The sequence below is a fragment of the Schistocerca serialis genome, chromosome 6 (assembly GCF_023864345.2).
Source record: "Schistocerca serialis cubense isolate TAMUIC-IGC-003099 chromosome 6, iqSchSeri2.2, whole genome shotgun sequence".
In the NCBI taxonomy this organism is placed as follows: Eukaryota; Metazoa; Arthropoda; class Insecta; order Orthoptera; family Acrididae; genus Schistocerca; species Schistocerca serialis.
The window spans coordinates 265,393,282-265,537,460 of NC_064643.1; the positions used below are offsets into that span (position 1 = coordinate 265,393,282).

Below are 144,179 nucleotides of genomic sequence, written 5' to 3' on the forward strand. Positions count from 1 at the left end.
AACAGGTTGGATGTGGCACATGTAGCGGTTGAGTTGGTGCTAAAGAAGGGTTACCCCTTTACTTAACATCATCAGCGCTGCCAGCGGTATTGGGGCAGGACCTGTCTCCAGTCTATGGTAGCAACAGGTAGGCATTTCGACTATTGACAGACCAGAGATGGAGCAGCAGATGACAAACAGTTGCTCTTGTTGAAGAAAGTCCTCCAGCAGCAGTTGTCACTGTCATGGCAAGTGCCCAGAGACGTTAATCGCTTGGTCCAGCGCTCTCCAGTATCTCCTTTCTAGTCGGTAGCGGCGTTGCATTTAGGTCAGGTCTTTCGAGACTCTTGTGTGAGACTGCAGTGGTCCCAAGCGATTGTGTGACGTCAGAGGCGAGCCTCCGTTACCTACTGGCTGCAGATGAGGCACCCCTGCATTTGCTTTCACTCTCCATTGACACCAGTGAAAGGGACAAACAGGACTGAAGCCGTGCCTCCAACCCCCTTAAGCTACCCCAGTGTCATCACGTCCACTGGCTGCCTGCACTTTCTCCACAGGGTGGAGGGACAGCTCGCTTGTAGGCAAGCGGTCATGTGACATCAGAGGCCAGCCTCTGCTACTTGCTGGCTGCAGGCGAGGAACAACTGTGGTGCTGTCACGTCAGCTGGTCTCTCGCCCAAGGATGTCACCCCTGCTATGACGTCTCACTGGCAGCCACGCCCAAGGTTTCACTGCGATATGCGAACCCTGCTTGCCACATTGCGATATTGGCGCCTGCACTGCGTCGAGCCATATCCAGCCATGGTCTTCCACTTGATCACCGTTTGGAATGCTGTAGTCCTCTGCACAATCCATAGCACATTTTTAGAGCCACGTTTTTACGATAATTGTTTACAAAAACATATACATAGAAAATCGTAACAAATATATGAACTTATGGTCATTGAACTTTATGATATTATTATTATTATTGAAGAAAGAAGTGGCTTGCTGCTGTCATTCATTAAAATAAAGAACTAAACAACAAGAAGTTAATCTCTTATCAAAAAAGACACCTAAACAATAATTTTCTAGTTGTGAAGGCGTTCTGTTGTGTATGTTGGTGTCATGTTAGTTACCGAATACCCCTCAAGCACTCCAGTGGGCTACACCAGCACAGCCTGATATTCCATACTTCAAGCACTCTCACGCCATGCAATAATAATAGTTATTCTACCCATTACCAAGTTTAGCTACCTCTAATCCTTTCTACTTTACGCTACTCTGGACTTCGATACTTTTCCTGATGCCAAATTATTCGATGGTGACGCTGATGCGGATGTCTGGCGCAGAATCTTGCTGTCAGCATAGATCAGACACTGGCACGAATCCACCTTTCCTTCTGAAACTGACCAATAACTCTCAAAAGTCGACATACAGATATCAACAATTAATAGCTACTGCAATGACATAAAATACAAGGTATTATTAATAATTATTAGTGCAAAACAATTAATATCATCGGTTTTCATCCTGTCCATTCGCCATTTCCTTCCCACACTCTAAGAACATACTACCATGATTCGCACTCCACGTGCTCTCGCCATGTAATACAAATCTTTGCCAATCTGGCTCTGGTTACTCACAGTCGAAAGGTCTCAAGAGGAATCCATTAGCGATAACCACAGACGAGAGAGTACCTGCAGCAAAAAACATTGCATCATGGGCGATTATCCAAAAGTTAACCACATTCGAAAACCACCAACAAGAACACATTGCACCACTGGTGATAACACTAATCGAACCACAGCGAGAAAAATAACCATACCCGAACGTCTACATGCCGCTGACGTGAACAACCCACGTCCACCTCAAGATACCCCCGCTGGTATTTGTGCCATGACCTAAACTGCCGCAAGATCCACTATTGGATTACAAATCAACCTCTGTGGCACCGTTATCTCCTTCTCACTCTGAAAGGTGGAACAGATCGTGCATACCCCCCATCAGCAATGCACAGAATATCAACAGAGGACAGCCAGACCATTACTACATTCCAAGATGAATTATCAGAAGAACTGTGTCTCCTACCGAACCAAAAAATGCAATTTTCACGTTGTTCCAACACATACCTTTTCTCTGGCGTGCCAAGCTACTAATACAGTAATGTTGAAGTGTTGAACCAACCAGTTCTGCCATAAATCCGAGATGTTTCCCCCTAGAAACCGGTACATTCCTATCCAGGAAATAAGTTTCTGTCAGAGAGGATACCAGTACGTCACAAATTTGCGGTAAATCATCAAAGTGAAAAAATGGACAGAAGACTACGAACGCTAAACTCATCGATCAAATGTCACAGGAGAGGATCTTATCATGTAATTATAATAACAAATCATTCAGACAGCATAAATGCAAACAAATAAAGAATTATGTAATAAATGACTACATAAATGAACTGAAAACAAATGGTTCGTAAAGCGAACTTAATGATTTAACGAAGCCACCGCGGCCGACTGTCTATTTCTACATGGACTTCTGCTGCGGTCTCTGTTTGGGGGATGGGGGTTAGGTGCTCTGATTTCCACTGCATCATTCTGGTGATCATGTTGCGGACTTCGCCTATGAATCCCTCCATTATTTTTTGTTTGCCTGCGTTCCAGACCGGCTACACCAAGTGGTTACAATTTTGCGTTTCTTTCCTGTTGCTATTTCCGTTTTCGTGAAAGTTACCACCATACGTCCCCAGCTGCTTCTATCATTGCACTAGGGCTCATTATTAAATATTTGGATATGATATTGATTTCTTGTTGCCCTATTTCTATTTTGCCCATCATCATTGCCTCCAGATGCACCTTGCGATTTTCGTCCATCATGTCTCCTTCATCCCTCGCGTTTTGTGCTTCCTTGGCAAAGTCTAACTCTCATAGAGCGCTCTTGAATGATTGTTATGTCGTTACATTTGTCAAAGAGCAGTTCCTGGTACCTCAGTGGCATTTTCATGTAGCAGTGTCACATTATCTCCTTTTCACTATATTGTTGTTCCAGGTAACAGTTCGTGTTGACGAGCCTCTCAAAAAACTTTACTGGACTATGACACCTCGATGCTTCATAATCCTTCCTTAACATATCTCCTGTTTAATCCTTCCTTGGGTGTCTTGTGACCAGTAGGTATTTAGGAAAGACTCTCTGAATTCGTTGTAACTGCAACAGTTTGCTCTGCTATTGAACCTTCCAGGTATCAACAGACAAATTCCAAACTACTGGCCATGACTCAGGTCATCATACTGAGAAATTCATGACTTAAAGTGTAATGAATTGTGGTTCTCTTTATAAACCTGAAAATTTTGAACTGAGAGAAAATGTTTTGAGTCAAAATATTCGTGATTTTGCACCCCTGGATTTTCTCTAAACTCTGGCGCACGTGCGCCCGAGATTTCAAGGCCGACCGAACCCTGTGTACTATTGTATCCTCGTCTCGTGTCATCAGACTCATGTAGCAATGTTTCTGTATGTCTGGGTCGGGCGCAGTTGTGGTCCTGCTGAGTACTTTGTGTACCATGTAGCATTGACTGCGCGCCCTCGGCCGAGCATCGTCCCCCGTTAAACGAGCGCTCCTGCCATACATCGGCCTGCGCTGTAGATGTGGCAGGAGGTTTGGTTTCACTATTTTGTCTTTGACATTCCTAGTGACCAACGTGCTTACGACGACGAACTGTTGCTTCTGGCTGAATTTCTACACGAACGAACCATTCGCACATATGTCTCATCTCATTCGCCAGCACATTCTGCTTGCCACTTTATGAATTTTTAAAATACGTCATAAAGTAATGGACAGTAATTATTGTTTGTCCCTACACTGAGCACGCACACCAATATGTCATTCAGGGAATTATGTCCGATAACATCAGTAATCCTGACGTTGACGTTAACTTCTGACAACACGGCGAAATTGTAATTTCTTCGTGATTGCGTTTAGTGGGATGCGACTCGAGTCTAATAATCGAGTTTATGTCGGCAATCAGTCTCTTTCTGGTCCTTTGATGTTTGTGACTATTAAGTATCCCGAAGGCTATGTCCCATCACAAATCGGTAATCACACGATTCACTTTTCAGTCACATACATCAAAATTTCGTTATTTGTCCAGACGGTAAAGAAGATCCTACCTTAGTCCGACTTCTGACTGATACTTCTAGTCTATATCGTAAAACTTTAAACTTCATATCGGTTTTAAAACAATCTAGTAGTGTTAACATGCGTACTACTGGTGCAGAATACAAGAGAGAAGTGAAGTTAACATCTCCATTGCCGAGTTACATTGTAGTCACAGCGGACTTACAGCTCGATGCGGCTACAACTCTCTTCTAGGATAAATGTTATCTTTGGTCGATTTATGATCTTGGCTTTAACCTTCGTAAATAATAATTTTTGAATTCTTCCTTTAAATTTTCTATTTTCTATCACATGGTATTCTTTCATTCAGTCCTTTCTTTATGATAATCATTAGTATTTATATAACATCCCTGTTAATCAAACTGACAAGAGTGTAAATTTTGTTGTCAGTAGCTGCCGTCACTGTCAGGATGACTAATTTTGCTATTTCTTTTGCGACAAAAGGGTGGTCATTATGGGTTTTATATTTGGGGTGTTACAATATTTTCTAATCAAACGTTTCTTTGAAGAAAGCTTGAAGCAAGAATGGCAGGAGTTAATGCTGTCATTTGCTATTTACAACACTGATATCTTTCGTGTTAATAATTATGATTTGCCACTACATGTGGAAAGCAGAAATATAGGCCAATGTGGGACAGCTAAACTGCTTATTGTTGGATTCACTGTTGTGGATTGTACAGTATTGTAAAAAAATGTAAGTATCTAAGACAGGAAAGTGATGTACAGCTGACCTAAATAAATAAATAAGTATAGAAAACCATTCTAGCACTCATTACCCTCAATCAGAAAGGCACTGTCTGTAAAATTCGCTTACACTTTCACTGTCTCCAATCTCCATCAATTTAAAATTTTCTTTTATGGTTCTTGCTATTTCATTGACATATTCCTTGATAACTTCAATTTAATATGATTATCTTCTCCATGTTTGTGTTGGTTATTTCAAGGAGTCATTCAATCAGTTATGAATTTACACTATACAAATTTTACAATAAATGTGCAGCAGCAGTCGCCAGCATACGTTACCTTTCAACAAAATAATTATTCTTTTCTGATCTAGCTGCACACGAAAATTTTACTTTTTTGCTAGTGGTTGTTCCAGGTAGCTATTCGAAAACATGCAGGTTCTTGATGCAGTCCATCGTAATTTAGAATGCAGCTAATGGAAACAACAAATCCTGACATGATAATTGTTAATTGCTGTAATAATCATGATACGCATTTGAACTTGTCACTAAAGATGCAGATTCAGCTGCACAATGAAAATAGAATTTAAAGCAAGTCAACAAATCTCGCCTATAGCGGATCAAAAGTCATAGCAATCCTTTGCAAATTCTCCATAACTGATATGAAAAATATTCTGAAACTGACAAGTTAATATATCAAAATTTCGAGAAATCGACTGGATCAGTAACGTAGTGACTACAGCAAAAATTTTCTTCAAATACCATTATTATTCATGAAGTCAAAGCAATACAAGAAAAAGATGCTTACACATGGCTGATCGGATGCAGAAGAGGTAGGACAACAAGCACTTGTCTTGCTGCATCCTGAAACATGTTAAGGCTGAGCATTTTTTCTTTATGAAAATACAAATTAAATCTTTGACTTTCATTTTAAAAATGGTGTATATAATAACATAAAAAAGTTTCTTTTTTAAAGGAGGTCCCACAGTTTCCAGCCACACGTTGCCATGGCCAGCTTCTGGACAGCACTGGCTGTCAATGGTGTCGCTAGTGGGCCTTGCAAGGATACACTCACAGTGCTCCCAGCCAGTCGCAGGTGACGTCATGAGCTGTCAGCCAATCACAGCTGACCAGCCTGTCGCCACTGCACTACCGCTGTCATCCCCACAAAGTGCACGAGACCCAAACATAAGCTGCTGGCAGACTGCTCACTTTCGCTCCTTGCAGCTATAGGTCTCTGCTCTCCAAGCGGGAATCTGTGGGGCCGGTGTAACACAGAATCACAAGGACGGTCGCGCGCCATTATTCGCCCATGAGTGCAGATTTTACAATTAGGCCAACTTTTGGCAATGGTGCAGCGCCCATGGATGTGGAAGGGACAAAGCGAAAGCCAGTGCGAGCTGGACCTCAGTGACGTGTGGACATTTACACCCCCAGCAGATTCTGTCAGCTAAGGACCACGTGGGTCGAGTACAAAGCGTGCTCCCCACTGATATGTTCGCGAAGTTGGACAGGCACTAATCATTCTCTCCAATCTGTCATGTCCGTCATTGAAACAGCGCCCTAAGAGCAAGGGATAATTTACGCATTCGGCGGACACGCGTGCTTTCTCTCTCTGTGATCACAAGATCATTCTATGCATCTGATCACTGAGGTGTGTGCACCCTCCAGAATGAGTGATCGAGCTAATTACCTCAGTCTCGCGACCATGACGTTTGAACATTTGAGACGATACTTCTGTAACTTTTTAGTGTACCAACTGATGCCAATAAATGTATTATTGACAATCACATGTTTCATCAATTACTGTCGATTGAGACTACACCCTGAATTTAGTGCGATGGACACAGTAGTAACAGCTGGCTCATTGCACAATGCACTCGAAAGCGGGGAAAATAACCCATTTCTCCCTTCAAAACAAACATATTTACAGCACAGTGACCTATCAGAACCTTGAATAACTCCAAAAATAAAAATGAAGCTGAACTGTTGAAACGAAAACCTTACTTTCTGATGTACCTTCAGAGTATTGTAGATAACAAAAAATTTAAAAATAGTACCCTTTGGAATTCAATATATATATATATATATATATATATATATATATATATATATATATATATATATATATATATATATATATTGTCGTGACTCCAGTTGCCAGATATTTCAATGTAACTTAGTTGAGTTGGGTTGTTTTAGGGTAGGAGACCAGACAGCGAGGTCATCGGTCTCATCGGATTACGGAAGGACAAGGAAGGAAGTCCGCCATGCCCTTTCCAAGAATCCATGCGAGCTTTTGACTGGAGCGATTTAGGGAAATCACAGAAAACTAAATCAGGATGGCCGGACGCGGGATTAAACAATCATTCTCCTGAATGCAAATGCAGTGTGCTAGCCACTGTGCCACCTCGCTCGGTTATAATTTACTATGAGATGGAATGGCATGTTATATAATGATATTAGATATTAGTACAAAGTCTGAAATATGGCTCAGAAAGATTTCAAAATTGGATTTATTAATTTGAAAAGAAACGAAGCGACGTCCACGGCGAATAACTCCCTATGTAGCGTAATGGATGTTCCCAAATGATTCCTGTGAGATGTCCGCTTCGGTACTCAACATGTGTGTGTCCAGTTATTGTTCAGTAATATCACCATACACTCTTTGGCTAAAAGCTGCTAAACTCCCATACAAATAATTTCACTTGTTGCTATCTTAAAAGTCGCGTAAGTAGCATTTCCAGCTTCAACGTATGGAAACGCTGACGTGATGTAAGCATTGTGGAGTGGGAATGCACATGTAAGAAATTCATGCCTGTGGAAACCCAGCTTAACGTCCCCATCCAATGAACCGATCACCAGCAAAAGTGTCACATGCCCTCACTTCATGAGACACTGTGGAGAGGTTTGGTACTTAAATCAAGAGATTTGTGCGAAGTCTGGTGATCAGGAACCTTACACTACCACCTCTCCTCCCTTGATAACCAAATACTGGTTTTTAACTGGCTTACAACCAGGTCGAGCGCTACCACAGAAGCATACTTTAGCGACCTCAGCCATGGAAGCGGGTGGAAATGCCATATTGAAATCCATTTCAAGGGCCCAAGGCATTGGTGCACTGAAGATTTATCTCTAACACGTTATCTTGGTACATCCAATGTCAGTTAATGATGCAACATCGGTGAAAGTCTTCAGAAGAGGTAATATGGACAATAATAACTGTCTGATGGGCATTAATTCAATGTGATCTTATGGTTAGAGCCATAGCTTTGCGAGATGGAAGGACATTGAAATAGGTTTACAGACTTTTATTATGCATTTTTTAAGCTTTGCGTTTGTAACATATTGTAGGACATTATTGTTAGTGTAGTAAATGACTGCAACTGAAACGAGCATCAATGAAATTTATATTCTTCTTTGTCACAAATAACAGTTTATTTACGAATATATTGCGATTTCCAAGATAGCACCAGTCACTGCCATGTGTCGAAATTTTTCATTGTACCCTACTCATCTCAGCCTATTTGAATTTTGGCGCCCCAAATTCCTAATTCCTGTACAATTAAACTAAGAAGAAAGTAGGTCTTACTACTTCAGTGTACTTTTGAATGAGACTTTTAATTTAGTATACTTAAGAGAAATACTGCTTATTAGCCGATCTTTTTCACTGATTTGAAGCCATTTCCCATCTAGGTAACTGTTCTTATATAATGTTTTGCAATCACACACATTGACATCACAAAGGTCCACTTTTTCTTTGAGAAATGTTATCCACCCATACACACATGAAGATACTGTCAGTATTTTATGCCTTACGTACCTTAATAAAGTGTGTTAATGCTTCTTGTTCCCTTGGCTCAGTCTGCCTTTTTGACATTTTAAGAGACTTTAACCTTAAACATGTACAGAAATTGTGTATATGTATCCTTCCCAATCTGCACCTTCTGTTTCTTTTGTCACTTCTCACTATATATTGTCTCAAAATATTTGCAATACTTTGGTGGTAATATAATGTTCTAGAAATGAAAGGAGTTTGTTTACATTTGCACCTCTTTTTGACAAACAGAAACCTTTTAAAAGCTTATTGCGATGAGTTATTGGCATAATGCTTGTAGGGATTGCAGCATCACCTTAGCTCTCTTTACAACCTGATCTGTGACATTACTCTTATTTTACATGCAATATGACTTACTTACCCTATCCTCCATGCCGTGTCTACTTTTGCAGTCTTCTGGGGGACAGGCATGGTACAAAACTTGCAGGTGACATAGGCACATCAAATTTAGCTGTAGTGCATATCGACCACATGATAACCAAACAAGTAAATTTCATTTAACTGCAGTCCGTAACTAGTGACCACATGTACACTGAGGATACATTCATGTATAAGTATCAGCTACACATATGTTTCACTTATATAGTAAACATTTTGTTAAGAGAATCCACAGAGTAGTTATTCATGTTGTTACTGATATAGTGACTTCGATTAAATTTTTCATGCTTCTGACATATTTGTTTTCTCTTTCTGGGATGCCAGTCCGGTCCTAGTTGGAGAGATTCCATGGAACAAAATAGTTTCCTTATAGTGTTCACATGTTCATATGTGTGTGAAATCTTATGGGACTTAATTGCGAAGGTCATCAGTTCCTAAGCTTACACACTACTTAACCTAAATTATCCAAAGGACAAACACACACACCCCTGTCTGAGGGAGGACTCGAATCTCCACCAGGATCAGCCTTGTAGCGACGCTCCCGCGCGCTAATTCAAGCTCGCCGGTGTGTATGTGTTTGTGTGCTGTGCGCGTGTGTCAGTGCAGTGCTGTGCGGTTGTAATTACTTTACGCGACGTTTGTGTAGTTCCGCGCCCAGCCTCTAGAGGCGCTGTGTTTTCTAGCTTTTATATACGTTCTGTTATTATTATTATTATTCCTTGTTGTTTGAATTAGTGAGTAGTTCCGTGCCTCCTGACTTGTGTGGACGAGTACTGTTTCCTCTCCTAACTACGGAAGTTTCCGAGGATTAAGGATCCTCTGTATAGGCCGGAAGCAAATTTTATAGCTCCGATCTGTCCATGCATGCCGGGCGTCGTCAGATACGCGCTCGCAATAAAGTTATTGTTGCTCAACTGAAGGTCTTCATTCTTCTGAATCACGTTAAGCAAAGGTCGGACAGCCACCAGTTTAGCTGAACCCGACAAGTGGTGACCCCGACGTGATTCAAGCAGAGACCGACGTGATTAAGAAGAAGCAGCCGTGAGCTACGCAAGTAACGAGCACATAATGACCGAACAGCAGGCCGTCTCCAGGACTGCAGTCCGTTTGCAGCCGTTCTGGCCCGACAACCCGGTACTCTGGTTCGCGCAGGCAGAGGCAAGTTTTAGCTGCGCTGGAATAACGGTCGAAGCAACTAAATTTGCGCTGATTGTGAGCCAACTCGACCAACGTTATGCAGCCGAGGTGCAGGACATAATCACAGCACCGCCCGAGGCTGGAGCTTATGCCAGGCTAAAATCAGAGTTGATTCGACGGGTGGCCGCGTCGCAAGAGGACCGGATACGTCAGGTTCTGACACAGGAAGAAATTGGCGACAGGAAGCCTTCTCAATACCTGCGACATTTACGCAGCAAAGTTGACACCGTTACTGTGCCAGACAGTCTGCTCAGAACGCTGTGGAGCAGTAGGTTGCCGCCGCAAATATAAGCCATAATAGCCTCACAAACGGACATGCCGCAGGATGACGTGGCGCAGCTAGCAGACCGGATTCAGGAAGCGGTCACACCGGCTCCGGTCAACGCAGTCGCGGCGTTGGACAACAGTGCAAACAGTACCGCGTCTGTAGCACGAGCCAACCATGATTCTCTCGCTGCCAAGGTTGAGCTTTTGTGCGCCCAGGTCAGTGCGCTGCTGGCACGTGACGACGACAATAATAGAAGAAGCCGATACAGACGGCGGCGTTCGAGAAGCAGATCTTCCGGCGGTACTACCACTCCGCAAGGCGAGGTACCATTGTGCTGGTACCACTGACGATTCGGCGATCAGGCAAGGAAGTGCACATCGCCATGCTCGCACCCAAACGCCACCGGCGGTCGACAATAGGCGCAACCGACTGCCAGTTATCCTCCAAGCGCCTGTTCGTTACCGATAGGAGTTCCGGCTTTAAGTTTTTAATAGACACTGGGTCGGACCTGAGTATCATACCACGGACAGCCATACATCGTTGCCGGCCGCCAACTGCCTTCCGTCTGACGGCTGCCAACAATTCTTCCATCGCAACATATGGCACACAGAGGATGGAGCTTAATCTCGGCCTACGTCGCGCGTACGAGTGGAATTTTACAGTGGCTGACGTCACGGAGGCGATCGTCGGGGCTGATCTCCTCGCGCACTACCACCTGCTGCCGGACGTCGCGAACGCACGCTTGGTAGACAGCGTCACTGGCTTAGCAGTCACGGGTTTCCGTCGCAACACCGCAACGCACAGTGCCAAGTTGGTCCATGCCACGGAGGGTGAGTACACTGAATTACTGCTTAACTATCCGAACTTGACCAGGCCGCCCGGCGCTCCCAGGTTCATACCACATGACACGGTGCATCACATTCAAACGACTGATGGTCCCCCAGTAGCATGCCGACTTAGGCGTCTCGCTCCAGACCGATTGAAGATAGCGAAGGCAGAATTTGACGCCATGATTCGCGAGGGCATAATGCGGCCATCTAAGACCCCGTGGTCCTCCGCATTACATCTTGTTCTGAAGAAGGGTGGAGCTTGGCGCCCATGCGGTGACTACCGTGCGCTTAACGCGCGAACAGTGCCGGACAGATATCCCGTTCCGTTACTGAGGGATTATAATCACGCTTTACATGGTGCCACGGTGTTCACAGTTCTGGACTGCGCTAAAGCGTATACACAGATTCCGGTGGCCAATGACGACATTCCAAAGACTGCAATAATAACGCCTTTCGGTTTATTTGAAAGCAAATTTATGACTTTCGGTTTACGCAATGCCGCTCAGACCTGGCAAAGGTTTATAGACTCGGTTCTCCAGGGACTGCCGTTCTGTTTCGCCTGCCTGGACGATGTGTTAGTGTTCTCTGCTGACCGCGATCAACACCGACAACACCTGTGGTGTCACCGCCAGACACCACACTTGCTAGGTGGTAGTTTTAAATCGGCCGCGGTCCATTAGTACATGTCGGGGACGCGTGTCGCCACTGTGTGATCGCAGACCGAGCGCCACCACAAGGCAGGTCTCGAGATACGGGATAGCACTCGCCCCAGTTGTACGGACGACTTTGCTAGCGACTACACTGACTAAGCCTCGCTCCTTTGCCGAGCAGATAGTTAGAATATCCTTCAGATAAGTCCATGGCTACGACCTAGCAAGACGCCATTAGCCTTACATAGCAATTGATACTTATCGTATAAAGCATGTCTCATCAAGAACGATGTATACAACAAGGATGGATTAAAGTTAAGTATTCCAAAAGCTACGTACTTTTCTTTATAGCATTCATTACGTATCCTGTTTCAGACCTCACGCCATCCTTCGTGTGTTTATAGCGTGCATTGCGGTCCCCTCAAATCACACTGTGTCGGCACTTCTGTTGACACATCAACATCTGCGAGAGATTTTCGAGCGATTGGAGCGTTACGGTGTCGTCTTGAACGTGGACAAGTGTGTTTTTGGGCAGTCAGAGGTGACATTTCTTGGCCATAAGATTTCTGCTGAAGGCTCTCTTCCTCTGTCCGAGAAGGTGGACGCTATCTTGCAGCTACCCCGAAAAACTACGATCAAAGAATTACATCGTTTTTTTGGGATGCTCAATTTTTATCGACGACACCTTCCTCACGCTGCGGAGCTGCAGAAACCTTCGACGGCGGCATTATCAGGCCCTAAAGTAAATAGCAAGTCTCTGATACAGTGGACAGAGGACATGTGTTCTGCGTTCGAGGCAACAAAGAGGAGCATGGCCGACGCGGCGCTTCTCGCACACCCACGGCTCGACGCATTAGCAATTGTCGTAGATGCGAGCCAGACGGCGGTCGGTGCCGCGTTACAACAATGGTCCGACAACGCATGGCAGCCACTGGCGTATTATTCCCACAAGCTTTCGCCTGCCCAGAGAAAATGGAGCACATATGACCGTGAGCTCCTGGCAGTATACCAAGCAGTGAAATATTTTCGCCCCCAAGTGGAAGCGCGAACTTTCACGATATATACAGACCACAAGCCACTCACGTTCGCCTTCCGTCGGAATAGTGTCAACTGCTCTCCCCGTCAATTTCATCACCTTGAGTTCGTGGCCCAGTTTACTACCGACATTAGACGTATTTCTGGGATCGACAACATTGTTGCGGATTGCCTTTCACGGATCAGCAGTGTTTCCAGTACCATAGACTTTCCTGCACTGGCACAGGCACAGAGAGACGACGAAGAACTCCTTGCCTATGTTAAAGACACGGCTTCCGCATTGCAACTGAAACTCGTTGATGTTCCAGGGGAAGATAGACAGCTATACTGCGACGTTTCTCGCGGCCGACCTCGTCCCTTTCTGACGCCGGCTTTTAGAAGACAAGCCTTTGATATAGTACATGGATTGTGCCATCCCGGGGTACGCCCGACATTCCGCCTAGTATCGCAACGTTTCGTGTGGCCAGGCATGCAAAAAGACTGCCGCGAGTGGGCCCAATCTTGTCTTCAGTGCCAATGCTGCAAGATTAACCGCCATGTACACGCACCGATCGGCGATTTTCCGGATACCACCGCCCGCTTTGCCCACGTTCATTTAGATGTAGTCGGACCACTTCCACCTTCGAACGGGCAAAGATATCTGTTTACAATGATCGACCGTTTTACACGTTGGCCGGAGGCAGTGTCAGTGGATAATATCACAGCAGACACATTAGCTTCCGCTTTTGCAATGACTTGGTTGGCAAGATTTGGATGCCCACTACATATTACCACTGACCGCGGACGGCAATTTGAATCAGACCTGTTCTCACAGCTGGCCAAGTTTTGTGGTTATACCCACCATAAGACCACAAGTTATCACCCAGCAAGCAACGGAATGATCGAACGCTGGCACCATTGTTTGAAGGCCGCGCTGATGTGCCACGAAGAAACCTGGACAACCGCACTACCAGTGGTCTTGTTAGGCTTACGGACGACTTTCAAACCAGACCTGGGGTCGTCAGCGGCAGAACTGGTTTATGGAGAAACACTGCGCCTTCCTGGTGACTTTGTAGACGCTGATGCCACAGAGACAGTTGCTACTGGCCAGCCGGATTTCTTGCGACGATTGAGGGACCATGTATCAAAGATTCGCCCTCCGAAAGCCACACGTCATGGCAAGCCGCCCAATTTCGTGCACCAGGACCTGGAACAATGTCGTCACGTCATGTTCCGCACTGAGGGCGTTAAACCGCCTCTACAAGCTCCTTATTCTGGTCCATATGAAGTGCTACGGCGCAGTGCCCACACCATGGATATCCTAGTGAACGGCAAAACCACGACTGTTGCGTTGAATCGGGTTAAACCAGCGTATATTTTTCCTGACACCCCACTAGCGGCACCTCGTCGTAGGCATCCATTTACCGCTGTTCCAGACACTGACGCCACATCTCCGGCGCCGACTCTTCAACATCCGCCGCCCAACGCAGCACAACATCCGCCTCCTGACGTTGTTCCTCCTCCTCCGACGAGGACGACCCGTTCTGGACGTCGGGTGCACTTTCCGGCGCGGTATCTCGACGCCGACGCTCCGCTTCCGCCCGGGGGGCTGATGTAGCGACGCTCCCGCGCGCTAATTCAAGCTCGCCGGTGTGTGTGTGTTTGTGTGCTGTGCGCTTGTGTCAGTGCAGTGCTGTGCGGTTGTAATTACTTTACGCGACGTTTGTGTAGTTCCGCGCCCAGTCTCTAGAGGCGCTGTGTTTTCTAGCTTTTATATACGTTCTGTTATTATTATTATTATTCCTGGGTCATTCCATATCAAATCACCCAATAAAAAATAAATTTTACACCCACCTCCTTAGATTTTTTTGAAATTTGGCTCAAATGGTTCTAATACCATCCTCACAACACCCGCAAATTTTTTTTACTGTAACTCTTATAGTTTTTTTTATAAATTTTTTTATAAATTTTATGTTTTCGTTTTCCAAACCTTTGGAAATGGTAAATTTAATTTGTATTCAAAACTTTAAAATTGCTTATCTTTAAAACTCTTTTAGGTAACATCATGAATTTTTGCAGCAAGTTTATTTATTATACATATTTGAAGATAAAAATGATACTATTAAAATATATTAATATTTTCTATGAAAAAAAATATATATGTATTTTTTTCTTTTTTTTTAACGGATGTTTTGTTTTATAAGAATTGCAATATCTAGAATCTCAGACCTGATAGAATGCTCAAATTTGTTTTAATTTACTCTTAAACATATGGGCTACTTGATAAAACAAAAATAATTATGGCTTTTTAACATGTCTATTAATTATAGTAGATTACATTAGAATTATGTACAAAGATACTGTTCTTACAACACTTATGTATAACCCAACTGATTGCTTGAAACATTGAATTTTTTGAGTAATTTTGTCTTTTTAATAAACATTAATGCTGATTCAAACTGTTTTTCCACTTCATCCAAGAGCTTTCAGTTCTTTTGATACAGTCTTTTTTGAAGTAATACATTCTTCCAGTGCCGCTTGATTGAGGTGTGTCTACTACACAGACTATGTGCTCCAAAGGCACTATGCGAGAATCTTCTCTTTCAGGCCAATAAAATGATACAGCTGGTCCTGAAGGATGTAGAAATAGAATTTCTGCATCTTCTTCATCATTGAATATTGTTTTTACCTGTCCAAAATACCAGTTACCATCATGATTTGCATGGTTCAAAACGAACCCAATCAGAAGAAGAATGGAAAGAAAAGACTAAGGAGGGTTTTACACTATCTGTAGTCCTTCTAATTTCAAGGTTGTTTGTTGGAAGTGGTTTGAAGTTATGAAAACTTCTTGTTCCAGGAATGGTTCGGGTTGCTGAAAAAACGTTTTTGTAGTTTTAACCGTAGCAAATCAGCTTCTTTTTTGTCAATAAAGTGAAAATGAATGTTTTCAATATTTTTTTCACAAAACTTGTACACATCGATTGCTGTCATTATTTGTTCATCTGAAAGCTGTAGACCGGCTTTCCTTAAAATTCTTTTAATAGTTCCTCCTAGGCCATCACAAATTGACTTCCCATGACTTGTTGCAAAAAAAGAGTGTTGGGCCTTCAAATTAAAGTCTCTCAAGTGTTCAGTCAAATTTTTAAAACTGTTTCTATTTTTGTACTGCCCAGCACAACCATCTGTAAAGTAGTGAACTGAGTCAATGTCAGTATGATGTAATGACAGCCACTTTGTAATTTCTTTTTGTACAAAGTTAACAAAACCAGTGTCATGTTCTTGGTCATCACTAATAAAACAGTGGTTGGAAACAAAAACATTGTTTTCCTCATTTCCTAGGAAAACTCCAACTGGGTGTGGAGTACAACCACCTCTATTCCAGTGGTAACTTTGGATCTCATTTTGTATAACAAAGGAATAATTTTCACTGAAATCCATCATAATAATTGCTGTTTTGGGTGGTGGGTCTTCTTTCAATCTTTTAAAGGCTGCTGATTGGGATTTTGCTATAAACGAGTGCGGGGTGAGCTTTTCCAATGACCTAACCAATAAAGAAATGTAGTCTTCAACACTGATAGACTGTTTGATCATTTCTGCCCTGTCTGTGTTAACCCACTGACTGATTACAATTTCTTCTTCTAAATCATAATCTTCACTTAGTTTTTCAGTTAAGTACTCAGTTAGTGCAGCATTTGCAGGACAGCTGTCGCAATGATGTAGCATGCAGTTTTGGTTCTCCGTGTTGCACACAAGCATCTTAATTAGGTCTTTATAAGATTCTTCAATTTTCACAGCATCCAATAACAGTTTAATATTCTGGTGGATACTGCATACACATACAGTGTGTGTGCCTGCAGCACCAGCAAGGATACACCATTTAGGTATCAAGAAACAAAATTTTGAAAATCCTACTTCTACCACGGTATTATCCCATTTGAAAGAATAATAGAGTTCTCTCAAGTTACACAAAATGAGTCTTTTTTGCATGTACACATTTTTTTGAACACTTACTTTGTCTTTTGTTCCAGGTAGCACTCAGGAACTTTCATCCTTTTCATAAAAATCTGTTACAAGTCTTACTGTATTTTCAGAAAGAGTTTTACCTTGTTTTGGACCAGGAGTTTCCAAAATACCCTTCTCAGATTTTAGCTTTCTAGCTTGTCGCACCATGTACTCACTCACATTAAATTCTTTCATCACTTTATTTCGACTCCAAGAATCTGGAGCCAAGGTCAGAATCTGGATTTTTCTAGACCTCCAACAGATGACATCTTCTCTTTCATAAGAGAAATCATTACATCAAAATCCTTTGCTTTCTCAACCACACTTGTATCTTCTTTGTCATCATCAGAACTTGGTGCATCATATTTTAATGCTTTTGAAACCGCCTTTTTTGCAGTCTTTTCAATACTACTAACCTTCCTTTTAAAATAAGACCCTTTACTTTGTTCTGACAAGCCATGAAGCTTTATCGGTGTTAAACCTAAATTATCAAGAGCAATGTTTGTTTGTACGAGGGATTCATTTCTGGATTCCAATGATTCTAATTCAGCCATGACTTCATCATATATTTCACTTTCATTGACTTCAACTCTTAATTTTTCCTCACAAAAGTTACAGCATATTGAGCAAAGCTTTTGTCCAGGTTTTATGCTACTATTTTTTGTCAGTAATTGTTTAGAAAGATCCAAGCCTACACTTCTCAACGACTTTTGATGGGCTTTTGTGTTTTTTTTAGTGGGTCTACACATGTTGTTTGATACTTTTCAAAAACATTTAAAAAGTAGTAGCTGTGGTGTGAAGATATATTCTTAAATTCACACAGATTAATTCCAGATAGTAAGTGGATCAAATTTTTTTCTTCCTCACTCAATTCAGGTACCGGTTGTAACTTTTTTGAAGGTGTGTAGGTTGTTTGGAAACAGTCAGATTTTTTAAGTAACCCTACGCTACAGGTTTGAATATCTGACATACTGATTTCACTTTTGGTCTGATTACTGTTCTGGTTACTTTTATAGGATATTGGAAAAGAATCTCTGTAAACTAAGTAACAGTAGTTACTGAAAGTTCGAATAAACTTAATAAAATACTATCCAAGCACTATTTAACACTGTAATAATTTTTTACTTCAAAACACAGGAATAACAAAACAAAAACCAAGCATACATTGTTACTTCAAGAAGACAAAAACTTATTTTTGGTGTCTAAGTCACTTGGTACTTTTTATTTTTAAAATATAATTAATATTATTTAAAAAATTAGGTAACTATTCAACAGGTTAAAAAGCCAACATAATTTTTCTTCTATCTAATAGCCTATACAATTAAGAGTATTTTAAAACAAATTTGAGCTTTCTATCAGGTCTGAGACTCTAGATATTGCAGTTTTTGTAAAACTAAACAAAAAAAACCAACAACTACTTGTAATTTTTTTCATTTGGAAGATTTTAATATATCTTTATGGTAATTTTTTTAACATTTAGATATAATACACAAACTTATTCCAAAATTTCATACTGATATCTTGAGTATTCTTTAACATACAAACTTTTTTAGTTGTGAGGACACGTTTAAGTTACGATTTCCGACTGCTGCAACAACGCCAAATCTAAAAACTTAAAAAATTTATAAAAAAACTATAAGAGATAGAGCAAAAAAATTTTACAAGTGCTTTCAGGATGATAAAAGAAGTAATTGTACCAAGTTTCATCAAAATCTGACATGGTTGGTGTCAAGGCCTGGGTGACTTGACATGGAATGACCCTCCTTGTTGTTTGAATTAGTGAGTAGTTCCGTGCCTCCTGACTTATGTGGACGAGTACTGTTTCCTCTCCTAACTACGGAAGTTTCTGAGGATTAAGGATCCTCTGTATAGGCCGGAAGCAAATTTTATAGCTCCGATCTGTCCATGCATGCCGGGCGTCGTCAGATACGCGCTCGGAATAAAGTTATTGTTGCTCAACTGAAGGTCTTCATTCTTCTGAATCACGTTAAGCAAAGGTCGGACAGCCACCAGTTTAGCTGAACCCGACAGCCTCATAGTCCACGACTGCAGCGCCTTGACCACTCGGCTAATCCCGGGCGGCTCCTTGTACTGCCTGTGCTCTACTTTCCTTCACTTCCTTGCCACTTGCTTCTATTCCTCCACTTACTTTCCCAAGGCAAAAATATCACCAAACCTACAACTAAAGTAACATGACAGCACATGGAATACTCGCAATCAGCAAATACAAAATTAGGTTCTACTTCAGTTATCAGTATCCAATCTCTGTAGTATTTGGACTTCACTTGTACTATCTACATTACTTCAATACTGCTCATTTTCCTTCGTGCTATTTCTGTTAATAACGCATTTAAATTATGACGGCGGAATGGTAGCTTTTCGTATTAACACCTCCACAAAAACTGTACACAATGTACAACATGCTGTAGAAGATTAAAAAGGTAGAAGTACAGCAAAGACCGTCAGAGAAAAAATATATTCCACTTTGTGCAAGGATTGCATCTGCTTGTGAGGCTGGGTTAACACACGCAAGTAAAGTGGCGCCACAGCTTGTGGCTTTCCGCATGGAATCGTGAGCTACCATTCACACAGGACAACTCTAATTCTACGTAGTTGCACAGCTTTCAATATGACATCATTTGAAATCATATGGGTGGCTACGAATGTTGTTGTTGTGGTCTTCAGTCCAGAGGCTGGTTTGATTCAACTCCCAATGCTACTCCATAGTGTGCAAGCTTCTAAATCTCCCAGTACCTACTGCTACCTACATCCTTCTGAATCTGCTTAGTGTATTCATCTTTTGGTCTCCCTCTACGATTTTTACCCTCCACGCTGCCCTCCAATACTAAATTACTGATCCCTTGATGCCTCAGAACATGTCCTACCAACCGATCCCTTCTTCTAGTTAAGTTGTTCCACAAATTTCTCTTCTCCCCAATTCTATTCAATACCTCATCATTAGTTATGTGATGTACCCATCTAATCTTCAGCATTCTTCTGAAGCACCACATTTCGAAAGCTTCTATTCTCTTCTTGTCTAAACCATTTATTGTCCATGTTTCACTTCCATACATGGCTACACTCCGTACAAATACTTTCAGAAACGACTTCCTGACACTTAAATCTATATTCGATGTTAACAAATTTCTCTTCTTCAGAAACAGTCTTTCCTTGCCATTGCCAGTCTACTTTTTATATCCTCTCTACTTCGACCATAATCAGTTATTTTGCTCCCCAAATAGCAAAACTCATTTACTACTTTAAGTGTCTCATTTCCTAATCTAATTCCCTCAGCATCACCCAATTTAATTCGACTACATTCCATTATCCTCATTTTTCTTTTGTTGATGTTCATCTTATATCCTCCTTTCAACACACTGTCCATTCCGTTCAGCTGCTCTTCCAGGTCCTTTGCTTTCTCCGACAGAATTACAATGTCATCAGCAAACCTCAAAATTTTTATTTCTTCTCCATGGATTTTAATTCCTACTCCAAATTTTTCTTTTGTTTCCTTTACTGCCTGCTGAATATACAGAGTGAATAACATTGGAGATAGGCTACAACCCTGTCTCACTCCCTTCCAAACCACTGCTTCCCTTTCATGCCCCTCGACTATTATAACTGCCATCTGGTTTCTGTACAAATTGTAAATAGCCTTTCACTCCCTGTATTTTACCTCTGCCACCTTAAGAATTTAAAAGAGAGTGTTCTAGTCAACATTTTCAGAAGCTTTGTCTAAGTCTACAAATGCTGAAAAAGGAGGTTTGCCTTTCCTTAATCTATTTTCTAAGATAAGTCGTAGGATCAGTATTGCCTCACATGTCCAACATTTCTATGGAATCCAAACTGATCTTCCCCGAGGTCGGCTTCTACCAGTTTTTCCATTCGTCTGTGAAATGTTCGTGTTAGTATTTTGCAGCAGTGGCTAATTAAACTGATAGTAGAGTTTTGTCAGGGCTGGCTCTCCCAAGGCTATCAGTAGTTCTAATGGAATGTTGTCTACTCCTAGGGCCTTGTTTCGACTTAGGTCTTTCAGTGCTCTGTCAACTCTTCATGCAGTATCATATCTCCCTTTTCATCTTCATCTAGATCCTTTTCCATTTCCATAATATTGTCCGCAAGAACTGGGTTTCCATTTGAGCTCTTGATATTCATACAAGTGGTTCTCTTTTCTCCAAAGGTCTCTTTAATTTTCCTGTAGCCAGTATCTATCTCACCCCTAGTGATATATGCCTCTACAACCAACCTTACATTTGTCCTCTAGCCATCCATGCTTAGCCATTTTGCACTTCCTGTCGATCTCTTTTTTGTGACGTTCGTATTCCTTTTTGCCAGCTTCATTTACTGCATTCTTATATTTTCTCCTTTCATCAATTAAATTCAATATCTCTTCTGTTACCCAAGGATTCCTATTAGCCCTCGTCTTTTTACCTACTTGATCCTCTGCTGCCTTCACTATTTCATCTCTCAAAGCTACCCATTCTTCTTCTACTGTATTTTTCCCCCCATTCTTGTCAATCGTTCCCTAATGCTCTCCCTGAAACTCTCTACAATCTCTGGCTCTGTCAGTTTATCCAGGTCCCATCTCCTTAAATTCCCACCTTTTTGCAGTTTCTTCAGTTTTAAACTACAGTTCATAACCAATAGATTGTGGTCAGAGTCCACATCTGCCCCTGGAAATGTCTTACAATTTAAAACCTGGTTCCTAAATCTCTGTCTTACCGTTATATAATCTATCTGAAACCGTCCAGTATCTCCAGGCCTCTTCCATGTATACACTTTCTTTCATGATTCTTGGACCTAGTGTTAACTATGATTAAGTTATACTTTGTGTGGCTTCCTCTTTCATTCCTTACCCCTATTCCATATTCACCTACTATTTTTCCTTCTCTTCCTTTTCCTACTATCGAATTCCAGTCATCCATCACTATTAAATTTTTGTCTCCCTTCACTATCTGGATGATTTCTTTTATCTCATCATACATTTCATCAATCTCTTCTGTCATCTGCGGAGCTAGTTGGCATATAAACTTTTACTACTGTAGTAGGTCTTGGCTTCTTGTCTATCTCGGCCACAATAATGCGTTAACCATGCTGTTTGTAGTAGCTTCCCGCACTCTTATTATTTTTATTCATTATTAAACCTACTCCTGCATTACCCCTATTTGATTTTGTATTTATAACCCTGTATTCACCTGACCAAAAGTCTTGTTCCTCCTGCCACCGAACTTCACTAATTCCCACTATATCTAACTTTAACCTATCTATTTCCCTTTTTAATTTTTCTAACCTACCTACCCAATTAAGGAATCTGACATTCCACACTCCGACCCATAAAACGCCAGTTTTCTTTCTCCTGATAACAACGTCTTTCTGAGTAGTCCCCGCCTGGAGATCCGAATGAGAGACTATTTTACCTCTGGAATATTTTACCCAAGAGGATGCTATCATCATTTAACCATACAGTAAAGCTGCATGCTCTTGGGAATGATTATGGCTGTAGTTTCTCCTTGCTTTCAGCCATTTGCAGTACCAGCACAGCAAGGCCGTTTTGGTAAGTGTTACAAGGCCAGATCAGTGAATCATCCAGACTGTTGCCCCTGCAGCTACTGAAAGGCTGCTACCCATCTTCAGGAACCATAAGATTTTAGAATCTTTTTGTAACAGTTGATATAGGTGTTCTGTAGTTTCTCCTTGCTTTCAGCCGTTTGCAGTAGCAGCACAGCAAGGCCGTTTTGGTAAGTGTTACAAGGCCAGATCAGTCAATCATCCAGACTGTTGCCCCTGCAGCTACTGAAAGGCTGCTACCCATCTTCAGGAACCATAAGATTTTAGAATCTTTTTGTAACAGTTGATATAGGTGTTTCGAATGTCTAATTTTTGATTTAACAGCTATCACAACACACTCGGGAGGTATTTCAAGCATATAATCCACAAGTTATACAATGCTAGGTCTCACAAATCATGAAGTCTATATGACTCGCTTTTTTGGTTACTTAGATTCAGTTTATTTATTTATCCCTCCAAATATCTTGTGGCATACGTCATCTGTATGCAAATATTGACCCCCCCACACACACACTCTACTGCAGAAAATCAAATACAGATTGCTGTTCTTGTAGTTCCACTAGCTGTGAAAGTGTACCTGCCGACTATTCTTTTCACGATTTTCAGTAATAAAATTAAACCACAGTGAAATCGAATGGACTACAGCAGTACTTATTCCACGACAAGTGCGACAGAATGCTCGTTTTACAAAATACTGTCCCAGGGAGCAGTGGTGGAAAGTGGCGTAGTACAGTACAACCACAATGAAGTAGAACCCTTTGTGGCATGACAAACGTTGCATCTCTTGAGCTATGCCAGTGAAACCTGAGAACTCACACATGCAACAGCATTGCAAATGCAGTATGTCACTAGCTGAGGCGACAATTTTGTTGCGTCTGTGAATCTGGCGGAAGGGCTACTGTTGAAATGTACATTTATATCGACAGTAATGACTGTGTCAAGAGGGCTCTCAACAATTAGTTTTATATGTATGTAAAATAGTCAGGAACATCCTTTATTATGCTTGATCTTGCCCTTAACAGCTTCAATTACTGCTAGTTTCTTAATTCGTATACCACATTCCAATTTGTTTGTACAATGGTTACTGTTTTCTGCTTCCTCATTTTCTTTTTGCTTTTTTACGCTAGCTCTTAGTTCTCTTGCAATTCATCTTCAAGGAACCGACAAGATGAGTTTAATAGGACGCCGTAGTATGAGTCAGTGTGTAGAAACCTATCTACAGAACATAAAAACTGCAACTGGCGCCATAACATTGTGCAAATTATTAGCTGATATCAATTTCAATTTCTTTGATAGATTGGCAAAGATAATAGAAATTATTAAAAAAAATATTGTTTTGTTTACAGTGGGTTAATACTGTAGTTAATTTTCGAGATCCTCTTCAAAATATTCAAAGAATCATACGGACCTTCGTAGCGTAGTAATGCAGATAGCCCTTTAAGTTGCATTAATTACTACTGACCACTAAGAGCGATGTCATGACAAATCCACCTAATAATGTATAACTTTTTCCAACTGTCCCGGTATATTGCTATCAACTAACCAAAGTAAGCGTCGCTTGTGTAACTTGGCCTAAATCGTTATTGTTTGTAAGATAAAATAGCTGTCGGCGGAAAAGCGTTGAAATACTGAAATCGGAGTTGTGCAAACGTTTTGCTTCATGGGCAGATCTCAACGTGATGGACGAGCAGACGAAAAGTGTAAATCATTCATTTTGTTGGTGTTCGTAAACACTTAAATAATATATTCAAAAACTTTCATAAGGCTGTTTTATTTTGCAGATTCGAGACTTCGTAATTATGTACAACAAAATTTCGGAACATTGCTTCAGGCGTTGTGTAACGTCATTTAATGACCGTGAATTGAGCGCAGATGAGGTAACTTTTCCATAAAATATGTGTCGTATATTCATTGCACAGAAATGTTCCCATTTGGTAACCTGATTCAAGGGCCATTAGCTGTGATACAATGAAGTGCAAACTGTTAATTCATGTGGTGTTGATACATCTGACCAAATTAATTGTGGCCGTGCGGTTTTAGGCGCTTCAGTACGGAACCGCGCTGCTGCTACGTCGCAGGTTTGAATCCTGCCTCGGGCATGAGTATGTGTGTGGTGTCGTTAGTTAGATTTACGTAGTTCAAAGTCTAGGGACTGCTGACCTCAGATGTCAAGTCCCATAGTGGTTAGAGCGATTTGAACCAAATTAATTTTCGCTAACACTTTTTGGACATTTAACTGTCGAAACACAGGGATGGAAAGGGGGGGGGGGGGGTGTTATCCATTCCTTTGTCCTTCCTTGCAGTACATCGAGCGACTGTGCAACAAACAAACTGTGGGGAAGGATAGCGATCAGATAACATTTTCAATTGGCCATGTTTCTCTTGTTTACAGTAATTTTCTAGGTGTTTGATTACATTACACGACATTAAACATATTTTTTTCTTTAATACTACAGCTTCTCGCAGTTACTTTTGTTTTGTTTGATTTCTGTGCATGGTTTTTAAGTCTCTCTTTCTAAGGGTTGTTGCAGTTGGCCACTTGGTACTAAATAAAATGACTGAGACATATGCATCATAATCAGTTGAGTTACAAAATGTTCTCCACATCTCTCATATAAGCAAATTTTGAATATTTCAATACTGCGGAAGTGTTCAGCCCAAATTGTAACATGTATTTACCATCCATTTGTGAGTGGTTTTCCTGTGACTATGTTTTGTAGAAATGATTTTTTTTTCTTTCCTATTGTGCCCTAGTACATTCAACAAGTACCATAGGCTAGTTATATTTACCTGTTGAATTGTCCTACCAAAAGACCATCACAAGATGCTCACAAAACATTTGATTTGTGTGTGTGTGTGTGTGTGTGTGTGTGTGTGTGTGTGTGTGTGTGTGTGTGTGTGTGTGTGCGCGCCCGTGTGTTGTCTTGTAGTCAATTTGTTTTTGTGCTTAAAGCTCTTTATGTTTTGATGTACTGGTGTGCACTTCACTTGGTACACCTGGCAAATCACACTTTTTGTTCTGTCATGTATTAAAACTTTTCCCCATTATGCGGATGGGTGGAGTGTAGGAAGAATGCACCATATGGCTTAGTCCAAGTTGTTATCTGCTGTGTATTATTATTAAAAAAATCTTAAATGTAGCTGCAACTTCAGCAACTATTGTGTCAGTAAACTTGGAGACGTTGGAGGGGGGAAAAAAACAGTTGGGTTTATTGGCACCTCTGCCCTAAGTTTTGACAATTTTAAAATTGTCTTCTACAGAAGTGTAATAGGCCTTGTTACATCAAATGCTGATTAAGTAAATTGAATAAAGTCACATAGCTCTTGTAATATTCGACTTCCATCTTATGAACACAAATAATCACAAGTTGTGACTTAGGATTGCAGCACTATAGTATTACAGGTATGCAGATCAAAAACCAAATGCAGTGGCCCATTAACATAAGGCCCTTTTTGACATAAAAGTTGACGTGTATACAGCTGAGCACAGTGATGCCATCAGAATTACAGCGGTATGTGTATACAGCAGAAGTTGAGTCAACTTTTACATCAACAAGGGCCTTATACAAATGGGCGATTACATTTGATGTTTGGTCTGCACACCTTTAATACTATAAGGCTGCAGTGCTGAGTCTTAGCTTGTGATTATTTGTGTTCATAAGATGGATCTTGGATATGGCAAGCTGTTTGGATTTATTGAGTGTAGGCCTACTTAATCAGTGTCTGATGTAATAAGGTCTATTACACTTTCTGAAGAAGACAGTTTTGAAACTGTTGAAACCTGGGTCAGGTAGTTCCAATAAATCTTTTTCTACAAATGATTGGCTGACCTTTTTTTTTAGCCTCTTCAAGTTTTATTATTATTCTCTCTCCCTCTCTCTCTCTCTCTCTCTCTCTCTCTCTCTCACACACACACACACACACACACACACACACACACACACACACACACACAGAGTCACAGTCACAAAGTACAACCCTTCTATAAGAATGAATAGGTAAATTGTTTATGGTCACAATTCCTGTGTGTTGTGTTGTGGTCTTCAGTCCTGAGACTGGTTTGATGCAGCTCTCCATGCTACTCTATCCTGTGCAAGCTTTTTCATCTCCCAGTACCTACTGCAACCTACATCCTTCTGAATCTGCTTAGTGTATTCATCTCTTGGTCTCCCTCTATGATTTTTACCCTCCACGCTGCCCTCCAATACTAAATTGGTGATCCCTTGATGCCTCAGAACATGTCCTACCAACCGATCCCTTCTCCTGGTCAAGTTGTGCCACAAACTTCTCTTCTGCCCAATCCTATTCAATACTTCCTCATTAGTTATGTGATCTACCCATCTAATCTTGAGCATTCTTCTGTAGCACCATATTTCGAAAGCTTCTATTCTCTTCTTGTACAAACTATTTATCGTCCATGTTTCACTTTCATACATGGCTACACTCCATACGAATACTTTCAGAAATGACTTCCTGACACTTAAATCAATACTGCATGTTAACAAATTTCTCTTCTTCAGAAACGCTTTCCTTGCCATTGCCAGCCTACATTTTATATCCTCTCTACTTCGACCATCATCAGTTATTTTGCTCCCCAAATAGCAAAACTCCTTTACTACTTTAAGTGCCTCATTTCCTAATCTAATTCCCTCAGCATCACCCGACTTAATTAGACTACATTCCATTATCCTTGTTTTGCTTTTGTTGATGTTCATCTTATATCCTCCTTTCAAGACACTGTCCATTCCATTCAACTGCTCTTCCAAGTCCTTTGCTGTCTCTGACAGAATTACAATGTCATTGGTGAACCTCAAAGTTTTTATTTCTTCTCTATGAATTTTAATACCTACTCCGAATTTTTCTTTTGTTTCCTTTACTGCTTGCTCAATATACAGATTGAACAACATCGGGGAGAGGCTACAACCCTGTCTTACTCCCTTCCAAACCACTGCTTCCCTTTCATGCCCCTCGACTATTATAACTGCCATCTGGTTTCTGTACAAATTGTAAATAGCCTTTCGCTCCCTGTATTTTTCCCCTGCCACCTTTAGAATTTGAAAGAGAGTATTCCAGTCAACATTGTCAAAAGCTTCCTCTAAGCCTACAAATGCTAGAAACGTAGGTTTGCCTTTCCTTAATCTTTCTTCTAAGATAAGTCGTAAGGTCAGTATTGCCTCACGTGTTCCAGTGTTTCTACGGAATCCAAACTGATCTTCCCCGAGGTTGGCTTCTACTAGTTTTTCCATTCGTCTGTAAAGAATTCGTGTTAGTATTTTGCAGCTGTGACTTATTAAACTGATAGTTCGGTAATTTTCACATTTGTCAACACTTGCTTTCTTTGGGATTGGAATTATTATATTCTTCTTGAAGTCTGAGGGTATTTCGCCTGTTTCATACATCTTGCTCACCAGATGGTAGAGTTTTGTCAGGACTGGCTCTCCCACGGCCGTCAGTAGTTCCAATGGAATATTGTCTACTCCGGGGGCCTTGTTTCGACTCGGGTCTTTCAGTGCTCTGTCAAACTCTTCACGCAGTATCATATCTCCCATTTCATCTTCATCTACATCCTCTTCCATTTCCATAATATTGTCCTCAAGTACATCGCCCTTGTATAGACCCTCTATATACTCCTTCCACCTTTCTGCTTTCCCTTCTTTGCTTAGAACTGGGTTTCCATCTGAGCTCTTGATATTCATACAAGTCGTTCTCTTATCTCCAGAGGTCTCTTTAATTTTCCTGTAGGCGGTATCTATCTTACCCCTAGTGAGATAGGCCTCTACATCCTTACATTTGTCCTCTAGCCATCCCTGCTTAGCCATTTTGCACTTCCTGTCGATCTCTTTTTTGAGACGTTTGTATTCCTTTTTGCCTGCTTCACTTACTGCATTTTTATATTTTCTCCTTTCATCAATTAAATTCAATATTTCTTCTGTTACCCAAGGATTTCTACTAGCCCTCGTCTTTTTACCTACTTGATCCTCTGCTGCCTTCACTACTTCATCCCTCAAAGCTACCCATTCTTCTTCTACTGTATTAATTTCCCCCATTCCTGTCAATTGCTCCCTTATGCTCTCCCTGAATCTCTGTACAACCTCTGGTTCTTTTAGTTTATCCAGGTCCCACCTCCTTAAATTCCCACCTTTTTGCAGTTTCTTCAGTTTTAATCTACAGGTCATAACCAATAGATTGTGGTCAGAGTCCACATCTGCCCCTGGAAATGTCTTACAATTTAAAACCTGGTTCCTAAATCTATGTCTTACCATTATATAATCTGTCTGATACCTTTTAGTATCTCCAGGGTTCTTCCATGTATACAACCTTCTTTCATGATTCTTAAACCAAGTGTTAGTTATGATTATGTTGTGCTCTGTGCAAAATTCTACCAGGCGGCTTTCTCTTTCATTTCTTAGCCCCAATCCATATTCACCTACTATGTTTCCTTCTCTCCCTTTTCCTACACTCTAATTCCAGTCACCCATGACCATTAAATTTTCGTCTCCCTTCACAATCTGAATAATTTCTTTTATTTCATCATACATTTCTTCAATTTCTTCGTCATCTGCAGAGCTAGTTGGCATATAAACTTGTACTACTGTAGTAGGTGTGGGCTTCGTATCTATCTTGGCCACAATAATGCGTTCACTATGCTGTTTGTAGTAGCTTACCCGCATTCCTATTTTCCTATTCATTATTAAACCTAATCCTGCAGTACCCCTATTTGACTTTGTGTTTATAACCCTGTAGTCACCTGACCAGAAGTCTTGTTCCTCCTGCCACCGAACTTCACTAATTCCCACTATATCTAACTTTAACCTATCCATTTCCCTTTTCAAATTTTCTAACCTACCTGCCCGATTAAGGGATCTGACATTCCACGCTCCGATCCGTAGAACGCCAGTTTTCTTTCTCCTGATAACGACATCCTCTTGAGTAGTCCCCGCCCGGAGATCTGAATATCTGAATGGGGGACTATTTTACCTCCGGAATATTTTACCCAAGAGGACGCCATCATCATGTAATCATACAGTAAAGCTGCATGCCCTCGGGAAAAATTACGGCTGTAGTTTCCCCTTGCTTTCAGCCGTTCAGTACCAGCACAGCAAGGCCGTTTTGGTTATTGTTACAAGGCCAGATCAGTCAGTCATCCAGACTGTTGCCCTTGCAACTACTGAAAAGGCTGCTGCGCCTCTTCAGGAACCACACGTTTGTCTGGCCTCTCAACAGATACCCCTCCGTTGTGGTTGCACCTACGGTACGGCTATCTGTATCGCTGAGGCACGCAAGCCTCCCCACCAACGGAAGGACACACACTGATTAAAAACTTTTTTGCCAGTTTTACTGCCATGGTTGATATGCAGATAGCTGCATGTCTCCCACATGCTTATCAGAGTAGCTTGATGCGTTGAAAGATTTCCTATCTTATGTCTCCTGTCATATTTACAAGTTGGCCAAGGCCGATGTATCTTCTGACATTGTCAAGTAGTGTGTTTTTGAGTTGTACATTTCCCATTGTGCTCTATTTATTAAATATACTTGAGGTTTTGCAAAATGTTTGTTTAGTTCCACTGTCTGACTTTCTGAGGTGAGATCCGATACCAGTGTCTGTAGTTCTTCAAAATAATTTGCCGATGATACATCACCATCTGCAAATCTTGGGTTGTTAAGTCTCATCCAATTGATTCTGATTCCTTTTTCTTTACATCCCTGTTCTGACTTGACAATTTTCAGGATACCAGATAACAACTTTGGAGCGATGGGATCTGTTTTACTCCTCTGTGAATTGGACACTCTTGTGTTGGTTCCCGAACACTAGCAAAAACTGTTGAAGTTTTGCGTATTGTACACAATTTTAATATAGATCACCACCACCCCTTGCTCAGGTAAGGCTTCCACAAGAGTAGGTTGGACAACTAAAACAACAGTCTCTTCAAATTTTACAAAATCAAACAATCGAAACTCCAGGTAGGAATATCAGCAGTGTAAGAAAAGACAGATTGCTACTTACTATAAAGATAAGATGCTAAGTTGCCTACAGGCACAATTAAAACACAACTACACAAGCTTTCAGTTTCAGCCTTCATCAGATAAAGGGAAACACACAACATTCATTCACACAAGCAAACACATCTCACACATGCTTGACCACCACCTCTGGCAGCTCAGGGCCAAGCTGCAGGAGTAGGTGATCATGTGTGCATGCTTGTGTGAATGAATGGTGTGTTCTCTTTCCGACAAACACTGATGTGTGAGTGTCTTAATTGCGCCTGCCTGCAACTTGACGTATTATCTTTACAGTAAGTATCAATCTTAACTTTTCTTACATTGTTCAAATTTTACAAAAGTTGTACATAGAGGTGCCAAATACTCATTTGCTATGCTTATCAGTTCCCATAGAATGAAAATATAATCTAGCAACCACATCAGCGGCAGCCATCCGCCTATCGAATTACAGCCAAGTGTTCCTCATGGGCCATGATTGCCCAAATAGAAGCCTTCAAACAACCACTTACACCCCTCTACCACATGGAAAGAGTTTAATGGTGAGAGGAAGAGCATTTTCATAAAATCCCAAAACACACATGGGTTATACGTCACACATTCCTTATATAAACTAGTGGCATGAAAATAGCCCAAGTCCTACCTATGCTGTCCGGATACCTGAGAGCTCTAGATTTTTTAAAAAACAAAAAATTAAAAGTGTTAAAATTGTAAAGTCTAAAATCAATAAAATAAACCATTGTGTAACCAAGGACCATCCAAAGGGTATGGTGGTGAACAAATCTGTTTATGCCAACCTATCTGCCCATCTAATTTTCCCTGTATGACAGACTAGCCAACCACTCAACAAAAAAACCTAGCCTATCATAACAGTACGTGCACAGACCACCACCAGCTCTTATAAAATACACTATCTTACTTCTCATGAGGGGATAATAGACACAAAGTTCAAAATAGTATCTGTTCAAACAAGCCAAGAAACCAGTTGTTCCCACTGGAAGCCTGTTCATTAAAGACTGGGTGGGCAGCGTGCTGTATAAGTGCGTAGATCTCCAAATCTTTAAGGTTATCTAAAATCTTCCCTTTTGGTTCTAAATGCAGAATCCTTAGGCTATCTTCTATCGGGGCCAGCTTATGGCCAGTCTCCCCCATATGGCACTCCAGCCCACTATTATTACTGTAGTTATGCTCTCTAAACCTTGTGGCAAAATCCCTACCTGTCTGGCCAATGTATGTCCCAGCACATCCTCCACACTTAATTTCGTATACACCGGATTGCTTAAACTTATCTGTTTTCCCTTCCTCCTTATGTCGTAATATTTCCCCCCCCCCCCCCCCAACTTCTTCCTTGTATGGAAGCCTAAGTGAACGCCAGCCTTCCTGAAGGCTCTAGTTATTTTTTGGCAACATGGTGCAACATATTCCATTGACACAAAGTTACTATTTAATTTTTTGCAGCCTGACTGCCACCTCTTGCCGAGAATTTTAGCTCCAAATTCTCATACAAATTTTTCCGAGTACCCGTTAGCCAGTCCTATCCTTACAATCTCCCTATCAGTGGCTTCTTTGCTCAAATTAAATCCGTATAACCTGTTGAACACTGACGAAAAGAACGCCCCGAGTTTATACAGTGATATGAATGTGCCGCTAACCTTACATGCCCTGCAAGGCAAGAAACATGGAACTTGGCGCTGTGGAGAGATTTTTTGGACACACTGTATAATAACTATAATTAAGGAACTTACAAAGAGAAAAAGAACAGAAAAATGTGGCAAGAGAAGAAACATATCTTAAGAATTAAAGGTAGCAAAATTGGAACTGTAGAATGTGGTGCATGTGGACTTGGTGAGAAGTTAAGGGTAACCGCCAATGTTTCAAGAGACAAGCTGTTAGTTTAACACTTAAACTGGGAATACTTCTCGTATGTTACATGGCATGTCATTCTCCAGTCAAACGATAGAAAGAGTTGTGGTATGAGGGGAATTTGGAAGTAATTTAGTATGTTTGAGGAGATGCCTTGTCAGTGTTATTGTTTTGCGAATGCTATATTTCAGAATTGATTGCAAAGCTGTCCATAAAATAAACAAGAGGAGCTATAAGCACTCCTGTGTTACCGCCAGAATCCAGTTCTCTCTAGGAAGGTGTTATCTGAGCATTGTGTGGTGTGTTGGTATTCCATCTTATATAAAAATTTTGACGAGATCAAGAAGTTGTCACTGTTTTGCCCTGGTAGGATATCACAATAATCAAAGATGGGCCGAATTAGCTCTTGAACTATTTTTCCTTCTGGTGTACCTTGAATCTGATACAGCAAAAATATTTTTCTTAGCACATGGACCCATTAGACTTCATGGTTTGGAGAAATAGTTGTTAAATTTTCCAATAAAATTTGTATTTCTGAGATGAGCTGAGACTTACTGCTCCAACAACACCTCCCCCTCCCCAAACTATTTTCCTAGTCTAAATCCCCCACGCCCAGACTCCTAAGACTTTTTAGGGTATACCTAATATACCAGAGCCTGCTGGTTCTCATGGTCTTGAAAAATTAACATGTTAGATAGCTACAAGGCAGGTATTATTCTGGATCTTACAGTGCACAATGGGGCATGGTTATCATATTGATTGAGAAGTCTGCATGTGAAATGGAGCTCATTTTTCTGTTGTTATGGAAAGAGTTTGCTGTCAATTTGCAATAAAATGTTGGAAGCTTCCGGTAATAATTTAAGCATATTTATGTGATTCGAATCCCAATAGAAATTAATTTGTGTTTTTTTTTTATGGGCACACCATATTGAGGGTGTTTCAAAAATAGTTACAAAATTTGGGGATAGGTTCCTTACACCAAAACATAAAAAAATTTCATATAAAAATGTCCGAAATCCTTAATTTTCAAGTTATTCAGTAAGCATTCTCAGTTGCACTCAGATTACTCAAGAACTAGATGATAACACGTCTAACAGCTGCAACACACATGCAACGCTATTATCTCCACCCTATCTCTGCAGGTCCACAGGACACATGCAAACGAGATTTGAATGTGCTGCCAACCTTACACACCCTGCAAGGTGAGATGGGAGACGCTGTGGAGAGACTTAGCGGATGCACGGTATAGGATGTTTCAAAAAGATTCACAATTCTACATGTGAGTTACAGATTCACGGGTAGTCATTTTTAACTCCTCCTTGTCTGTGTGTTCTACAGTTCTGACATGGGTGCGTACAACCCTAGTTGTTCTTGCATCCTAAAACAAAACAAACAATCACATAAAAGAAAATATTTAGCTCTGGTATAATGTAAATAGTTTAAGGGTAAAGGAGACAGACACCTACCGAGTAATGAAAGTATGACACACAAAAAAAATGAAAATGTCACTATCTTTCAGGTGAATCTTTTAACAATGTAGAGTGCTCTCTCCTACACACACACACACACACACACACACACACACACACACACATTCCTGTGCAACTACATTGTATCAGCTGAATGCACAATGCTGGGACTCTCTTAAGTTTGCCAGGTAGAGACATGGGTGAGAGTAGAGGGAGGGAGGAGAGGAATGCAGGAGGGAGCAGCAGCATTTGTACAACATGTACAACATGTTCAGGCACCAGAGCTGTTGAGTTTGTGCAGTGCACAATACTATGCAAAAGAGTGGATTGTGAGACGGTGCAGAACACAGAAAGATGAGAATGTTGGTTGTGGAAAGTGCATTACTTAGATTGAGGCTGGGAGGATTACAGGAATGAAGGGTGTGTTGCAAGGATAACCCTCATCTATGTACTTAAGAAAAGCTGGTGCTGGAGGGAAGGATCCATTGAACTCAAGCATGTTGTGCTCAGCAACTTGTTCTTCTAATGAGGGGCCAAGTCTGTACTTAGCCACAGTTTGCTGGTGGCCATTCGTTTGGTGGTCATGCTTACATAAAAAGCTGTGCAGGAATTACAGCGGAGCTGGTATATGACATGGCTGTTCTCACATTGCTCAAGGACAATTTCCTGCTCATCCATAACCATCCTGAAAATAGAAGCACCACATTAAGAACGAAAGACCATAGTTCTTAATGTTACTCAGGAACACATTAACCAACTTCTCCACTAGAAATCCATTGGCAAAACAAGTGAATTTAAAGATGTAATCCATGCAAAAAAAAGTCACACTTTTTGGATGACTTCCAGCATAGATGACTACTGGAACACACAAAAATATGGCATTTTTGACATACATTAAACATCTTCCATCATTTCAATTTGGAATGTAACGTGTTGGAACTGAGTAGTACATGCACCGGTCTCATTTTTTACTAATTATTGTAGCACAATTCTTAATATTATTTTCTTAGTTTTGCACAATGGAACAGTTTCTTGCTTAGTCCTTATAGTACTCATAAAAATTTATACGTCTTGAGTGGTGAAAACGTTTTCCTTACATCTGGCATACAATTCACAGTTATTACTAAGCTGTTACTTATATTTAGACAGAATTGGGCTTGTAAGATATAGTCCCAGTGGTTTCCTGTGTGCCAAGTATACTTGATGAAGTTCATTAAATGTAGCAATGCAAACTGATATTCCTGAAAGATTCACGCCATTAAAGAAATCTTTATTGAGAGATTGGACCACATTGGTTGTTTTGGGAGGAGTCTGACAAATATTGACAGTCTGTCTGTTGTTTTGAAAGGCAGGTGTCATTATGTCCGAGTAAAGAGTCCAACAAAAGCAATGGAGTATTTCTTTCGGGTGGTAAGAAACATTTCAGATTAATTGTTGAAAATTACCCTTTGCCATTTTCCAATTTTGATATGTCAGTTACAAGATTGGTGGATGTAAAGAGTCCTTTTTTTAAAATTTTTGGTAACTACCTTGAGTTGAGATTCTTGAAAAACAGATATTGATGTGGAAATAGTAATTCACTTATACTTCTCACTGGCAGTATTTCATACCAGTGTCATAGCATTCACAGATTTAACAACTGACTCTTTGTGCTGCAAAAGTGCAGTTTGCCAAAGATTCCTTCTCGAAATCAGATTTGTTAATATTATACATAGCAGGCTTCATTTTTGCATCAGTTATGGGTTTCTCTAATGTATTATCGATTAATGGCATTTCGTCGCTATGTTTATTTGAAGTAAACTTTGTAATTCCACATGTGTTCAGTTTCCTGCATCTGCTTAACCAAAGCAAAGAAAACTAGAAACCATGTTCATCTCAATTGCAGTTCAAAGAGCACCCAGTCTCTGGTCTCCATCAGTAATGGTACGTTGTCTTCCATATGGGGGTACTAAATGTTTTGAGTAGATTGCCTTTCACACTTTTCCGAGTTTCGTTTTGGTACATATTTGTTTCTTTGTGTCATTCTTTTCATTTAGCCAAAAATTTACAGCCTTTTCCTTGCCATAGAAAGCTATTGCATACTCTGGACTCTTACTGGCACAGCTGTCACCCCTCAAACATTTCGATGCTTTGTTTGATTTTTTGAGTTCAAATCAAAATGTCCACTTTGTTTGGATGAATGTCCCAGAAATCAATCAGAAAAACACATTTCAGCTTCCAGTTGTAGTGAGCGATTTCCCATCGTATACAATATTCTTCACATTTCACCTGTCCAAGATAGAGACCATTAACTGGATTCCACATTATGTCAAACTTTTGAACCTGCACCAAAAGATTCTATTAGCAAGCACATATTTTTAAAAAACAAAAAAAATGAACACAAATTTAGTTTTATCTACAGTTGACACCAGAACTGCAGAAGGAACAGGTAACTATTGATGTTTCTTGATGCTAACAGTCACTTGATAGCTTACGTAATGATTTGTGTCTTTATCCATATATGGATGTGCTACCTGGTGAGGAAGGCCATTGGTAATTTTAAACAATATTTTTTAAAAAAAATATTTGCAGTGTGTTTTAGTAGCTAAAATTGTGACATGGAATGCGTCTGGTTGTATTCTTCCTACAAAGAAGAATTCAGGGCAGTTACATCATGTCATTCCCTTGTTACCTTTAGTGTCATTTTTTACTTGTTTGTTGCCTCATGTTACATTTGAATTCATCCCCTTTATGATTGTGGTGATATTACTGAAGATCATTATTCATATTTCAAAACTGTTTCTTACAGGTTACATGTGTGGAACGCTGTGCAGCCAAAGAAATATCGTTAAATAACAGGTTTATTAAAGTCTTCCTTTCTGTAAGAGAAACAATGAAACCAATGTAAAATGTTGCAACTGTGATACATGAATTACTTTGTAACAGAAAATGAGGATAAAACTAGTATATCAATCATTTCTCATTGTAATGGTAGTCATACATGCAACTGGATTTTAGCACTGTGAAGATAATCACCATTTGAAATAAAACTATTTTTTACTTGCTTAACACACAGTGTATCTTATTATCTCGAAACAAATGTGGTAACTTGGGAACTCTTTTCCTTTCAAGACCATTTTTAATTTGAGGTCATTATTTATATTGTAACTGAAATGTAACACTAAATAAATAAAAAACTGTTTCATGGTAAGATGTGTAGGTGCTAGTTGAGACTATCCCTTCTGTGTGTTGAAATCATTGCTGCAGATTTGTTTTTCACCGAAACGCACATTAGCAGTACACAAGAAAATCTCAACACCCCCCCCCCCCTCCCCATTGTTGCGCTCTCCTTATTTTTTCCATATTCATGCATTTTCTGTTCTTACAAATACAGTAGTGAACATCTCATGTGCCAGCCTACATCACCTGCAACTTGTGTGAGCCTAACAGCATAGACAGCACACACACAAACCATCCATATTCCCCAAATGGTGTTTGTACTGTTTCACATATTTTCTTTTTGCCACAAAATCACAAATAGGCAAATACCTTAGTGTGTTCAGCACATCATTATTCTCCACCATATCACTTTTCAGGAACATCCATTAATTAAATAAGCTCAAAATATGGAAGGGAGGAGTGCGGCAAAATTTCATTTAAATGGGGGGGCAATGAAAATCTCGCATCAGATTTTTTAATTCAGAGTATATACATCATTATAACAGATAACATTCTGTTGTACATAGTTAATTCCGAGCAATCTTTTTGGCCCCTCTGAACTGAATGTTTTACCGTGTGTGTTCCCAAGATTCCTCTATTTGAAACAAATGCTGCACAAGCATTAAATTTCATTCAGGGAGTTCTCTACTGCACCAGTCGAAAAGCACAGTGTTGTCAGTCGTGATATTTTGTGATGCATTTAAAGCCAATGAATTTGTATTTAAATTTTTACAATGCATATGTTAACTGGCTTACAGATAAGTCAAAATACATGTGCAAGCAAGAGATTAATCGGTTGTGGGAGGAAGCTAATGTGAAGTTCACTGATGAGAATTCCATTAGTGATCATATAAATTAAGAGACTGAAAGGCTACTAAATCATACAGTTCAAAGGACGTACAAACAATGTTGTCTTTCATCTGCAAAGTAAAGGTAGTGATATTTAATGTACATAATCCATACATATTACAAAGTGTGAGTGTGTGTGTGTGTAATATATTTCACTGACAGTACCCACATATGCCACTACATCTACCTACACAATATCATCACTGAGGTACGTGAAAGAATGCCGCATCATGCATGCAGTTTGAATGCATTTACTACTAAGATAGCCCTATAGTTCAGTCCACTAAAGCAAATCCCTGATGTCCAGGAGACTTTTGACAGCCTGCTGCAACTGTAAAGCACAAATGGCTGTAGGCGAAAACAATAGATGTCTATAGAGCTATGAAGAGGTGTTGCTAAAGAGATGTTTATAAAATAGTATTGCAGACACACAAAGCAGCTGTGCCCAGCGTACAGAAACTGTCCTGAATAATTTTTCTTGTTTTGGATACTGTACTTTTCGATTATGCGTATTTCGTTGTACTACTGTTTCACAGTACCAGAAACGTTTTCACAGAAACATGGAAATGAATATTTTTGATACTTCAACTACAAGTACAGTTTATTTTTGTTTTCGTTTCTAATAGAAAACTGGCAGGATGTTTACCTGGGCAGAGCTGGGTTTGTCAGCTTGTATGCCAATAACATAACATGTTAATTATTTAGTGAACCGTCAAAACAGTTAATAATATTTTTGTGGAGCCCTTTTGTGTGTCTGTCCCTTTTGTGTGTCTGTCTCATGGTTTAAAACAAACTACCGCTTGATACACTTGATTAAAAACAATTTAATAAAATCCTGTTTTATCAATGAACATTTAAAACAAATAAAACTCATTTTTACATATTTTTGCTTGACTATGGATATTGTGGTGGGGTTCCAAATTTTAAGGAAAATCACTCGTGTAATTAATGGACATCCCTTTACTTATTAACCTAATTTCCGACCATAAATATGAATGAACTAAATGCAAAGTATAGCCTTTACTGAAGTATAGGTAGTGGGAGGACCATCCGAGATTATGGCATGAGAAAAATTTCTAGAAGTGTTAATAAAGCTTTAGAAAATGTCTTTGGTACAAAAACATTCCATCTCTACAACAAATGTTTAACTAAATAGGCCAATGTTGTCTGCAGTAAGTGCTCACAGATCTGACTGTACACCACTATTGTTGGCATTTACTAGCAAGAAAATCACTTCCAGTGCAATATTCCTAAAACAATTTCATTGTTTCTCTTAAAATTCTGATTACACAAATACCACAGACCTAAGAGGGGATTTCTATTATATTTCCCATATTACAATTCGATCTGCCAAGATATACAAGGCAGTTTTACAATTCTTGGAATTTGTTAAGGTAGTGTAGTATTATTACTGGGAAAGTTGAAAAGTATCACATTTATTACATGGTCAAATAAAAATTAATAATAAACAACTTCTTTGCAGTTATAAACAGACAAAAAACTTTCATGCCAAGTCAAACTTCAGCAGACAAGCCAGTTCTTACATACTAATACATAACTAAAGCTACTGAGACTCAAAATTACAAATTTCATTCTTCATAAAATCACAGTAATATATATACATGCATTAAAAACATTCACAGTAAGTACAGTACATTGCTTCTTCCCCAACTGAAAAATATAAAAATGTTAAAATAAACTACGAAATTTAATTACATGGTGGGGAGAGCACAACAAAAAGATAAATGTGCTGAAAGGGGTACAGAGAGAGATAGCCCAATGTTACATTTTGCTTATTTGTTTATATCAGTTTTTAATATCAAAGGACATCTGTAACTATTGTATTGTGAAGGGGATATCTTCATTTTTAGGCAAGAAATGAGCACATAAGAAAATAAGTGTAAATCACAGGAAAATGTTCAGTCCAAATTTTCCTGTACTTTTTCATTGTATCATTACTTCAGAATTCATACATAATCAGCACATGGTTTACAAAGTGATTTTTCTGAACTGATAATATTAAGGCGCATATGTTAGTCACAGAAAACTATAGCATGCTGCCAACACTGTTCTTGTACAGTCCTGCAAGCACCCTTGCTGCCAAAAGCAAATGGTCACGTCTGGAAACACCACTCACTGCCTGATGCCACTCTGAGTGATGCACCTGCAAAGACCAGTAACTAGTGTAAGCCCAGTATAACAAATGTGTGATGACAACTGTGGAAGACTAAATGTAATATTTGGTGGGAAAGACATTAAAATTTGATCTGAAAATGTAAGAAAAAGCAGCAAAGTTCAGTTACTAACCAGTCATAAAGGTAGCTATGATACAAAGAATAAATGTTTGTATTAAAATTGAGCAAGGCACATTTTTCCTGTGTTCTAACTCGGAGTGAAATAAAAGTCACAGAACAGACAGGAGGCTACTCAGATTAGCAAAACTATTTGCATGGCATATTAGGGCATAGCTGCTTTCCATATAGTGTGACAAGTTTCGTCAAAATTGAGTGAACTCATTGTAGTTCGCAGGCACTTTATTACACATATTTTTTTGCACTTCACTGGAAAATGTCACGTATAATGTTGGGCACAAAAGAAAGATAACATGCTCAAATTTGTGTTCATCACAAGAGTTTTCAACATTAGTGGTTGTCACCTTCAACAATGGATCCACACGTATCTACATTTATTATTTCCACAGCTCATAACTTTTCTCGAAGTTATTTTCTGTGAGACTGTACGAGCTCCACCATTTCTGTCCTCTGATAAGCCACAGGAAAAGATTTCTTTTTTCCCCTTTTTTATGCCAGGTTTTCATCACATTTTATTTCCTTTGGCATATACTTGTCAATGAGTGGTACTTTAACACAATGTTAACGCCGAGGGCATTAGAAGTTGTGCACTAGAAATCGGAAATGAGAGCACATTTTAAGAAATTTCCCAATGTATTTCTTGTACATGTAAACAGGTTTTGATGTCATGATACTGTAGCCCTCTTGCAATACAGGCCAATAATCTCCTTTATATACAAGAGTGTGACTTCTAGTCAAAGCGAATAGTATACGAAAAATAGGTAGCCTGCAACTTGAAACGTGAGGAAAATTCTGTCATTTAATTTGGGCTGAATCTCTAATTTGCTGTTAATAGCATAGAGCTGTATTGAACACAATACTTGCAATATGGCAACAAAGAGGAAATCTCAAGCCTGAGAATATTTCACTGGGTCCCACAAAGGGAGGGAGGGGGGGGGGGGGGGGGATGGAACAAATATTTCTTTCCGGTATATTATTGAGGAGCCATTTGAAGAACCACGAAATATTTCAAAGCAGTCATGCTAGTAGCTCTTCTTCGCAGGTCACTAGTGCAGGTATGACCAATAAAGCACCACCATGAACAAATGTGTTGTTTCTTCTGTAATGCTGGATCTTCCCTCTGTTCAGCAGAAATGTCATTAAATGTACCAATAACAGATTACATCCACAATGCTGTGTTCTGCTACAGGGTTATCTTGCCCCAAGTACTGTGATTTATTTTTGACAGGATTTCTTTGCAGTATCCTCCTATAATTAACTTCTTACATACTTACATAAGAATGCAATGTATTTCAACATGTAGATATTTCAGCTTAAAGCTTGTGCTAAGAGGAATTTGTACAGTAGATTGTAGATGCTGCAGAACTTGTTTTACATGTTTAGTACACAAAATAATTACAAATTAAAAATTGCATAATATAAAATTTAAAGTAGTAATATATTTCAGATGCACAATAATGTTTTGGACATATGAGATTTCATTTTTCTTTTTTTATAATAATTTCTGTGATCAAATTATCTAGCTGAGATGGACTGAACGTATTTGGAAATTAAGTGTTCTGATACAAAGGCAATTCAGCATAGGTTAGGTGGAGATGTATTACTGACAGTATCAATACAGTGAGACAGCTGAAAAACCAAGATATTACTTATTAAGCGAAACACGTCCAGGAAACTAAAATAGGAGAGAGCATACATTGCCAGATTAAGCACCTTAATGAACAAATGTCATGTTCCTTCTGCAATACTGGATCTTCCCTCTGTTCAGCAGAAATGTCATTTAATATACCAAGCTGCTATGTTCATCACAAGTTTCCTCGAAAGGCAGTTGGCATCTTTGTGCTTGTGTCCATTTTTGTATTCAACTGTTTTGTCTTACATCTAGAAGTGTCAGTTTCCTTCTCTTCAGTTGATGTCTTCAGATTAGTCAGCTAGCGTAGAGAATGGTGGTCCATCAAAACAGTGAATGGTTTCTCAAATAAACACGCCCAAAACTTGTTGATGATGGTCGAAACAATTGCAAATCACTCTTTCTCGGTTGCAGGGAAGTTCCTCTTGGATTTTGAGAGTACTATTAAATCATAAGCTACACCTTCCTGAATTTGTACTAGAACTGCATCAATCCCATAACCACTAGTACTGGTGTGAAATTGTGTCTTGGCATTCACATCATATACTGCTAGTACTCGAGAAGATGTTAGTGTTTCCTTAAGAACAATGAATTGTTCCAGGAAAATATGGCATCTCCCTGCAGTAGTTCTTGCAAGGGGCACGTCTTGGAACAGAAGTTCTTGCTGAGTGCCAGTAGTACAAGCACATTCTGAGAAAACTTCTCACATCACGAATGTGCTGAGGAGTCCAAAATCTGTGACTACTGTTTTTTTTTATGGATCGGTTTGGACTCACACTGCCATTCACTAGGTGCCCCAATATAATTCCCCCCCCCCCCCCCCCCCCCCCCCTGTCCTGCTGAAATTCACCAGCAGCTTGTTGAAGGTTACGGTGCAGGTGTAATGAATGATGGAACTGTGCATAAATGGTCTAGGCTATTTAATGAAGGAAGGGCAATTCACCAAAACAGGTGCTTCACTATTGACTATTTCAAGATCAGTAGTTTTTCACACTGTTACGGTCAAACTTCATTACAAAAATTGTGTGAGAGATGGGTGCTGAAAATGTTGACTGAAGAACACAAAAAAATGCAAATGGAATGTTCTTTGCCTGTTTTGGAGTGCTATCATAAGGATGATAACAAGTTCTTGAGTCATATTGAGACAGGTGATCACACGTGATTGCACACTACACTCAATCCAGTGAATGGCATCACTCAAATTCCTTGATGAAACCACGAAAATTCAAACTAGACCTTCAACATGGAAAATCATGGTCACGGTTATTTCGGGCTGGAAAGGCATTCTTCTGTTAGACTTTTTGCCAAGACGAATGACAACAAATGCTGAGACGTAAATGGAAAAAAATGATCGTGTGGCATTCAGGGCCAGGAGATCCCATCCGGGAAGTTCGGCTGCCAAGTTGCAAGTCTTTCTTCAGGTAACCCCACGTTGAGCGACTTGTGTGTCGGTGACAATAACACAAAACCCAGTCCATGAATTGAGAAAATCTCCAGCCCGGCCGGGAACCAAACCCAGGCTTGCTGCATGGTAGGCAAACATGTTACCACTCAGCTAAGCAAGCGGATTGCTGATAGGTACTGTGAAACATTATTAAAGCTTAGGCACGATATTCAAATTCACTGGTGGGGATCACTCTCTAGCGGTATCGTTCTGCTTCACGACAATCCTCGGTCTCATGTTGCAGCAAGAACAAAGATGCAACTGAACAAGTTTTATTGGGAATTACGGGCTCATCCACCATACAGCCTTGACTTAGCACCATCAGACTTTCATCTGTTTCCAAAACATAAGGAATTTCTTGGTGGAAAGCACTTGGAAACTGATGACGTTGAAAGAAACTGAGAAACTGTTACTAACTGTTTAAAAGTCAGGTGGCAGAGTTCTTTGATGCTGGGACCCAAAAGCTGGTGCCACGACTTGGCCAGTGTTTAAATGTTCCCGCAACTATGTTGAAAAAATGTGCTTATTGTAGTTTGTGATACAATTTACACTCATAAATAAAGTTTCTCTAACTCCATTACAGATCTGTTCTTACTTTAAAGATGACCCCTCACATTTATACATAAAGATGAGGAAATGTGAAATTTTTTGATTCTTTGTAAGTTTTTACTAAAAGCTTCATCCTGAATATTAAAATTACATAAAGATGAGGAAATGTGAAATTTTTTGATTCTTTGTAAGTTTTTACTAAAAGCTTCATCCTGAATATTAAAATTACATGGTATATTAGCTGGTCATTGTACTTATGGAAGGCACTATTACAGTGCGCAATATTTGGTGATGCAAAATTTGAGAATTTTTTTTATGTTAGACCTAGCTACTCTCAAGGTTTTAATAATAATAAAAAAATTAAACTGATTTTGAGTAAACGTAATGCATAACTGGTATATCTTCGTCAAAATGGCCGCGCAGTTCAAGGCACCACGTCACGGATTGCTTGGTCCATCCGCTGGAGGTTCGAGTCCTCCCTCGTGTGTGTGTGTGTGTGTGTGTGTGTGTGTGTGTGTGTGTGTTCTTAGCGTAAGTTAGTGTAAGCAGTGTGTAAGTCTAGGGACCAATGGCCACAGCAGTTTGGTCTCTTAGGAATTCACACACACAACACAGCACTGCTGAAAAGTGTTCATTTTTTTTTTCTTCCTTCTATCTACTCCTCATTGAATTTTTATAGCTGAGCAGAACTTGTACATGGACAAAGACAATCCAACAAGAGCTATACTTCAAAAACGGGAACTGCATACTGATCTGTTGACAACGGCCATTTGAAAGAATTTGCTGGACTATGAGGTAAAGTAGACAGTTACATCTTGCAGCTCATGTGGGACACTAATTATTTGTCCCACCCACCACTGATTGTCATCCACACACAAAATTTAGTTGTTCACAACGAACTGGGGTATCTGCCCCGAGTGGCAATTTCAGGGGGTGCAAAATTCATATTGTTGAAGAAAAAAACCATGTCACACAAAGTGCCTAGCATCGAATGCACATTCGTCTATTGTTTCTTCATATGATTCTGAAATGCACTGCTGTTCGCTTTTGAAAATTTCTGAACACATTCTAAGTTGATATATGAAATAATCATAAGTTGATTTTTAAATGTGTTCATAGTGTATGTGATGTCTCTGCCAGGCGAATCCCTGTCATATCTAGAAATAAAAAAGTTTTCTGCAGACAAAAGGAGACGGGGCTAAACGATAAGAGTTGAGCCAAATAAACCCAAACAGGTGAATGCCAATCACTGTTTGTTTATGTGGTTGATTGGATGTGCGAATGATAAACACTGTTATAATTATTAGCAAAATTCATACATTCAAACTACCAGTGTGGAAATGAACAACTAACAGCAATAACAGGTAAAAAAGGTTACATTATCTTCTTGGTGTCTCCAAAAAAACGAAATTTTGAGAGAAAATTTTTGCCAGATCGCTACACTACTAAGGGACAGTTGTACAGTCCTTGATTAGCAGCCACTCAATACAATTGTCAGAACAGTGCGGAAAAAGCAATGTAGGAATACATAATGATGCCTAACCGGAGAATAAACGCAGAATAACTAAAATGGTGATTCTGGCAGGGTTAGTGAAGTTAACCGGAGAATAAGTACTTACAATGACCAGAATAGTTACAGAATTAGTAATGATAAGAGTGTTTGTTAGAATGAGGAAGGAGAAAGAACAGTGAAATCCCACATGGAAGAATACGACAATTCCAAATTTATATATAAATTGGAGTTTGCACATCCAATCAACCACATAAACAAACAGTGATTGGCATTTACCCTTTTGGGTTTATTCAGATCAGCTCTCTTCGTATAGCTCCATCCCCTTTTGTCTGCAGAAAAGTTTTTTTCATTTCTATATGTGACAGAGATTCTCCTGGCAGACACTTCACATACACTACGAACGCATTCAAAAATCAACGTATGATTCGTTCAGATATCAACTTAGAATGTGTTCAGAAATTTTAAAAAATGAACAGGGGTGCTTTTCAAAATCATATGAAGAATCAATAGATGAATGTGTGCTGGATGCTAGGCACTTTGTGAAACATAGTGTTTCTTTTCACGAATATGAACTTTGACAATCAATGGTGGGTGGGACAAATAATTAGTGACCCATATGAGCTGCAAGATGTAACTGTTTCCTTTATGACACCCCATGGTCCGGCAAATTCTTTCAAATAGCCGTTGTCAACAGATCAGTGTGCAGTCCCCATTTCTGAAGTACAGTTCTTGTTGGATTGTCTTTGTCCTTGTACAACTTCAGCTCAGCTGTAAAAGTTCAATGAGGAGGAGATTGGGGGGGGGGGGGGGGGGGGGAACAAATGAACTCTTTTCAGCACTGCAGTATTGATTGTTACAGGATAGGCTATTTTAATTCGTAGAATGTCATACCGAAATAAAGTCATGACAGAAGACAATAAAAACTGAGAATATCAGAAACAGAAAAATGTATGTACAAAGTATTTTCTATAGTTAATTTTTTTATAACATGTTTGAGGAAAATGAACAGTTGTTTTCGCACTCACCTATAAGGCTACAAAATAATTATTTTGACTAACATATGCTTGTTTTGCGTTACGTTTACTCAAAATCAGCAAACCATTTAATTTTTTTTAACCTTGAGAGTATTCTCAAATTTCGCATCACCAAATATTGCTGAATCTAATAGTGCCTTCCATAAGTACAATGACCAACTAACATACCCTGCAATTTTTAGAATGTTCAGGCTGGGGGTTTTACAGATTTTCTCATCTTTATGTGGAAATACGAGGGCCATTTTTAAAGTAAGAACAGACCTGTAATGGAGTTAGAGAAACTTTATTTACAAGCATAAATTGTATCACAAACTACAATATGCACATTTCTTCAACACAGTCAATGGAACATTTAAACATTGGTCTAGCGTCAAAGAACTCTGCTGCCTGACATGTTTAACAGTTAGTAACAGTTTCTTTGAAGACATCATCAGTTTCCAAGCGCTTTCCACCAAGAAATTCCTGAAGTTTTGGAAACAGATGAAAGTCTGATGGTGCTAAGTCACAACTGTATGGTGGATGAGCCCGTAATTCCCAATAAAACTTATTCAGTTGCATCTTTGTTCTTGCCGCAACGTGTGACCAAGCATTGTCATGAAGCAGAACGCTGCCGCTAGAGAGCGATCCCCACCAGTGATTTTGAATGGCACGCCTAAGTTTTAATAATGTTTCGAAGTACCTCTCAGCAGTTCACTTGCTTAGCTGAGTAGTAATGTGTTTGTCTACCATGCAGCAGGCCCCCGTTCGGTTCCCAGCCGGGTTGCAGATTTCCTCCACTCATGGACTGGGTATTGTGTTGTCCTCACCGACACACAAGTCACCCAATGTGTTATCACCTGAAATAAGACTTGCAACTCAGTGGCCGAACTTCCCAGAGGGGGTCTCCCAGCCATGAATGCCAATGATCATTTCATTCCATTTACGTCTCAGCATTTGTCATCATTCCTCTTCGCAAAAAGTCTAACAGAAGAATGCCTTTCCAGTCCAAAAAAATTGTGACCATGATTTTCTGTATTGAAGGTCTTGTTTGAACTTTCGTGGTTTCATCAAGGAATTTGAGTGACGCCGTTCACTGGATTGAGTGTAGTATGCAATCACGTGTGATCACCTGTCTCAATATGACTCAAGAACTTGTTACCATCCTTATGATAGCACTCCAAAACAGACAAAGAACAAGCCATTCGCATTGTTTTGTGTTCTTCAGTCAACATTCTCGGCACCCATCTCACAGACACATTTTCTGTAGTGAAGTTTGACTGTAGCAATGTGAAAAACTATTGAATTGCCTCATCAACTTTTCATATCAAGTCTTCAGTCCTGACAATAGACCGTACAGATCATTCTTCATCATGAACATTTGTCCTTCCTTCATGAAACAGCCTACATAGTTTACGCACAATTCCATCATTCATTACACCTGCACCATAAACTTCAACAAACTGTTGATGAATTTCTGCAGGACCAACTTGGCTGCGACTTCCAAGCTAGCGAGCAAGGCACTTTTTCATCTACCCAGATTTACTGGACAGCCCACTCATCGCGATACATGGAACTATCTTGAGAGGAGGCAGCATGGTTACCATTGCAGTTGATACAGCGGGGAGAAGAGGGCGGACAATTGACCTTGTGAGCATCCCTACCACAGGTTACACATTTGGCCGGATATCGACAGGACACTCAAGTGTGGTTGAAACGATGACACTGGTAGCAGCGCATCAGGTTATGAATGTACGGTTGGACTGTGATAACTTCATAACCCACTTTGATCTGGGACAGAAGCACCACTCCATCAAAAGTGAGAAAAAGAGTGTGTGTGGGCACTAAGGATGCATCTACCTTTTTCATCACCTGGTGGACTGCAATGACACCCTGAGCAGAGAGGTAAGTTTTGATTTATGCCTCAGTCAGACCATCGAGCAGCCTAGTGTAAGTAACATCATGGGAAGAATTCAGAGTTCTGTGGGCCTCTACATGAACAGGATAACTGTAGAGAAGTGATGCTGCAAGGAGTTGTTGCGCTTGAGACTCAGAAGTAGTCTCCAAAAGTAAGGTGCCATTGCCCTTTCTGAATAAGAAATGGATTTACCGTTGTGAAGGACTGACTGTCTTCAGTACGTCAATCTAAGAGGAACTGTAGTGCAGCTGGGTTGGTCTTTGAATCTTGAGCTTTATTCTATTTAAGTTCGGTAGATGTTGACTGTGATGATGATGATTGGTTCATTGCATGAAAATACCCCATGACTGACAGCGTCCCCGATGGTGCAGTCCTTCCCACTGCGGTTCCCCCCTCGGAGGGGCCTCACCCACTTTAGGTGATGGTTCACGACTCAGGTCACACCACCTGAACACCTGACAGAGGGACCAAACAGCAATTTGGGAAGGTAGCAGCTCAGGCAATCACCCCTCCCCCATCCTGGCCTGTACCAGGGGATACGTGCGAACCCTACTGTCGACCCGGGGCTATGAATTACGCGTTACCCAGTCACCTATTAAATGTCAGATGTGTAAGCTGGCCTTCAGGAGTGCACAGGGAGGAAGAAGTAAAAGAGGAAACTCAAACACCAAAGTGGACGAAGGACAGGAGAAGGTGAACTAAGAAAGAAAAAGGAAACGAAAAACAGTGGAGAGTAATATGATATTGACTACTGAAAATGTAGAATACATTTTCAAAAACAGTCCGGACCTGTTCCACAAGGGAGAGGAAAAAGAACAGCAAGAGAATAGATGTGCAGCACGGAAGGGAAAAGATGCTGCAAAGGCTGGGGCCCTGGGGTAGCCAAGCACGAACCTGCCAAAGACTGGCGAGCTCCCTTGGGGAGGTATGTTACTATGTTACAGGAACTTCTCTGTGTAGCATTGCAGACATGTGCGTACAGGGAGATACCAAATCAATTCCATAACTATTTTTGAGGTGATGATTAAAACTTAATGACTACCTCAAGTAGTGCCTTACAAATTTTTTGGTTTCAAAACCAAGTCAAGATGCACATAGTCAATTTAAGTCTCTCACGACAGACCTTACTCCTATTTTTAGTTGGGCTTATCTTCTTATATCTTATGCTGCAGGCATCATATTCAATAGGAGATTGTACAAGAGCTTCACAGGACTACAGCAATCTTAACTGTATGAGAACCCCTGAGATGGTTTATAAAATAAATGTCTTGAGGGACCCTACATTCAAGTTAGCTTCATATCAATAAGATGCTATAGGTTTTTTCCTGAATGTTAAAGCTTTATTCCTCCAATAATAATTTATGTAGGACTGAAAGAACAGCAGAAAATAACAAGGGCACAGAACAGCTTAGCTTATTAAAATTAGATAATCAATTACACAGCAAAGACGACAGTAATTGAAACAACTCCTTCAGACAGAATTTTCTCCTCAAAATGGTTTGAGAAGACAGCAACAGAAAGAGAGAGAGAGAGAGAGAGAGAGAGAGAGAGAGAGAGAGAGAGAGAGAGAGAGAGAGAGAAAGTACTTCCAAAGTTAACAACGTAATTATTAATTTATATCCAAGCTGCAAAATCAGAGCTTATAACTCATCTTGACTGGCTAAAAGTATCTTACAAAAACAACAAACAAAAAATAATTTCAATAGTACAATACACACACTCCAAATGATTATATTTACCTCCAAATTGCTGGCCATCAGGCTTCCAATAGTCACAGCATAGCCCGAACTCAGCAGAGGATAATCAGAAGGTGTGTCATCCCTTGCTAAATCCACAACAGTGGATGGTACAGGTGTTGTTCCAGTAAAAGTGTGTAGAGTTATTTTGTGACCAGGGTCATCCAATGTTAGCAAGCCTAAGTCGTACCACCTGAAAAGAATGAAACAACAGATCTAAAAACAATGTAATGCAGTTTTGTTGCATGTTTACACTTCATGGGAAAAAAAAAAAAAAATTTGACTTGGTTATATTTAGTAGAAATACATTAAATAACAGCTGCCAAGAATACTAAAAGAGGTAAAATATTGAAGCATTTGGCTTTAAGTTTGATCTGGAGATAAGTAACAAGGAAGAGAATGAGAGAAAAGGCTCATTAAAACAGGGATTTGAAGAAAGGAAACAACAGAAGTGTGGTGGGGAAGCAAAACATACAAGGCTTGAAAACAGTTAACACATATGTGTCAGACTAGGACTATGATTTTGACCTTTTACTGATTTTACCTTTTAAGCCATTTGTGCATCTAGTCTCTTTTAGAGCTGATAAGCATAATAATATGATAATTGCCCATGTTCAAAAAACTCTATTACTGATCCCACCATGAGCCCGGATATTTTCCTATGCTTTGAATTTTATTGGTTTCTCTCTAGATCTGTAATTTTGGAATTTGACTCGGAAGCCCTGTCTTGTAAAAGTTCCTGTGGATGATTCGGGCTCTCTCATCTGCTGTGACTTCAAGCACTTCACTGTCCCTATGGTAGTTTAAATATAAGGTACTACTTTTCACAAAAATCACTGGCTTTCATACAGTAGATGTTGCACAGCTGATAAAAACTCATGCAATTATATCTTAACGACGTTATCTACCCAGTACTTAACATCGTTTCAGTTTTCTGACACAACCAACCACTTGTGCAGAGCATCTAATTTGCCCTACAGGGAAGTATTCACTGGAGTGTATGTTGTCTTTATTTCCTACAGAGTAATCACAATGATGGCAAGAGAGAAAACTGCATGATTAATTGAGAAATAGGGGCCTTTTGATGTGCTAAAATTAGTGTTTCACAGTTTCTCAACCTGCTTTTAAATCACCTATAAGGAACAGAGAGAGAGAGAGAGAGAGAGAGAGAGAGAGAGAGAGAGAGAAGGAACAGAGAGAGAGAGAGAGAGAGAGAGAGAGAGAGAGAGAGAGAGAGAGAGAGAGAGAGAGAAGTACTTCCAAACAGTTAACACCATAATTATTAATTTATATCCAAGCTGCAAAATCAGAGCTTATAACTCATCTTGACTGGCTAAAAGTATCTTACAAAACAACAAACAAAAAATAATTTCAATAGTACAATACAGTTCATTAGTCTTATCAATGCCTCACTGTCAAGCAGTTTCAGCAATTAATTGGAACATACTTTTATCTCGAGTGATGTGAACCTCTACAACCACTGCCTGCAATTTGACTGTTAGGCTGACAGAATGTGACATGCTTCACTGACAGACAAAAGACTGACTGTTGCATTGACCCAGTATAGACAATTTTTCTGAAGATTGTGCTGCAGTTCCAAGTTTAAACTATCTTCCAAGTGTTAGTACATGCAGATCAAGAGCATACACCCTGGGTTTGTACGACAGAACAAATTTGTGGATCCCAACTGATTTACACTTTCTATTACAACACATGAAGATCAGCCGACAAACTGTAATTTGTGAAAACCAATACTAATAAATACAGCTTTAGGAGATGAAATTTATCCTTCGTGAAGACTTAGTTGTGGAAGGCGGTCCACCTTGGAAATGTAGCCTGACAAAATAAATATCCAAGCCAATGCTGGCAAATGGATTTCTATTTAATCAGCACCTAATCAATTCCCCAAAAAATCAAGTTGGTTGGGCAATGGACTAAAAGGAATACTACTGACAGTGAAAATAAAAAAAATGCAGTTATGTTAGTTTGTTTTTCATAAACCATTTACAATGATGCCAACAAATCCTGAAAGCTCTCACCTGTACCATTCAAAGAAAGTGAAGAGAGAGCAGCGAAAATATCAAATGTTAACACCATAAATTAAAATTCTGTCAGCAGTAGATGCATGGACTTGTATCCTGGCAGCTCAGTGGATAAGTATCTGATTATGAATTCAAAGTCCAGTGTTCAATCCGCAGTTGGTCTTATGATTTTTTTTCTGTCCTTTGTCATTTACCGGTATTTCACACCTGACAATACAGTATTTACTCAATTATAAGATGAGGTTTCTTCCACAACTCATCACTTGAACAATACAGGATCACCCTACATCAACAAATTGAACTACTGCTGCTGAGGTCAATACTTTTACATTGTGTAAGAGATTAAAACAGTTGTTGCCTTACATTTACGGATGAAGCTTTGGTAACTGAGATTACATACAGAGTTATCTTGAAAAATTCTGAAAGGTTGGAAGGGGAACACTTGACACCAGTTTGGCTGAGAACTAGGGCAAATTTGGGGAGGGACACTGGTAAGCGAACAGTGAATTTCATCATGTTGCCAACTACAGGAATGCATACAGCATATTTCGGCTTTTTGCCTGGATCCATTTGTAGCTGGAATTGAACCAATTTTAAAACTGGGCATATACTCAACATTAATACAAATTTCTGCAGGAGACAGTAAAAGTCTAGATAGGAGCCAGTGGTGTACTTGTGTGTTTTATGGAGTAACGTTGTCAATGCTCGCCATGAGGTACGATAGGAACAAAACTGGGTGGTGTTCGCACATTATGCATTGAAAATTTGTTCCACAATGACCAATCAATCTGGCTGCGTGCTCGAGAGACTTTCAAGCAGCATATTCATTGGGAAAAACTATGGACAAACAAAAAGAGGTGCGTCAATTGCTGGTTCTAAGCAGACAATGTGGGAGTAACCGACAGGCTATCTGTTTGGAAACAAGAGTGACGGAATACTGTCACATTCTCACATCCACAAAGATGAAAAATTTGCTATGTATTCAGAGAAAACAGTTATGTTCTCCAGCATCACAGTAACTACAACCTCACACATTGAAACATAATCAGAAGAAGCAGCAAAATATTTGTGCCAACCAAAATTGTAAATTTTAATGATGCCCGTTTCCTCACAGCAATTTCAGTTGTGCTATTAGGTACCGCTGTAACCAAATTACTGATACCACAGATGAGTGGCTTAGATAGTAAGCAGAAAAGGGAACTGAAGATAAAAGCTAAAGTACACCACTTTTTGTTTGCTTTATTTCTTCTGGTAGAAACAATCGGTAAATGGCGTAAGTTTAGAATAGGTGTATTGTTAATATTTTTTTATGCAGCTATTTCGTATGAATAGAACAGTTTGTAATTTTGATAAGTCAGAATATGGTGAAAATAAAATTTTCTCAAGGAATCTCTGAAAGAAGAAAGGGGATAACTGTGTATTCAGGGTCATCTTACGCTCATAAATACATTAATTTATGTGTGTACTTGAAATATCTCACGAAACTCCACCTTTGTCTGGAGTTGATGCTAAACTTGCTGGGTGAATCAGTGCAAAAGTCAGAGGAAAGAAAGAGTGTATCACCTCCAACAGGACATGCTTATATAGTGATCAAACCACCTTTGAGTTCAGGTCACAGGGCTTTGTTTTTACTTATGTCTGTGGACAGGCAGATGTTTCAGAGTGCTCAACATCTTTGTCTTCAGTATCACATTAAGAATGCCATGTATGGCAGTTCTTGAAACATTAGATATAAGTGAATACAGATGTCAATGGAGACAAGACTACAATATTACACTACATAAATGTGGTTGGCTGATCACAAAATTAAAATGAGGTGGACTAAGCACCTGCCTTTAATAAAATCCTGATACTTCAGGGTCTTTGGAGCATACCAACTTTGTATATTGTGTTTTGCAGTAGAAGAAAGAAAGGGGATGATGATGAAAGGAAGAAATGTCACATTTGATGACATGAAACTGGAGAAAAGAGTCTGCTTCATTAGTAACTGATCACCTGATGTCACTATGCTGCAATCTGTAATACCTCCTTTTGCTACTTTTTTTTGTATGCATCCTTATGAGTACACTCTTTCTCCTGACACCTCATATACTTGTGGACTTGAACAGTTTGAGATGTATTCGGTTCAAAATCAGCACAATCCAGTATATTGACTGATCAACACTCTGCATTTTTTTACGCAGACCAGCACATGAATCAAAGTGAAACAAATATGCTAAAACTTATGAATATACAATACACAGAACAACAGAGTAGGTTAAAGGAAGAAGACAATGACAATTAGTTTTCCCTGACAGAAGTATTATGGTCTCTACTTTGCAGGAAAATCAATGCGAAGTAATGACAATGTGGTTCCCTCAGTTATTCCTTTGCTACACTGCCCACTATTTTGAAAGAAATCTGATCAGCGTCTCTCAGAAGTGCTTGATTTTTTCATTACTACAATGTCTTAACTGTATGAAAACAATACTTTCTGATGACATAAGGAGGAATTGTGTGTCGTGAACCACTAAACCACCCCAACCTTCCTCCATTAGGCTTTGGTCTTTTTCCACCAGTGAGCATCAAGAAGGTTGAGCTTAATGTCTCATCAGTATTCACTTCATTAGAGACTGGGAACTAGCTTGCATTAAGCAAGGATCCAGCAAGATATCGTTCAGGACCTTCTGAGGGAACTATCCTGGTATCTCTCTGGGAAGCTACAAAATCTATATCTACATAGATACTCCGCAAGCCAATGTACAGCATGTAGCGGAGGTTACCCTGCACCTCTACTTGTCACTTCACTTCACTTCCCTTCCCTTCCCGTTCCACTCGTAAATACAGTACGGGAAGAACAACTGTCTGTAGGCCTCCATATGAGCCCTACTTTCTCTCATCTTCGTGGTCCTTACATGCAATGTATGTTGGTCACAATAGAATCATTTGGCAGTCAAGTTTCAAATGCCGGTTCTGTAAATTTTCTCAATAGTATTTCTCAAAAAGACCATTACATCAGAAAAAGCAGGTAGGGATTTAAAACCATGGGGAATGGAGCTTGAAACCAAACTCTGTACATCCTACGTAGTACTCTTGATAGTTTGTTATAAAGTTTAGACTTGAATGTAAAATTGTAAATTTGTGGTAAGATCTTATGGGCCCAAACCACTTAGGTCATTGGTCCCTAAGCTTACACACTACTTAATCTAGCTTAAACTAACTTACGCTACGGACAACACACACACACCCATGCCCGAGAGAGGACTCGAACCTCTGACGGGGGGAACCACGCGGACCGTTACAAGACACCTCAGACCGCACGGCTACCCCGTGCGGCAATGAGAATCTACATTTCAGCAATAAACAGCAGAATCAGACAAAGTTGCTGTTTGGCACTAACTCATGCACAAACACAGAGCTAGTATGTAACAGTTACTCACTGTCCTTCAGCAGCCTCCACAATAAAATTTTCCACAGCAACTACAGGTTGGTTCTCATGAACTTTACCACTTGTACGAACTGAGTGTATCCTTTCTTCTGCTGCTTTGAATGCCGAGCCATAACCAACTGGTTGTGCAGCAACAGTTACTGCTTGTGCTGGTAGTCCCCTACAAAATACGATCTTTAAAATATGTGATAAACATACATAAAAACTTATGCATACAGATATGAGTAAAGAGATTCCATAGAATACTTTACCACTATTTTATTTTTTCATTCTGTTCCGTGCCTATGTTAAAGGAGACAACAGCACAAAAACTGCACAACAGACTTACGTAACAGTAGCTTTGCCAAAAACTGCCTGGAAAGCTTCTCTAACTGGGCTTATTTTAATTTCTTTGTCTGATGCAACCACAATATCAATATCACCACCAGAATCTAAAACAGAAAGAAAAGTTCCAGAAAATAAATGATAGTATGCTGCTTATCTGCAGGACATGGTCATAATGTTCCCTTTGCAGCCAACTACTTGGCTTCACGTAATTGTCTGTACTTACAAATTTGTGCTCTGTAAAACCTGATGGTTTGTGTTTATACAATGGCATTATACTTATATTTAAATTTATGCTGTGCATTTTTCCCTGTTACAGTGTAACCAAGTTTGTTTTTTTTTGCTTCAGCATAGATAATTATCTCAAATTTTACGTGGGCTACTCTAACAGAAATGAGCAACTTAAAAGTGTTACATCAGAGTTACAAGGAAAAATTGGTATTGATGTATAGCCACTGGCCACTTTCTGTGCTTGTGTCCTTTCTTTTTTGGTTGACGTGACATCACATTGTCATACAGACGGGAAACTTCTCTTCCACTATCACTCTTGGGTTTAATTTGTATGATCAAAATTCTTGTACAAAATTTGTCACTATTATTCTCACAGGGTGTATATGCAGACACGGAGAAAAAAAATTCCCGGATCTCCCAGTTAAAAATACATTTTCTCCGGGGTGAAAATGCGCTTTTGCCATGTGAAGTGACAGACAGTATACTTTCCCTCGGAAATGTAAAACTTATCCTTTGATAGGATATGGTTTTATACAGCAACATAGAATGTCCCGGCACTTTAGAAAACAATACTGAGGGGGAGAAAACATGTTTTGGAAAGATCTTTGATGTGCAGCAACATGTACGCTGCATACTTTCGTATTACGAAAGTATAAATTCGAATTCCACCAACAGGAAGAGTTAATGGTTTAAATTAATATACATAGTGTTGCTACAAGAAAAGAAAAGCTTTCGCATATAATATTTGTCTCGAAGATTAATAAGCTACAGGAGAAGCTAAGCTTTCACTTATAATGTTGATCTGTTTAGCACATGGTACACTTTAAGATACATCACACAAATACGCCAGCAAGACTTTTAATACCGATATAAATCTCTGATCTTCTGGGCTAGAAATTTTTCTAAATGGCTCATCATCAAAGAGTTGATTTTTAAAAGAGACCAAACACGCCGTGATTTGAGAACTCCATCCTACACTCTCGCACACAGTTCATCTTGCGTAAAAGGAAATTTACTTTGAAAATAATGCTTTCAGAACAACAATTCACAATATTTTCCTGTGACCTGTTACAAATAGATTCATTTCAGCAGTTGTCACAGAGCACCAGATAAGAGGCGTCACCGTGCTTGTATAGCTACAGTCATGTAGGAAGCCCGTATGTTCATACGTGTAAAACATTAAAAGATCTTACATTACATCATAAAAGAAACAAGACATCAGAGGTTACTCCAAGAGCCTCAGAATTTTATGAACCATACTAAAATGCATAGTTCACCTTACAGTGCACATTTGTATGTCCAGATTCTCAATGATGTGGCCTTGACCAGATAGAAGCTTTTCGGTACGGTTTTCGGGACATAAATTTTCGTAAGTACCAGTACTGTATTATCTCATGTTTGGATCTTTATTATGGCATAATGCCATATGTGCTAGAAGATGAAAATGTGCACCTGAAATGCAGCGAACAGTTGAAACTAGCCAATAGTATGGAATAAATTGACTGCCTCAGCAGGAAAGCTTAATAAAAGCCAAATTTATTTATCAAACCGACAAAAATAACTTCATTGTTCTGCAAGGCTTTATTGTTCTGCAATGCTTGACTGTCAGAAAGGTGGAAATAAAATTTGAAACTAGTAACATAGTTTACCCTTTCGTAATTATGTGAATGTATTTTAATTCACTTGATAGCTCCCAGTCACAGAAATCCATCTTGTTTTCATTTGACATGAGAGCAGTAAACGAAGAGGAAACAGAAAAATCACTAAATGTAAAACCAGGTCACGTGGAGACTACACTATGCACGCAATCAAAAATCAACTTATAATTCATTCAGAAATCAACTTAGAATGTGTTCAAAAACCAGCAGGGATGCATTTCAAAATCATATGAATAATGGATAAACCGACGAGCGCTGGATGCTAGGTGCTTTGTGAAACAAGGCTTTTTTTCTTAAGAATATGAATTTGCCCCCTCCCCCCGAAATTGCTGCCCAGTTCAGATACTCAGATACCCCAGTTTGCCCTCACTCCCCACTAGATTCGGGCCTGCTGCACATGCATAAATCTGGCAACTTGGGCGCACTAGTAAAATTTTTACGGGTTCCATGTGGCTGGTTGCTGCTACTGCTGCTTACACAGCCAACAGCCACATTTCTGTAGCCAGAAGTGGGAGAAGATACTACTCATACACGACTCAACTGCGCGTGTGCATGAGCCCACTCGTAACTGATTAAAAGAGTCAAATGTAAACAGTTGTGATGTCACGCACATCGAAGGCAATTTGTTGTTATGATGCACTGCATAGTCTTCCGAAAGCCTTTGACACATTTTGCTGTTGGCAGATACTTGTACGAGCACTGTGTTATTTTATATGGTGCATTTCCTTTGCAATTTAAGTTTTATTTTGGTTTTTTTCTCTTGTTCACGTTTTAATGCTGCAGTATTATTCTGCAGTAGTGGATACAGTAATATCCTTTGTTAGAGTAACGGTTCTTATCAGTCAAAATTACAAAAATTTAACTGAAAACTAAAACAATGAAAAATTCCCGGAATTCTAAAAAATTCCTGGATTTTTCCGGGTTTTCTCCCAGATGAAAAAATTCCCGGGTTTTTCCCCGATCTCCCGGTTGTCCCAGGTCGTATACACCCTGTCTCAGACCTGTCCCCTTGTGTACAGTAACTGAGATTGCTTTACAGGTATTTGGCAACATCCTTGGTACTTATCTAAAACAGTCAGTTTTCAATCCATAACCTTATCAATGTTCTGCACACACTTTTTCACAAATTAACAATATAACTAACATATCTTTCAGTCACAAATGTGATTCAAAATTAACTGTAAAATTTTTGTGCAACGAATGTCAGGTATTTATACTGTGTGTGTGTGTGTGTGTGTGTGTGTGTGTGTGTGTGTGTGTGCGCGCAGATGAATGGTGAATCCTGACTACTTTATGAACATTTTTGCCAGATAGCCTGCAGTGCCATTAATTTGTCAAATTGAAGTGAATCACTTTCATAGAATGTTCCACACTGTATCAGACTCTCAACACAAACAACACATACTGTAGATTTTTGTGGAGCCATTTCGGTGGCCTCCATTCATCTTGCAGGTGACAGAAATAGTGCATAAAGAAATCTGTGCGTTTATTTTGAACTGCCCTCATACAGAAATATATAAACAGTTGCTCTGTATTAAATATACGATACAGAAAATGAGATTGCTAGGTGAGAAAAAATATTATCGAATGTGTACCACTGAATACGGTACTGGAGGTCTCTCATTCTTAATGCTTAAGGAGTATACAGTAATTACTGTTATCTGTGTGACCAAGATTATGTAGAGAATATGGCTAACAGAGAACATAGTGTCACCAAATTGCAGCAAAACACAGTGCACAATTTCAGACATTGTGACAATCTTATGCAACTCAATGTGTCATCTTTATGGTGAGTGCACTCTATCCTTTACCTAATATTGTTGATATTGCAACCCGGAGCTTCCATTGTGTGATATTTTATTATGACATCGCGGACAAATAATCTGAAAAATAACAACATTTTAAATTCTTAAGTGTGAACAAAGACAAATATTTTTCTTGCTAATATCATATTTTTAATATCTGCACAGGTATTACAATGCCTGGTAAACAACACAGTCGGCACAAGGTACTGTATGGGCCAACGGTGGCTCAACAGAATAGAAGCCCACAAGAAGAAATGAAGACTTGCCATGCAAATCAATCTACGGGGAAGCAGAAGTCCGAAACCATGTACAGATGTGCACAGAGATAAACAAAACACATGGCAGATGTAGCTGACTGGCACTGCTGGTTGACAACCGAGCACATGGAAATGGCATGTAGCATGAGGTGCAAGGCAATGTCTACAGTGGTTGAACTCAGTGTTAAAACTGACCCACCCAGCTTACTGCAGCAGGTAGGTAAACACTTCCAGCTATGGGTCTGCCCATACAACGTATTATGTATGTCCCCAGGGCAGTTGCCCACACTATTCCGTCACGATAACCATGATAGCTCATCTCCTCCAGTGTGATGTCCACTAGTTGTGCAGAAATTGAGTGCTGATATCTTAAACATAAGAATAGTCAAGCCACCACTGACATTTTTGGCTATTGTTGAAATGTGATTAATAGAAGGCCTGCTATTTTGCATGAGATTTCATGATTTACAATGTGGACTCACTCAAAAGTTTTCACTCACTCACTGAACACTAGATGATGAAACTATCTGCAATGAAATGATACTTCACTACAATTGTACAGAAATGTACACATTGCTGTGCACATTTAATTGTCAATAGCTTTCTAGCATAACAGAAAATGAGAGGCAAATTTAAAGTGAAAAATTTTCTTGCTGCAAATTCCTTTCACTCTGTTGATGAGTTCCACAAAAAAGTTTAGAACCATTTGTAGTTATGATACATGCATATACGATCAAAAATATATTTATTATTTTTTTTAATCAGCATTCTATGACACAAAAGAGTGAGAGGCAGAGGGAGGGGTAAGGGAAGAGCGTTCTGTATGAAGAACAATGAAATACGAGAGTCTATTGTCACAAGAAGATCATTAGAATATTTTACTGGAGCAGCGTTGCACAGCCTCAAAATACGGAAATAGTTTCATGTTGGACCACCTGAAGTTGTTAGAGAATATACCATTTACTGAATGGCTAGTATTGTTCACATATCAGTTTTCAAGTTGACACAGAATAAAGAAGTTCAGACTTTGCCTCACATGAACTGAAGACTTCAATGGCACATTTTTGTCATGGGTTGTCATTTGAACTTATTTGACAGAACATACAGTTTATCATGAAAGTTGATATTAACTGCATGAAACTGTTCCATACAATATAAACAATGTTTGTATTTTCTCCACGTCAACTTGAGAATGACCACATGGCTGACACTAGTTATACAACAAAGGTTACATTTTCTAGCCACTTGGGATTCCCAATTTGAAACTGCTGTATTTCAAGACATCATTAGACACTGGAAACAAGCTTAGGCTGTGCAAGGCAGGGGAAGAAAATTGGCTGTTTCATTCATTAAACTACAGAAAAACTACATCTGGATGAAGATTTGAACCTAACTCTTGCTAAATGCAAGTCCAGATGGCTAACAACAGCACCACCTTGCTTGGTGGGCCTGTGTCAGGATGGAGATTTGGTGCTATTATTTATATTTTATACTATCAATTGACTTGCTCATGAGTCGTTTAACTTCAGCAATCACAGGCACTTAAACTTCCATAGTACTACCATGTACCACCCCCCCCCCCCCCCCCCCATGAACCATGGACCTTGCCGTTGGTGGGGTGGCTTGCGTGCCTCAGCGATACAGATAGCCGTACCGTAGGTGCAACCACAACGGAGGGGTATCTGTTGAGAGGCCAGACAAACGTGTGGTTCCTGAAGAGGGGCAGCAGCCTTTTCAGTAGTTGCAAGGGCAACAGTCTGGATGATTGACTGATCTGGCCTTGTAACAATAACCAAAACGGCCTTGCTGTGCTGGTACTGCGAACGGCTGAAAGCAAGGGGAAACTACAGCCGTAATTTTTCCCGAGGGCATGCAGCTTTACTGTATGATTACATGATGATGGCGTCCTCTTGGGTAAAATATCCCGGAGGTAAAATAGTCCCCCATTCGGATCTCCGGGCGGGGACTACTCAAGAGGATGTCGTTATCAGGAGAAAGAAAACTGGCGTTCTACGGATCGGAGCGTGGAATGTCAGATCCCTTAATCGGGCAGGTAGGTTAGAAAATTTGAAAAGGGAAATGGATAGGTTGAAGTTAGATATAGTGGGAATTAGTGAAGTTCGGTGGCAGAAGGAACAAGACTTCTGGTCAGGTGACTACAGGGTTATAAACACAAAATCAAATAGGGGTAATGCAGGAGTAGGTTTAATAATGAATAGGAAAATAGGAATGCGGGTAAGCTACTACAAACAGCGTAGTGAACGCATTATTGTGGCCAAGATAGATACGAAGCCCACACCTACTACAGTAGTACAAGTTTATATGCCAACTAGCTCTGCAGATGACGAAGAAATTGAAGAAATGTATGATGAAATAAAAGAAATTATTCAGATTGTGAAGGGAGACGAAAATTTAATAGTCATGGGTGACTGGAATTCGAGTGTAGGAAAAGGGAGTGAAGGAAACATAGTAGGTGAATATGGATTGGGGGACAGAAATGAAAGAGGAAGCCGCCTGGTCGAATTTTGCACTAACACTTGGTTTAAGAATCATGAAAGAAGGTTGTATACATGGAAGAACCCTGGAGATACTAAAAGGTATCAGATAGATTATATAATGGTAAGACAGAGATTTAGGAACCAGGTTTTAAATTGTAAGACATTTCCAGGGGCAGATGTGGACTCTGACCACAATCTATTGGTTATGACCTGTAGATTAAAACTGAAGAAACTGCAAAAAGGTGGGAATTTAAGGAGATGGGACCTGGATAAACTAAAAGAACCAGAGGTTGTACAGAGATTCAGGGAGAGCATAAGGGAGCAATTGACAGGAATGGGGGAAATAAATACAGTAGAAGAAGAATGGGTAGCTTTGAGGGATGAAGTAGTGAAGGCAGCAGAGGATCAAGTAGGTAAAAAGACAAGGGCTAGTAGAAATCCTTGGGTAACAGAAGAAATATTGAATTTAATTGATGAAAGGAGAAAATATAAAAATGCAGTAAGTGAAACAGGCAAAAAGGAATACAAACGTCTCAAAAATGAGATCGACAGGAAGTGCAAAATGGCTAAGCAGGGATGGCTAGAGGACAAATGTAAGGATGTAGAGGCCTATCTCACTAGGGGTAAGATAGATACCGCCTACAGGAAAATTAAAGAGACCTTTGGAGATAAGAGAACGGCTTGTATGAATATCAAGAGCTCAGATGGAAACCCAGTTCTAAGCAAAGAAGGGAAAGCAGAAAGGTGGAAGGAGTATATAGAGGGTCTATACAAGGGCGATGTACTTGAGGACAATATTATGGAAATGGAAGAGGATGTAGATGAAGATGAAATGGGAGATATGATACTGCGTGAAGAGTTTGACAGAGCACTGAAAGACCTGAGTCGAAACAAGGCCCCCGGAGTAGACAATATTCCATTGGAACTACTGACGGCTGTGGGAGAGCCAGTCCTGACAAAACTCTACCATCTGGTGAGCAAGATGTATGAAACAGGCGAAATACCCTCAGACTTCAAGAAGAATATAATAATTCCAATCCCAAAGAAAGCAGGTGTTGACAGATGTGAAAATTACCGAACTATCAGCTTATTAAGTCACAGCTGCAAAATACTAACACGAATTCTTTACAGACGAATGGAAAAACTAGTAGAAGCCAACTTCGGGGAAGATCAGTTTGGATTCCGTAGAAACACTGGAACACGTGAGGCAATACTGACCTTACGACTTATCTTAGAAGAAAGATTAAGGAAAGGCAAACCTACGTTTCTAGCATTTATAGACTTAGAGAAAGCTTTTGACAATGTTGACTGGAATACTCTCTTTCAAATTCTAAAGGTGGCAGGGGTAAAATACAGGGAGCGAAAGGCTATTTACAATTTGTACAGAAACCAGATGGCAGTTATAAGAGTCGAGGAACATGAAAGGGAAGCAGTGGTTGGGAAGGGAGTAAGACAGGGTTGTAGCCTCTCCCCGATGTTGTTCAATCTGTATATTGAGCAAGCAGTAAAGGAAACAAAAGAAAAATTCGGAGTAGGTATTAAAATTCATGGAGAAGAAATAAAAACTTTGAGGTTCGCCGATGACATTGTAATTCTGTCAGAGACAGCAAAGGACTTGGAAGAGCAGTTGAATGGAATGGACAGTGTCTTGAAAGGCGGATATAAGATGAACATTAACAAAAGCAAAACAAGGATAATGGAATGTAGTCTAATTAAGTCGGGTGATGCTGAGGGAATTAGATTAGGAAATGAGGCACTTAAAGTAGTAAAGGAGTTTTGTTATTTGGGGAGCAAAATAACTGATGATGGTCGAAGTAGAGTGGATATAAAATGTAGGCTGGCAATGGCAAGGAAAGCGTTTCTGAAGAAGAGAAATTTGTTAACATCCAGTATAGATTTAAGTGTCAGCATGTCATTTCTGAAAGTATTCGTATGGAGTGTAGCCATGTATGGAAGTGAAACATGGACGATAAATAGTTTGGACAAGAAGAGAATAGAAGCTTTCGAAATGTGGTGCTACAGAAGAATGCTGAAGATTAGATGGGTAGATCACATAACTAACGAGGAAGTATTGAATAGGATTGGGGACAAGAGAAGTTTGTGGCACAACTTGACCAGAAGAAGGGATCGGTTGGTAGAACATGTTCTGAGGCATCAAGGGATCACCAATTTAGTATTGGAGGGCAGCGTGGAGGGTAAAAATCATAGAGGGAGACCAAGAGATGAATACACTAAGCAGATTCAGAAGGATGTAGGTTGCAGTAGGTACTGGGAGATGAAAAAGCTTGCACAGGATAGAGTAGCATGGAGAGCTGCATCAAACCAGTCTCAGGACTGAAGACCACAACAACAACAACAACCATGTACCACAATTTTTAGTCATTCGTTTTGTTTAAAAAATGAAATTCCACATACACATTATTTTCATTTACGTCAAAAAATAATGTCCAAGAGATTTTCAAAACTAGTATCATCCTCTACTCTTAAGCACAATGATATCACGAACTAAATGATAAACTCATCAGAAATGCTAATGTAGCTTAGTATGCACTGGTGAAAGGTTAATAAAGGCAACAAAATTACTCCGAATTTGCTGTGAATAATGAGGTACAAATAGATTAAGAGGTTGAATTACTCTCATGAACCTGACATCAGTTCACTGCAGTACCCTGATTTTTAAACTTTCAAATTCTTTGTAATTAGTCGCCAATCATTCAATGAGTCGTCCACAGTTGGTGGAAGGGCTGCCAGTTGCTAATCATTTCACTTAATTAATAACCAAATATTTAAAAAAACATTTTAAATTATCATTTTTTGTTGAGATTGAAACAATACATAAATTTTGGTACAACTAGGGGGGGGGGGGGGGGGGGACATCGGTGTTTAGTAAACCAGTTTATCTGGATAATCGAACTGTGTACTTTTATTTACCAACAAAAACTGCATACATTTATAAGCACATGGATCTCTTCTATTATTACCAAGGCAAGTACATAGGTATGTACATAGTACAGCCAAGTAAAATAAAAAGTAACACTTGCGCATTTTGCATATATAGCATGTTACTTATACAATCAATACTAAAAAATATCCTTTCATTTTGATATGTCTGAGCAAGCCTACCCGTTTAAGAGCAGCTAAGTCATGCACTTTTTTCAGGAAAGGTATCCGATGCTGGTCGCTTTTATTTTGAGCTTCAAAACCATCGCAAGGCAGTATCTAAACAAGTAAATGCTTCAGAAACTGCCTTTATATTTTCATCTTCATTTTCTAAACAACTAGTTGTTGAGATGCTGCTGCCACACACTTTCTTCACGCTCCTCTTCTCTTTCTAACAATAACTTATGTAATAATTCTTTTCTGTAATAGCGTTTGAAAGACTCAATAACACCTTGATACATTGGGTTGTAATAGGACATTACATTATGTGGAAGAACCATCACTTGAACTCGTCCTTTTCCTTTAAGATATCACATTATGGAAAAGTTGGAGCACTGACAAGGAGCAATAATTCTCCCTTTTGCCATTTAACTGATTAAAACTTCTGTAAATCATTTCCTGAAAATCATACTACCCATTCAGGTGCTCAGTGGCTGTCAGTAGCAGTAGTGCAAGCTAAAGCAGTAGTGCAATCCTATCTTATTTTAGGACTAGGTGCTCTACATAATTACATGAAGTAAAAGTTTTTCTTGGCAAAACATTCCAGTTGAGCCCAGTTTCATCAGCATTGTAGACCTTTCCAAGAGCATAATCTTTTTCCCTCAATAAGGCCCTTTACTGATACAAGAAGGTCAGACTACTGCTCAAGGTGACCTAAATATAGCAAGGCAAGACTGAATCTCACATTAAATCAACAAAAAATGTACAAGAAAGTAAACAGTTTACCTTTCTATTTGTGGCCACCATCTGAGAAACTTTTACTGCTGGTATGGGAAGCTCAAACTATGAATGATTACATGCTTTCTGACAAACAAGATAAATAATACTTTACTGGGTTTCCTTTACCCCCACTAACTACAGTAGGCAGTTGAGAAGAATGCCTGCGACAGGTGAGGTTGGGAGCAGTGAAACAGCCTTTCCTCTCTCCCACTTCTGCCCCATGACTGCCTGCCATGTCAGCCTTGTTGTGTTTCATTGTTTGCCATTCTTGGCCTCTCAATTTCTTGTATTTTTTATATACAGCACCAGTGAGAAAGATAAAAATTCTAGCAAAATGCAGACAGCAATGTAAGCAATAAATGGATGAGAAAAATCAATTGACGAAGTTTTTACTGAATAAAACAAAATGTATATAATGATGAAAAGTCATAGTTCAGAAGCTGCATACACAGTACCATTACTGATGAACTAATGATACAGCAGCTTCTGATATCAGGTATACACAAATGAAGAATTTAACTGATATTATTCCGAAAATGAAATGATCATATGGCTTTTCTGGTCAGGAGATCCATCCGGGGTTGTTCAACCACCTAGTGCAGGTTGTTTTTGATACCACATTGGCGAGTTGCACGTCAATGAAATGATGATAAGGACAACACAACACACAGTCTCTCAGCAGATAAAATCGCCAGGATTCAAACCGAAGGCCCCCAATAATCTCAAATCCGCTGCAGCGGAGTGTGACTCCACATGTGAGATACGAGGTGGGAAGTACATAATCAGAACATGAGCTATGATCCTGTCTCTCTGTTGACACTTTGGGAGTTAGAACACTGGTGATACACAGGAGGCCTGTCTTCGTGAGGTGGGCTCAGCTCTTCAGCTCGTGCAGCTTGAGCAATCTACTCATTTACTACTGTGTGCTCTGAGCACACTAAAGGTTGGGTTCCTAGCCTCATTTAGTTGGAAACTGCTTCATATTTTTGTCAGTCCATCATGTAACCAGACCTTTACAGATTATTTTAAAACTGAATCCCAGAAAGTGTTGGCCTGTTTTAACAACTCTGTGCTGACATAATTCTTGCTAAGCCCTTAGGAGATGGAGGGCACTTTTTTCCAACTGACTTTGTCGATTATTCTTTATCTATATGATGCTCATGCTCCATGCATCTTTCCTGTGCTGTCCAGATAGTCTGAAAAATGACATATATTTTCCGGCACTGGCAAGAGATTGCTAGAAACCTGGTTTCCTGAGTCCTACATGTCCTTCACAGATACCTACAAAGCTTTGATCTTGGGCAAGAATGGGGGGAGGAATACACACTTTAAATTATATTTCCAGTGTATTCTTCCAATTTTCACTGATATGTTACCGATTTAAAGGATAAATGTTATCACAACAGATTTCTGTTCTCCCTCTACAAGCTGTGACCAAGACTTCTTTGGTTTTGTGGCATGCAGGATATGGCAGTGGTTTAACTATTTTTCTGGAAAACTTTCCATGGGTGCTGCAACTCTGCTGCTTAACTCTTGATGGATGAGAACAGTAGGTCCACAAACATAGATAGAACAGAACAAATAACTTCCATTCCTGCAAATGTTAGTCACATGAAGGCTCAGATCGCATACTGGGACAGAATGTGACAATACAGATGTAAATCTGCATGACTCCAAGTGTCAGAATTCCTCACATCGAGAAGACATCCTCAGACCAATCCTCAGAACAGGTGTCCTGTGCCAGTGAAGGAAAATTTATGTAGCTCAGAGAATCCAGACACAACAGACAAGATGCACAGAGCACAAGTATCACAGAGCTAAAAAGAGCAACTAACAAAATCAGCTATCACAGAACACTGCACCTCCTAAGGACATAGCAAGAATTATGATGACAACCAAGCTGTTAAAACAGGTCAATACATTCTAGGATCACATTTTTCAAGAATTTGTAAAAATGCTACTACATGATGAACTGGTAAATAAAGACAGCAGTTTCCAATTAAGTAAGGCTTGGGACCCAGCCTTGAGCATGCTCCTCAAAGCACGGCAATCTGAGGAAAGATCCACTCACACCACTGCAACTTAAGAGCTAAGATCGCACCACATACACCTATCCCCTCCACATCAGCTGTGTCCAGCCACCCAATTGTTGTTTTATATCTGCAGAAGACTTCTGAAAGTTTACAAGGAGGCGTCTGCCTCTCTACCGTTGGCAGGGCACAGTCACAATTCTGTCAACACTCTTTACAAGTTATGGTTGAATCACTGCTTTCATTGAGTTCAAATCAGTTCTCCATCCTATTTATAAAAAAAAAAAAGTGTTCAAACTGATCAGATGACAAGGTATGTAATAGAACAGACTACAGTGTTATTTTTTTTTTTTTAATTTCAGAATGGTGTTAGTTTTTGATTTCATCAAGATCATTAGTCCAACTAAGTTTTTGAAATGGCACCCTGTATTTCTAACTTCAGTAGTCTGTAAGACCTGCTGCACAATCAGAAACCACTTATTCCTCTTGGGAGTTCCAATCAGCACATCCAGTTTCTGTGGCAAGAAGAAATGAGGACAAGTATGGAAACAACCATTATCAAGCTAATTTCATTTCACGAGTAATGAATACAAGTATGTTGCCCACATGCAGTACCCCATGCTCAGAGTCCACTAGATAGGATCTACAATACCATGAGTATGACCTGTGGTTGTAAACGGTTGTTTTGTATGTGTGCGCGCGCGCGCGCGCGCGCGCGCGCGCGCGCGCGCACACACACACACACACACACACACACACACACACACACACACACACACACACACACACAAACTGTGCTGCAGGTCAATTTGTGCTAAGAGCTTTCTAGGATGAGGTGGGTGATGGTGATATGGAAAAGACATAATATAATACAAATGGGACACAGTGGGAGAGAGGCTTAGGGACTCTGTGCTTTTACATGACTAGCACCTACATATTCCACACCAACACAATATTTCCTGTTCCCCCACCAGCTGTTCTATAACCTCATCCCTTCCATGACAACAGTGAGAATGGATGAATGGATGAATGAATGAATGAATGAATGTGTGAGTGGGTGAGGAGTGAATGGATGAAGAGTGAATGTGTTTCTCGCTCTCTGAAGGAGGACTTCACTGGAAGCTAGTTTTAGATCTTTCTTAATTGTGTCTGCTGCTCACCCTTTCTTACATACAACAAACCGAAATATTTCACATATAGAGTGATTCAGTAGCTTACGAAAGTAACAAAAATTTGTATTAGATAGGTAAAAGTAAGAGATGATACTCTACCTGTTGTTTTATGAACATAGTATAGTTATTTTCCAAAGAGTTACAGCAGTGTGGTGGTGGTGGTGCTGTTGCTGTTATGGTCTTCAGTCCAGAGACTGGACTGATGCAGCTCTCCATGCTACTCTATCCTGTGCAAGCTTCACCTCCCAGTACAAACTGCAACCTATATCCTTCTGAATCAGCTTCGTGTATTCATCTTATGGTCTCCCTCTACTATTTTCACCCTCCACACTGCCCTCCAATACTAAATTGGTGATCCCTTGATGCCTCAGAACATGTCCTACCAACTGATCCCTTCTTCTAGTCAAGTTACGCCACAAATTTCTCTTCTCTCCAATTCCATTCAGCACTTCCTCATTAGTTATGTGATCTACCCATCTAATCTTCAGCATTCTTCTGTAGCACCACATTTCGAAAGCTTCTATTCTCTTCTTGTCCAAACTATTTATTGTCCATGTTTCACTTCCATACATGGCTACACTCCAAACAAATACTTTCAGAAACAACTTCCTGACACTTAAATCTATACTCAATTTTAACAAATTTCTCTTCTTCAGAAACACTTTCCTTGCCATTGCCAGTCTACAATTTATATCCTCTTTACTTCAACCATCATCAGTTATTTTGCTCCCCAAATAGCAAAACTCATCTACTACTTTTAGTGCCTCATTTCCTAACCTAATTCACTCAGCATTAGCCAATTTAATTCAACTACATTCAATTATCCTCATTTTGCTTTTGTTGATGTTCATCTTATGTCCTCCTTTCAAGACACTCCATTCAACTGCTCTTCCAGGTCCTTTGCTGTCTCTGACAGAATTAGAATGTCATCAGCACACTGCAAAGTTCTTATTTCTTCTCCATGGATTTTAATTACTCCAAATTTTTCTTTTGTTTCCCTTACTGCCTGCTCAATATACAGATTGAATAACATCGGGGATAGGCTACAACCCTGTCTCATTCCCTTCTCAACCATTTCTTCTCTTTCATGCCCTCGACTCTCTATAACTGCCATCTTGTTTCTGTACAAATTGTAAATAGCCTTTTGCTCTCTGTATTTTATCCTACTACCTTCAGAATTTAAAAAGAGAGTATTCCAGTCAACATTTTGAAAAGCTTTCTCTAAGTCTACAAATGCTAGAAATGCAGGTTTGCCTATCCTTAATCTATCTTCTAAGATAAGTCGTAGGGTCTGTTCCAACATTTCTACAGAATCCGAACTGATCTTCCCAGAGGTCGGCTTCTACCAGTTTTTCCATTCGTCTGTAAAGAATTCGTGTTAGTAATTTGCAGCCACAACTTATTAAACAGATAGTTTGGAAATTTTCACATCTGTCAACACCTGCTTTCTTTGGGATTGGAATTATTATATTCTTCTTGAAGTCTGAGGGTATTTCACCTGTCTCAAACATCTTGCTCACCAGAGGGTAGAGTTTTGTCAGGGCTGGTGCTCCCAAGGCTATTAGTAGTTCTAATGGAATGTTGTCTACTCCCCGGGCCTTGTTTCGACTTAGGTCTTTAAGTGCTCTGTCAAACTTTTCATGCAGTATCAGATCTCTCATTTCATCTTTATCCACGTCCTCTTCCATTTCCATAATATTGTCCTCCAGTGCATCGCACTTGTATAGACCCTCCATATACTACTTCCACCTTTCTGCTTTCCCTTCTTTGCTTAGAACTGGGTTTCCATTTGAGCTCTGGATATTCATACAAGTGGTTCTCTTTTCCCCAAAGGTCTCTCTAATTTTCATGTAGTCAGTATCTATCTTACCCCTAGTGATATAAGCCTCTACATCCTTAAATTTGTCCTCTAGCCATTCCTGCTTAGCCATTTTGCACTTCCTGTTGATCTCATTTTTGAGACGTTTGTATTCCTTTTTGCCTGCCTCATTTACTGCAGTTTTCTATTTTCTCCTATCATCAATTAAATTCAGTATTTCTTCTGTTACCCAAGGATTTGCACTAGCCCTCGTCTTTTTACCTACTTGATCCTCTGCTGCCTTCACTATTTCATCTCTCAAAGTTATCCACTCTTCTTCTACTGTATTTCTTTCCCCTGTTCTCGTCCATCGTTCCCTAAAGCTCTCCCTGAAACTCTCTACAACCTCTGATTCTTTCACTTTATCCAGGTCCCATCTCATTAAATTCCCACTTTTTTGCAGTTTCTTCAGTTTTAATTTACAGTTCATAACCAAGAGATTGTGGTCAGAGTCCACATCTGCCCCTGGAAATGTCTTACAATTTAAAACCTGGTTCCTAAATCTCTGTCTTACCATTATATATTCTATCTGAAACCTTCCAGTGTCTCCAGGCTTCTTCCATGTAGACAACTTTCTTTCACGATTCTTAAACCAAGTGTTAGCTATGATTAAGGTATGCTCTGTGCAAAATTCTACAATGCAGCTTCCTCTTTCATTCCTTATCCCCATTCCATATTCACCTACTACTTTTCCTTCCCTTCCTTTTCCTACTATCGAATTCCAGTCACCCATGACTATTAAATTTTCGTCTCCCTTCACTATCTGGATGATTTCTTTTATCTCATCATACATTTCATCAATCTCTTCCGTCATCTGTGGAGCTAGTTGGCATTTAAACTTTTACTACTGTAGTAGGTCTTGGCTTCTTGTCTATCTTGGCCACAATAATGCGTTAACCATGCTGTTTGTAGTAGCTTCCCGCACTCTTATTATTTTTATTCATTATTAAACCTACTCCTGCATTACCCCTATTTGATTTTGTATTTATAACCCTGTATTCACCTGACCAAAAGTCTTGTTCCTCCTGCCACCGAACTTCACTAATTCCCACTATATCTAACATTAACCTATCCATTTCCCTTTTTAAATTTTCTAACCTACCCGCCCAATTAAGGGCTCTGACATTCCATGCAACAATATGTAGAATGCCAGTTTTCTTCCTCCTGATAACAATGTCCTCCTGAGTAGTCCCCGCCCGGAGATCCAAATGGGGGACTATTTTACCTCCGGAATATTTTACCCAAGAGGACACCATCATCATTTAACCATACAGTAAAGCTGCATGCCCTCGGGAAAAATTATGGCTGTAGTTTCCCCTTGCTTTCAGCCGTTCGCAGTACCAGCACAGCAAATCCGTTCTGGTTAGTGCTACAAGGCCAGATCAGTCAATCATCCAGACTGTTGCCCTTGAAACTACTAAAAAGGCTGCTACCCCTCTTCAGGAACCACAAGTTTGTCTGGCCTTTCAATAGATACCCCTCCGTTGTGGTTGCGCCTATGGTACAGCTATCTGTATCCCTGAGTCATGCAAGCCTCCCCACCAACGGCAAGGTCCCCCCATGGTTCATGGGAGGGGGCATATTTTTTTAAATCAACATTATTTTCCCTATCATATAGTTGATGTATTTAAACAGACTGCATACAAATAAATTTAAATGAAATTTTTCACAATTTTACTTAGAGAGCTACACACATTCTAAATTTTAGAGGTGGATGCAACATGCTGTACATAAATGGCTGTGTTCACATGGATGATCTGGTGGCAGAAAGTTCACTAAGTGATGTGAACAAACAAGTACTCATTTTCCTGAATGCACAACTCAAGGCAATTCTAAATCATCTGTGGATGAGATGTGTCAGGAAGTAGCAAACATCCACAGTGTGCTAAGTCATGTATGGTTAGATTGTAGAATGTATCCTTACACTGCTTTATACAGAGCAGTGTTGGGTGGGACACACAGACAAAAAGGTTCTGTCTGCCATGGATATTGACATACAATATATCTCGCATACACATCCTACGAGTACTATGACATTTTTCTGATGCTCAGTGAAGACCAAAATAATACCGATGAAGCAACCATGGATTATACCATGAGATATCCTGCTCCATCAGTCGTTACATTGTACATTCAGAATATGAGCACTCATTTGAACACATCACTTACATGATTTTTCACCGTCAGAAAATCCATCTTAAAACAGTTTATTATATACAGTATGTTGCATCCATCCACTACTAAAACCTAGTACATTTCTAACTCCCTAATTAAAATTGATAGAAACTTTATTTTAACTGATCTGTACACATTTTGTTTAAATACGTCATCTATAAAATAGATAAAAATAATGCTATATTTAAAAAATTGTAGCTCTTTGCTGTAACTCTTTGTAAAAGAACCAAATAAAGTATCTTATTTACCTGTGTATAAGACGACCCTGATTATAAGACGACCCCCTTTATTCAAAGAGGCATCTTGAGAAAAATTTAGTTTTTAGCACATTCTGAACAAAATTGCAAACTTTTATTGACATACAGTATCTGCCTACAAAGTTAAAATTACACCAATTCTAAATTTATGCCATTTATTGATTGTCTCAATTTCGATACCAGTAATACAATGAGATATAAAATAAATGAAGAGAAATGGTTTTCATTAACTTGCAGACCATTTTCTTTTCTACATTTTTTGCTTACTAACTCTGCTGTCTGTGGTATCACTATTTTTAACAACAACAACAACAACAATAATAATAATCCAAACAGCACAGCTGTGGAATTTACACCTTTGTTGACACAAACATTTAGCTGTTTCTTAAGAATATGTTGCAATTTCTGAAGTTGTATTTGCTGTGAGACATGATAACACAGCTGTTTTTATCCGAAAACATATCGGATTTCACTTCGATACTGTTGTGAGAATCTTACAATTTCCCTTCCTTTCAAACATATCACCTGCCTGCTGCTTTCTCAATGGTTGCATAGAACCAGCAGCTGACACACCCCTTTTTGTACCTGTCATACGTCACGATGAGCATCGACAATTGCAGCACAGTGCACGTCAGTAAGCCACTAGCCCCTATCTAGACTTCTATTGTCTCCTACAGAAATGAATACTTTTGTTGAGTATTTGTCCAATTTTAAAGTCGACTCAATTCCTACTGTAAATAGATTCAGGCAAACTGCAGTTTAAACATGACAGGTGTTCCTAAAACGCCAAAGTTCACAGTATACATTCTCAAGGTTGGCAACATTATATAATTTGCTGCCTGCTCACTGCTCCCCTCCACATGCTCACCTAGTTCTCAGCAAGCTAGTATCAGTGTTCCCCCACCAACCATTCATTAGTGCTGTGCTTGAGCAAATGTGAAACACAAACTGCAATTTCTTCTACAGTACAGGTCATACGAGGTCTGTTCAAAAATTCAGTCAGGCACCAACAGGGATGAGTGTGCGGATGAGTTACCATGATTCAATAGCCATGAATTGCCTTGTCAGTGTTCAGGCTGTTTCCCTTTCACATTTTCTTGCAGGCATCACAACAAGTCCAAATAGTACCATTGATTAACAGTTTGTCCTGTGGCATGAATTCATGCTGAACTAGTCCTTCAAAGTCAAAGAAAACTATTAGCATGTCTTTCACATTTGACCTGATCTGTCAAGCTGTTTTTGGTGTTGGAGAACCTTTCCTGGCCCATTCTGAAGGTTTAACTTTGGTCATCACCACTTCTGACTCTCTTAAGGAACATCACATGTATCACAAATATACTATCACTTGTTGGTGGAAGGAAGATTCTGTGGGACTGTAGTCGTGGCCACTCTTTCCGTTGTGTGGAATGTTAGTGACGCTTCGACATAAAGATGACAAACTATGGAGTGTTCTTGCATTTCATTGGATGAAGCTGGTGGTGACACAATGCATTCCAAGATGATGTGTCAGGATTTCATGACAAGATCCAACAGAAATGTTACAGTTTTCTGTAATCTCTTGGACAGTCGGATCTTCGATCGGCACATTCAATTTTGTTGATGTTCCTGATATGAGCATCGTTGGTAGATATCGAGGGGTATTCTGAATGAGGGTCATCTTTAACTTCCATTCAGCCATTTGTAAGCCATATGAACCATTCGTAACACCGAGTTTGGCTTAAGCACCCTTCACCACAGGCTTCCTGCATCATTTGGTGTGTCTGTAAAGATTTTCTTCAGTTTCACGCAAAATTTAATGCAGACGCGTTGCTCCTCTAACTCTGTCATCTCAAAATACCCAAACTGTGAGACACAATGTTCTATTCAATACAGCAATGAACAATAACGAACACACACACAATACTGAAACTTCTGGCAGTTACACATTAAACACAGGCGTCAGCAAGGATCCCAACTGCATTTTGCTCCCACACACCATTGGCGCAAAATTACGAATGTCCCGGAATTTTCTGAACAGACCTCGTATGCAACAACAGCAGCTAACACATAAATAAAAGATCGAAATCACGATTGAGTTCAATTCTCGAACTTCACTTTCTCGCAATCTACCCATGACTGTTGGTAATATCTCCTGCTGTAATTTATTCTTGCAACAACAATTACAGTTTAAGATTTATTTCGTTTTTAGACATTTTATTATGGATTAATTTTCCTTCTTATTTCATCTGAATGTCACCATAATGTTTTAAAGCTGATTAAAAGCAAGCAAAGTTTTTACCCAGTATCCTAACATGTGAACAGCAGCCGTATTTCTCATTTGCAGCCCATTTAGTAAATCATTACAGTTCTCATAATCAAATAAAATATCTATCTGGGTTCAGAATCACATAATTCTTTTGAAGGACAACATTTCCGCTTTTGAATGTGATCTATGCTTAAAAAGCAACATTAATGTTTGTACACAGAATCCAGACATTTATGAGAAACCTGTTCGGATACAAGAGTTTGTAAGATGATTCAGTTTAGTACTATTTTCCTTATGTATTTCCACAAAATAATCAAATTTTAAGCTGAGCAATAGACTGTTGTAGTGGCTAGTTCATAGTTTCTTGTGTCTTCCCTGCACTAGCGCCACCCAGATCAAATGCCATGTGATAGTTCGAGCAGCAGTGATACGGTATCAAGCACTTTGGCATATCAGGAAATCTTAAGCCTGCTCAAACATGAGTAATGTTTGACCAGCCCAGCCCTTCTGAATTCTTCAAAATAAATCTGCATATGACCTCTGCGTTGTCTGTTAAACAATATAAAAATGTTAACCTCAGCAGCAATAGTTTAATCTGTGAATATAAGATGACCCTGTATTTTTCGAATGGTGCATTTGGGAAAAAAACCTCTTCTTATAATCGGGCAAATACGGCATGTTCATAAAACCACAGAACAAATCATGTGTGTTGCAGTTACCTACCTAAATGAAGTTATCTTTCATTTAATACTTTGTAAGATGCACAGAGAAACACCTTATCTGAAACACAGTGTATATTCCTCATGGCTGAGTATGACATGGTCCTCCACAAACTGTGTTCCACTAATGATGTTACTGCCTTGGAAGAACCTGCTAAGATGTTCAGAAATCATAGGTGGAAACATCAGTGAAAGTGAGTCAAGCCGGGATGTCACTGTGGGTTCATTTCCCCAACTTAGTCCAGTCACTTCCAGCATGGATTTTCCACTGACAAAAAAACTTTACATATTGTAGCCCAAATGTTGCTCAACCACACAATTGTCCTACATTCATTCACAGTTCATGAAACAATAGAAATTATTTCTTTTTATATACATATTATATTATTTCCATAATTATGTGCAATATGATGCGACTGAACTAAATTAAATTAATATATGCAATTACCAATGTAAGCTTAAATCAAATTTCGAGTTCAAGATAAATACTTACGTAAAAATTCTCTCATCTGTGGGTCCAAAGTAGTTATCATGGAATCAACAGAATTTTTGGCTCTCTCTGCAACTTTTGATAAAAGACTCCCACTTCCAACTGCTCCCTTCACCCAATCAAACAAACCACCACTACTGTTACTACCACTTCCACTATCACCTGCAGCAGGTACATCTTGTGTCAGGGGAGGCACCATTTCAGCTCCTTTACTTTGGGGTATAACAGGACTGCAAAATTCAGATGTTAAAATAGATATTAGCAATTAAAATACATGTATCACAACTTAAATACATTATTTTTCTCTATGCCAGAAACATTGATTGACATGTTTAAACAAACCGTTAACAACAAATCACGTTCATCACACACACACACACACACACACACACACACACACACACACACACACACACACAGACAGAGGGAGTAGGGAGAGGGTGGGGAGACAGAGAGAGAGAGAGAGAGAGAGAGAGAGAGAGAGAGAGAGAGATTTTCTACACAGATATAGATTTAAAAAAAAAAAAAAAATACCACCAGCAAAAGGCTAATGGTACATAACATCTGAATCAAGCATATCATCAGGTCCCACTTGCAGGAGAGTCCAAGCCCTTGACTGCTTTCTGTACAGACTGCGATTTATTTCGTACTGGAATTTATCTGAGAACTACAGTCTCTTTTGAAATGGCCAGGGGCCACAGTCTTGTTCCAACTTTTATATTCTCTTTTGAGTGCTTTAAAATTCAAGAGTGTATACAATTATTTAGACACTGGTGTTATTTACAGCAAAATGTTTGATGACCACCTGGACTATGTAGTTCAAGTATTGTGTCACCTACTGAGGCAGCATTAACCATTAAACTGTGAAAAGTTAACCTGACGAAGGAGGAGAGATCATTAGTGGGTCACGCAGTTTCATCCAATGGTTTTAAGGATGGACCAAGAGCGCAAAAAAGCCATTCATTAGTTTCCGGTGCCCAAGAATAAGAAAGAAATTGCGAGGTTTATCAGCATGCCGCCCCCCCCCCCCCCCCCCGAGAATTTGTCCAGAACTTATCCTAGCTGGCAAGTCCCCCAACCGAGGCACAAGGAGAGGTTTTTAAAAGAGGTGAATATCAGCTGGCATCTTTTAACACACTTAAAGCAGTGTTAGACAGAATGCCAATGTTAGCCATACCTGATTTTGAGAAGGAGTTTGTTCTACAAATTGATGCTTCCAATTCACAAATTGTAGTGGTCCTCTAGCAGCAAAGTGAAGGGGAACAATGACCCATCACTTATGTGTCTAGATCTGTGTGTCCCGCAGATGAGGAGGATTCATTATATAAGTTAGAGGCACGAGCAGTGTTGTTCCGGTTTGAATGTTTTAGATTCTAAATCTTACCATCCCATGCGAAGTACGTCATTAACACCATAACACAAACATTTGGAACGGGCCATGACGAAGAAGCATAGACTGCCGATGAATGGCATCACATTATTTTCTGCAATGCATCACAGTTTTACACTAATCCAGATGGCCAGTGTTGGCAAGTGTGGGGGTGAGCTGGGAAGCACTACATCACAGACATCTTGCAACCGCATTTGTTACCTCCGTCCCTGATAGCACATGCATATGTATGGGACTGGCTTGGATGTCGACTCCATCCCAGTGCTAGTATCCAGAATATCAAGTGCCAGTAACAACAGTTGTGGACCAATTTACCTCAGGAGAGAATACATCATCGCATGCATCCAAGCCAGAAGGAGTGCATTGTGACAAATTAAGGTAGGCTCATACTGCCAAGTCCTTTGTGTATCTGCCGCCATTTCATAATCTTTGCACATACCTTCACAACCTGTAAGGCTTATATCTGTGGAGCGACTCACTGTTGATCAGTGTAAAGAAACAAAATAAACTAAGGTTTTGGTACATACTTGCCTTTTTCTCTTCTCCGCAATGAGAAATTCTAACTGTGAACAACAAATGGCAAACTTACTGCCACTGTTTATATCAAAATATACCTAAAATCTTAAACATAGCTGCAAAACAGCAAATGTGTAAATCTGAAGAGGTTGAAAAAACCAGCCAACCAGTTACAACGCAAACGTTTATTAGCCCTTGACCTGGGTTTTGATATTTTTAAAAGTTTCTTCTACAGATGGAGTGGGCCTTGTTACATCACATGATGGTACGTATTAGCTGAAGCCGAGCAGCTCGTCACATATAAAATTGACAAAAACAAGAATTATCCCAAGCCATGGCCTTAGACAGCAGCCAGATTACATTTAGCATACTTCAGAATGAATGCTCACTCCTGTTACAATTTTAGGTTGACAAGAGTCTCTACCTGTGGGCATTTACTAGTGAGCACTCATTCTGAAGTACGCTAAATGTAATCTGGCTGCTATCTAAAGCCATTGCTTGGGATAGTTTTTGTTTTTGTCAATTTTATATATGACAAGAGCTGCTCGGCTTCAGCTAATATATACCACCATGTGATGTAACAAGGCCCACTCCTTCTGAAGAAGATATTTTTTGAAATATTGAAACCCAGGTCAAGGGATAGTAAAACTTTGTTTTGCAACTGGTTGGTTGATTTTTTCAACCTCTTCAAAATATTCCCAAATTACAGTTTTCATAATTTATCTTGCAGTTAATGCATTATTTTCAGTAGTAACCTCAAATAATAAGGAGTGAAAGTGATGGCAATTTGCAACAATTCAATCAGTCAAATCATTCAATTCATAAATCGTTCACTCATTTCATTTATGATCGATGACGCCCTAATTTACCCAAATGCATTCGATCACTTGTGGCTGATTTCTGCGGGCTCACTCAGAGCTCTACATCACGACATACTCCAAGGCAATGTTCGGCCCAATATCCGGTTACTGGACATCAAGCTTATAGAATGGTTGGACATTGGGCAATCAGCCGAACACCTACCTGTTTCATCTGAAGTAAGAATGTAACATATAATTCAGTACCCATACAGTTTTATGTTGATACCATAACCAGTTCCATATAAATTTTTATTTTGGAGATACTTTTGTTACTCCAAAAAGAATAATAATTTATTATTATTATTATTATTATTATTATTATTACTGTACTTCACACCTAACTCCTAACTTTGTCTTCAAAACTCTTGAACTATTTTTAAATTTCCCCAAAAAATCTAATACTGTGCACTGCATTTTACATTCCCATTCTTCTTTATGTAAATTCTATCATCATCTATGGACCGACTAAGCAGAGTGGGGGAGGGGAGGAGTATCTTGCATTCTGGCCTGCTGAGTCAGATACTGGCGTATCAATAGCTTGTGATCAATCAACTCTTCAGTTATCACTCTCAGCAGACAGTGTGACAGGCTAGTCACGTAAACCTTACAAATACTTTCTGAAACTGAAACTTCCTGAGAGATTAAAACCGTGTACAATCAAGTACTCGAAAAAAATGGAATCTTACCTTTTGCAGGAAATGCTTTTAATGACTGGGAAATCCAAGAATGACTCATGACCCACACTGGACCTTTCGTAAACAGTGGATTAATCTATTCACAGATGGCTCAGCTAGGACTGGTTGTGCTCAGAGAATAATGTAACATTTGTATCTTTCTGCTTTGACAATAAATGCTGTGCACTATTGTACACAGGGGCTATATCAGCCAATTCTACTATTAACAATGCTGTAAAAAGCTGCATTGTTACATTTTTCAGTTTCTGTAAGTTTTACTTTAAATAATGCTTGATTCCAGCTGTTTGTACCCTTGTCCTATAGTACGGCAAAGGTTCCTGGCATGCTTACCATGCTATTTACTTTCATTTTGTGATATGTTTTTCTGACCCACACAATGTGTTCCCACATGTTTATCTAATGTATGTTTCTTGTCCTCCTTGCAATTTAAGTTCCAAATAAACTAACATGCATTAAACATTTTAAGCTATTAATAGAATACTCCTTGATACAAGATGTTCAATAACCATTCAATAGATTTCATTTTATATCATAAATGATTCTACACTTCTGTGCTGAATTCGTCAACCACTTTTTAAGACTGTAATATGATGATGCAGCATTCTTGCAAAAGGGGATGATTTTTCAACATAACAAGTTTTATTCTTAACTTGTGTCCATGTTATCTGTGAACTGCTTTATAAATACCCCTTTAATTCTACCACCATTTATGTCTCAAAAGTACCCAAATTAATAAAAGTATTTATAAGCTTCCTACTGAGGAATGGCAATATACAGATTACGGATGTGCAGCATATTCTCCTGTTTCTAGAAATGCTTAAAAAATTACAATATTTGGTTTTCAATTACATAAGTATGGCACACAGAACACAATATGTCACTGTAGTTCCTAGATTTATTTTAAAATAGCAGTGATATTTTAGTGTAACGAAGATTTACCTGAACTTTGTTTCATGGAAAATTGGTGCTGCCTGTGTAGTAACTGGTTTTAAAACTGTATCTGCTGGTGGAGATATAAAACTTGGTAGCTCAGATGGTGGTGGCACATTGGACAGCAAACTACCAGCACTCAAAGGCAATGACATTCCACTTCCTGACTCTAGCATAAAGAAGAAAATATTTAATGAATAATATGTTCCCATATGCATTCCTTTGTAGACTAACACACATTTGTGGCATTTTTATGCTTTTAGCACATTAAAAAACAAATTTATGTTCTGTAGGGAGAGAGCATATTTGACACCTGTAGTTGTGTTGACTTCAGCAATAGACACAGTATTTGGAATAGTTTGAAACCATACACACATCCACATGCACGTGTGTGTATGTGCTCCCACTTCCGCACCCACTTGTGCCCAGATTGCCTGCTTACACTCTACAGAAATACTACTCAGTATAATATAAAGGGTGAAATTTCATACATATAAATTATACTTAGCAACAGAACCTTGGTTTAAAATTGTACATTCCAATATTGTCACTATTTCCATGGAATGTGTATTGAATGGTACCCAAAAAATCCCTATATTAACTATTCTGGAAAATTATCAGTGAATTTTTTAAGATAACACACTTAGTTTTAAATATGGAATACCATTTACTTTTATTAGCGAATATATAACTTTGTTTCATTCAGAAGTGTGTGCCACAACGAAACAGGAAACCTGTTACATGAAAATAATGGAGCTAATGTGCTCTAAAGGTATTGTCAGCAAGAGCGACGGTGATTGTTTTCTCTTCCTGCATGCCACAAAGGGTAGAAATACAAAGGTGATTAATGCTTAAATGTTTTGTGAAAGCAAGGATAAAATTCTTTTTATAAAAAGGAAAACAAGGCTTTTTGTTTACAGTGTTACATTATGAACATAATACATCAGAAAAATACAAACTTATAAGCAAAGCCAATCAATAATGTTACTATGGCCACTAAGGCTACTATGAATTTAAGAGCCATATAAAATTAAGTCTATCAGTTGTTGCTACGAATGTACAATTGCCCAAAGGCGACCATGTTATATCAAAGACAGAAAAGAGCTACCAGATGATGAAGAATGAATCAGTGATAGCTAGTTACTGCTTGGTATTCAACAGACAAACTACAACAACACTGGTATTATTTAGACAATCAACAACAACATATGGCACTGTGCATTCGGTAACCTCCATCCATGTGTAAATGCTTTTAAGGCATTTTTATTGGCTAAAGTTACTTGTAACCTGGCTCAAAGAGGTTACTATTATAGTATTTTGTGCCTCTACCTGTCTTGCTCTATAAATTGTCAATAACAAAAGGAAGAGTTTAAAATGAAATTGCAATACAACAGAGAAACAAAAAGGTTTATTTACCACTTGTAAGAAAACAATATGGCATACAAAAACTGTTAAGACCACTAGATAGCATAATATGTGCTTCTGCAGTCTGGTCTGATGAGAGAGGTGACGGGAGCCACATGAAAAATACAACAATAAGAAAAACTGAAATAGAACCTAGGTATGAAACTGCAAATGTGATCAAACATTGTGAGAGTAAAAATTCACAAAGTTGACAGAAACAGGACATGTTTGTTTAAATCAAATGCTCTAGATGCCAATTATGTTGCATTTTATTTACATAACTAGTTTCAACTTTATTATGACTCAATATCAAGTGTATGAAGTGTTGATGCAAAGGATAATGAGTAAATTCAGATGACATGTTGTCCGCTGGTGTCAAAACCGGCCAATTTTTATTCCGGCCGACACTGACATGTGTCATTCAAATTTAATCGTCTGTCTGGATTGTACTCAGTATTAACTTATAACAATCTTAAATACGACTTGAGTCAAAACTGACTGCATAAATATTTTGCAGTTCCAAGGCATTCTTTTATTTTCCAGGAGGGGTTAATCATCATTTGCAACCCTTGCTCGGCCAAAACTTTTCCAATGCAGTTATTAATCTTGTTGATTAAATAATGAAACCTGTCCCAGTTACACATTTTTTTGCTGTTTAGTATGTGCTAAGCAACAAAAAAATAAGTAATTGGGGCAGTTTTTATTATTTAAATCACGAATGACACACTGCACATTTTCCCGAAATGTCTAATATGATGAATGAAATTTTAATCTTGTTAATGAAATGGAGGAAAGCTTTCCCCTTCAACTGTCATTTCTCCTCATTATTCCTGGAATTCTCTTCCTGACCGTAATGCTCCTACCACCTCCTCATTGAAGCAACACTTCTTTTCTTAACAGCCAACTTTAAGTAACTGTGTTGTTATTGTAATTAGACTGGCTCACATACTTTATTTGCCTTACGTGTCAATAAGAAGGTGGAACAAACTCTACAATCAAGTGGAGAGAAATCCAGAACAAATAAAGGAAAATTACCACCAAAGGGGTAAGTTCTCCAACTTTTCAGTAATAAGATTACTGAAATGCCCTGGTAGATTAAAACTGTGTGCCACACCAAGACTCGAACTCGCAACCTTACCTTGCCTTGCCTTGCCTTGCCTTTCGCAGACAAGTGCTCTACCAACTGAGCTACCCAAGCACAACTCATAACCTGTCCTCATAGCTTTACTTCCATAAGTACCCCATCTCCTACCTTCCAAACTTCACAGAAGCTCTTCTGGAACAAGATTACTGATCGCATCATAGAAAGTTTTGGCCAAGTATGGAGTGTTATCACTTGTCACAGATGATACCATTCCATACAGAAAAACAACTATGTATGGAATGGTGCAAAAGTAAAAAAAATATGAGTTTATCTTGTTTTCCTATAACAAGTAACTGAACTGTTCCTGTATATTGTTCAAATGTAAAAATGTATCTAACAAGCCCCCTACACAGTGTTAAAGAGTATAATATGAATTATTAAACACCACGTATTCTTCGGAAATCCCACTTGAAACAGCTTGTAAGAGCCCACAATGCATCAAACTGATTGCTGGAGAACCAAGACAAACACCTCACCAACCAACATTAATCCAACAGTATTGAAGGGCAACAATAGATTAGATACCACACTAGCGAACTGTCCCAGCTATGCATGGATAGCATTAAGTATCTATGGCCAGACAACTTTACTGGCATATTTTATTTAGTTTGGGGGCCATGAATAAAACTCAGAGAACAATGTTGTATATGTGAATGTCATCACTTTCTTGTAAGCAGTACTCACCAGAAAAGTTGTATGGCAGCATGAATATTGTGTGTAGCATTTTGAAATCGCGTTTGGAGTGATGACAACGATGGAAGCATGTTGTGATGTAAGTAATATGTTTACAACCAATGTAAAAATTGTATGCGAATCGTGGGTGTATGTGTGAGTGATTCCATATGTATATGAGACTGAGGCAGTACAAATAAAAGAAAGAAAAAAACTACAAAAACAATGCTTTTCTTGGGGGGGGGGGGGGGTAAGTAAGCAGGCTGCCTGCAGATAAATAAACATTACTAATGGTGATTGCTAGGGGTTGTTCACGCTTGCACTGCTATTGCTTGTAATATGGCACAGAGGGGAATCCATACACTAAAGACATCAGACCCATCCAGATGCTCTTTCAGGGCCACAACAGTTTCAACAAAACTGGAGAATTGTCATCAGTGAAATGTGTTCAGTAACATAGATCACAGAACATGAGGAAATTAACTGTTGTAGTTCTGGCAGATGACAGTAATACCCATTGCAGTTCCATGAATTACCATGTGGAGGATGCCCTGGTTAGGAGTGAAAGGGCCTGGAGGGCCGCTCACGCCCCAAAATCACTGTCACCAGAAGAGCTGGGACAAAATCAATGAACATCAGTTTGAAGTCCAGACAGTGTGGGGAGATCTGGAACCTTCAGGGTCACTGGCTAGCTTCCTCCTGAAATTTCTTCTCTTTCACAACTTTTGACAGTGGAGAATCCTGTGAGGCCATAGCTGTAGGTGTAGGCCTGGAAGAAGCCCTGGAACCCACAGTCTCAGGCTCCTTCAGCCACTAGCTGGTGTCAGGTTCCTTTTTCGTTGTTTTGTTTTAAGGGCAAAAAAACAACTAGGGTCATATGTGCCCGTATCAGAACTGTAGGACACGAAGACGAATACGCATTAATGTCAATTGAGAGAAGAGAAGACAGCTAAAAACAGGGACGTGAAGAAAGGTCTACAAATAAGCTGTAGAGAAACAGAGGTCCTGAACTAAAGATTAAATGTCCTTCACCATATTGCTATAATAAATAAAAAGTAAAATGTGTTCAACAGCCCTATGTTGTTCACTAAAACGGCCGATGACTCGGATGACAAACACAAATGAAAACATAACTGTTTAAAAAAGGGGCATTCTGTCAGGAAATGGCGTACCGTCAAAGGTTGAGCGCTATGCGCACAAAGTGGTGAGGGAGCACCACTTAACAATTGGTGATGGCTAAAAAAGACAGTGCCCAATACCCAACCTAGTTAAAATGATCTCCCCACGGCAACAGGGCCGATGGGAGGCTGTCCAAGCCACTGGGAGAGATCTAATAAGCCAGAGAGTGACCCCATGAAGGGAGGACCAGTGGTGATGCCAAAGTGGCACCACCTGTGGCAACACAGAGAACATCAGAGGGAATGTACGAGCCAGTGGGCTGAGGTACAAGCACTGCAGGCTTGGCAGCAGTGTCAGTGGCCTTGTTTCCTGTCAGACCGACAGGAACCCACATAAACGTCACAGTGGCTCCATCAAGAGTGAGCAAGTGACAGCTTTCCTGGACTTGTTGCACTAGGGGATGGACATTTACAGCACATAGAGGCTTTGAAGGGCACTGAGAGAGTTGGAGCAGATGACATTATTGAGAAGCCTGAGTCACCGGATGTACTGCATGGCCTGATATAGGACACAGAGCTCTGTTGTGAATACGGAGCAGTGCTCCGGAAGCCAATACCAAAAAACATTGGTGCCAATGATGAAGGCACACCCGACACCACAGTCTGTCCGAGACCCATCAGTGTACACAAAGGTACTATTGTGACAATCTGTGTCAAGATAGTGAAACTGAAGGCAATAGAGCAACACTGGAGTAACAAATGAAGGTCAAGGTGAACACAGCCCACTACAAGAAGCCAAGGTGGTGAAGGGTTTACATCCAATGGAAAAGTGGCAGTGGCTGCCTGAGCAAGAGCCAAATGCGAACTCCAGGAGTTAACAGAGAGAGGGACACAGCCCATACTGGTGATCAAAGGAGTCATCGAAGACGGAGGCACAGGATGAGGGCCATACATGGTTAACAAACAGCACGCATATCTGCTGAGGAGAAAGTCATGGCAGTAGGACAGCAATAGTTCGGCAGCTTCTGCATGCAGACTCTCAACCAGGCTAGTGTAAAAGGCACCAGTAGCTAAATGGATGCCATGATGGTGGATAGTAGGCCTATTGAGACGGCATATGAATTTGTTCCTCAGGAATTACCACTGAGGATACATAGGACACTGAGGGACCACATATAGCCGGGCTGCAAGGTAAGACACATGGGAGGACCAAGTAAGTTTCCTATGAGCATGAGCCCCAGAAATTTCATAGCTTCAATAAATGAAAGAGTAACAGGCACAAGAAGAGAAGACAGAGGAAGAAACCAACTGCACAGCCAGAAATTCATACAATGTCAGTGGAAAAACGAAAGCCACTGTTGATGCTCCATGAGTAAAGATGATCGAGACATCGCTGATAACGCCGCTCAAAGAGGCAAGTCCATGGAGAACAGCAATAATGGCAAAATTGTCAATGAAAAAGAAGCCGCAGATGCCCGGCAGGAGAAAGGCCATTATAGGGTTAATGGCGATTGCAAGGACAATGACGCTAAGGACAGAACCCTGCGGCACACCGTTTCCTCAGATAAGGGCGTCCAACAATGCAGAAGTCACATATAGATTGAAATAATTTCTGAAGGAAACGGGGCAGGTGGCCATGAAAGCCATATGTGAAGAGAGTACAGAGGATACCAGTCCTCCAGACGCTATCGTTGGCTTTCTCGAAATCAAAAAATGCAGCCACAGTCTGGGATTTCCACAGAAAATTCATCCATGACATGGGTGGACAAAGTGACAAGATGGTCAACGGTAGAACGGTGCACCTAAATTCCACACTGTGCAGTGGTAAATAAATAGCGAGACTTGGGCCATCATACAAGCTGGGCATGAATCATGTTTCATAACCTTGCACACACAGCTGTTGAGAGAAATGGGGCAGTGGCTAGAAGGAAGGTGTTTGTCCTCACCAGGCTTAGGTATGCGTATGACAGTGGCTTCACACCAGCATCTGAAAAAAGTGCCCTCTGCCCAGATGTGGTACGTCTGAAGGAGAAAGTCCTTGCCTGAAAGAGAAAGGTGCTGCAACACATGAATGTGATCATCAGCTGGCCCTGTGGCGGAGGATTGGGATGAAGTGAGAGAATGATCTAGCTCACTCATAGCAAAGGCAACATTAAAGCACTCACTATTCCGAGAAGAGTATCGCTCCAGCCTCCTCTGCTTGTTTCCGATGGAGGAAGGCACGTTAATAGTGAGAGGAGCTCGAAATCTCCACAACATGGTGGCCCAAGGTTTTGGAGATTGCAACAGGGTCCACTATGAAATCGTCAGTGACTGTAAGACCGGAAATTGGAGAATGGACCTTGGTCTCAGAGACCCATCGGAGGTTGGCCCACACGGCGGAAGAGAGAGTGGAACTGTTACAAGAACTAGTTGATGAAAACCAGCTAGTTTTTTTGCCATCCCGAAGAATGTGATGACACTGTGTACACAACTGTTTATAATAAATGCAGTTTGCCATCACAGGATGACAGTTAAAAACGTGGAGAGCACGTCTCCGCAGGCAAACTGTGTTGCAACATGCCCCAGTCCTCCAAGGGACCAGGACACGGCATGGTAAACAGAAAGTGAGAGGAATGGAACGTTCTACGGGCGGTAAGGATAATGTTTGTCAGATATTCTACCTGACCGTAGCAACTGGGGAAGTTTTGTTTGTCGAACATTGCCAGGGAGGAGTAAAGCCTCCAGTCGGCCTTAGATGGGGTAGGAGTCAGCAAACAGATAGCACACAGGGAATGGTCACTAGAGTATGTGTCAGAGAGAATGGAACACCTGATGCAATGAGCAAGCTGTGCAGTGCAGAAGCATAGGTCAAAATGGGAATAGGTGTGCATGGAGTCTGGAAGAAATGTGGGTGCTCCCTCGTTAAGACAAACGAGGGTGAGTGAGAAGGTAAGCCAAGAGGACACCTCTCAGACGCGTCTGAGCTCTCTCATTTCTCCCAATCTTGGGACAACCCTAAAGGGGATGGTGCACATTAAAATCACGAAGCAGCGGGGGTGAAGTAGCTGCCGAATAAACAGGAGGAAGTCAGCCCTGGTAACACTGAATGATGGAGGGATGTAAACAGTACAAAGGAAAAAGGTCAAATGAGGAAGGAAAATGCGGGCTGCAACAGGAAGCCAGGTAGTCAGAGAGATGGGTTGACGTCATCCTGGATGAGCAGCATGACTCCCCCTTAAGATGGAATGCCCTTCTCAGGTGGGGAAAGGGGAGGGGGAGAGGGGGGGGGGGGGGGAGATCAAAGCGGACCAGGGAGAAATGAGAGAGCTCAAATCAGTCGCGCAGACACAATTTTGTTTCCTGGAGGCAGTGAACACGTGGATACGATTCTAAGAGCAGCCGTGTAAGTCCTCTTTGTTGGATCGAAGGTCGTGAATGCTCCATCGGAGGAGAGTCATGACAGGGAAAGGGCAGGAGGGAAAAAATGAAGGGGTGTCACCACGGCAGCTGCTGAGTGCCAGCCTTCGAAGACTCACTTCTACATGGCACAGAAGCTGGAGGATTCTGCTCCACGAGATCTACAGAGGCATCGGCATTCTCCTTCTGTCAGTCTGCGGAGTCCAGGGCAGAAAAACGGTTGGTGGCGCACATCGGCGACATGGAGGTCGGCCGGGCGAGTGTATCACGTGGCACCATTGAAGAGGATCTCCAAGTCACCGAAGGAGAAGACTGTTTGCCTTTGTTTGATTTCTTGGAGCCTTTACAGTTGGTAGAGGAAGACTCGGATGTGTGCTGGCTGGAGGGACATAAGAAGTTTTCGCGGGAGTATTCCTTCTTCGCAGGAGTATTCCTTCTGTCCTTTCCGGCCTGCCAGTTGTGTAGCAGGTGACTTCATCCTGTAAGGTGAAATTTTAGTGGTTTGTTGCAGGGCAGCGACTAGCCAATAACTTGTGAGTGACCGGGTAAGGCTATTTTTCCTTTACCCAGATCTCCTGGACAGCCCGTTCATCGAGATACGCAGGACAATCTCAGCAGGAAGCAGCATGGTCACCATTGCAGTTGATACAGCAGAAAGGAGGAAGCGGACAATCACACTCATAAGCATCCCTACAGTAGTTTACACAACTGGCTGGGTATTGACAGGACATTCAAGTGTGGTTGAAACGATAACACTGGTAGCAGCGCATCAGGTTTGGAATGTACGGTCGGACTGTGATAACTTCATAATCAGCTTTTATCTCGGATGCAAGCACCACTCTATCAAAAGTAAGAAAATGTGTGCTTGTGGGAACTAAGGATGCATTTACCTTTTCCATCAACCACTGAACTGCAATGCCATCCTGATCAGAGAGGTATGTTTATATTTCTGCCTCAGTTAGACCAGCAAGCAGCACAGTGTAAACAACAGCATGGGAAGAATTCAGAGTTTTATGGGCCTTGATATGAACAGGATAGTCATGGCGCAATGAAGCTGCAAGCAGTTGTTGTGCTTGAGAATCAGAAACAGTCTCTAGAAGCAAAGTGCCACTGCATAAACAAGAGCAGGATTTCACAGGGCCAGCAACTGCATCCACACCTTCCAGAATAAGAAATGGATTTACCATTGGGAAGAACTAACTCTCTTCAGCACGTGGAACCATGAGGAATCGTGATGCAGCTGGGAGGGTCTCTGGATCTTGAGATTCATTCCGTTTATGTTTGGTAAATGTTGACCACGAAGATGATGACTGGCTCATTGTGAGAAAATCCCCTACGATTGCCAGCATCTCCGATGGCGCACTCTTTCCAACTCGGGGCCCTCCCTCAGAGGAGGGGGGGGGGCACCTCACCTGCCTTAGGTAATTGTTCACACCCCAGGTTACATCCCCTGTACACCAGAAAGAGGGACCAATCACAAATTTGGGAAGTTAGCAGCTCAGGCAATCACCCCTACCTGGGCTTGGGCAGTACCAGCGGGTACATGCAAACCCTACTTGTCCGCCTGGGGCTAGCAATTACATGTTACCCAGTCACCAATTATGTGTCAGACGTGTGGCCCATCCTTCAGGAGTGCACAGGGAGGAAGAAGAAAAAGAGGAATCTCAAATGCCGAAGTGGAGGAAGGATAGGACGAGGTGAACAAAGAAAGAAAAGGGACAAAAAACAGTGGTGAGACAGTCAGCTACTGCAAATGCGGAACACATCCCCAAAAACACCCCAGCCATGTTCCCCAAGGGAGGGGTAAAGGAATAGCAAGAGGATAGACATGCAGCACAGAAGACAAAAGACGTTGGGAAAGATGGGGGGATCCGTGGTACCCAAGCAAGAACCCACCAAAGAGTGACGAGCCCCCTGGGGTGTCACGTTGCTGGTCTGCAGATTTCTGGGACACGATTCTCAAAAGGGGGCCCTGTCGCCAGTAGACTTTGAAGGAGGATGCTGCTTCTCCAGAACATGTGTGGAGTGCTTTCAAAGATGCCATAGTAATCACATTAGGGGAGGGTCCAACACCTCCATAATAAAGTTTATTCGCTTCAATATGAAAGGTTGTTGAGGAAGTAAATATGCCGGGCATTGCTAATGACCTGACCAAAGAAGTGACAAAATTTGAAATCACTGAGACTGAATGCAAATGATAGTATTTTTTTCTGGATGTCAAATTATGAAAGATGATTGGTGACCTTCACCTGCTGCATTTTGCACTCCCTGGTCAGGGAAATGCACTGTGGATTCCCACAACTGACAGATAGGTTGTAGCACACATGGTGAATTTTCAAGAAGCAGCCAGTCACAGTCTCCACAAATTGGCTCATATGTACACAGCGAAGAGACATGTCCAAAGAAGCACTTCATCAGGTTGGGAAATACAGCTTCACATCACAGCAGCAGACCATTATCTTGACCTCCTTTGGAAGCAAATCCTCCTCAACACAGGGACCTACACGTCATTATCAATCTTGTTGTCTGGCAGGCTTCAACATACATGATTTACGAAATGGATCCTCACATCTCCAAGTGTTTGTGTATTTCTTGATCCATGAACTCCATTAGGTCCAAGTGAAAAAGTAATCCCTGTAACATGTAGAGGTTCTTTCGGATGTTATACTAACAGGTACATCACAAAGTTGTTAAGGATTTGCCATCTTAACCACATCGTAATTTACTAAGGGAAGAGAGCACGCAAAATACATTTTCAATTTTCTCCATGAAGAATATTGGCATAGTTGAGAGAGAGAGAGAGAGAGAGAGAGGCCCTCCATCTGTTTTGGGTGTAAATCAGGAACTGAGGGGAGTAAGTGTCTAAGTCCCTTGGTTTTGTTTTCCTGCCATGGCATGACCAAGGAGGGAAAATTCCTAGGGTCATAACAATGTGCAATGAATAGCAGCCAGTTTGAAGAGACTGATGAAGCCTCATGCCCACCAGATAATAATCATGGTCATTCCGTGATGCCAAATGTCCGCCAAGATGCACCTGCACTGAATGAGTAGCTGCAACAGGCTTTGTTCGTACTGCACATTTTTCTAAATTTTGATCAAGATAAATTCATGCTGCAGTGTTGTTCTTTGGCACACCATGTAGAAATTAGCACAGAAACAGCAAAGTAAAAAGATCCATACAATTCGCACATTTATTTATATGTAAAAGACAACTTGGGGATTTCCTTTTGTGTGAGACTGTGTGTGCAAGATTTGTGTGCCAATGTGAATTTCTACATTTGCATACTTTACTGTTCGTGACGCTTCTGCATAATTTTCCATTGACTTTATCAACTCCAGCTTGTATTGTGATATATTGTGAAATTTCAAACTTACATGAGTGCTGTGATAATCTTGTACTGCTATTGTCAATTGTAGGCTTAAACTTAATTGTGCTCTTTTAAAATTTTTTTAAGAACAGTAGACCTATCATCATTGGAAACAACCATTCTCTGATTTCATTGTATAATTACGTGGGAAAGAGGTTATTTTTGAGAATTTTTGGATGCTTAAAAAGCTGTATTTTCGTAAGTTACCAGTATGAGTGTTTTTGGATAACTTATTTCATAGCAAATCAGTGTTTGTGATTAAATGTTACTGCTAAAGAACAGATCACCGCTAATTTCGTTGTATATCGATGCAAATAAGTGAGCATTTTTCAAAATTTCTGAAGTTACCATTGTCCTGTGCATAATCTAATCATAGTAAATCGGAGTTTGTGATTTAGTTACTGTAGCAGATATTCTAACTAACATATGGTACTTTTGTTACATCTTGTTTTGCCTTGAAGAAGAGTATATATACTACCTAAATTTATCGTAAATTAACAAAATTTTAGAGCTCGCTAATAACAACAATTAACCTCAAAAAGTTTTAGGAAATTAGTAATTTTTGCCACAGGTTTTTTTGTTGCCTTAATGGAAATCTTGTTTTGTGCATTTGCTTCAATACTTATAGGGAATTAGTACTTTCTTTTAAGTCAACAGATATAAAAGATAATCAGCAAGCTTAGTTTAAAGTTATTTGCTAACTGTCCTGTAAGAAATTGCCTGCTGCGGATCGGTGTGTTGGAATAATTACTGAAAGTCATGTACCTGTAATACTGATACCAAAGATAACTCAAGTACTATCTACATCTACATACATACTCAGCAATCCACCATACGGTGCGTGGCGGAGGGTATCTCATACTACAACTAGCATCTTCTCTCCCTGTTCCACTCCCTCACAGAACGAGGGAAACATGACTGCCTATACGCCTCTGTACAAGTCCTAATCTCTCTTATCTTTGTGGTCTTTCCGCGAAATGTAAGTTGGCGGCAGTAAAATTGTACTGCAGTCAGCCTCAAATATTGGTTCTCTAAATTTCCTCAGTAGCGATTCACGAAAAGAACACCTCCTTTCCTCTAGAGACTCCCACCCGAGTTCCTGATGCATTTCCGTAACACTCACGTGATGATCAAACCTACCAGTAACAAATCTAGCAGCCCGTCTCTGAATTGCTTCTATGTCCTTCCTCAATCGGACCTGATAGGGATCCCAAATGCTCGAGAAGTGCTCAAGAATAGGTCTATTAGTGTTTTATAAGCGGTCTCCTTTACAGATGAACCACGTCTTCCCAAAATTCTACCAATGAACCGAAGACGACTATCCGCTTGCCCCACAACTGCCATTACATGCTTGTCCCACTTCATATCGCTCTGCAATGTTACACCCAAATATTTAATCGACGTGACTGTGTCAAGCACTACACTACTAATGAAGTATTCGAACATTACAGAATTCTTTTTCCTATTCATCTGCATTAATTTACATTTATCTACATTTAGAGTTAGCTGCCATTCTTTACACCAATCACAAATCCTGTCCAAGTCATCTTGTATCCTCCTAAAGTCACTCAACGACGACACCGTCCCGTAAACCACAGCATCATCAGCAAACAGCCGCACATTGCTATCCACCCTATCCAAAAGATCATTTATGTAGATAGAAAACAACAGCGGACCTACCACACTTCCCTGGGGCACTCCAGACGATACCCTCACCTCCGATGAACACTCACCATTGAGGACAACGTACTGGGTTCCATTACTTAAGAAGTCTTCGAGTCACTCACATACTTGGGAACCAATCCCATATGCTCGTACCTTAGTTAAGAGTCTGCAGTGGGGCATCGAGTTAAACAGTTTCCGGAAATCAAGGAATATGGCATCCATCTGATACCCTTCATCCATGGTTCGCAAGATAACATGTGAAAAAAGGGCGAGTTGAGTTTCGCAGGAGCGATGCTTTCTAAAGCCGTGCTGATGCATGGACACAACTTCTCTGTCTCAAGGAAATTCATTATATTCGAACTGAGAATATATTCGAGAATCCTGCAACAAACCAATGTTAAGGATATTGGTCTGTAATTTTGAGGATCCGTCCTTCTACCCTTCTTATATACAGGGTGTCACTTGCGCTTTTTTCCAGTCACTCGAGACTTTACGTTGGGCAAGAGATTCGCGATAAATGCAAGCTAAGTAAGGAGCCAATGCAGTAGAGTACTCTCTGTAAAACCGAATTAAAATCCCATCAGGACCTGGCGATTTATTTATTTTCAACCCATTCAGCTACTTCACAACCCCAGGGATGTCTATCACATGTCCTCCATATGGGAATCTGTACGAGACTCAAACAGCGATATGTTTGTACGATCCTCCTGTGTGAGAGATTTCTCAAATGCTAAATTTAAAATTTCAGCTTTCGTTTTGCTGTCTTCTGTTGCCAGGCCAGACAGATCAGTGAGTGACTGGATGGAAGCCTTCAACTCGCTTACCGATTTCATGTAAGACCACAATTTCCTTGGGTTTTCCGCAAGATCTTTTGCTAAAGTATGACAGTGGTAGTGGTTGAATGCTTCACGCATCGCTCTTTTTACAGTAGCACGAATCTCAACTAACTTTTGCCTGTCCTCATTCTCCCGATCTTTCTTGTACCGCGAGTGCAACTGCCTTTGCTTCCTGAGCATTCTCCGAATTGCACTGTTAAACCACGGTGGGTCTTTTCCGTCCGTAACCCACTTTTTCAGCACATACTTGTCCAATGTGTGATTTACAATGTGTTTAAAACTTGCCCATAATTCTTCCACGTCCATCGTACCGGAAGTAAATGAAGTTGATTCATTTACTAAGTGGGATGCTAACAACTGCTTATCTGCTCTTTCTAGTAAGAATACTCTCCTAGCCTTCTTGACCAACTTCTTAACTTTCGTAACCATAGTCGTAATGACAACATCCTGATCACTAATCCCTGTCTCAACACTGACACCGTCGATGAGGTCTGGTCTGTTCTGTTCGTGGCTGCCAGATCCAAAATATTTCCATTACGCTTTGGCAGTCGATTTAGCTGCTCAAGACAGTTTTCGGATAATGTGTTCAAAAGTAATTCACACAACGGCTTGTCCGTACCACCTGTAATGAATCCATAGACATCACAGTCTATACTGGGCAGGCTGAAGTCTCCTCCGACTAATATAGCATGATCTGGGTACTTCTGCGATACAGAATGTAGACTCCCTCTGAATGATTCTAGAACTGTCACGGTGGAACCTCGTGGCCGGTTATAACACCCCACAATTAACTTGTGGATCCTGTCTGCTCTGCAGAAAGTACAGATTGGTCATTACTCGTCCACTTGGTGGCAAAAGGTGTTTCAGTGGGAGATTGAGATGTCCTGTACATTGTGGTTGGGAATCAGGGAGGTCTCAGGGTGTTACACCAATCCCCTCAACTAACAAGTTCAAGATGCTCTCTTTCAATGAAACTGGGCCATTGGGACTCGCTTCACTTACTTTTTAGAAACCTATTTTGTAGAGTGTCAAGAGGAGACACAAGCAAAAGGGTAGGGTCTATTAATCTCAACAGTTCAAAACATGCAACAAATGATGATACCCTTTAGGAAAAGGGAAATGGCAGCAAGGAACAGGAAAGGACACAAGGTGCACACAGTGTGTATGGCTGGGGATCTCATTCAACATGTTGAAGAGGCTATTCCGGCAGCTACTGAGAAAACAGGGTGCAAGCAAATGCACACTGGAACAAATGATGCCTGTCATCTAGGCTCCATTGTCATATCTGGATAATTCCAGAAACTGGCAGAGAAAAACCTTGCGCACGGAGATTCAACAAAGGTCGCAATTTCCAGCATTTTCCCCAGAACTGATCGTAGCCCCTTGGTTCTGAGCTGGGTGGAAGGGCCAAACCAGAGACTTCGAAAACTGTGTGACAAGCTACGCTTCAACCTCCTGGACTTGCACCCTAGGGTTGAGAACTGTAGGGTGCCGCTAAATGGGTCAGGTGTGCACTACACACCAGGTAGCTACTGTATGCTTTTTCTTTTTTCTTTTTAAATTAGGTGACTCTCCAACCAATACAGCTAATGATAGCTGCAGGAAAGCCAGAAATATCACTGTCACATCAACAGAATTGCCTCTTACACGAAAGTATTAAAATCGTAATGGTTAACTGCCGAAGCCTTCACAACAAAGTGTCAGAGTTTGAAACACTCCTGGAAAGCAGTAAAGCTCACATGATACTAGGTACAGAAAGCTAGTTGAAACCTGAAATTGAGAGGAGTGAGATTTTTCGTAAAAATTTAAGTGTATATCGAAAGGATAGACTAATGCGATATGGAAGTGGTGTATTTGTCACAGCAGACATGAAACTCAAAACCACCGAGATAGAAATTGAAGCTGCATGTGAGATTGTTTGGGCAAAACTTAGTACCAAGGGTGGGCATCAAATAATAATTGGATCCTTTATCATCCACCGGTCTCATCTCCCAATGTGATCGAAAATATTGGAGAAAACCTCAGTTCACTTTTACTTAAATTGTCCAACCATGTTGTAATCATAAGTGAGACCTTAATCATCCAACAATCAATTGGGAAAATTACAGTTTTGTTAGCGGTGGGAGTGATAAGAAATTCTGTGAAACGTTGTTAAATGACTTCTCTGAAAACTGCCTAGAACAGACAGTTCGGAGCCCCACATGTGATGTAAATATATTGGATCTAATGGCAACAAACAGACCTGACTTCTTTGAAGATGTCCACATCAAAGCTAGTATCAGTGTTCAAGATGCGGTTTTGGCAAGAATGATTATCAAAGTACAAAGGGCAATTAAAACAAGCAGAAAGATATATATATATATGTTCAGTAAACTAGATAAAAAATCAGTAGTCTCATATTGGAATGAGGAACTTGAAACTTTCAGTGTAGGGCAGGAGCATCTAGAGGAACTATGACTCAGGTTTAAAAGAGTAGATGACTATATAACCAGCAGATATGTACCCAGTAGAACAGTCCATAATGGGCTGTAGATAGAGAGATGTTGAATGAAACGCGTTTTGTTGTCAAGAGAGCAATGTGTGAAGCCTTTAATAGCTAACGTAACAGAATATTGTCAAATGATAATTCCCAAATCACAAAGAAAATCTCGTTGTGTCTAACGGCTGTTAGTGGCACCAAAGTTAGTGTCCAGTCCCTAGCAAGTGAGACACGAACTGAAATTGAGTGTAGCAAAGCAAAAACTGAAATGCTTCACTCTATTTTTAAATGTTCCTTTAAAAACAAAAAACCAGGAGAATTAAGCAAATTTAACCCTCATATCACTGAAAAGACAAGTAAAATCAGTATTAGTGTCAGTGGCATTGAGAAACAGATGAAATAATTACAACTGAACGAAGCTACAGGACCCAATGAAACTGCTATCAGATTCTATATTGAATTTGCAGCTGAGTTAGCCCCTCTTCTAACTATAATCTATCATAGACCCCTCAAACAAACAACCATGCCCGGTAGTTGGAAGAAAGCACAGGTAACACCCGTCTACACGAAGGGTAGTAGAAGTGATCCACAAAACTACTGTTCATTATCTTTGTCATTTACATGCTGTAGAATCTTACAGCATATTCTGAGTTCAAATATAATAAGGTATCTTTATCAGAATGACGTCCCCCATGCCACCCAGCATGGATTCTGAAAACGCCTATGTGTAACACTACTCACACTTCTCTCATATAACACACTGAAAGCTTTGGATCAAGACATTTAGGTAGGTGCAGTATTTCTTGATTTCTGAAAAGCATTTGACTCAGTACCACAACTATGCTTACTTTCAGAAGCTACATCATATGGGGTACCAAGTGAAAGTTGTAACACAGCACGTTACCTTCGATGGAGAGTCATCGTCGAATATATAAGTAGCTTCGGATAGTACGCAGGGAAGGTTGCTGGGACCCTTGCTGTTCATGTTGTATATAGTGACTTTACATGCAATATTAATAGTAACCTCAGACTTTTTGTAGATGATGCAACTATCTATAAAGAAATACTGTGTGAAAGATCCTGCATAAATATTCTGTCAGATCTTGATAAGATTTCACAGTGGTTCAAAGATTGGCAACTTGCTTTGAATGTTTAGAAATGTAAATCTGTGCAACTGACATAACGAAAAAATTGCAGTATCCTCTGCCTTCAATATCACCAAGTCACAGTTGAAGTCGGCCAACTCACATAAACTTGGATGTAACACTTTGTAAGGATATAAAACTGAATAATCACATAGGCTCACCTGTGGATAAAGCAGGTGGTAGACTTTGGTTTATTGGTAGACTACTGGGGAAGAACTATCAGTCTACAAAGGAGACTGCTTACAAATCACTCACACGACTAATTGCTCATGTGTGTGGGACCTGTACCAAATAGCATTAACAGGTGATATTGAGTGGATACAGAGAAAGGCAGCATAAATGGTCACAGGCTTGTTTGACCCTTGGGAGTGTGTCACAGAGGTGCTAAAGAAACTGAATTGGCATATTCTTCAAGATAAATGTAAACTATCCTGAGAAAGACTGTTTACAAAGTTCCATGAACTGCCTTTAAATGATTACTAGTATACTATAATCCCTTACTTATCTCTCACATATGGGTCATGAGGACAAGATTAGATTAATTACATCACACACAGAGACATTTAACAAATATTCTTCCCACACTCCATAAGAGAATGGAATGGGAAGAAACCCTAAAACTGTTACAATGGGATGTGCCCTCCGTCATGCACTTCACAGCGCAAAGCATAGATTTAGATCAATGAGTGACTTGATAAATGCTTTGTCACCAATTTTCTATAGAGGCACAGTGTCAGAAATTTCCAAGTTAGATTTTTTAGGCTTTCATAGGCCTACATAACGCTTTCTCAAATCTACTGAGTGGTTTACTCTGACTAACCATCATGCAAGGATTTGGTTGGACTTATTTTTCATTTGTTGCTTATTCCATGACTTAATCTGACATTACAATGCAGCTTTCTTTCCTATACAAGACTGACTGAAACCATCAACAAAAAATAGGATTTTTTTTTTTCCAGAAAAATTATCTTGTCTGACATATTTGCAACTAAGGTACATCTTATAGCACACCTGGACTTGAGCCTTCCACATCTCAAATTCCATTGGGGAATATTAGCTGGAGACTACTTCAGCTAAGTTCATAACATTGGATTAACAAAACTGCTGTTCTGCCTTAGTTATCATTCTACATCAACACAGATAATCTCTGATACTGTAACACCCTAGCTATCATACAATGCTTCCTTCACAATACTAGTGTTTAAGATACTGGTTCTGTTTGTTGCCAACATATCTACAATACCACACCTAGATCTAAGGAGTCACTGGTTCCACAAAAATTTTAAGATACGTGTTTAATACTGTACCATTAAGCACAAATCTCTCTCTAAATAAAATTTATTAAATGCACGTATCTCTCAGTATCTGATGAATGGAAGCTGCTCACAATAGCTATGGCACCATCAAGAAATATTCAAGCAAAAATCTCAAAAAAAAAAAAAAAGTTTTTTCCCACTTTGTTAGTTATTACAGATAGACGACAGACACAATCATTTATTACTTGGACCACTTGAAGTTTACTTTCATCCAGATTAATTCACACTCCGTGTCTATTTTTATCGATCTCAACTTGATAATTTTTGGCAGATATTAACCTCCAATGCTCTTGCTGCCACACTGCCTAAATAAGCCTAAATATACTGTCTCAGTTTTAAAAAAAGTTTTGTCTGCCAGCAATGTCCAAGAAAAATAAAACAATTTATTATGTAACATTGAAGTGGTTGAGTCATTAATGGGTCATTCCATGTCAGTTCAACCAGGGGCTCCAGTTCATAGTCTCAGATTTGACTGAAATTCAGTACACTAATTCTACCATGTGTGGAACACTCATCTACAAAGTATTAGTTTCCCCTGACAATTAGTTCCAGAATTATGACTTGTGAAAGAAGGTGGTGTGACCTGGAAATTGCAACCCGCATCTGGCAATCTATCTTCAGACCCAACTTCAGGTCTTAATAACTTTGGAACTATTCCACACATCCAGTGAAATTTTTACAACCCAGTAACATCCATTTAGAGAACACACTCCATGAATCAAAACACCAACAACATATTTCTGAGGGAAAATAAAAAATTCCAAAATGTGATTAAAAATGTAATATGTTAAAAGGTACATATTGTAGTTGCCCTCTATGCCAAATATAATTCACTCAAAAAGGGTATAAATTTTTTTGTGGTAAGCTTAATGTGGCCTAAACACACACAGATCTCATCATGCCCATATCAGTCACAAAAACTGAGTTACATGCACATAAAAATACAAAAATTAAAAACATGGATTTTCAGAGCGAGGTAGCACAAAAGGGACAAGTGGTATCCAAGCCAAATTTCACACACTGCATAAGTAGGCAATAATGATATATATCTCAAAAATTCAGCACGTCATTGCAAGACATTTGTGTACAATGGAAGTTGACAGATGTATTTGGTGATGTGGTCATTGTTCCCAACATAATTTTGTAAAAACATATCGTAAACTGTTCTGCCTCTTCTTATCCTCTCCCACAACTGTTTAATCACTATGCAACAACATATAGACAGATTAACACAACCTATCATTAATGTTTACAGCACCTTAACTACTAAAAACCAGTCAATTTTGCTTCGAACAGAAGTTCTCCCACACTTTAGCTACTGTACTATGCTACTAGGAAGGTTATGGAAGGCACTTCCACTACTGAACCAGGATCTAGACCTGAGCGAGAAGTGGGAACTGTAACCGAGAAGCTAGACCAGATTAAAATCAAAGACTTGTCTGGGGCCCAAAGGAGGAAGCTACTCAGGAAATAGAGGGAAAAGGAAGGAAAAGAATGGCTTCCTAAACACAAATGGAGGAAAGTAAAGGGACTAGAACCGAAGACCCCCAGGAAAAAACTGTCTCAGGTTGAAGGGGATACGCAGACCCCCACAACGTCAAAGACAGGTAGTAAGTGGATAAGGGAGGAATCAAAGACTCTCTCCTCCCTGGATAAGTGAGTCCAGAAAAAACCGAGGCAAGAAATAGGGAAACAGACCTATAGTACTGCAGTCTCGGTTTTTAGGATGGCAGTTATCCAGGAAGGTTATCCACTGGTGGCCATTACCTCGCAGCAGGAGGAACTAGTACAGATGTCCCTCTTTGAAAAGATTGGGAGATTTGGGGGGGGGGGGGGGGGGGACACTGGCCCAGTTCCCAACTTCAGGAGGGTCTATCTAGACCGTGGTGCACTCATTTTTGTCTGTGAGGGGGTGCACACAGTAGAATGGCTTAAGGACGAGGTGCCCATGATATTCCCATGGGAGAAATACGGAAGCGTCCGATCCCGCCCTTCTGCTTTGACCCATGACGTCACAAATATGGCAGAAACGACCATGAACCACGATTCCAATATGGTGCACATAAAGTCGGTATGTACACATTATGAGGACGAAAATACATCGAAAAACAAACACACACACTTTCCACAAAAAGCCTAATGACACTAATGGGTCAAGTGGAAATGGGGTGTTTTTGGGTGGGGGCAAACTAAATATGAACAAATTTAGACACCCACCCCCATACAAAACAACGAAAAAACCCGACATCACAAAACTCCCCAAGTACCACTAAACACAATATTATCTGGAATTGGACACTTCCCTTGACCTATATAGCTCACCAGCAGCTCCGGATCCCATAAATTAAGATCAAACACTTCCCTTTGCCTATATAGCTCAAAAACATCTCCCGATACCAATATCAACATACACAGCCACACATTGGGATTGAACACTTCCCTTGACCTGTGCACTGTTAATTTTATCCGTCATATCCATTCCTGAACAAAAACAACAACCGACTAATTTTACTAAAATTACCACACGATGTACAGCGAACAACACTAAATTAACCTTCACACAAAATTGTTAACTCACTGAAACGAATTCCACTACAAACACAGCCGACACTCGAACAATTCTGGATAATGAGCAAAAGCAAACTGACCCCATTACACCACACACACGAAAACCCTGAACATACCACCAGAGAGCACAACAAACCACAACACGACGACATCTACAAACATGCCACACTCACAAACCAAACTCCGCGCCGTCATGACGTCACACACGACAACACCCTTACTTCACAGGTCAAAGCCGACGCGTGGGATCGGACGCTTCTCTCGACCCTCGTGGGAAGATGCGAAGCTGCTGGTCAATACGGCAGCGGAGCTTCTTAAGACCGCAAAGATATCATTATGGGTACCCAAGATCTTTATGGAAGTCTCTCCCAAGACTCTGTTCGGGAAAATAGGGGTCCAGACCCCAAAAGTCCCGACTGAAGACTGGAGAGTGATTAACCAGAAGGTTGCTCTGGAAGGACGAACACTGGTGGTGGAGGTTGGTGAGAAGTCCCTGAAGGCGATGTGGGAGCAGGGTCACTGTCAGGGTTCTCAAAGACCTAAAAGATGGCAGTAAGACGGAGCCTAGAGGTGCAGCAGATTAATCTGCAGCACAGTAAATGGGCCTCTGCTGCCCTGAGCCGCTGCCTGGGGAGACAGGAAGTGGACGTGGCCCTGGTACAAGAACCCTATTTATACAAAAGGGGTGTATCGGGCCTGGGAGGCACTGGAGGTAAGCTGATCTATGCTAGAAATCTAAGAAACTCCAGAATATGCATCTATGTTAGAAACGACCATCTCTTTCATGCCAATGATGGATTTCTGCTCTAGGGACTTAGTGACCATCAAAATGCAGCAATGGGAGGAAGGTATCACAAGCGAAATTGTCTTGGCCTCAGCATACCTTCCTTACGAAGACAGTTCTCCCCCTCCGTTGGAGGTGAGGAGACTGGTAGAGAATTGCCATCGGCAAGGTGACCAACTGCTGGTGGGTTGCGATGCCAATGCCCACAACCTAGTGTGGGGCAGCAAAGACACCAACAGTAGAGGTGAGTGCCTTCTTGAATTCTTCTTAGCTAAAAACTTAGAGGTCCTGAATAGGGGCAATGAACCTACATTCAGGAATAGCAGAAGGGAAGAAGTAATTGACATAACATTTGGTTCCATGACAATGGGTAGTTATGTCAAAAATTGCATGTGGTGTTGGAGCCATCCTCATTGGACCACATGTACATTAAATTCAAGGTTGAAATGGGAATCAGACACACCATGACTTATAGAAATCCCAGGAAAACAGACTGGGATACATATAGGAGGGACCTTGACTTAGGCTTATCGGAAATTAAAACCACGATAAGGAAGCCAGTAGAATTTGAGGAAGTAGCAGAGGCTGTTACCGCCACAGTGACCTCAAATCAGGATAACTGCACAATCACCAGGAAGTGCACAAATAGGAATGTTCCTTGGTGGAATAACAAATTGGAAATGTCAAAAAAAACAGGTACGGAGACCGTTTAATATTGCGAGACGCAAAGGACAATGGGCTAAATATCGCGAGGCCCTCGTCAGTTACAACCTTGCAATAAGACAAGCAGAGGCGGCATCCTGGAAGGCATTCTGTGAGGAAGTGGAAGGCAGGGCAGCACAAGCCAGACTTCACGAGATTCTCACTAGAGTACCAACTAATCCAGGAGGTACGTTGAGGAAGGAGGATGGGGAATATACAAAGACAGCACGAGACGCTGGAATTGCTCCTCAAAACTCACTTTCCTCAATATGCTCTGCCGGCTAACACAGACCAGTATGTGACCCCAGAGAGACAACGGTTCTCAGACACTTGAAGAGACAACTGGGAATCGGCCAAGGAGTATGTGAACTTCAACAAAAATCCAGTGGGCGGTGGGAACATTCCAGCCGTTCAAGTCACCTGGCCCAGATGGAATCTATCCAGCTCTCCTGCAATAGGCAGGAGGAAAGCTTATAAGAATCCCGTGGTCTAGGGGTAGTGTCTGATTCATAATCAAAACTTCTTCGGTCCCGGGTTCGATCCCCGCCACTGCCTAAATTTTGATAAATAATTAGCATTGGCAGCCGAAGACTTCTGGCACAAGAAGTCAGCCTCATTCTGCCAATGGCCTTGTCAAAGAAGGCGGAGGAGCGGATAGAGGTTCAGGGCACTCTTGTCCTAGGGGTGAGAAATTGCCCGTAAAGGCGGAAGAATCAGCAATGATCAACGACATGAGGATGCAGAAGGCAATGGAAACCACTGCATTAAAGACACGTAACGTGTATCCACAGGACATGTGGCCTGTAATTGAAGAAGTGTCGTGATGATCTCTCCATTGGCAAAAGATTCCGGAATAGTCCCCCATTCGGATCTCCGGGAGGGGACTGCCAAGGGGGAGGTTACCATGAGAAAAAGATTGAATAATCTACGAAAGGATAATGTTCTACGGGTCGAGGCATGGAATGTCAGAAGCTTGAATGTGGTAGGGAAACTAGAAAATCTGAAAAGGGAAATGCAAAGGCTCAATCTAGATATAGTAGGGGTCAGTGAAGTGAAGTGGAAGGGAGACAAGGATTTCTGGTCAGATGAGTATCGGGTAATATCAACAGCAGCAGAAAATGGTATAACAGGTGTAGGATTCATTATGAATAGGAAGGTAGGGCAGAGGGTGTGTTACTGTGAACAGTTCAGTGACCGGGTTGTTCTAATCAGAATCGACAGCAGACCAACACAGACAACGATAGTTCAGGTATACATGCCGACGTCGCAAGTTGAAGATGCACAGATAGAGAAAGTGTATGAGGATATTGAAAGGGTAATGCAGTATGTAAAGGGGGACGAAAATCTAATAGTCATGGGCGACTGGAATGCAGTTGTAGGGGAAGGAGTAGAAGAAAAGGTTACAGGAGAATACGGGCTTGGGACAAGGAATGAAAGAGGAGAAAGACTAATTGAGTTCTGCAACAAGTTTCAGCTAGTAATAGCGAATACCCTGTTCAAGAATCACAAGAGGAGGAGGTATACTTGGAAAAGGCCAGGAGATACAGGAAGATTTCAATTAGATTACATCATGGTCAGACAGAGATTCCAAAATCAGATACTGGATTGTAAGGCGTACCCAGGAGCAGATATAGACTCAGATCACAATGTAATAACGATGAAAAGTAGGCTGAAGTTCAAGACATTAGTCAGGAAGAATCAATACGCAAAGAAGTGGGATACAGAAGTACTAAGGAATGACGAGATATGTTTGAAGTTCTCTAACGCTACAGATACAGCAATAAGGAATAGCGCAGTAGGCAGTACAGTTGAAGAGGAATGGACATCTCTAAATAGGGCCATCACAGAAGTTGGGGAGGAAAACATAGGTACAAAGAAGGTAGCTGCGAAGAAGCCATGGGTAACAGAAGAAATACTTCAGTTGATTGATGAAAGGAGGAAGTACAAACATGTTCCGGGAAAATCAGGAATACAGAAATCCAAGTCGCTGAGGAATGAAATAAATAGGAAGTGCAGGGAAGCTAAGACAAAATGGCTGCAGGAAAAATGTGAAGAGATCAAAAAAGATATGATTGTCGGAAGGACAGACTCAGCATACAGGAAAATCAAAACAACCTTTGGTGACATTAAAAGCAACAGTGGTAACATTAAGAGTGCAACAGGAATTCCACTGTTAAATGCAGAGGAGAGAGCAGATATGTGGAAAGAATACATTGAAAGCCTCTATGAGGGTGAAGATTCGTCTGATGTGATAGAAGAAGAAAAAGGAGTCGATTTAGAAGAGATAGGGGATCCAGTATTAGAATTGGAATTTAAAAGAGCTTTGGAGGACTTACGGTCAAATAAGGCAGAAGGGATAGATAACATTCCATCAGAATTTCTAAAATCATTGGGGGAAGTGGCAACAAAACGACTATTCATGTTGATGTGTAGAATATATGAGTCTGGCGATAAACCATCTGACTTTCGGAAAAGCATCATCCGCACAATTCCGAAGACAGCAAGAGCTGACAAGTGTGAGAATTATCGCACAATCAGCTTAACAGCTCATGCATCGAAGCTGCTTACAAGAATAATATACAGAAGAATGGAAAAGAAAATTGAGAATGCACTAGGTGGTGATCAGTTTGGCTTTAGGAAAAGTAAAGGGACGAGAGAGGCAATTCTGACGTTACGGCTAATAATGGAAGCAAGGCTAAAGAAAAATCAAGACACTTTCATAGGATCTGTCGACCTAGAAAAAGCGTTCGACAATACAAAATGGTGCAAGCTGTTCGAGATTCTGAAAAAAGAAGGGGTAAGCTACATCTACATCGATACTCTGCAAGCCACCCAACGGTGTGTGGCGGAGGGCACTTTACGTGCCACTGTCATTACCTCCCTTTCCTGTTCCAGTCGCGTATGGTTCGCGGGAAGAACGACTGTCTGAAAGCCTCCGTGCGCGCTCTAATCTCTCTAATTTTACATTCGTGATCTCCTCGGGAGGTATAAGTAGGGGGAAGCAATATATTCGATACCTCATCCAGAAACGCACCCTCTCGAAACCTGGCGAGCAAGCTACACCGCGATGCAGAGCGCCTCTCTTGCAGAGTCTGCCACTTGAGTTTATTAAACATCTCCATAACGCTATCACGGTTACCAAATAACCCTGTGACGAAACGCGCCGCTCTTCTTTGCATCTTCTCTATCTCCTCCATCAGACCAATCTGGTACGGATCCCACACTGATGAGCAATACTCAAGTATAGGTCGAACGAATGTTTTGTAAGCCACCTCCTTTGTTGATGGACTACATTTTCTAAGCACTCTCCCAATGAATCTCAACCTGGTACCCGCCTTACCAACAATTAATTTTATATGATCATTCCACTTCAAATCGTTCCGCACGCATACTCCCAGATATTTTACAGAAGTAACTGCTACCAGTGTTTGTTCCGCTATCATATAATCATACAATAAAGGATCCTTCTTTCTATGTATTCGCAATACATTACATTTGTCTATGTTAAGGGTCAGTTGCCACTCCCTGCACCAACTGCCTATCCGCTGCAGATCTTCCTGCATTTCGCTACAATTTTCTAATGCTGCAACTTCTCTGTATACTACAGCATCATCCGCGAAAAGCCGCATGGGAGAGACAGGTCATATACAATATGTACAACAACCAAGAGGGAATAATAAGAGTGGACGATCAAGAACGAAGTGCTCATATTAAGAAGGGTGTAAGACAAGGCTGTAGCCTTTCGCCCCTACTCTTCAATCTGTACATCAAGGAAGCAATGATAGAAATAAAAGAAAGGTTCAGGAGTGGAATTAAAATACAAGGTGAAAGGATATCAATGATACGATTCGCTGATGACATTGCTATCCTGAGTGAAAGTGAAGAAGAATTAAATGATCTGCTGAACGGAATGAACAGTCTAATGAGTACACAGTATGGTTTGAGAGTAAATCGGGGAAAGACGAAGGTAATGAGAAGTAGCAGAAATGAGAACAGCGAGAAACTTCACATCCGGATTGATGGTCACGAAGTCAATGAAGTTAAGGAATTCTGCTACCTAGGCAGTAAAATAACCAATGATGGACGGAGCAAGGAGGACATCAAAAGCAGACTCGCTATGGCAAAAAAGGTATTTCTGGTCAAGAGAAGTCTACTAATATCAAATACTGGCCTTAATTTGAGGAAGAAATTTCTGAGGATGTACGTCTGGAGTACAGCATTGTATGGTAGTGAAACATGGACTGTGGGAAAACCGGCACAGAAGAGAATCGAAGCATTTGAGATGTGGTGCTATAGACAAATGTTGAAAATTAGGTGGACTGATAAGGTAAGGAATGAGGAGGTTCTACGCAGAATCGGAGAGGAAAGGAATATGTTGAAAACACTGATAAGAAGAAGGGACAGGATGATAGGACATCTGCTAAGACATGAGGGAATGACTTCCATGGTACTAGAGGGAGCTGTAGAGGGCAAAAACTGTAGAGGAAGACAGAGATTGGAATACGTCAAGCAAATAATTGAGGACGTAGGTTGCAAGTGCTACTCTGAGATGAAGAGGTTAGCACAGGAAAGGAATTCGTGGCGGGCCACATCAAACCAGTCAGTAGACTGATGACCAAAAAAATGCAGGCTATTTAAGGTTAGCTTAGCAGTAGGAATCACTCCCAATGTTTGGAGGGCAGTGAAGGTTTTCTTCATTCCAAAGCCAGGGATAATTGATCATACCAAGGCCAAGGATATGAGACCAATCAGCCTGTCTTCCTTCATTCTCAAAACACTGGAAAAACTGGTTAATGTATACATTGGGGGAGAGGAGGCTATGTAGGGTCCCTCTACACCTGAACCAACATGCATACCAACCGGGTAAATCATGTGAAACAGCTCTCCACCAACTCGTCGGGAAGGTGGAAAAAGCACTTCACTTCCAAGAAATAGCCCTCTGCATCTTCCTGGATATCAAGGGGGCCTTTAACAACACAACCTTCGATTCCATGGTAAGGGCAGCAGAGGTGCATGATCTGGGGACCACTACATGTAGGTGGACCAGAGCCATGCTTAGTGGAAGGAAGGTAGAGGCTACCATGATGAATGAAAAGATGGTAATTAAGACCACTAGAGGCTGCCCACAAGGAGGAGTTCTATTGTGGAATCTAGTGGTGACGGAACTCATTGAGGAACTAAATTCCAGACAATGCTTCTGCCAAGGATACGCAGATGACCTCGTAATAGTAATACTTGGCAAATTCACTGACACAGTTAGGAATATGGCACGAGGAGAGTTGGACATTGTGCAAAAATGGTGCATTAAACAGGATCTGAGAGTTAATCCTAAGAAGACTGTTGTGGTGCCATTTACGAAGAGACATATTCAGCATGCAAGTTGGAATCTAAAGCTCTTCGATGAAACTCTACCTGTGAAGGGGACAGTGAAATATCTAGGGGTAACCTTGGATGAGAAGCTAACTTGGACCCCTCACATTAAGAGTATCTGCTCCAAGGCAGAAAGCACTTTAGTGAGTACTAGGAGGGCTTGTGGCACAAACTGGGGCCTAAGCACCAGGGGTATGCACTGGATATACATCACAGTGGTTAGACCTAGGATTTCCTATGGGGCTGTAGTGTGGTGGAAGAAGGTAGAACAGCAGGTTGCTGCTAAAGAGCTTGATAAGGTGCAGAGATTGGCCTGCTTAGCCATAACAGGCGGAATTAGCAGCACACCAACTGCTGGAATGGAAGCCATGCTGGACATGCCTCCACTTCATCTTTGGGTTAAGATGGAGATAGCAGCTGGGGCATACAGACTTAAAATTGGCCAAAACTGGGTCTCATTTGGATATCCAGAACCACACACTAACATAGTGAGTGAGGTAAATATAGGTATGGCTGGGGCTTCACAGCACTCTGCAACACGTAGTAAGTACCTTTTGTCATCATAAACAGCAGTAACATAGCGACCTAGTTGTATGTTGCTGTTTTTGCTTCTGAATCCTGAGTCAGACACACTGACGACACATGTTGTGCATGAACCTATAGTTATAACCGGACAGTCTGCTCATCTGCACATTGTCATAGTCAGCTGGAGAGAAGTGATGATGGCTCCTTGTGCTTGCAACAGTTTTAACGTGTTCTAGTCTGCTTTTTAGCAACTCTTCGACTGATTTCACCTCATCTTTCAAAACATAGAATGATGGTATGCCAGAGATATTTCTCTGTACCCAGGTAAATAATTGAAAAGGTGTTAGAATGTGACCTTCTGTAGGGTGCTGCAGACTAGTTTGTGATGCCATGCACTTAATGGTAGCACCAATACCATCACATACACATTTTTACCATGACTTGTTGCGAAAAAATTCCATTCTGCGTGAATCTGAAAATCATGGTAATGCATGCATAAAATTTTGAGATTTTCACAGTTTTTATACTGACTAGCTGCCCCATCACTGAAGTATTTCACAAAATGTATGTGAGGCAGCTTGTTTTTCACATATGCCATGACAGTGCGAATGTGGGCATTAACTGCAATGGCATCATGAATTAAACGGTTACTAAAAATGCACAGGTTCATGACAGACACATCACCTGATTCACCTCTATAGTAAATCGCAAATGGCTGGAGAGTTGCTTGACTGTTGTCCCAATGATATCCTTGGATGGCATCTTGAACTATAAATGCATACTTTTCAGAAAAGTCTAGTATTACTATAATTTCATCTTGTTTCAAATTATCCTTACAAAACTGGAGATAAGCTGACTGTGCTGTTGCTGTGAAGCTGTGTGTGGTCAGTTTGTCCGTTTTTTGACAACACATTTCAACCCATATCTTCGACTGTACTTTGCTTTGTTTCAAGATGCGATCCATGTATGTCCATTGTTTATAAGAAACAAGTTCATCGTCATCCATAAGGTGTTCACCATACAGTTTGGTATTCATGTGTTCTGCAAGATTTGCCTTACCAGGACACTTTTCACACCTGTGTATAATGCGCTGGTAGGAAATGATGTCACACACTAACAGCTTCATTGCACCTTTGTAATCCAGATCAGAATCCTTTATAGGAGCAAACATCAGCTTAGCATTTTGATGGGTCTCACATACACAAACATTGTGTGTGCCCCTTGCACTTACAGGTACAACCCATTTTGGCCGAAGATTGAAAAAAAGATGATAAATCTACTTTGGTATTGGGATACTTTTCCTTGAATTCTACATATAGTTCTGATATGTTGCATAGGAACAGTTTTTTTGCATCTGTACACATACATTTCCAATTTTCACTGTTACATAGGCTTTTTTTCCAGGCGTTATTCGGCTGTAGCCATTATTTTCATAAAACTCCGACACTGGCACCTTTATTTCTGAACTCAATTTCTTACCCCGAGCCTGCTGAAGTTGTGGAAGCACTCCTTGGGTTGCTTTTATTTCCCTAGCCTGCTTTACCGTATATGTAGAAACACCGAATTCCTTTGCAGTGTAGTCAATAGACCAGCTGGAAGGTGCAAGGGTAAGAATAGTTACTTTTTTCCGGTGTGTGGGTATGGCACTTTTTTCTTTCATATCATGCACAATTTTGTCCAAATCAGAGCATTTCTGGCATGATTTCTGTTCCTTTGGTGCAGATAGTTCTTCCTCTTCCACCATTAGTGTGTTAGGTATTTTAATTCCATTTGAGCTTCTTGTAGTTTTCTTCTACCATAGCTGGGCCTGTCTCTTTTCCAAACTTTGTGTGTCTTCATGGGAGATAAACCAAGAGCAGTCACTAAGTATTTAATTGCTCATCCACTGTGGTTGTAGGTGGCTGATACTCTTCATCAGTCATGTAAATTATCAGAATATTCTTCATTTTTTAGCAGTGTAACACACCTGGAACATAACTTTTGTCCTGGTTTCATGTTAAGTCCCATGCACTGATTCACTTTAAATACTGATTTTATATCAATTTCTCTGAGGCTACACTTCAGTGTCTTCTTATGAATCCGAAATGGATCAAAACAACTTATTTGTAGAAAAGAATACTTATCCAGAAACACTTTCATATGATGATAACAAACACTAAAGTTTCCTGGAACTGTACCTCTTGTGCCCACAGAGTGTATCCCGGATCTCCATAGTAACAAATCTTGGTTAGATTCATCCAGATCATACAGTACAAAGTGAATGTCACATTTTGTTCCATATGTTGTTTTATGACATTCAGATGCTTGTGCTCTACCAATACTGCAACTTGTTTGAACAAAAGCACCACTAGTACACTCTTCTGCCTCCATACTGACTTTCCACAACAGTACTGACCAGTCTGAACTAGAATCTTAAAAACATGAGTAACCTGTAATTGTTGCTTGTTTCCTTTGTTGTTCCTGCCTAACAATGACTCATTCTGTCCCTGAAAACTACCATTGTTTAACTTTCTGTTGCCTAATGGTTCCCAACAATTGCTGCAGCTTTATCTGAAACAAGCTGTCTGCATCATCATCGCGTTAAAAGAAACTTAACCAAATACATCTCTGTCAACTATTATTCTACACAAATGCCTTGCAATAACAAGTTGAAATTTTGCCACATATTATATTATGGTCTACTTATGCAGTGTGTGAAATTTGGCTTGGATATTACTTGTCCCTTTTGTGCTACAACACTTGGAAAATCCATGTTTTTCAGGTAATTTTTCAAATTTTTGTATCTTCGTGTGCATGTAACTCTGTGTGACTGATATGGCAAGATGAGTTCTGTGGGTGTTTAGGCCACATTAAGCTTACCACAAAAAAATTTATACCCTTTTTGAGTGAATTATATTTGGCATAGAGGGCACCTACAATATGTACCTTTTAATGTATTACATTTTTGTAATCACATTTTGGAGGTTTTTTATTTTTCCTCAGAAATATGTTGTTGGTGTTTTGATTCATAGAGTATTCTCTAAGTGGATGTTACTGGGTTGTAAAAATTTCACTGGACTGTGCGGAATAGTTCCAAAGTTATTAAGACCCAAAGTTGGTTCTGAAGATATATTGCCAGATGCAGGTTGCAATTTCCAGGTCACGCCACCTTCTTTCACAAGTCATACGTCTGAACGAATTAGCAGGGGAACTTAAAATTTTGTACATGAGTGTTCCACACTTGGTAGCATTGGTGTGCTAAATTTTAGCCAAATCTGAGACTATCAGCTGCAACATTTTCTCAAATTGGTTGAACTGACATGGAATGACCCTAATTTATGCCGAAAAGAAAAAGGAAGGACAGGGTTTAATGTCCTAAGCCGCTGGTCACACTGCGTCACAAGCAAATAACTCTTTCTACAATAATTATCTTGTATATAAACACAAAGTATACGCAATTTCCAAAAGTTAAAGCCAATGACTTACCAAAATTAAGTAGCTATATAAACATTGCAATAATTTCAACTGCATCATTACTATTAATGCTCTACAAACTAAGCAACAAGCGGAAACGTTCAGAAAAAAAAGCGACAACTTAAGCAAACAGTTATGGAAAGCTACGTTAAGATTCGTATGGCTTCATTATTAATAAAAAGCTTTTGTATCATTTATATTATTGCAGTCATACGTTCTATTCAACTCAATGTACGGGTAATGTCGAATATGTTAATCACTACTTGGGCCTCTAATATCTGTTAAACAAAAAAGTCTAAAAACAAATGTACAAAACAACCTGTATTTTTTTCCATTTTATCTTGTGTCAATCCATTATCAGATTTTTTGTCGACAAATTCGAAAGTCGATTCTCCGTTAGAATCTTCTTGCATCATGTTTAGATACTGAAAATATACTTGTATTTAAAAACTACCTATTTGTTGCTACTGGCTAACAGCCATGTTTGACACATTTCACCAAAGATACATTGCCGAGAATCGCTCTGGCCAAAGCCAAAGTCGCTCCACCAACACCACGTAGTGTGGTGTTGGGCGCATGCAATACATCACCTCAAATCTCGTGCGACCACACGACGCAGTTTCAACATAGGCCTACTGCTGTCCATGCTACGCTCTTGCTAAAGTTTAGAGCGTTAATTCATAATGCAAAAATATCTACTGTGATTTATGTTCGCGACTAGCATTAAAAATTGATAACGAAGTGTCAGAGGCAGAAATAACGATATAAATGGCCTAGACTATGACTCCTTAAATGAAAGCAGTTTTCATATACCAAGCGAGTGAGCCTGAAGACTAGGGAAATTGTTTGCTAATGGACCATAGACTCACTAAAAATAACTGGCGCTATTGTAGCACTCCCATACTGTAGCCTCCATTTGCAGGACAACACAGTGTTAGCACTTTATAAACGATGTAAATATCTGATAAAACTACGGATACACAGTAACTTAAGGAATGGGAATAACGTTCATAAAGTCTCTGTATCCCAATTGGCACAAATTTTGAAAATGAAGTGTCTAATTCAAGTTATATTGGAGATTACAATTATTCAAGTCCAAGCTAGTTGAAGCAAAAATGTGATGAATATGTAGTAAGAAATGTAAATAAAATATTGCCACACAAAAATAAAGTAAAGATTGAAAATAAGCGCAAAGATAGACGCAGAGGAGGTGCAAAAACATATTAAAAAGCAGCAAAAATTAAAAACTTTGTGAACGATAAAATAATCTGACTGTCTGCTACTCTGTAAATTTCATGCAACTATTCTGAACCGATAAACTGCCACATTTTTTTCTTACATGTAAGAAACGAACCCTATATTCTTGCATAGGTATCTGTAACTTCCCATCTTTTTATGTAAACCTAATACAGAAAACAAAGAGACTGTGTTCTTTTAAGGCAGACTTGATTACTCTGTAACAACTGTAAAGTAAGTGTCCTTTCATTTTGTGTTCCAGTTCCCTATCGTTGTCTCTCATATCCTTCCAATCATTACATCAGTATTCAAACGCGAATGATGGCTTCATTCAAGTAACAGTTCGCTCATTTCTCTGCAATGGCATGGTAGCAGATAGTATGTTACAGAACACGATCTGAAGAGCCATTTGAACATCAGATATGCATATAAAATATTGTCAAACATTTGACTAGTGCAATTTGATACTAGTTACTGTATATCTTACACAGCAGTTAATAAGGAAATTCTGGTTAGAAGCCAAATATTTTTTGTTAATACTGAAAACATTAATTAGCTAAATTCTTTAATGACTAGCAGTGTTCACTAGAATTTATATTTGTCTCATATTCTGTTCGCATTGCATATATTATTTCATTAAACTTTGCAGTTTAATAGGTCGCCAATGTAAACTACATACAACTTATTTGTAATTAAAGAGAAATTACGCAGCCCTTTATTACAAATGTAAATATATACTGATTTTCAACACTACCAATCGTTTTGTACTATGTGGCTAGATGAAAGCATACTTAATTTGTAACTCCAATTTATGTCAGCTAAATGACTTGACTTATATTTTCCTTAGATTAGATTAGATTAGATTAGATTAATACTAGTTCCATGGATCATGAATACGATATTTCGTAATGATGTGGAACGAGTCGAATTTTCCAATACATGACATAATTAGGTTAATTTAACAACATACTTAAGTTAATATAACAACTTTATTTTTTTTGTGTTTCTTTGTTTTTCTTTCTTTTTTATTTTTTTATTTTCTTTTTTATTTTTTTTTATTTTTTTTGGTTTTTTTCTTTTTTTCTTAATTTATATCTAAAAATTCCTCTATGGAGTAGAAGGAGTTGTCATTCAGAAATTCTTTTAATTTCTTCTTAAATACTTGTTGGTTATCTGTCAGACTTTTGATACTATTTGGTAAGTGACCAAAGACTTTAGTGCCAGTATAATTCACCCCTTTCTGTGCCAAAGTTAGATTTAATCTTGAATAGTGAAGATCGTCCTTTCTCCCAGTATTGTAGTTATGCACACTTCTATTACTTTTGAATTGGGTTTGGTTGTTAATAACAAATTTCATAAGAGATTATATATACTGAGAAGCTACTGTGAATATCCCTAGATCCTTAAATAAATGTCTGCAGGATGATCTTGGGTGGACTCCAGCTATTATTCTGATTACACGCTTTTGTGCAATAAATACTTTATTCCTCAGTGATGAATTATCCCAAAATATGATGCCATATGAAAGCAATGAGTGAAAATAGGCGTAGTAAGCTAATTTACTAAGATGTTTATCACCAAAATTTGCAATGACCCTTATTGCATAAGTAGCTGAACTCAAACGTTTCAGCAGATCATCAATGTGTTTCTTCCAATTTAATCTCTCATCAACGGACATACCTAAAATTTTGGAATATTCTACCTTAGCTATATGCTTCTGATTAAGGTCTATATTTATTAATGGCGTCATACCATTCACTGTACGGAACTGTATGTACTGTGTCTTATCAAAATTCAGTGAGAGTCCGTTTACAAGGAACCACTTAGTAATTTTCTGAAAGACAGTATTGACAATTTCATCAGTTAATTCTTGTTTCTCAGGTGTGATTACTATACTTGTATCATCAGCGAAGAGAACTAACTTTGCCTCTTCATGAATATAGAATGGCAAGTCATTAATATATAATAAGAACAACAAAGGACCCAAGACTGACCCTTGTGGAACCCCATTCTTGATAGTTCCCCAGTTTGAGGAATGTGCTGATCTTTGCATGTTACGAGAACTACTTATTTCAACTTTCTGCACTCTTCCAGTTAGGTACGAATTAAACCATTTGTGCACTGTCCCACTCATGCCACAATACTTGAGCTTCTCTAGCAGAATTTCATGATTTACACAATCAAAAGCCTTTGAGAGATCACAAAAAATCCCAATGGGTGGTGTTCGGTTATTCAGATCATTCAAAATTTGACTGGTGAAAGCATATATGGCATTTTCTGTTGAAAAACCTTTCTGGAAACCAAACTGACATTTTGTTAGTACTTCATTTTTACAGATATGTGAAGCTACTCTTGAATACATTACTTTCTCAAAAATTTTGGATAAAGCTGTTAGAAGGGAGATTGGACGGTAATTGTTGACATCAGATCTATCCCCCTTTTTATGCAAAGGTATAACAATAGCATATTTCAGTCTATCAGGGAAAATGCCCTGTTCCAGAGAGCTATTACACAGGTGGCTGAGAATCTTACTTATCTGTTGAGAACAAGCTTTTAGTATTTTGCTGGAAATGCCATCAATTCCATGTGAGTTTTTGCTTTTAAGCAAGTTTATTATTTTCCTAATTTCAGAGGGAGAAGTGGGTGAGATTTCAATTGTATCAAATTGCATAGGTATGGCCTCTTCCATTAACAGCCTAGCATCTTCTAATGAACACCTGGATCCTACTATATCCACAACATTTAGAAAATGATTATTAAAAATATTTTCAACTTCTGACTTTTTGTTCGTTAAGTTTTCATTCAATTTGATGGTAATACTGTCTTCCTCTGTTCTTGGTTGACCTGTTTCTCTTTTAATAATATTCCAAATTGTTTTAATTTTATTATCAGAGTTGCTGATTTCAGACATGATACACATACTCCTGGATTTTTTAATAACTTTTCTTAATATAACACAGTAGTTTTTATAATTTTTGATAGTTTCTGGGTCACTACTCTTTCTTGCTGTCAGATACATTTCCCTTTTCTGGTTACAAGATATTTTTATACCCTTAGTAAGCCATGGTTTGTTACAAGGTTTCTTACGAGTATATTTAACTATTTTCTTGGGGAAGCAGTTTTCAAATGCATTTACAAAAATGTCATGAAATAAATTATATTTTGAATTGGCATCAGGTTCACGGTACACCTCATCCCAGTGTAACTGCTGTAGGCTTTCCCTGAAATTTGCAATTGTTAAATTGTTGACTGAACGTACTACTTTGGAGGACTGTTTAGTATTGCTGAATGGAGCTATGTCATATATTGTAACTAGCTGTGCACCATGATCAGAAAGACCATTCTCAACAGGCTGAGCATTTATCTGGTTAAACTTATCTTGGTCTATAAAGAAGTTATCTATCAGTGAGCTGCTATCCTTTACCACCCGAGTAGGAAAATCAATAACGGGTGTCAAATTGAAAGAACCGAGTAATACTTCAAGGTCATTTTTCCTATTACCCTCTTTCAGAGAATCTACATTGAAGTCCCCACAAATAATAATTTGCTTCCCCCTGTCTGACAGATAGCACAACAAGGAGTCCAAATTTTTCAGAAATAGATGAAAATTTCCTGATGGGGACCGATATACAGTTACAATTATAAATGTGCCTTTATTTAATTTAAGCTCACAGGCACATGCTTCTATATGTTTCTCTACACAAAACTTTTTTGTTTCTATACTTTTTGCACAATGATAACTTTTGACATATATGGCAACTCCTCCTTTCTCCATATTTTCTCTCATTACATGTGCAGAGAGCTTATAACCACTTACATTTACCTTATCCATATCAGTAACAATGTGATGCTCAGACAGGCATAGTATATCTATTTCATTCTCAGCTTCTAAATCTTCCAAACAAACCAGAAGCTCATCTACTTTATTCTTTAAACTCCCAATATTTTGATGAAATATACTTACATTATTTTTAATTATACTTTTATGAGAACCTTTCCTTATTCTAACATTTGCAGTACTCTCCTGTCTGAGTTTCTCATTGTGCTTAGGCCTAGTTCCTATACCAGTGGTCACATGGTGTTCAGAGAGGCAGATTATGTCAATTGGGTTGGGTGACTTTAATTCATCAATGCAATTACCTAGGACTGAGATACAACTTGGTGGAGATAAAATTTCTGGTGACTGGTGAAAATTTATTATTGATAGCTGTGATTGGTGATCCAATGTGCTAGAATTGTGCTGTTGAATTTCTTTCCTAAATTGAAGATTTGTTTCAATCCTGACCTCTCGTAGAACTTGACATCTTTCTGTCTTACCTATCCTAAAAAAGGTGCTGCTCCAACACCTGTAACCACTGGTATTTTACCATTCATGGCAGTGCCTCCCCCCCTTAAATTTCCTGCTATTACCCCAGCCAGTTTCCCCTTCCCTTTCCTGTTGAGATGTAGGCCGTGCCTGGTATAGTCCCACCTACTGAGATAATCAACAGGAACCACACCAATATGAGCCCCCGCACCCGACACAAGCAGCCGTTCCAACTCCAAATTAACTCTCCCAACAGAAGAGTTCAAATGAGGCCGGTCATGGCGTCTCAGGACAGATACAAATTCAACATTGGTGTGTCTCGATGCCGACGCAATCTTTACCAGGTCACACTCTATACTGTACCCAGGATCTCTGTCGATGCTGTTCCCTGACCCTCCCACAATAACCACGGTGTCTTCCCTGGTAAATCCTTTACAGAGTGAACCTAAATCCTCTGTCACCTGATCCAGACTAGCACTTGGTTTGAAAAAATTTGTGACCTGGTATTCTGGTCCTAATTCCTCCTGCAGAAGTTGGCCTACACCTCTGGCATGAGAACTGCCTAACAACAAAACTTTCTTCCTTTTCGATGACTTTCCTACATTCTTTTTCAATTTCCTATTGAAAGTTTGTTGTGTCCTGTCTACACCTACCTCTGCTTGAGGCTCATCAGTTTCTAACTGAAGCAACAGGTCAAACTTATTTTTGACATTCACCACAAAACTGTCAGACTTAGTTCTAGGCCTGTTCCTTCTGCTACCTGTTGCCACTTCCCACCTCTCTTTGCCCTTCTCCCTTCTTAACCTGTCCAGATCTTCCCTAGCCTGATCTAGCTCAGCCTGAAGGGCAGCAATTTTCCCCTCCTGTTCTACTATCTTCCTATCTCTGCTGCAAATCCTACATAACCACTGATGAGCCTGATCCACTTTCCCAACACCCACACCACTGCAGTCCCCCCAGTGAAAAAAACTACCGCATCCATCACACCAAACCCCGGAACTAACAATTCTACGGCAAGTCAGGCACTTCTCACTCATGGCAAAAATAATACTTTAGCTAGAATAAATCAATTAAATTACCGAAAATCAAAAAAGACGTTACAAGAATTAAGCCTGTTCACAAATGTATATAAGCAAGTTTCTGATTTAAAATTCCGCTGGTTGTCTGAGATCTGTATTAAAACAACGAAGGTATACGCTATTTATTATATATTTCACTCGATGGAATGAAAAAAGGGCAATTAAACGAGATACTTTAACTTTGATTCTCCAAAAACGTTACGAGAACAGGCCTATAAACAAATGTATATAGGCAAGTTTCTGATATAAAGTTACGCTGTTTTTCTGAAATCTGTATTAAAACAATGAAGTTATACGCTATTTACGGTAGTTTACTTATTTGTTACCGAGAAACTAGTTAAATTACCTTGAAACAAGAAACAAACACGTTTACAAAATTTAAGCCTAAGCACGACTTCGCGAAGTTACGATCTTTTCGTGTTTTCTGAAAAAATACGCAAATAAAAGTCAAACCTTTAACGGCAAGACTAAACGATACACTAATGCACGTATTTAATTTGTTGTCAGCGTTAAACTAAATTATATTCCTGTCTAAATCACTTAACTTTCTGGAAATGGTTTCTGGCGTCACTTACTCGGCGGCCATGTATTATAAATTAATCAAGTATAATTCGAATTTTTAATTACATATATTATATTGCTTCACGCTTTAAAATTTTTTATTTCATAAACTACCTATGCATACCTATCAGCAAATAGTGTACCTAAATCACGCTGTCCACAGTTTACCTCTGTGTATTAATCTTCTATTGAAATTTTGTAAATTTAGTTCTTAAGCAATACCATTGATTGTTGCTAAATGTATAAATAGACATGAAACAACACTGTCATTATGCAGACTGTAGTCAGTTTTCAGAGAGTCAAGATGTAGTCAGTTTGTAACGCCAATTGTTCATTGCTGCACACCACCTTTGCAGTAATAAAAGAATTCGTTTCAGCTCCTGAACTTCCATTGATGATTTCCATGATGTGAAAAGATTGGTACTGTTTCTTACAGACAACAGAGAACAGGAGATCAGTAGCAAAGCAGATATGGAGCTCCAAAAGTTGATTATTAAATTCTACTGTCAAGTTTACATCACCCAAGAACTTTATTGACATTTTCATTCTTATTCATTTCAGCCTAAACTTTCGGTGCAAGCACAACACGTTCTGTAGCTAGTGAAGGAGCCGTTTCTATTATTCATTTTTGATGAGACTACTAGATGAGATTTCAAAGTGAACATTTCTATTTAGCAGTTTTAAATAATTATATTTACCCACATTTGCAGCAGTAATGTTACAAGTAGTTATAGTTTGTTATCTGTTCCACAGATCAAATTTACAATAAATGTTATTATATGGAATGTCTCAACAGAACAAACATAGAACACTTACAGGGAGGTCAAATACGGTCTGAAAATCTTGTAACAGTGTTGCAGGGTAGATTGCACTGAGAAATAATGTTTAAGACGAAATTCGATATGTTGCATCATTTCTGAGTTAATTAGCATTGAAATTAGCCATCGCAAATTCATGGGGCCCACTAGATCCATTTAAAGTGAGTTGTTCTCATAGCATAAATGATAGTGCACGAGACTACTCGCCCTTTGACTTGGGTTTGCCCCATCGCAAATTCATGGGGCCCACTAGATCCATTTAAAGTGAGTTGTTCTTATAGCATAAATGATAGTGCACGAGACTACTCGCCCTTTGACTTGGGTTTGCCCCATCGCAAATTCATGGGGCCCACTAGATCCATTTAAAGTGAGTTGTTCTCATAGCATAAATGATAGTGCACGAGACTACTCGCCCTTTGACTTGGGTTTGCCCCTTACTACCGTTCTACGTCCAATTTTTTTATCTTTCTCTTGTTCAGTTACAGGCAAAGAATTGAAGAACACATTTTGCGAGAATGTCTCTGATGGGCTACTTGAATCTGCACACACAACGGCCTGATTGGCTAATTTCAGTGCTAATTAACTTGGAAATGGCATAACACATCCAATTTTTTCTTCATAATTATTTCTCAGCACAAACTACTGTGTAACGCCCTTACAAACTTCAAACTGATTCACATCACCCTGTGTACAACTAAATAAAAAAATATTATTTATATTGATACATACTGGCCTTTTGTAAGTCTTTTTAATGATTAATTATCTCTACTCAAGAGTTCTACTAAGGTGTAGAAGAAGTTGTTGAGAAAACACATCTACATTTGGGAAAACTTCTGCTACCTGTCAGACATTTATTTCTATGGGTAGACTGTCAGAGTTTTATAGCTGCATATTTCACCCCTTTCTGTGCCAAAATTAGATTCATTGAAGGGTAATACAGGTCATTTTTGCTTCTAGTGCTGTACTTGTGGATATCTCTGTTACTCAAACTTAGGTGGATTGTTGATAACAAATTTCATAAGTGAATGTATACTGTGAGATAGTGGTTAATACTCCATCTGCTTAAAGAGATGCCTGCAAGGTGTACATGTGTGAACTCCAGACACATTTCTAATTAATTTCTTCTGTACAATGAATACTTCTTGCCAAAGTGAGAAGTAATCCCAGAATATTTTTCAAAAGCATTGAGTGCACAATCAGTTTCCATTCTAGCTTTATTAAAGCATATCCATATTTCTGTTAGTAACTAGCTATTATGAATGCCAAAAATATGAGAAGTACATAGAGCATAATACAAAATATTGCAACTCATGACATAACCTATATCACTTGTACATTGAATTATATACCAGTATTTCAGAGTTGTTATACATGTCCTAGTATCTCTAGACCTGTTGTTTGGGCACCTGTCACTGTTCGTTAAAGACTACTGTGTAGTGAAGGTAGGCTTTGCAGAGAGCAAGTCAGTTGGCTGTGTGACACCCTCTGTATGAACTATGTACTATGTCACCTTCATAGTAAAGCAACTATGGTCTATAACAAAACTTAAAATTTGTTTAGGAATAAAATAAAATAAAAGTAAAATTATTGGTATTGCAGTACTGATTTACTGCCATATTTAACATTAGAAAATATAAGAAATGCCAAATTCATTCCTTGTGAACTAATTGTTTTGTTGATCTTTAAAGGCATAGGCAACATCAGTTTCATAAAAAAATTACATAAAATTTACAAACCACTATGAGGCACATGTTGCATGTAGTGACTATCGGAACTGATTTGATTTGAAAATTTTTTTTCTTGGTGGGGTATCATCCACTATCTGGCAGGCCACACCTTCAAATGCATGTGCCGCCAGTTACACCACTGTGTTTCCAACAGCCATCATCAAAGCATGACGGCAGGGCCATGAACGGTTATGCACCTGCCAATGAGATGCAAGCATCCCCTCTCCGGAGCCCCAGTGATGTGTGTACTTAGATTCAAACATTCATGAACTGAGTCCATTTTGTGTGTTTGCCAGTTGATAACATTTACAGATTTTCATAGTGGCCACGACTCAACATCTTCTTAATAGATATTATACTGAAGAATGACAATTTTTGTAAATCTTTTGTGCCTATATATATATATATATATATATATATATATATATATATATATATATATATATATATTTCTACTTTCAGTTCTACTATTAGCAACTAACGCTGCCAATACAGCAGCAAACTTATGTATTATTTTTGCTGTTAGATAGTAGATGTAGAATAAACTAATATCTGAATTCTCTGTTCATAAACCGCATCTGTCCCTCGCTCTTGTATCCACTAAAGAACCACACAGTGGAAAGGAAGACATAACAATTTGTACTTTTTTAAATTGTTATGATGAGGTATGTGGCTTCTCTTACTTATTGAATGGTTCACAGATAGCGCCAAATGTCACCAAGATAGATCGTTGGTGTGATTTGTCAATCTGTAGTGGATGTAGAGAGTACTGATCACTGTGCCACTTCAAAACGACATTTAATTATAAGTACATTAAAAAGAATGTACTGAATTGCTATTATAAACAATGCACATGCACCTAAACCAACAGAACATGGAACAAGTTACATAGGTTCAGTATTATAATCATCATTCTCCTACACTGTTACATCAACGGCTGCTAAATATTTGCAAGAAGTCACAACCTATTTCGTAATGCCTGTGTCGTATCTTTCACTGCTTCCAAGCAACTAGTTTTTGAGTCACTCCCAAAAATGGGCATTCTTCGTAAGGATATGATCAGTAATTAGGTTGCAGCCAACATTTTTTTGATAGCAAAAGATGTCTACATCTTCTAGGAGGTATAGAGGAACTTACCCTCCTCACAATTATGCAGCACCCTCACAAAGACATCACAGTTGGCAACTTCTGTTTTGGTGTTAGAAAATGAGCAGCCATACTCGATGTCTCTGTGGCGTCTTTTCTTTACAACACAATGTGTTCCCCAAACGTAATTTGTAGCCTTCTTCCCATTTGGCTAACGTAACAGACCCCACAGTCTGGGTAATCAATTTGGTAAACTCCAGAAGCATGAAATAAATTCTTTGTGTCTACAGTACATTGCAAAATACATCCTAGGTTATTTGTAGTTAGATAAGATACTCTCACACTATACTTTCTAAAGACAGATACAATCCTATTTATTTTTGGTGGGAAATATGTACAGTTGATGAGATGTTGGTGTTGGACAGAGAGGAGTCTAATAAGTGTATTACCTGTAAGCATATAGCTGAGGATTCTGTCCATAGCCTGCTACACGAGAAATGAAAGGAGCTGGTAATATATGAGTGTAAACAGAATACTTTTCAGCAAATAATGGTGATGCAGCAGGATGGACTGAGGTTACATTTCACAACTCGAAGGGATTACTGCCTGCGATGGAGCTCTTTGCTTTTTTTAAATGGATGGTCAATCCACACTGCAGGAGACAACTTTGTCTTATGCCAATACCCCACACTGAGTCAATCAGATGTGCTCACCTTGGCATTTGGGGCTCGACTGAGAATTCGTGAGAAGAGTTTTGTTCCTCTTCCGATCACTTGTTTGTGTTTGTGTGCAGTAGTCACCAATACCACTCCAAATTGGCAAGAAACGTTCCTACTGCCATTGCTTAAAGAATTGCCTACTACCGATCTACAAGTGTATAGCTGCTGAGGAAATTGTACAGATGCATGGTAAGAAGGGATAGGACAGCAAACTGTCACTGAAGTGTAGGAAGAGTATCCTCCTACCGCTATGCAAGTGAAATAGCTGTGAGGAACTTGTACACGCACACACACACACACACACACACACACACACACACACACACACACACACACACACACACACCATGGTTCAATACATGTTACCACTACTGATAGAAAATGCTTTACAGCTCTAATTACAAGTCGAAATTGTGATGAAAAAATTACCACTTGTAAATAATGGATCTTAATGCCTCACATGCACTGGGAATTGAGAAAGATCACTGTAATTACACAATTGCCACAAAAACTGACCCCAAAAAATTTTCGCAAGAGAAAGCGGCGGCAGCTGCACGTGTGTTCACCTCGATATGTGGATACAGACTAAGCAGCTTAGAACCAGTCTTACCTCCCCGCCTATCTCCTCTCCTGCCTTTTCTCCTCCCCCCTCCAGTATGTGGGGATGCTGATTTTCCAGGCCTGCTCTAACCTGTCGCTGATGGTAAACAAAGAGATCCATCTGCTGGTAGTGATATACTGTTTCCGATCTGCAGAAATCAGTCACAGATCGACAAAAGACCCAAGAAGAGGACGCTTCCTGAAAACTGTTCAACATATTTCTGAAAAAGACTGGTTCCCCTGGAACAATGGCGAAATACCTGACTTTCCACAATTGATGCAGAACTGAACGGTCAACAGCGGCAAGCTTTCAAACTTTCTGGATGTGTTGGCACTGCTTGAAAATGTTCCTTGGCTAAGTAAAACCAGGCTCATTTAGGAAAAACATTGAAACAACACGTCCTGCATTAATGAGATACACACATATCTTCATACTAGTCATCTCAGTGTGTGCCGATCCACCCACTCAGCCCCCAACAGGCGGAGAGCAGCGTCTGCACTCGCTAGCCTTCGCTATTGCATGTGTTTACAAAGTGTCGCATTTATTCTACTTCTTCAGGGAAACTGTCCGAACACTGTCTGGCAGAGGTCTCAGGTGTTCAACTGTACCGAATAAAAGCTTTGAGTGTGTGTGTGTGTGTGTTCTCGTATGCTGTGGAAGAATGAGGTTTTTCGTTCCCCTCACAGAATGTCGCCTTTTTTGTTTTTGTTTTTTTGAGTCTTCAGTCTTCTGACTGACTTGATGCAGCCTGCCACGATTTCCTTTCCTGTGCCAACGTCTTTATCTCAGAGTATCACTTGCAACCTACATCCTCAATTATTTGCTGGATTTATTCCAGTCTCTGCCTTCCCCTGCAGTTTTTAATCTCTAACCCTCTAATACCATGGAAGCTATTCCCTGATGTGTTAACAGATGTCCTACCATCCTGACCCTATTCTTGTCAGTGTATTTCTTATACTCCTTCCCTCTGTTCTCATTTCTACTACTTCTGATTAATTTTGTCTTTCTTTGATTTATTACTCTCAGTCTATATTCTATACTCATTAGACTGTTCATTCCATTCAACACATCCTGTAATTCTTCTCCACACTCACTGTGGAAAACAATGTCATCATCGAATCTTATCATTGGTGTCCTTTCACCTTGAATTTTAATTCCACTCTTTAATCTTCTTTTTAATTCCGTCATTGTTTCTTTGATGTGTGGATTGAACAATAGGAACAAAAGACTACATCACTGTCTTACACCCTTCTTAATCCGAGCACTTCATTCTTGGTCTTTCACTCTCATCATTTCTTCTTGCCTCCTGTACATATTGTGTGCTACCCACTTTCCCTATAGCTTAATCCTATTTTTAATAGAATTTCACACTCTTGCGCCATTTTACATTGTCGAATGCTTTTCCCAGGTCAACAAACCCAATGAACGTGTCTTGATTTTTCTTTAGTCTTGCTTCCTTTCTCAACTACAATGTTATAACTATTTCTCTGGCGCCTTTACCTGTCTGAAAGCCAAACTGGTGGTAATCTAAAACATCCTCAATTTTCTTTTCCAGTCTTCTGTACATTAATCCCGTCCATAACTACAATGTTAGAACAATTTCTCTGGAGCCTTTACCTTTCTGAAAGCCAAACTGGTGGCCATCTAAAACATCCTCAATTTTCTTTTCCATTCTTCTGCATATTAATCCCGTCCATAACTTGGATATATGAGCTTTAAGCTGATTATGCTATAATTATCTTGTCAACTCCTTAATCTTCGGAATTGTGTGGACAGTGTTATTCTGGAAGTCAAATGACAGATTGCCAGACTCATATGTTATACCCACCAATGTGAATAGGCGTTTTGTTGCCACTTCCTCCAATTATTTTAGAAATTCTAATGGAATATAATGTATCCCTGCTTCTTTGATTTTAAGTCTTCCAAAGCTCTTTCAAATTCTGATTTCAATACTGAATCCCCTATCTCTTCTATATCAACTCCTGTTTCTTCTTCTGTCACTTCATCAGATATGTCTTTGCGCCTTCAATGTACTCCTCCCACCTATTCGCCCTCTCCTCTGCATTTAACAGTTGAATTCCCACACAACTCTTATCGTTATCGCCCTTGCTTTTAATTTGACCAAAGCTTGTTTCGGCTCTCCTGTATACTGAGTACAGACTTTCAGGCAGTCATTTCTTTCTCAATTTCTTCATGTTTTTCATTCAGCCATTTCGTCTTAGCTTCCCCGCTCTTCCTAAGTGCTTTTTATTTCTGCATTCCAGAATTTACCTGAACATTTTTGTACTTGCCTCTTTCATCGATCAACGTAAGTATTCATCTGTTATTTAGGAAAATGCTATGTTGACTATGCTCTACAAATGTCGATGGGTGGTTGGAGGCTGCTTTGGAAAGAATACGATAGTAGCAGGGAGATGGCGGCCTGGGTGCAATTTTGATATCAAATTGATATGCAGATTAGTTAAACTGATCAATTAATTAACCTCGACCATGCACCACCTCCACCATCAGATGACATCATGTGGTTTTCTCAGCCATCATATGGGTTCCAGCCCCCTCCCTGGCCCTCCCCCACCCATAGGTACCCTATTGGTGTTAATTTTGAATTCTGACGACAGTTTCGTATTTTGGCGATAATTTCTAATTTTGGTGGGAATTTTTTTGTCCCAGGACTGTGTCGACGTCCCAGACCCAACCCTCCCACAGAAATTGGGGGGAAATGGCGGTACCCTTTCCGGGACTAAAACCCTAGTCCTTCTGGACGGAGAGCCCAAGTGCATCCCCTAACACATGGAAACTGCCCAGATGCAAGAGAGGAAGGTCACGTTAGTGTACTTTGTTTATTTTGGTTGGGAAAATGAAGTAAAGACCGGTCCTAATTACGTAATTAATCATAAAGATCGACCCTAATTATACACCTATATGCTACACAAGGACCACCTAAAATTGCAATACAGCTCAAAAATTGACGATGGCATACAACATATCCCGCTGGGAAAAAAAATTCGCCATATGACTCGAAACTAGTGGCAGACATACTCAAACTTTGCCCTTCATCTACATGCTGGTGAGAAAATGACTGGGGTGTGAGATACTATCTTTATTCTTTTTGACGGGAAATATGTTCAACAGAAGAGATGCTGGTGTTCGACAGAGAGGAGTTTAATAAGTGTATTACCTGCAAGCATACAGCTGCGGTTTGTATCTGTCGCTGTTTGACATCAGGGTTCACTACAGATGCTTGCTCAACAATCACCTGGCAGCTCAGATAATAGAGACCACTACATGCTACCACAACTGATGTAAAAAACTGCATCACTGTTCTGATTATACATCGAAATTATTGTGAAAAAAACCAGCACTCGTAAAGGACAGATCACATTGCAACACAAGTACTGGTGATAGGAAAAAAAGCGTCATAATAACACAACTACCACAAAACTTGCAGCTGTGCCCTCTTCCATGGGTGTTCACGAACTAACCAACTTGGAGGTAGTCTTACACCCCCCTTCCATCCCTCATCCCTCCCTCCCTCCCTCCCTCTCATCACTGTAGGCAGGGATAGATGCATATTCTATCTTGCTGCTGGTGGTGCACAAAGAGATCGTTTTGGTGGCATTGATATTCTGTCTCCAGTCTGTGGAAATCAGTCACAGATAGACAAAAGGCAAGAAGAAGAGAACGCTTCCTGCAATCTGTTATATTTCTTGGAAAGACTGGACCCCTCTGGAACAACAATGAAATTGTGGAGAACACTCCAGATCCCTTTTAAAAAACCGGCTGTTTGGAAAATAAGCATTCTGCCTAAAACAACTGTAGACCCCAGAGCAGCCTTGCACCGCAGTCTTCAGTACAATGCATCCCCGCTAGCACTTGGCTTGGCGATCAGCGTTAACGACGCCGACATATGCTACATATACAATAGAGCGCAATGCCGACATGCCTCAGAACAAAACTGTGATAAATGAAGGCTATCCTGACCACGGATTGTTTGTCTAAAAGGACAGCTGCGACCTCCTATGGAACTTGGCTACCACACCTCTAGTAGCCCAGCTATTGTGAACACTGCACTGTAACATTTGTATTTAACATCAAAACATCTCCTATAATCAATCACCTATTAAAAAAGGGAAACACAATCCTGACGATAATAAATGTCCTCTTTCCACGAAAATAGGCGCAGTTTTATGAGGAAAATCGGTATAGTTTTTACTTTAACCCTTTATTTGGCAAATGGTGAAAATAAAAACAAAAAAAATTTCAGTGCTTACATTTATTTATTAAAGAACTAACAATTCAGTCAGTCTTAGGAATTTTTGACAAAAATTATGAAAATTATGAAATGTTGCCTACAAGCAACATTGCCAGCAGTAGACCACATTTATATATATTATAGAAAAAAAGTGTTTGCCAATAAACTCAAGCGAAAGGTTTCCCGTACGTGAATAATGTAATTTATAAACACATGTGTGCATTCCTGCTGTGTAATAGAACTGTTACTTTCCCTTCTAGTTCTTGCAATGAAATTTTTGGAAACAGTTCCTCTTTGGAACGAAGCACAATACTAGATTGCATTTTGAACACATGACTGTAGAAAATCCAGATGGACAATAACGACAACGACCTTTGGGACCGTATACAGGCCAATGCTCCATATTATCAAATCGGACATCTTGTGTAACAGTCGGAGCTGTTGGCTTCCTCCTCTTCTTTTGTGGTGGTGTTATGTCTATTGAGGGCCTTCCTACTTTCCTTTTCCCTGAAAACATCAAACCATTAGCAATATCTGCCCTGAATGACTTCAGTGATGTCTTCTTGTCCAGGGATTCTCTTCGAAATACCAGTCAGGCATTTACAACACTCAGATCTAGCATATATCCAAACAATCTCACATACCAATATCCAGTTTTCATTGGTAGTCTGTAGAGCTCTATCAGCATACCAGCAAGATCAACTCCTCCCATATGCTTGTTGTACTGACGTACAATACTGGGACAGGCCACATCAATTCTTTTTTCATTGCTGTCCCATCATTTTACTGTTGAGAGTGGTTGGACACCACAAAATGAGCTTGCAAGTGTCACGATTTTATTGTTTCTAATATCCGCCGTAAGTATATGTAATATAATAATGGCACATGTCCCAACTATGGGCAATGTTGCTCACAGGCAACATAAAAGTTTTATACTATTTACGTAATTGAAAACAATATTAAATTGAAATATTTATGCTGTAAACTCACCTCTGGGTATTTCTTGAAGAAAATCTACTAAGATTACTGCCAATTTATTGAAATCCACTCTTTCAGAACCAAAATAAGTCACCCCTGTTGCTCACACGAGGAGATCTCTGTAACACCATTACACAAACTGCCATCTAGTGTGGAAAACCATGAATTATTACAGTACAACAACTGGCATTCGCAGTGTGTAAATGAACGTTGCTTGAAGGCAACAATGCCAGTAAAGGGCACTGGGGAGTGTTTGTTGTCCCATAAGGCCAACGTAAATTTGATGTTGCTTGAGAGCAACACTGCCAAATAAAGGGATAAACTTAGGTAAGATGGCGGAAAGGGAAGATGTAGTGTGTGTTAACTCCGCAAATGTGAACAAAGACAGTGGTAAAAAGTGTGCAAAATGTAAAAAACAAAACATTTATAGTGAAGAGAAATGTGTTACATGCCATATGATTGTAAAAATATCAGAAGAAAGGATGGGAAAATCAACAAATTTCGTTAACGCAATCGCGAGTATAGCATCCACATCGTCTTCTGATCAACCTTGTGGTGAACATTATCGTGTATACTCAGACAAGTGCTACTGCAACAAGTGACCGGTGAAAGGTGTTATGTCTGTTAAATGCAAAATTTTACACCATTACAGTTGTGCAAGTGCTAATCCGAAACAAAAATTCTGGACTTGTCGGGAACGTTACGTAGACGACATTGAAAAAAAAAAAAAAAAAAAAACTGATCAGTGCAGAATGCGAAAGTGAAGTGATTGCAACGTTGCTAACTGAGATCGGCATTTTAAAACGTAAATATGACGCCTTAACACAAGAAGACATACAGCCTGATATATTAAAATATAAAAGCGACCTGGAAGAAGCAAAAATAAAAATAAGTTCATAAACTAATGAACTACAAAGACAGACCTCACATAGAAAACACGCAGAGATCGACGAATTTCAACAGAAAATGAATACCAGCGAAGCGAAAATCTGTGCCCAAGTGAAATATTTGTCTCCAAGAATAAATAAGAAATCTTCAGGAAATCTCACTAAGTTAAATATCTACTCAGATAGCCACGGACGCGCACTGGCGGAAGTACTACAAAACCATAACGATCTGAAAGTATGCAGTCATGTGAAACCAGGAGCACCAATGCGGGAAATTATTAGGGACGCTTTACTGGACAAACAAGACAGCAAAAATCGTCATTTTGTATTAATTGGAGGAGCAAATGACGTGTATTGTAACGAGTTAGCTAACGCTATTATCAGTCTCAAAAGTGCCCTCAGTTCGATAGAAAACCAAAAAGTAACTGTTATTGGTATACCACATAGGCATGACCTCATATCTGCTTCATGTGTGAACACCGAAATTAAGGAAGCAAATAAACAGATACAAACAGTGTGTAAAGTGTACCCAATCATAAGATTTCTATCAGTCGATTTCCTGGATAGATGCGGCTTTACAAAACATGGCATGCACCTGAATAGAAAAGGCAAGTCATCTATGTGAAAAGCAATTTACGAAACGTTAGAAACATATGAAAAACAGAGTATCTATGAGTCAGTACCAGCCATTGTAATGAACTACCAATACATTACTGAAAGCAACCATATAGGAAGTGAATCTGTCTTGGATACAACAACTAAGGCAGCTGCAGAACCACAAATTGTTACAGCATCACGATCAAATTCAGTAACAACTGCAGCACCAGCAAAACCAGCAACATCTGAACCAACTCAAGCAACAAGACCAATAACAGCAGCAGCACAAGCAACAGAAGTAGAAATAGTGTCAACAACTGTAGCAGTTCCACTGCAGCCACCGGTAAAAAAGAGGAAGGAAACCACAGTGAGTATTGTATTACCACCTCAGCTGGCCGGAGTGGCCGAGCGGTTAAAGGCGCTACAGTCTGGAACCGGACGACCGCTACGGTCGCAGGTTCGAATCCTGCCTCGGGAATGGATGTGTGTGTTGTCCTTAGGTTAGTTCGGTTTAAGTAGTTCTAAGTTCTAGGGGACTTATGACCACAGCAGTTGAGTCCCATAGTGCTCAGAGCCATATTACCACCTCCATCCTACGCCAAAGCGTTATCACGTGCCTCCACTCAGCCTGCCCACATAAACTATGTAACATGTGAGACAAACAAGAACCTTGAGAAACAGACAACAAAAATGTCACTTCAATTAGCAGATAAGAAGACAGAAACCTCAGTAAGTATTGTATCATCTCCATCCCATAGTGAAGTGTTATCTAGTGCATCAAATCAGCCATCCTACACTAATGTGTTATCAAGTAGGCCTATATCAAATCCCCCATGCCAGATAACTTATGCAGGAAGTGAAATAAAAAAGTCTGCCACCCGAGCCTTAAACAGAACCAAAAAAATACCACAGAGAAGTAATGATTTTTAATGGCCTGCCACAAGGAAGTCCAGCCGCTACCGCAATATAACACCATCACCACACCAAACATGAGGACCAGTGAAAGGCAAACCACCATGTGTGTATCCAGTTGGGCTGAAGACACCACACATCTTCCCTCTTGCTGTGAAAAATCAATATTATTCATGCACATGAATATTAGATCTCTGAAATCTAAAGCAGATGAACTCGGTGTTGTATTGAATGGAAACAATAGAATAGTATTATGTATTAACAAACACTGGTTAAGAGAAGAAGACATAAAACTGTATGTACCACCATGTTTTAATTTAATTACAAGTTACTGCAGACCCAATGAAGGTTATGGGGGTTCCTCAATATATATAAGTGACAACCTAGGGTTAAGATATGCTGTGCTTGATGTTAGGGACATATGTGTTAAAGGCATTCTTGAAGCTACTGTCATACTACTATCAACATTAAAACTCACAGTTATTTCAATATACCATTCTCTGGATAGTGATGCCGATCAATTTGTAGAGTGTTTAGATAAACTTATTCACCATACAGAAAAATATATCAAACACAAGACAGTAATTTTAGGAGATTTAAATTTTGATGTAAGGAAAAAAACACACAAGAATACTAATTTGCGTAACATGCTAAGATCCCATAATCTCTTCTGTGCAAATTATAGTCCCACAAGACAACTTTCTTATCTCGACAATTTTATCACAAATATACATAAAGATTATTTTGAATTGGGACTCCTTAATGTCGACCATCTGACAGATCTCAAAGGTATATGGGTAAAGCTAACAATTAATGAAACAATGGGGGATTGTGAACCAACCCAGTATGTCAGATTATTAAATGATAAAAGCATAAATAGCTTGAGGAATAAGCTGAAGGTATACTGGAATAATACACTCCTGGAAATTGAAATAAGAACACCGTGAATTCATTGTCCCAGGAAGGGGAAACTTTATTGACACATTCCTGGGGTCAGATACATCACATGATCACACTGACAGAACCACAGGCACATAGACACAAGCAACAGAGCATGCACAATGTCGGCACTAGTACAGTGTATATCCACCTTTCGCAGCAATGCAGGCTGCTATTCTCCCATGGAGACGATCGTAGAGATGCTGGATGTAGTCCTGTGGAACGGCTTGCCATGCCATTTCCACCTGGCGCCTCAGTTGGACCAGCGTTCGTGCTGGACGTGCAGACCGCGTGAGACGACGCTTCATCCAGTCCCAAACATGCTCAATGGGGGACAGATCCGGAGATCTTGCTGGCCAGGGTAGTTGACTTACACCTTCTAGAGCACGTTGGGTGACACGGGATACATGCGGACGTGCATTGTCCTGTTGGAACAGCAAGTTCCCTTGCCGGTCTAGGAATGGTAGAACATGGGTTCGATGACGGTTTGGATGTACCGTGCACTATTCAGTGTCCCCTCGATGATCACCAGTGGTGTGCGGCCAGTGTAAGAGATCGCTCCCCACACCATGATGCCGGGTGTTGGCCCTGTGTGCCTCGGTCGTATGCAGTCCTGATTGTGGCGCTCACCTGCACGGCGCCAAACACGCATACGACCTTCATTGGCACCAAGGCAGAAGCGACTCTCATTGCTGAAGACGACACGTCTCCATTCGTCCCTCCATTCACGCCTGTCGCGACACCACTGGAGGCGGGCTGCACGATGTTGGGGCGTGAGCGGAAGACGGCCTAACGGTGTGCGGGACCGTAGCCCAGCTTCATGGAGACGGTTGCGAATGGTCCTCGCCGATACCCCAGGAGCAACAGTGTCCCTAATTTGCTGGGAAGTGGCGGTGCAGTCCCCTACGGCACTGCGTAGGATCCTACGGTCTTGGCGTGCATCCGTGCGTCGCTGCGGTCCGGTCCCAGCTCGACGGGCACGTGCACCTTCCGCCGACCACTGGCGACAACATCGATGTACTGTGGAGACCTCACGCCCCTCGTGTTGAGCAATTCGGCAGTACGTCCACCCGGCCTCCCGCATGCCCACTATACGCCCTCGCTCAAAGTCCGTCAACTGCACATACGGTTCACGTCCACGCTGTCGTGGCATGCTACCAGTGTTAAAGACTGCGATGGAGCACCGTATGCCACGGAAAACTGGCTGACACTGACGGCAGCGGTGCACAAATGCTGCGCAGCTAGCGCCATTCGACGGCCAATACCGCGGTTCCTGGTGTGTCCACTGTGCCGTGCGTGTGATCATTGCTTGTACAGCCCTCTCGCAGTGTCCGGAGCAAGTATGGTGGGTCTGACACACCGGTGTCAATGTGTTCTTTTTTCCATTTCCAGGAGTGTATAATATATGCTTCCAACAATGTTGAGGCGGCTTGTAGCAGGTTTGTTAGTACTCTATCTGAAATTTTCAGTACCTCCTGTCCAATGGTTACCAAACGAAACAAAACTATGGCAAGAAAGCATGGTAGAACTACTCCTCATAGGTGGTTCACACCATATTTACAGAAGCTAAGATTAATGGTTTTGATATGCTATGATAAGGTAAAAAATGGTCGTGTTGACAATGCAACGTATGTTAGCCTCAAGAGACACTATAGATCACAAATCAGATTAGGAAAATGTAGAGCAAATGATATGTTTATTAAAAACTAGAATATTAAGTGTAAGGCTGTGTGGAGGGTCATTAAAGCAGAATTAGGTACAGGTAGTCATAGTGTAAAAGTTACAACTGATGTTAATGTCACCCCAGATGAATTTAACCTCTTTTTTATCAATGCAGCAAACCCTAATCCCTCATCTGCTCATAAGAAGAGTTCAAAATCAAATTCACAATCTACTTATATAAACCAGTTTTTACAAAACTTTGCTGATACTGTGCCAACCTGTAATGGGGGACATGTGGAAATAAGTGATATCTGTGGCAAAGTTAAGTGACTCCAGGTCAGAAGATATTTATGGCCTCTCAAATTTTGTGATTAAAAAAATAATCGACTTGATATCATTCCCTCTCTGCACACTCATAAACTGGATATTTGACAGTGGTATTTTTCCAGAATGTCTAAAGAAGACAGTAGTAATTCCATTACACAAAAAGGGTGATAAAAACCACACTAATAATTATCGTCCAATTTCTCTGATACCTATTTTTTCAAAAATAATCGAATATTGTATACAAAAACAAATTAACATGCATTTGTCAAAAAACAATGTAATGACTAAGTCTCAATATGGTTTTATGGCCCAGTTAGCAACAATTAATGCTGTTGAAAATGTTGTTTCTATTGCGCAATCTTCTTTTGATTCCAAATTATCTGCTGAAGCGACACTAGTGGACTTAAGCAAAGCATTTGATTCTGCAAACCACACAATACCGCTGGAAAAACTATGGTGTTATGGCATTAGGGATCTGGAACTCTTCCTCATTAAATCATATCTTAGTAACAGAAAGCAAACTGTAAGCTACAACGGTCTAAAGTCACAGTTACTGAATGTCAGTAGAGGTGTACCCCAAGGATCAGTGTTTGGGCCATTACTGTTTATAATATTTATAAATGGCCTGCCCAGCAATATGCCATGCAAATCTGTGCTTTACGCAGATGATACAACTTTCATCAATTCAGGGAAGGACATAAATAAATTGAAGGAGCAAAGTAAAGATTTTCTCAGATTATCCAATATGTGGTTCGAAGCCAATGAGTTAGCTATTAACTATGAAAAGACTGTAAATATATCCTTCAGCTTATCCAATGCTGATATTGAGTACACTTCTACCAAACGTCTTGGCAGATACGAAATTAACCTGGTAGAGTCACGTAGACAACATATCTTGAAAGCTTTCGCGAGTTATCTACCTATTGAAAAAATTACGCACTTGTGATTCTGAAAGCCTGCTGATTAATTCCTACTATGCATTCTTTCATTGCCATATTAGCTATGGTATTCTTCTATGGGGTAATTCTCCATGGTCCAGGAAACTTTTTATTTGGCAGAAGAAAGCCATCAGGAGCATCTCTGGGATTACCAAAAATAACATATCATGTAGGTCATACTTCAAAGAACTACAGATAATGACAGTCCCTTCTCTTTTTATATACAGCTGCCTTTTGTACATAAAAGAAAATTTTAACAGTTACAACTTTAGGCAGTCTGTTCATAATCGTAACACTCATCAAACATTTAAGATAGACATACCAACAACTCGACTCAAGAAAACACAAGGCAGTTATGAATACATAGGAATAAGGATTTTCAACACATTACCTGTGCAGGCACATTGTGTCTCTCTTTAATATATTTAAAAGTAAGACTGAAAAATGGCTGAAAGACAAAGCTTTTTACAGTGTTAGAGAATTTGAAAACTCTTCAAAAATAGAACTGACGTACGAAACAACTTGCAACTCTGTTTGTACCTCTTCCTAAGCTTTTTTTGTCTCTGTAGTTCCACATTTAACTGTTAAACATGTGGAGAAATCCTTATGTATGAAATGTATTCTTTTATTATGCACATTCTTTAAAATGCACACTTTAGTTATGTGGGATATCTTTATGTATCAAATATATTCCTTTATTATGTATGTTCTTTTAATATGTATACTTTAGCTTTGTGCGATACCTCACAATAGTTATATGTCTTAATATGTAAATTGTACATTACTCATGACGACATCGATTGCATGTAAATGGTTAAAGATGGATAAATAAATAAATAAATAAAAAATAAAAAAAGGATACGATTCGCATATCATTATTTTGCGACATCCATCTTCCACTGTTTTGATGTGAAACCACAGTAACTCCTCGTTATTTCGGAACCATCAACGGAGTAAAGAAAAAGCGAGAATTAACTCTAAAGAAGAAACGTCTATATTAAGCAATCTCTTGCACCTTGATGGACAAACTGAACGACCTGAGAGCGTCTCCCGCCTTCAAATCAGTGTCTGTAAATAAACTGTCATGCACACGTCTATTACAAACATTTCAGACAAGTGAAATAACACTAGAGAATACAGTCTTTCATGCCATTAGCTCACATGTTGGGGAAAAAAACACAATCATCTTTATGTTCGACAACAACATGCTATAATTCAAGAGCATGTTGCTGTTTTGTACACTGTCTCAAGTCCCATTTTATCAATGTGATACTATATCACACTGGCGTTATGAAACAAATCGTGAGAGCCTGTCTTGTAACAGAACCTTCTACAAGATTTTACTGCGATTCTCTCTCTCTCTCTCTCTCTCTCTCTCTCTCTCTCTGTCTTCCATTAGATCGAAACAAATTACCATCTGTGTGCTTACATTTGACATTTTTGCTGCATAACTATCCTCTGCCGACACTTTCCATCTTACAGTAGATTCTCCTGTTCTAGTTTTGTAAGCAATTCGATCAACACAGCCTGTTTCATGCAATCAACTCACATGTAGGGGGGGAAAAACCAACTATCTTTTCTAGGTTCCAGAATGAGCTATAATTCAAGTGGTGTCTACTTTATAATTAGAAATTATGAAGTATGAAATAACTTAGGACTTGCGGTAACAACTATTTTTTAAACATGCAATCGTGACAATAATAATAAAAACAATCATGTTTCCACGAGAATAGATACATCCGATTTCTGTTAGTTTTATGAGCAAAATCGGTGCAATTTTGAGAGAATTGTATACATTCAAACTTTAACCAGTTATATCGCTCCTTATAATAGAGCCTCCTACATCTCTCTCTTCCTATACATCGAAAAAGCAACTACCGTCTGTATGTTGATATCGAGCACGTGACCAGTGCTCAAAGTCGTTTCCACAGATCTGCGTAAAGTTTTGCCGACTGTACTGGAGAAAGACCATATCTAGCAGACTATCAAACACATGATAGGGTTTCTGAATTGGTAGTTCATAAGCGGTTTAATACATAGTTTTTTTCCAGCTGTAACACATCTAAGCAGCGTATGACGATAGGTTTGTACGCGGCCACACACTTAGTTTTTCTACCATGACTTCTACGTATGTGTCAGGTGCTAAGACGGTGTAACACGTTTTGATCCTTTAGCTCTCACAGAAAGCTGAACATCGCATGGTGTAAACTACGCAGCTCCCACAACACACAGGTTGGTAGAAATAAAACACAGAGGCGATGTTTCTCATTGACAAAAATGTGGAAAACATATGAAAACTGGAAGAGTTTTCGGGATTGTAGGGCGTTTCCAACAGCTATCCGAATGTGATGACCTATACAGTTAATCTCATCTTCGACAGCGACGGGACAGCAGATGTCTCTGTGTTCTGTTTCGACGAGCATTGTTTCCTCATTTTGCAGTCATGTACATGATTACTGTTCCATTGATCATCGCAGGAAGGTGTCGCCCACAACACGCATGTGGTAGTAGAAATAGAAAGAGGTACTGTTATCCTACTAGTGAAAAAATAAAAATAAAAACATCTGGAGGGCATTGCAGCATATGGAAATAGGACGAGTCTGCATCATTGAGGCATGCTTTCAAACAACTGTCTGAAACTGATGACCTCCACATTTAATCCCATGCTCCACAGTGACAATTAGCAGATATCCAGTGTTCCTCCAAGGCTCCCTCCAGTTCAGCCAACTGGTGTCAGCCAATTATTATGTGGTAATCAACAGCATACCAGTGGACGGACGGGATGGGAAAGACACTGTTGATCTGGGATGATGTACTGTAATACATACCGCAGTTTATAGCATGATCAGTTTTAGCAATGACACCTGTTGTTCCGTAACTTCAAGGCCAGCCAATGATACAACGGAATGCTTCCCAATTTCTGCATCATCGCTAAATCGCCCTCTCCTACTCTGCAGTTACCATATACTATGTTACGAATATAGCCAGACGACTGTGCAGCACATCCATTCGAACATATACATCAAATTATACCAGTTGTTCCGTAGTTTCATTGCCAGCCAATGATCATGTAGATTGCTTCCTAATTTCTGTATCATCGGTAAATCACGGCACCACTATTTTGCAGCTACAATATACTAGATTGCGAATCCAGCGTCCTATACCGATGCAATTAGGTTATCTACATATTTCCAAAGCATCGATCACAGTGCAGAATCTGTGACTACGACCGACCATCTCTTTCCCTGTGTGGATAGGTGTCACAGAGTATTCTCGCATTCGTAGGATAAAGTCGGAGAATGACTGATTACTTCCCCCCTCCCCCTCCGGCCACGCCACATTGTCCTTGACCAATCCTCACTGCAGCACCAGCCTTGCGCATGGCACCTATTCAAAAGCACAAGATCTCTTGAGATGCGTGCGTTTCGAGCAGGGTAGCACCTCTTATCAATATATAGTAGCCATGAGAGTGTTGCGTTGATAGATCAGATGGTTAAGAAGAAACATATGGTTTATACATGATGGAGCTCCAGACAGATGGAATTTGAAACATTTCGAGTAAATCAACCGTGCTATCGATTCTGAAGCATTATTCCACTGTCTGGAGTCAGTACCAGTAAGGTACTGGCATGAGAGGAATGATCATAGAGCATAAACACACCCTCTATGGTTACATGGTTCTGCACCTCAAAATGTTATACTGTTAACACCGTACAGTTTCTGAAGTATTAGTCGTGCGGAATACAATGCTCTTATTACTCTAATGCACGATATATTTGTCCAATATCAGACATACAGCAACCCTGCAAGTTTCTTCACCAGCTACTAAGGTGACGAAGTTTAAAATGATAAAACTACTTCCTTCTACACTATTCTGGTCTCCTAGGATGGCATCATCAGTGTATATCCACAGCTCGAGGCACTTATAAACCAACTGGAACGAAGTCTGGAGAGTGCAGTTCTTTCTCTTAGGAAATTAACGGATTTTATGTCTTTTTAAGTCAGAAACGTGCGTACCCTCAATCACAGTTCCCACGTCAGCCGTGCATACAGAAAGATACCAAAATATATGAAAAATGGACATAAAACCGGTAAAAATCGAAGAAAACCTGTTATAATCACGACCAATTGATGGGAAATACGTAAAATTGAGGGAAATACGACGGAATATGTAAAATCACGATAAAAGCTTGCAAAATACTTAAACTGACTGAGAATAGATAAAATTAGAGAAATAGTACCACGAAATGCGGGGAATTGAGTTGTGTTGGGGAATACCCGGACACTCAAGAGCGGGAAAAACTTAAAAATTATGCTCTGGCTGTATTCACTTTTAACCCTCCCCCTCCCTCTGTAAACGACGTGAGTTTTCGTATCACATACTCCAATAAATGATTCAAATGGCTCTGAGCACTACGGGACTTAACTTCTGAGGTCATCAGTCCCCTAGAACGTAGAACTACTTAAACCTAACTAACCTAAGGACATTACACACATCCATGCCCGAGGCAGGATTCGAACCTGCGACCGTAGCGGTTGCGCGGTTCCAGACTGTAGCGCCTAGAACCGCTCGGCCACACCGGCCGGCTACTCCAATAAAGCCGACGTAAGTATTACACAGACACGCCATATTAAAGCAGGCAAAAAATATGCACTCCGATCCATAATTATGTTCTCAGACATGCAGTCGACTATAGATGTTTTCGAATTATGGATGGTTCTCACAAACAATGTTACTCCTTAAGTATTAAGGAGGAGAAGCATTGCGTTTATCAGATTTAAGCCATTCCCTAGAGTGTTCTGTAGGAAAGTGGACCGATGTCACATGTATCACCTTTAATGATGTGACTGGGTATACTCGAGAGATGTGGTGTTAAGACGAAATGTCTATATTATCCTACACATGAGCAAAACTATCTAACATGAGACCAGGACTTCTTTGTGCACGAGGAATGCTACCAGAGCTGTGGTGATGCTACTGTAAACAGCAATAAAAACTGTTACATCGCCTTTGTCTAATGATAGTAGTCCTTACTCACTCGTAAGAAGTTGTTGCGTCTTTGTGTGCGTTTTCCTGCAGCATTGTGTGTCTGTGGTACCTCAATGTATCAGCTACCAAAGATATTCATCTCGGTTTTTCTTCGCTCTGTTTCCTAGCGAGACGTCACCACATACGTCAAAATCGATACTGCTACTACTAATGATGTGCACAACTGACATGTGAACTGTGACTGCGCGTGAGTACATTTCTGACTTAAAAATACACATAATATCCGTTAATTTCCTAAGAGAAACAACTGCAGTCTCCGGACTTCATTCTAGTTGGTTTATAAGCGGTTCGAGCGGTGGATAAACACTGACGATGACATCCTAGGACACCAGAATAGTGTAGAAGGAAGTAGTTTTATCATTTCAAAGTTTGCCAACGTGGTGGTTTGGGTAAGAAACTTGCGGGGTGGTTGTATGTCTGATGTTGGACAAATACAGTATAGTCGATGGTATGGAAGAGAACAGTGTCCTACATTGGGGAAAATATGTTTAGCGCACTTTAATATAGCGCTTCTGCGTAATCATCATGCATTGCCTTTGTTGAAGTCATTGTTATGAATCCTCACGTAGTTTACAGGTAGATAACTAAAACTGCCCCCCCCACCCCCCCCCCCACCCCCCCACGAACCATGGACCTTGCGTTGGTGGGGAGGATTGCGTGCCTCAGCGATACAGATAGCCGTACTGTAGGTGCAACCACAACGGAGGGGTATCTGTTGAGAGGCCAGATAAACGTGTGGTTCATGAAGAGGGGCAGCAGCCTTTTCAGTAGGTGCAGGGGCAACAGTCTGGATGATTGATTGATCTGGCCTTGTAACACTAACCAAAATGGCCTTGCTGTGCTGGTACTGCGAACGGCTGAAAGCTGGGGGAAACTACAGCTGTAATTTTTTCCGAGGGCTCGCAGCTTTACTGTGTGGTTAAATGATGATGGCCTTCTCTTAGGTAAAATATTCTGGAGGTAAAATAGTCCCCCATTCGGATCTCCGGGCAGGGACTACTCAGGAGGACATTGTTATCAGGAGAAAGAAAACTGGCGTTCTACGGATCGGAGCGTGGAATGTCAGATTCCTTAATCAGGCAGGTAGGTTAGAAAATTTAAAAAGGGAAATGGATAGGTTAAAGTTAGATATAGTGGGAATTAATGAAGTTCGGTGGCAGGAGGAACAAGACTTCCGGTAAGGTGAATACAGGGTTATAAATACAAAATCAAACATGGGTAACGTAGGAGTATAATTAATAATGAATAGGAAAATAGGAATGCGGGTAAACTACTACAAACAGCATAGTGAACGCATTATTGTGGCCAAGATAGAAACTAAGCCCATGCCTACCACAGTAGTACAAGTTTATATGCCAACTAGTTCCAAAGATGACAAAGAGATTGATGAAATGTGTGATGAGATAAAAGAAATTATTCAGATAGTGAAGGGAGACGAAAATTTAATAGTCATGGGTGACTGGAACTCGATAGTAGGAAAAAGAAGAGAAGGAAACGTAGTAGGTGAATATGGAATTGAGCTAAGGAATGAAAGAGAAAGCCGCCTGGTAGAATTTTGCACAGAGCATAACTTAATCATAGCTAACACTTGGTTCAAGAATCATAAAAGAAGGTTGTATACATGGAAGAAGCTTGGATATACTAGAATATATCAGATAGATTATATAATGGTAAGACAGAGATTCAGGAACTAGGTTTTATATTGTAAGACGTTTCCAGGGGCAGATGTGGACTCTGACCACAATCTATTGGTTATGAACTGTAGATTAAAACTGAAGAAACTGCAAAAAGGAGGGAATTTGAGTAGATGGGACCTGGATAAACTGAAAAAACCAGAGGTTGTAGAGAGCTTCGGGGAGAGCATTAGGGAACGATTGACAAGAATGAGGGAAAGAAATACAGTAGAAGAAGAATGGGTAGCATTGCGAGATGAAATAATGAAGGCAGCAGAGGATCAAGTAGGTAAAAAGACGAGGGCTAATAGAAATCCTTGGGTAACAGAAGAGATACTGAATTTAATTGATGAAAGGAGAGAATATAAAAATGCAGTAA

At 40.0% G+C, this 144,179-nt stretch overlaps 1 protein-coding gene across 1 annotated transcript; it reads right to left on the reverse strand.

Moving 5' to 3' along the window:
* Positions 1-38,738: 38,738 nt before the first annotated feature.
* LOC126483664 (protein PRRC1-like) lies at positions 38,739-113,959 on the reverse strand. The gene is made up of 7 exons (XM_050106723.1): positions 113,772-113,959; positions 81,514-81,673; positions 77,117-77,343; positions 55,844-55,946; positions 55,508-55,675; positions 50,050-50,239; positions 38,739-40,098 (listed from the first exon to the last, which is right to left on the reverse strand). The coding sequence occupies exons 1-7, from the start codon at positions 113,866-113,868 to the stop codon at positions 39,982-39,984; spliced, it is 1,062 nt and encodes a 353-aa protein (XP_049962680.1). The 5' UTR covers positions 113,869-113,959; the 3' UTR covers positions 38,739-39,981.
* Between the last annotated feature and the right edge of the window lie 30,220 nt (positions 113,960-144,179).

Excerpts from the sequence above, each read along its gene's own strand:
- LOC126483664 (XM_050106723.1), bottom strand. The coding sequence starts at position 113,868 with ATGATGCAAGAAGATTCTAACGGAGAATCGACTTTCGAATTTGTCGAC. Across the intron at positions 81,674-113,771 it reads TAAAATGGAAAAAAATACAG|AGTCAGGAAGTGGAATGTCA; the intron begins GTTGTTTTGTAC and ends TCTTTATGCTAG. Across the intron at positions 55,676-55,843 it reads TTTGGCAAAGCTACTGTTAC|GGGACTACCAGCACAAGCAG; the intron begins GTAAGTCTGTTG and ends CGTATTTTGTAG.